General features: G+C 37.6%; 7 protein-coding genes and 1 pseudogene across 9 annotated transcripts; all 8 read right to left on the bottom strand.

The window, feature by feature from the left end:
* Window positions 1-24,316: 24,316 nt before the first annotated feature.
* Window positions 24,317-27,126, bottom strand: LOC113067747 (NAD(P)(+)--arginine ADP-ribosyltransferase 2-like; annotated as a pseudogene).
* A 6,106-nt stretch (window positions 27,127-33,232) lies between these two features.
* On the bottom strand, window positions 33,233-37,193 carry LOC113067746 (cytochrome P450 2K1-like). Its single transcript, XM_026240199.1, has 9 exons — window positions 36,996-37,193; window positions 36,506-36,668; window positions 36,171-36,320; window positions 35,925-36,085; window positions 34,981-35,160; window positions 34,677-34,818; window positions 34,356-34,540; window positions 33,742-33,883; window positions 33,233-33,609 (listed from the first exon to the last, which is right to left on the bottom strand). The coding sequence occupies exons 1-9, from the start codon at window positions 37,191-37,193 to the stop codon at window positions 33,407-33,409; spliced, it is 1,524 nt and encodes a 507-aa protein (XP_026095984.1). The 3' UTR covers window positions 33,233-33,406.
* Window positions 37,194-41,903: 4,710 nt separating this feature from the next.
* On the bottom strand, window positions 41,904-48,701 carry LOC113067745 (cytochrome P450 2K1-like). 2 transcript variants are annotated; one of them, XM_026240197.1, is made up of 9 exons: window positions 48,296-48,701; window positions 47,830-47,992; window positions 47,493-47,642; window positions 47,247-47,407; window positions 46,430-46,609; window positions 46,120-46,261; window positions 45,799-45,983; window positions 45,104-45,245; window positions 41,904-42,383 (listed from the first exon to the last, which is right to left on the bottom strand). In XM_026240197.1, the coding sequence occupies exons 1-9, from the start codon at window positions 48,491-48,493 to the stop codon at window positions 42,166-42,168; spliced, it is 1,539 nt and encodes a 512-aa protein (XP_026095982.1). In that variant the 5' UTR covers window positions 48,494-48,701; the 3' UTR covers window positions 41,904-42,165. The 2 variants fall into 2 exon arrangements, with proteins under 2 accessions (XP_026095982.1, XP_026095983.1); XM_026240198.1 differs by having other exon boundaries at window positions 41,904-42,368; window positions 48,296-48,493.
* A 2,638-nt stretch (window positions 48,702-51,339) lies between these two features.
* LOC113067744 (cytochrome P450 2K1-like) lies at window positions 51,340-57,114 on the bottom strand. Its single transcript, XM_026240196.1, has 9 exons — window positions 56,878-57,114; window positions 56,620-56,782; window positions 55,970-56,119; window positions 55,726-55,886; window positions 55,419-55,598; window positions 53,430-53,571; window positions 53,138-53,322; window positions 52,905-53,046; window positions 51,340-51,885 (listed from the first exon to the last, which is right to left on the bottom strand). The coding sequence occupies exons 1-9, from the start codon at window positions 57,079-57,081 to the stop codon at window positions 51,698-51,700; spliced, it is 1,515 nt and encodes a 504-aa protein (XP_026095981.1). The 5' UTR covers window positions 57,082-57,114; the 3' UTR covers window positions 51,340-51,697.
* Window positions 57,115-59,402: 2,288 nt separating this feature from the next.
* Window positions 59,403-68,203, bottom strand: LOC113067742 (cytochrome P450 2K1-like). Its single transcript, XM_026240192.1, has 9 exons — window positions 67,970-68,203; window positions 67,722-67,884; window positions 67,071-67,220; window positions 66,827-66,987; window positions 64,958-65,137; window positions 64,683-64,824; window positions 64,418-64,602; window positions 61,087-61,228; window positions 59,403-60,162 (listed from the first exon to the last, which is right to left on the bottom strand). Exons 1-9 carry the CDS (start codon window positions 68,171-68,173, stop codon window positions 59,975-59,977), a joined length of 1,515 nt encoding a protein of 504 aa, XP_026095977.1. The 5' UTR covers window positions 68,174-68,203; the 3' UTR covers window positions 59,403-59,974.
* Window positions 68,204-68,843: 640 nt separating this feature from the next.
* Window positions 68,844-74,529, bottom strand: LOC113067743 (cytochrome P450 2K4-like). 2 transcript variants are annotated; one of them, XM_026240193.1, is made up of 8 exons: window positions 73,125-74,529; window positions 71,994-72,156; window positions 71,405-71,565; window positions 70,757-70,936; window positions 70,382-70,523; window positions 70,118-70,302; window positions 69,884-70,025; window positions 68,844-69,583 (listed from the first exon to the last, which is right to left on the bottom strand). In XM_026240193.1, exons 2-8 carry the CDS (start codon window positions 72,007-72,009, stop codon window positions 69,396-69,398), a joined length of 1,014 nt encoding a protein of 337 aa, XP_026095978.1. In that variant the 5' UTR covers window positions 72,010-72,156; window positions 73,125-74,529; the 3' UTR covers window positions 68,844-69,395. The 2 variants fall into 2 exon arrangements, with proteins under 2 accessions (XP_026095978.1, XP_026095980.1); XM_026240195.1 differs by lacking the exon at window positions 71,994-72,156 and having other exon boundaries at window positions 73,125-73,873.
* A 1,832-nt stretch (window positions 74,530-76,361) lies between these two features.
* LOC113067741 (ATP-binding cassette sub-family A member 3-like) lies at window positions 76,362-118,220 on the bottom strand. Its single transcript, XM_026240191.1, has 31 exons — window positions 117,989-118,220; window positions 116,741-116,819; window positions 113,618-113,873; window positions 108,646-108,773; window positions 106,153-106,318; window positions 103,198-103,457; window positions 103,000-103,116; window positions 101,522-101,642; window positions 97,938-98,111; window positions 97,675-97,856; window positions 94,708-94,854; window positions 94,465-94,594; window positions 92,728-92,882; window positions 89,833-89,988; window positions 89,064-89,274; window positions 88,479-88,629; window positions 87,138-87,236; window positions 85,790-85,982; window positions 84,954-85,263; window positions 84,606-84,879; window positions 83,662-83,866; window positions 83,277-83,496; window positions 83,035-83,193; window positions 82,180-82,340; window positions 81,953-82,087; window positions 81,021-81,215; window positions 80,693-80,880; window positions 79,867-80,037; window positions 79,589-79,785; window positions 79,438-79,511; window positions 76,362-78,231 (listed from the first exon to the last, which is right to left on the bottom strand). Exons 2-31 carry the CDS (start codon window positions 116,792-116,794, stop codon window positions 78,100-78,102), a joined length of 5,121 nt encoding a protein of 1,706 aa, XP_026095976.1. The 5' UTR covers window positions 116,795-116,819; window positions 117,989-118,220; the 3' UTR covers window positions 76,362-78,099.
* Window positions 118,221-118,951: 731 nt separating this feature from the next.
* On the bottom strand, window positions 118,952-133,222 carry LOC113067740 (cyclin-F-like). Its single transcript, XM_026240190.1, has 17 exons — window positions 133,005-133,222; window positions 131,808-131,965; window positions 131,611-131,717; window positions 130,635-130,702; window positions 130,323-130,519; window positions 129,663-129,716; window positions 129,442-129,546; window positions 129,277-129,354; window positions 127,997-128,145; window positions 127,328-127,492; window positions 127,120-127,243; window positions 125,927-126,107; window positions 124,757-124,844; window positions 123,440-123,539; window positions 123,226-123,359; window positions 122,124-122,296; window positions 118,952-121,112 (listed from the first exon to the last, which is right to left on the bottom strand). Exons 1-17 carry the CDS (start codon window positions 133,015-133,017, stop codon window positions 120,712-120,714), a joined length of 2,295 nt encoding a protein of 764 aa, XP_026095975.1. The 5' UTR covers window positions 133,018-133,222; the 3' UTR covers window positions 118,952-120,711.
* Window positions 133,223-143,509: the final 10,287 nt, after the last annotated feature.

Below are 143,509 nucleotides of genomic sequence, written 5' to 3'. Positions count from 1 at the left end.
GAAATGTATACAATAGATTAGACGTCCTTTCTCACTTTCCAAATGGTGTTGTTAACCATGATGTTTAAAATAGTTTTATAAAAGTATTATTTTTTAGCTTTCATGCAGGATTCATGTCAGCACTCAAGTGTTTTTAACAAGAGTCCAGAGACAGATGAAAATAGATGTGTGAAGAAAAAAAAATGTAAGAGGTTTTTAAGGATAGACTAAATGGTTTAGATTGTTTAAAACAATTGAGTTTACGCATTTCTCTTGAATGTGTGTACGGTAACTGTTGCATACATGAAGCAGAACAAATACATAACTCATAAACACATTGTGGTTAATAAAAAAGACTTATTTATCTAGCATAATTTATTTTCTTTTCATAACAATAAACATTCTTACGACTTTAACAACTGCAAACAAACGGCTTGGTTGGAAAAAAATAAAAAATAAAAACATATTGTGTTTTCTTAGTTAGAATGCTTATAGTTTGTAGTAAAATCACATATATAAGCCAAAAAAAAAATTTCTTCCAAACCATGCTGCTTTCACACACGCACACACACACACACACACACACACACACACACACACACGCACACGCACACACACACACACACACACACACACACCTCACAAAACTGTCAACAAGGACCTTAAGTTTTTGTTATAACATTTAGCTGTAGCTGAGACCTTGGTGGAATTATTTATGTACAGTTTTGGGAGGTTACTATGAACGTTGTAATAGGTTATAGATCACACATTAACCCATTTAAAATCTGAAAGTTTAAAAAGTAATGTAACTGATAACATTTGATTAGATGTTTTAAGACTTGTAATGTTTTCAACCGTTAATCTTTTGAAACGTGTAAACAGGACAGGTGTTAACATTAGAGTACTCAACAACTAATGACCGTCAGACTTTTCAAATCCTTCATCACTTAAATTAGGATTGTGATCATTTCATTTTAAAGCATAACCACCACGAATCAGATTTGCTTGGAGATTAAATACATATTTAAAAACACAACAAGAAAGTTTAACAGCTATGATACTGTTTTTAAATCAGGTTTTTGCACACCTATGAAGGGAAATGCCATGGCATCTAACAACGGTTGGTAAATCGGTTCAATTTAACAAATAAATACACAGCGGCCAAATAGGAAATAAGCATACGTCTTTAACTCATGAAACATCTGACTCATATTTTAAAGTATTTAAGGTGGTTTATGAAATATATCAATGAAATCTGTAATCTGTAAAAATATTCAGATGTAACATTTTCATAATTAACCGCAATTTAATTATTTTTCTCACTGACTGTAACTGATGAAATTTATTTTTAATCAAATGATATAATTTAGCTATATGTAACTAGTTGACCCCTAACACTGATTATGCGTTCTAACAAGAATAGTTGGTGAAAGAGTTTCATTACCCTCTTTAACTTTAAAAAGTGACCTGTTTTGTTTGTTTGTGTATTTTTGTACTTGTTTGAGTGTATATTAGTATTTATTTAGTTTGCATGTTCATGTTTTCTGTAATGTTTACATTTGTGTGTGTGTGTGTGTGGGTTTATGATTGTATGGTTGTGTTTGTGTACTTGTTTGCATTCTCGGTACATTTATGTTGAGGTTGAAAGATCTAGGGGTTAATAAAAATTATAAATGTAACTAAAATAAACTAAATTAACTCGAATTAAACTACATCTTCCTATATGGTCTGACTTGTTAAAAGATTTCACGTCCTTTTGACCAGTAAATGAACTGTCAGATAACCACACGATCACAGGCCTAAGCCGTGAAGTTTAAATTTTCGCCCCTTTGATCACTGAATAAATAAAAAAAATTTAACTTTAGCTGACCTGCAGCACACCATTTACAACACCAGAACCCCCGGAAAACTAATTAGATAACAGTTGAGTTGCAAACCCCAAAAACCTTTAGATGTTTTACAATCTTCGCTGACATGGTAGTAACAGTAAACACAAAGACATCAGATTCCAGACACCAGACGCGTTTCTACGCACTACTTGAGATGAAATATATAGCCTCTCCTGTAATGTTGTTAAAGTTTCTTTGGCAAGAAAATCAAAGACATTCCAAAACATTTCATTCCAGTTAGATTTGTGTATGCCTAAACGCATGTTTTAATTGATATAGCAACGATATAGCAATGATAGAAGTTAATACTGACAAAATAAAAGACGTATTCAAGGATTTAGACTACTAAAGTATGTGTGAGTGACTTATTAAAATGAAATAAAATAACAATTTTTTTCCAACAAGGAATTTTTGTTGAGATGAAAATAAAATGGTATAGGTTAACCTAATTTTAAAGTAAAAACATCGGTCTAATATTAAAACCAGGTAGAATGTTTTCATCAAATAAGAACTGATGTTTTTTTTATTTAAAAAGTTACTTTGTTTAACTCTTTTAACATACATTTAAACCTTTGTGACCAACATTATTAGGGAGGTGTTAGGGGGATGTGTTAGTGGGTGTTTTTTCTTTTTTATTCGATGCTTTAAACATTAAAAACTTAAAGCCGTACATTACTGGTAGATTTACAAATACGGTCTGAGATTACACTCAATTTTCGTTCACACTCTGTACATCATAAAACAAAATAAAATGTAAAATAAATAAAACAACACTGAAGAAAAAGATAAAGAACTAAAAAGTAGGGGAGTAACAGATTTTCCACATTAAGAAAAACCAAAGTCCTTTAATGAAGAATACAAAAATCTTGCTTTGAGACTTTTCATTTCTTTTAACGTCTCCAAATACATCACAAATTCCTCTTTAAATGACACTAAACGTGAGGATTTTGAAAAACATACATTTATGAATGTAGAATTTCATGCCAGAAGTTAATATTGACAAAATAAAAGACATATTCAATGATTTAGGCTACTAAAGTAAGTGTGAGTGGCTTATTAATATAAAATTAAACATCAAGGACTTTTGTTTAGATGAAAAATAAAGAGCATATAGTTTTAAAGTAACTCATATACATAGATGTATCTAAAGATCCTGAAACAGGACACATATGTTCCAAGTGGGTAGATATAGAATACCTGAAAGAACATCTAATCATCCGTCTGTTTATACTACAGAAATGATTGTCATATTTTTGGCTCTTCAGTGGGTTGAACACATTAATATACCTAAAGTAGTCATATGTTCAGACTCATTTGCAGTACTACCAAGTTTAAAGTGTGGCGAATCTTCAACAAGACAATTTGTCATTCATTTTACAGAGTTTGTTCAGAATACAACCAAAAACAAATATTTGTTTTGTATAGATACCTGCACATATAGGAATAGAAGGTAGTGGATCAGATAAAAACATTAAAATGTCAGACATCAAATTTAATGAAAGGAGAATTTTGGGGATAAAAAGGAAGCTCTCGCCATAGAATTGGACACATTGCACTTAATCAGTCATTATTTATAAGAGGAAAAACATGTGTCTGGACTTTGTGTTAAATGTGATCTTCCTGAATCAGTTGAACCTATTTTAATAAAATGTAAAAGATATGACAATGAAAGAATACAACTTACTTACACTTAATATAGAAATAAACCAGATCTCATTTTAGAAAATGTTAAATAAAGATGTGACTATAGAAATGTTTCAATGATTAAGTATCTCAAAGAGTTGATAAACAGGATTTAAAGAATCACTACTAAGTTTGTTTTAGATAAATAACCAGTAGTTTTCTTTTTTATTTGTTACAACTTTAACAACGTTTTACACTTTTCCAACTACGAAAACAATCATTACATCGTTCCCATTTTGTTTGTGTTATAACCTTTTTTCTTGAAATGCACTATGTACTTAAAACCTTAATAAAAACTTCCCTAATACCATTTTAATGATGTCAACCCTTTCCACAGTTTAAAAAAAAAAAGCACATAGATCCCAACACATTTTCACCCTCCCTCACCGAAATTCCTTCTTAGGGTCGTAAGTTCATATCTAGGTCACCGGGGTGTACAGGGAGGGGTGGGGGGTGTACAAACAGGTGTCCAGAACAGATGGCTTTTTATGACCCTCATCAATCAAATTTTGACACATGGTATCCTATATTCTCTCTTATATAGTGTGGTTGTGTTTCGGGTGATCCTTGAAAGTGTCCCAGCTCTAGGTCCTTTCTGATGCCATCCTCTCCTCTCTCTCCCACTTGTGTGCTTTCTGTATGGTCCTGTACTAAATACTCATAAAATATCAACTTTGATATGTTTTGCTGGAAACTGAATGCAAAACATATCACATACAAAATTTTCGCTTTATAGTTCAATAACAGTGTGGTTAGTCCACAACACTATTCACTGAACACTTATTTAATGTATTCAAATGAATGTTTGCAATATTAACAAATTATTCACAAGTAGTGTTTTCAGAGCCCTCAGTTATACTGTTTTAATCAGAATCCTAACTATACAGTGTATTTGGTAAAACAAGTAAAATCAAATTAAGTACATTTTTATTAAACCAAGTAAAATCCCAACCTATCACAAAAGGTCACTGAATCTCTAACAGAAGTGACAGTGCAATGTAGGCAGATGAACAATTCCTTAGCAATGTGCCAATAATAAGCCGGATCCTTGATGACTCTACAAGGGGAAAGAAGAAATGTTTTACTGAAAAGTTCTTAAAAAGCAGGATTTCATTTTATACCATTTCTTTAAACCAGTGGTTCTCAAACTTTTTATACCAACCACTTCAGAAAATATTTGGCTCTCCAAGCAGCACCATAATGACCAACATTACATTTCAGCAGCGTAGTAGGCCTAACTATTCAGCTATAGCTCTGCACAGTTTTACACGAGGCAGTTTTCTTCCTAATAAGAATATTTATTGTTGTCAGCCACTTCAACATTGTAAATACACAGTTTGAGCATTAACACTGTACTGTGCTTACATACCGGTAAATGAAAAAAAAAAAAAAAGATTAAATTAAAATGTGTTGTACCAAAAGTTAAATAAAAACTGTACTGTACTTAAATGTAAAACAACAACAACAACACCAAAAAACAACTTTACTCAAATAAAGATCAAATTAAAATTTATTAACGTTCATTAATGTTTAATTTAGTGATTCCTCTTCGTAGCACTAGAGGGAGCCTGAGTACCACTACTGCTACTCGCACCACACTTTGAGAACCACTGCTTTAAACAATCTTTAATTCATTTAAATTGTACTGACATTTGCGATTATCCAGAAAACACGAACAGAGTATCACGACTCAGATTTGCTCAAAATAAAAATTTAACAGGCAAATATAAAATAATTTGGCACCGACTGAGCAGTTTTAATGAGCAGCATTACAATTGGCCCATTGGAAAACCGTTCAAACGTACTGGCTGTAGGAATCAGTGGGCGTGGCTCATTATACTATTAGCAAAACGCCGTAAATGACACGCGCTCTGTGCAACCAAAACGGCGTTTTTTACGCCGTCATATGGCAACATGAACGCATAGACAGTAAAAGAAATGGACACAGCGAACCCATTGGAACTCAATTGAGACAAGTGAAGCCCATTTTTAGAGTTTTTTAGCACTTCCGTTTCTGACGCGCAGACTCAAACGAAGCTTGACGACGTCAGCAACCTGTCTGACAGATGTAAATCTTCTAATAGCTGTGCGTGCAAACTGGCATCGTTAATCTTGCAGAGACGGCGAGCTTGTGCGGGGAGTTCTTTGTGGTGAGTGAGCAGGAGTAAGTATTCTGATTAATTATTTTGTATAGTATTTTTAAAATGTAACGCCACTACGCCATATTAAGTTAATTGCCTGCGAGCTTCTCCTCCTGTCTGTACGGTAATGCGAAAGAGAGACGAGTGGTTATGACGCAATCGTTAGCCTATTTTTTACAAAAACTGTTTATACGGGGCCATAATGTAACATAGAAGGTAATGGAGCCCTTTATACATTGTCGTGTATCTTTAGAAATAAATAATGGACAAATGGAGTCTTTAAACGCCTCAGATGTAAAGTTATTCACTGTCAAAGTGACGCCAAAATGAATGGGAGTCAATGGGAATGCTAACGCAAGTGAAGTTCTGCTAAAAGATGGCAGCCCCCACCCGACTTCAACTTCCAGTCGAGTTCCTTGCCCCCTGCATGAACGGCATAAAAAACGGCGTTTTCATACACACTAAAACGCCATCAAATACGGCGTCATTGACGTATTTTCGCACGTTTTTTACGCCGTTTGTTATCACAACGACATATTTTGTGGCACAGATACTGTTTAAAACTCTGTATTTGACAGAATATTTATTTATTTTTTGTTGTTGTTAGTTAAGTAATTTAACTTATTTTGTTGTCGAGGCAGCATCTTTATTTTCAGTTTAAGTTTTTCAACTAATAGATTTGTTTTATTTTTATTAAAAATTTTATTTTATTTCATTTGAGCCTTTAAAAAGTTTTAGCTAACAATATAGCAGCACTGACATGCACATGCAATTGTTTTACGTCACCCACATGCACTTCTCTCTGCTGTTAAAAAAAATGTTTTTTTATATTTTATTTATTTGAGTGACAAACGGTTTGATTTTATAATTATTAGACTATTATTATTATTGTTGTTATTTCATTTTGTTTGAGAAACGGAAAATTTTTTCGTGGGTAAAAACAAATAAGCTTAGACTAATCTTTAATATTTCTTTCACATGGGTGGGCGGCGTTAGGCCCATTTTTAGTCAGATCATTATATATTATTGACTATACATTGCTATCTTTACCTGAATCGAGCCGTGCATCGCATCGAATCTTTGGGCATGGAGTATATTCCAGGCTTTGTAAGGAATAGGCTGCGCTGAGCGTGGGTGTGCGGCAAGGACAATGCAGATAAGAAGCTCAGACGCCGCCGACCCGAGAAGTGCAGTGTTGCTCTTTATATAAGATTTATATTTGCAAGAAATATAGTCGCAACAGCCAAACAATATGAAGAAACTATGTGACTAAATTGCAGAACTGTACATCAGATGAACTCTTATTCTGCTTTAATGGGACAGACAGTAAAGACAGGCTGAGTTGAAAATTGGCGTTTCAGGGCCGCTCACGCACAAATGCATAAGCTCATTTTTTATCCACAAACAAAAAATACGAAAAATATAGCTTAATTTTAGTTTTTCTGTTTTTCAGACAGAACGAAATAATAATAGTGATGAAATAATAATGAAATCAAACTGTCATTTCTCTTTTTTTCTTTTTGTTTGTATTTAGATTTGTCGTTAAATCAAACCTGAGTCACTCAAATAAAGAAATATTTCTAACTAAATTCCTAACCAGTCGGTATTGTTTAAAAAAAAAAAAAAAACTGGTTTGATTTGAGCATGTCATATCCTCTTGGTCTGAATGCAGTTATTGGATAGAATATTGTATTAAGATTGGATATTAATCATAATAAACATGACGTTACAGTAAAAATATTACAATACATTCAAAACAGTGTATTCTTCTAATTTCAGTAGCGTGCAGATGCTCTTTTATATCAGAACCGCGGCGACAGCAGCTCGGATAATCGCTTAGCTTGCTCACATTATGTAATCTATAACGGGAAAATCATATTGTTTTTATGACATGTTGTTGAGAAAGAAATGTGTCGTTTTAAGGACGTAACATCTCGTTATTACGAGAAAATATGTCGTTTTAACTACACAACTCATTATCACGTGAGCGGAAAAAAAATAATATGTGTGGAAGCAATGCCTCACCGTATATTTGTTTGTTAAACAGCAAATAAACTCCCTGTATACCAGAATCACTTTGGAGCGGGGCTCGAACCAGCGGTTGTAGCGGTGTATAGGGGTCAAAAAGACTAAGGACCATTGCCTCCAACTTCTGTAGCTGCACTAGAGCTGAAGATCTTTGCCCGAACCCGACGGGACCCGTCGGGACCCGACGGGTTCAGTCGGGTTCGGGCTTAATTTATATCATCTTACGCAAGCTCGGGCCGGGCTCGGGCTTGCGCTCCGGTTTGCGAGGTAAACGAGCGGTCATGTGATGTGTTTCGATTAGCGTGAGAAAGATGCGAAAATGAATGCTGAGCAGGTGTAACGGAGGCTTGCCTGTGGTGATTACGTTTTGGTTGCACCAGCAACTAAAGCAAACTCTGAGCGAGGTGTGGAAAAGTTTTGACCATGCTTATAATGAGAATAATGAGTGAATAATGACGCACCATCAGTGAGCGCAGGAACGCGCTGAAGACATCTACAGTGGATTCAATCATTTTCCTCCACAAAAACATGTAGACCTAGCCTAATCTCTGTGAGTAAAGGTTTTTCAAATGATAACTAAATATTCATTGAGTCTTAAATGCATAATGTTGACAGAGTATTTACGCTAATGTTGGCATTATTTTTTATAAAATAAAGCAAATTCGGCGGAGCCTTTATCTTAATTTCGTTATTGCCAAATAGCCATTTTGATTTAAAATGTATCTTAATTTTTTTTTTTAAATGACTCGTTTTTATTGGTGCGTTGGTCTATTTATAGGTTAAATGAGACCATATGTCTAGAATGCTGAGATGTTACGATGTTACAGAGGACTTATTTTATTTCTTTATTCCAACTTCCAAGTGGTCTAGTCTACGTTAGTTATGAGTAAATTATGTTAAAACATGAATAAATTACTCATTGTTGACAAAAGGCAAAAGAGCTGTGTGCGTGCGCACATTTGAATAATGTCGGGCTGTAAACGGGTTTGGGCTTTAAAAAAGCTGTCAATCAAAATGTACTTGTCGGGCTCGGGCCGAAACCTGTCGGGCTCGGGTCCTGTCGGGCCTAACTTTTAAGGCCCGATTACAGCTCTAAGCTGCACAGCTTTTACACACTCTCTGACTTCCGTTATCATGTATGATTTCTTTTATTGGAAATTAAATTACTCAAAGCTAATTGAATATTTTGAACCAGCACTTATGTATATACATAAAAGGTATTTAGGTATCCTGTGGCAAGCCAGACTACGTTAAAAGCGGCGCTTTTTACAAACACTAAAACGCCGTTTTTTTACGGTTTACGCGCATTTTTTACGGCGTCTGCTATCAGGACGGCGTATTTGACGGCGCTAATACAGTTTTAAACGCCGTGAATCTGACCCTTTTGGTTTGCCATATAATTCTGACCCTTTTGGCTTGCCATAAATTCGCGTCTTCCGCGCTTAACGCCCCATTCGCGCCGCGAGACCTCCAGACGCGCATAAACGCGCCTTTGCATTGACTTAACATTGAAATCATTCGCGCCAGACGCTCTATTCGCGTTTGGTGTGAACACAGCATTAGTCCAGTGCAACTTGTTTTTTTCCTTGTCATGACTATTTTTGGACTGATACTAAATATACTTAGGTGCGACTTATAGTCCGAAAAATACGGTAGTTGGACAAGTTAAAAAATTACATTTGAGAAATCACCGTAATTATGTCTGGGGCACCACACTATCTTAATACGGCCCTGTTTACCACAATACCAGAGCAGTAAAACAAATCCCTTTTGTATGTGTGCTGTCTGCAGCCTTTGTCTGAGCTGATCTTTTACAAACACGTCATTAAAATGAAGTGTAACTCCGTGAATACTCAACGAAGAGACATGAGAGAGATATCTATAGAACGCTTGACATGTCTACTTTAAAACTAAACACATGCTGCCGAAAATATCCCAGATATTCTGTGATAAAGTAATCCATATGAAAACAACGCAATGTCCGTTTTTCATGTCTCCCTTCGTTATATCTAATGTGACCACGCCCCTCGCTGAACGCGCTATTCAGATTCAAACTGAAGCGCGTGGCTTGAATACACTCACACAGAAGAAAAAGCAGCGAGACTGTTCAAGTTTTTTATTTTACTGTTTGCTTCGCGATGAGAGGAATAAGACATAATTCACCCCAAAATGTTGCTAACGCATTATTTACCGTGAAGTTGTGTGCGGAACAACCAATCAAAACTGACTATGTCAGTTGACTAATCAGAACACAGTATGCTACCGAAAGGTGTGGTTTAAAGAAACTGAATCTTTTGAACAGCTTCGCGCGAACCGTTAGGGGATCTCTGAGAATTGAGGTAATTTTAAAATGATATTTTGACAAAATGACAATGTTTTTTAACCTTGGATGGATTTAAACCTGTTGTACAGGATTTATAAACAGTGATAGGAAGCTTAGAATTTTCATCTTACTGGCTCTTTAAATCAATCAGCGAGATTGAATAGTGGAAGCAAAGTTACAGTTTTATATTTATGTTTTGTTATTTAATTATATATATATATATATATATATATATATATATATATATATATATATATATATATATATATATATATATATATATATATGTATGTATATATATTAAATTATATTATTAAGTCATGACTTAGACATTTTTACATATAATAACAATATTATTATTTATTTTAATAAGTAAATGGCAGTCCACCTGCAATACCACTGCAATACCACTACCACCCACAGGTTAAAAACCCCTGACCTATGTATTGTTTGTTTGATGTGGACTTTATCTTGATCTTGAGCAAAATAAGCAAGCTGACATTCAGTACAATCTATATTTTCATACACACACACACACACACACATATATATATATAGAGAGAGAGAGAGAGAGAGAGATTCTTCTGAGAAGCATTTGGTTTCTCTATTAGGCTCTTTATTCCTGATATCCATGCTTCATATCTAAGCACTATACTTTCTATACTTCTTTTACTAAACATATTAAAACTGTTATATTGTTGAAGTTGCTTTTTTTTTTTAATAATGCTAATGTGTGTGTGTGTGTGTGTGTGTGTGTGTGTGTGTGTTCTGCTAAAGAGTGAGCTTGATGCTTTTAGCTCAACTAAACTGATGAGCTCATCATAATGCAACACTTATTAATGTTTATATGTGGTTTCACACTGGACAAACTGTGAGTTTCTGGCTAGATGCGTAAAAACAAGCTTTGCATGCCTTGCTAGTAGTAGTAATTTGAGCAGTTCAATAAACAGATTCTAAATTAAACAAAAAGTTCAAAAGTTATAAGCAAAAGTTGTAGGCATTAAGATTATGAATCCAGAAGTGTTTGTGGTTTTAAAATCAAAACTTTTGAAACTTGCTGATTTGAGAAAAAATACTTATTTACTTACAAAATACATACTTATTTAGATGAGAAAGACATCATATATTTAGGCTAAGGTGAAGTTAAAGGGATAGTTAATCCAAAATGAGAATTCTTTTCCATAGGCTACCAGCAACTGTTTTAAGGATTCAAAGTGTTTACTGTCATGTGCACAGTGAGGAAAACAATTAAATTACAATAAAATCTTTATTTGCTGTCCACATTGAATGCCACTGAATGAAGTAAAAAAATAAATAAAAATTATATATATATATATATATATATATATATATACACACGCACACATACATACATACATACATACATACAATCAAACATAATTAAGTTTACCAATGTTGCAGAAGTAGAAATAAGGGTGACATAGAGTACAGCCAAGTATGGTGACTCATACTTGGAATTCATGCTCTGCATTTATCCCATTCGAAGTGCAACCACACATAGCAGTGAACACACACAAACGTCTCGGTTACGTACGTAACCCTCGTTCCCTGATGGAGGGAACGGAGACGTTATGTCGACCGACAAATGGGGTCTCACTTGGGAGGCCAATCATCTCTGATTTTAAGAGAAAACGCCAATGAAATTGGCAAGTGGATTAACACACCTGAGCCACTCCCCGTGTCAGCGGGTATAAATAGGGCGACAGGTGCATCCACTCATTAGGTTTTACGCTGAGGAGCCGAGAACGTGTCCCGGCAACAGCGAATGGTTCAAGGTTGTGGCATGGGGACATAACGTCTCCGTTCCCTCCATCAGGGAACGAGGGTTACGTACGTAACCGAGACGTTCCCTATCTGTCGGTCACTACGAGTTATGTCGACCGACAAATGGGGTCCTATGGAAAACGCCATAACCTGAACCTCGTCACAACCCTGAGGCGCTGCAATTGTTGACAAGCCTTGGCGTGCCACAAAAGCTACGCTTAAGGTCGTAACCTTCCCAAAGCCCCAGCGCAAATTCACTGACCTTGGTACCGAAGGGGCCAAAGGGTGAGTACATCGCTGCTGGAGAAGGCCATGCTGCTGTTCCGCCCACATAAAGTAAATGGAAGGGATTTCAACCTTCAGTGAAAGATTGCTTCAAATCTTCCCTATTTGTTCTTTCAGCTGGCAAGACAATGGGGAAGCGAGCCTTTAGGAAAGGTCGCTACGGAGACCACATCCTACCCGTAGGGAGGTGACATGTGGATATACCGATATGGACTGACCCAGGGGGCAGTACTACATATGGAAAGGGTCTCTGAGGCAGGTCCTACCTTGGAGTAGGGATGGAACGGCTGCCAGAAGAGACTGACAGAGCGATCTGTCAAGGGAAGACACAGGTTTGCCAAGAGGGAAACCTTACCGTGGAAGAATACACATATGGGATTACCCGTAGGGAACCCAGCCATATGGACACCTAGCCTAGTACAGGGACTGACCGGCTCCGGGCATGCTAACGCCAGTACTGGGCCTGGCGACAGACTGCTCCGCCAAGTCTGACGCCGAGGGTGCTGGAGGATGCTCGACCAGGGTACGCCAACCGGGGAACTCCACTGGGAGAAGAAGGCGCTCACATCCCCGTGTTAGGGGGAATGGCGCAGCAAGCGAGACACCCAGCCAGCCCTTCCCGCCAATTACCTGTTACCCAACACACGGGAGGAAACTGGCTCTACACGGAGGTTGTAAAACCTCGCAAAGGTGTTAGGTGTCGCCCAGCCCGCAGCTCGACAAATGTCTGCCAGAGAGGCGCCGTGCGCCAACGCATAGGAGGAGGCCACACTCTGTGTGGAGTGAGCCCTCGCCCCCAGGGGGCACGGCTCGCCTTGGGAATGGTAAGCCAAGGCGATGGCGACCACTATCCAGTGGGCCAACCTCTGCTTAGAGACAGCCTTCCCCTTCTGCTGACCTCCAAAGCAGACCAGGAGCTGCTCAGAGCTTCTGAAGCTCTGGGTGCGGTCCACGTATATGCGAAGCGCTCTTACGGGACACAGCAACGACAAGGCTGGATCTGCCTCCTCCAGGGGCAGCGCTTGCAGGTTCACCACCTGGTCTCGGAAGGGAGTGGTGGGAACCTTGGGCACGTATCCAGGCCGGGGTCTCAGGACAACGTGAGAGTAGGCCGGCCCGAACACAAGGCACTCTTCACTTACCGAAAATGCTTGGAGGTCCCCGACCCTCTTGATGGAAGTGAGCGCGATCAGGAGCGCTGTCTTGAGAGACAGGAACTTCAGCTCAACCGAATCCAGCGGCTCAAAGGGACCCCTCTGAAGTCCCGCCAGGGCAATAGAGAGGTCCCAGGAGGGAATCAGGGGTGTCCTAGGAGGATGTAACCTTCTGGCACCCCTCAGGAACCTAACGATCAGGTCATGCCTCCCCAGGGACCGGCCGTCCACTGCATCGTGATGTGCTGCAATGGCAGCCACATACACCTTCAGGGTGGAGGGTGACAGCCCACGCTCCAGCGTACCTTGCAGGAAAGAAAGCACGACTCTGACCGGGCATCTCCGGGGGTCTTCCCGGTGAGAAGAACACCAATTCGTGAACAGACTCCACTTCAGAGCATAGGCCTGCCTCGTAGAAGGGGCTCTAGCCTGAGTGATAGTGTCTACCACCGCTGGGGGCAGATCACTTAGGTCTGCCGCGTCCCGTCTAGAAGCCACACATGGAGGTTCCAGAGATCTGGGCGCGGGTGCCAAATGGTGCCAGGCCCCTGAGAGAGAAGGTCTCTCCTCCGGGGGATGCGCCAGGGAGGGGCTGTCACGAGGAGCATGAGTTCCGAAAACCAGGTCCGGGTGGGCCAGTAAGGCGCAACCAACAGGACCTGTTCCTCGTCCTCCCTGACCTTGCACAGTGTCTGTGCGAGCAGGCTCACTGGGGGAACGCATACTTGCGTAAAGCCAGAGGCCAGCTGTGTGCCAGTGCATCTGTGCCCAGGGGGGCCTGGGACAGGGAATAGTACAGCTGGCAGTGGGAGGACTCGTGGGAAGCAAACAGGTCTACCTGGGCTTCCCCGAATCGACTCCAGATCAGCTGGGCCGTCTGGGGATGGAGTCGCCATTCCCCGGGGAAAGTGAGCTGTCGTGAGAGCACGCTGGCTGCACGATTGAGCTCCCCCGGGATGTGGACAGCACGCAGCGACTTGAGCCACGTCTGACTCCAGAGGAGGAGATGACGGGCAAGTTGAGACATGCGACGTGATCGTAAACCGCCCTGTCGGTTGATGTACGAAACAGCCGCAGTGTTGTCCGTGCGGACCAACACGTGCTTGTCCAGCACTAGCGGACGAAACCGTCGCAAAGCTAGATGCACTGCCAGCAACTCCAGGCAGTTGATGTGCCACAGCAGTCGAGGTCCTGTCCAGGACCCTGAAGCTGCCTGCCCGTTGCATGTCGCGCCCCAGCCTGAGTTGGAGGCATCTGTTGTGACAACAACGTGCCGGGACACTTGTTCTAAGGGCACGCCGGCCCGTAGAAAAGCAAGGTCCGACCAAGGACTGAATAGGCGGCGACACATCAGTGTGATGGTGACACGATGTGTACCGCGGCGCCATGCCCATCTCGGGACTCGGGAGCGTAACTAGTGCTGAAGTGGTCTCATATGAAGCAACCCGAGCGGCGTGACTGCGGCTGCGGATGCCATATGCCCCAGGAGCCTCTGAAAGTGTTTCAGCGGTACCACTATCCTGCCTCTGAAGGAACTCAGGCAGTTCAGCACTGAGTGGGCACGCTCGCTGGTGAGACGTGCCATCATACTCACCGAGTCTAACTCCATACCGAGATAAGAGATTCTCTGCACAGGGGAGAGCTTGCTCTTCTCCCGGTTGACCTGAAGCCCCAACTGACTGAGGTGCCGAAGCACGAAGTCCCTGTGATCGCACAACTCTTCTCGGGACCGGGCCATAATGAGCCAGTCGTCGAGATAGTTGAGGATCCTGATGCCCACTTCCCAAAGTGGGGCAAGGGCGCCCTCCGCGACCTTCGTGAAGACACGGGGGGACAGGGAGAGCCCGAAGGGGAGGACCTTGTACTGCCATGCCTGACCCTCGGAAGCAAAGCGCAGGAACGGTCTGTGACGAGGGAGGATAGAGACATGAAAGTACGCGTCTTTCAGGTCGATCGCTGCAAACCAGTCCTGGGGCTGGACGCATTTGATAACGCGTTTCTGCGTCAACATCCTGAACGGGAGCTTGTGTAGGGCCCGATTCAAGACTCGCAGAACCAGGATAGGTCGAAGGCCACCGCTTTTCTTGGGCACGATGAAGTAAGGGCAGTAAAGCCCCGTCCTCATCTCGGCTGGAGGGACCGGCTCGATTGCATCCTTCGCCAGGAGGACAGCAATCTCCTCGCGCAAGACAGGGGCGTCCTGGACTGCCACCGAAGTCTCGAGCATGCCATTGAACTTGGGGGGGTCGCCGGGTGAACTGAATCGCATAGCCGAGTCGAACCGTCCGGATGAGCCAGCGTGACGGGTTGGGCAGCGCAAGCCACGCTCCCAGATACCGTACAAGTGGCACCAAAGGGACAGTCGACATACCCGCAGTGGTGCAGCGATGGGGAGTCGTGCCGGAAGGCCCAGAAGGCACTGCGTCCTGGGTCATCGCAACCACACTCCCCGTGTTCCCGGAGGAACTGGCCAGAGACGCGTGGAGAGGCGTTGCGTCTCCGAACCGCGACCTCTTGGCCGCTGGCGAAAGGGGGCGTCGTGGGTGAGAATGAGGAAGCTGTGCGTCGCTCATTGTCAGCCCACAAGCCTTGCAACTCGGAGGAAGGAGAAATTGCTCTTCCAATGAAAATGTGGGTGCCACTGGCCGTTCGACCAGCGGCGGAACAGAACCAGAAGATTCTCCACCCGGCCCTCCTCCGGGGGAGGGAGTGGCGGTCTCTCCGCCATCTCCTGAAGAGCAGTTCTCCGCATCTCCGAGTTGCCCGTGTCAGGGCCGCTTAGTCGACTTCCTCGAGGACTTTGCAGCCGGGAGTGACACGGGGGGCGCCGCTCTCCTGCGCGGGGCTCGACGCGCCGGCCTCGAAGAACTCTCAGCACGGGGCGGAGCTGGTGTGGAGGACGCAGGGGGGCGCCCTCGGCGACGAGCAGGCTGAGGCACTGCCTGCGACGGAATGGTGGCAACCAGAGGATCACGTCGTGGCAAGATGTGCTGTATGGCCTCAGTCTGCTGTTGTTCTGTCAGGAACTACTGGGCACAGCCCCTGACAGCGTCGCCACACAGGACAGCCTGGGACATGGGAGCATCGAGAAACTGCACTTTGTCAATGTCTCTCATACAGACCAGGCTGAACCTGAAACGGCACTACTGGACCACCAGAGTGGACATCGCTTACCCGAGGGACTGCGTTGTGACTTCCGTCACCCAGAAGGGGGAGGTCAGTCGCCATTCGCAGCTCCTGCATCAACCTCGGGTTGGTCCTACCCTCGTGCATTTGTTAAAGCCTTGGCTTGTTGGGTTTGCAGGATAGCCATGGCATGCAAAGCAGAGACAGCTTGGCCCGCAGCACTGTAAGCCTTGGTAGCGAGCGCGGCCGACAGCTTACAGGCCTTGGGTGAGGGGCGCGGACTATCCCTCCCAGTGGCGGCGTTTTGCGGACACAAGTGCACCGCAATCGCACTCTCCTGCTGGGGAATGTCAACACACCCCTAGCTGCCTCGCCATCGAGGGTAGTGAGGACGGAGGAACAAAATGAGCTGCTTCCGGCCGTAAAAGGGGCCATCCACGACTACATCACTTCCCCATGCACATCCGGGAAGAAAGGAACCAGAGTAAAACGCGGTTGTGAGTCGCGCTCCACACCGAGAACCAATCAAACAGCCATGAGCACTCAGGGCTGGCGGTGCATTCACCTCCATCCTGATGCTCACAGCTGCCCGGGCAAGCACGGCTGTCGACTCTGCGTCCAATTCGGCAGTGGCGACAACACCCGAGGGGGGCAGCCCCGCCGAACCTTCATCCACAGAGGTCGATAACCCATCCCCCGATGCTGCAATCGACATCTGATCTCCGGCGGCAAACTGAATGACCCGCTGGGACTGCCATAAGACAGCCCAGCAAAATCACCCAGCAGCTGCACAGGACAAACACTGCGGAAGGGGTAAGAGGTCCGTGGGGCGTGGCCCGACGGAGAAGCTCTCACGGTCACCTTCAAATCTCCCAGAGCACTAGCCGGCGGTCCTCTGCTCGAGACAGAGAAACCAGAACGGGTAGTGACAGAGGGGTCTGCTCCCTTCCCTTTAAGAAAGCGGAGACGCGATCACAGCGTTGCCATGGTCACACACGCAGTGCGTGCATGAACCATCCACGAACGCGCCTTCAGCGTGCTGAATGCCCAGACACGGAAGAGAGCGAACGTGGCCGTTGTCAGAGAACAGGAAACGACCGCATCCAGAAGGACGCGGACGAAACGGCGTCTTGAAAAAGACGCGAATCGTCCGCGATTTGCTCTTTTAGGAAATCTGCTCTCTTAGTTGAAGCGCCCAGGGGAATCGCTGAAAGGGACACCGCTGTTTGCGCCGTACCGCCAACCAGAACAGCTTCCCGACACAGCAGATGAATGGCTTTGTGGAGTATAACGGCTTTCATACAACCACTCGGCTCCGAAGCAAAAATCTAATGAGTGGATGCACCTGTCGCCCTATTTATACCCGCTGGCACGGGGAGTGGCTCAGGTGTGTTAATCCACTTGCCAATTTCATTGGCGTTTTCTCTTAAAATCAGAGATGATTGGCCTCCCAAGTGAGACCCCATTTGTCGGTCGACATAACTCGTAGTGACCGACAGATAGGGAACCATGAACACACACCCAGAGCAGTGGGCAGCCATTTATGCTGCGGCGCCCTGGGAGCAGTTGGGGGTTCAGTGCCTTGCTCAAGGGCACCTCAGTCGTGGTATTGAGGGTGGAGAGAGTGCTGTACATGCACTCCCCCCATCGACTATCCCTCCCGGCCCAAGACTCAAAAACGCAACCTTTGGATTGGGAGTCCTACTCTCTAACCATTAGGCCACGACTTCCCATTTATTATTGATTAAAAGTGAAAGTGACAGTCAGCCTAGTATGGTGACCCATACTCAGAATTCGTGCTCTGCATTTAACCCATCCAAAGTGCACACACACAGAGCAGTGAACACACACACAGAGCAGTGGGCAGCTATTTATGCTGCAGCGCCCTGGGAGCAGTTGGGGGTTCGATGCCTTGCTCAAGGGCACCTCAGTTGTGGTATTCTCAGCCCAAGATTCGAACCCACAACCCTAGGGTTAAGAGTCAAACTCTCTAACCACTTGGTCTCGACTTCCCCTTATGTCGATTATGTGTTAAGAAATATAGACTATGTACATCTGTTTGTGCGAGTGTGCAATTTTGACTTGTGCAAAACAATAGTACAGTAGCCTGTAGCAAATTGAGTGCAATTAAATTATAATAATAGCAGCTGTAACATTAACAATGTGCAAATCGATATGACTACCTGATAAGAAATAGCAGCAGTAACATTTACAAATGTGTAAATTGAGCTGTAGCAGTTCAGTACACCTATTCTATGAGATAAGTGAGATTAGTCTGTGTCCACTGGCTACACATTTAAAGGTCTAATGGCTGAGGCGAAGACGGACTTCCTTAGTCTGGAAGTCCTGCATTTTACACTCCTGAGTGTAGGAGTGGGAACAGTCTGTGTCGTGTGTGGGTGGGGGTCCTGAAGGATGGAGGCTGCTCTTCTGTGGACTCTGCAGTGGTAAATGGCCTGGAGAGAGGGCAGTGGAGCCCAGATGATCTTCTCAGCAGTCTTCACCACTCTCTGCAGATGTTTGCAGTCCCTCACTGTAGTGTTTCAATACCACACGATGATGCAGCTGGTCAAGACTCTCTCATCAACGCAGCTGTAGAAGTTGTGAAGGATCTTAGGTGACATGGCAAAATTCCTCAGCCTCCTCAGGAAGTACAGCCACTGTCGTGCTTTCTTAACCAGCTGGGTGGTGTTGAGTGTCCAGGTAAGGTCCTCGCTGATGTGGACCTCCAGGTATTTAAAGCTGGTCACCCTCTCCACCTCAAGCTCTCGGGTAAACAGTGAGTGGTGAGTTCTCCTCTCTTTCCTCATGTCCACTATCTTCTCCTTTGTCTTGTTGTGTTGAGGGTGAGGTTGTTATCCTCACACCATGTCAGAAGACTGGCCATCTCCCTCCTGTAGTCCGCTTTATCCCTGCCAGTGATCCGTCCTATCACTGCCATCAGCAGACTTCACAATGATATTGTCCTTGTGGGATTCGACACAGTCATGTGTGAACAGTAGAAGATGGGACTGAAAACACACCCCTGTGGAGTGCCAATGTTTGTTGTGATGGTGTCTGAAGTCCTATTTCCAATCTTTACAGACTGCAGTCTGCCAGTCAGGAAGTTTAGGAGCCAGTCCCAGAGTGTGGGGTGTAGTCCAAGTGCAAACCATTTGTCAGTAAGTTTATTTGGGATGACTGTGTTGAAGATGGAACTGTAGTCAATAAAGCGCATCCTGATATAGGTGTCCTTATCTTCCAGGTGAGAGAGGGAAATTTGGAGGGCAGCAGCAATGGCATCTGAGGTGGACCTGTTGGTCTGGTATGCATACTTCAGGGGGTCCAAAGTGTCTGCATTACTGCTCTGAATGTGGGTCAGCACCACTCTCTCAAAACACTCCATGATGAGTGGAGTGAGTGCTACTGGCCTTTAGTCATTCAGATTTGAAACAAGCATTTGGTTTCTCTTTTAGGCTGTTTACTCCTGTTGTCCATGCTTTATATCTCAGCACTTCTTACTTTCTACACTTCTTTCACTAAACATATTAAAACAAAATAAATTATTCTGTTGAAGCTGCTCTTTACTTTAATAATGCTAATTGTGTGTGTGTGTGTGTGTGTGTGTGTGTTCTGCTAAAGAGTGAGCTTGATGCTTTTAGCTCAACTAAATTGATGAGCTCATCATAATGCAACACTTATTAATGTTTATGTGTGGTTTCACATTGGACGAACTGTGAGTTTCTGGCTAGATGCGTAAAAACAAGCTTTACATGCCTTGTTAGTAGTAGTAATTTAATCAGTTCAATAAACCGATCTAAATTAGTATTCTTGAATACAAGTTTCCCTGTACAATGAAATTATTTCTTTGCTGTCCACATTGAATGCCAAAACAAGTGCAAACTATGCAAAAAAAACAACAACAACAGATAATACATATACATACTATCTTGGTCCAAAGTGTCCGGCCTACTGCTCTGAGTGTGGGTTAGTATTTCAGCAATAAAACTCCACATCTGGCGAGCAGTGCTTATAAACAGTATGTACATCTCCACTTCGGTTTACCCGCGCTCATAAAATTAGCACAGAATCAGTTCCGAATCAATCACCAAAAGAATCAGTTCGGTTCAGACGCACTGTGTGTCAGTCTGCTTCACGCTGAATCACACATGTCATTTATGACTCACCCTCTTTTCACTCCAAACCCGTGAGACCTCCGTTTATCTTCGGAACACAGTTTAAGATATTTTAGATTTAGCCCTTAGTAATTCATTTACTCAAACAGTACACTGACTGAACTGCTGTGAAGAGAGAACTGAAGATGAACACCGAGCCGAGCCAGATAACGAACAATAGACTGACTCGTTCACGAGTCAAGAACCGGTTGCATCGGTTTTCGGATCAGCAGAACTTCTTCCGGACAGTTCGCTTCAATAAACCGGTTGAAGAAAATGGTTCACCGGTTCTTTTGCGCACGACATAATGGCGTCATTGGCGATGATTGCCCTTGATTCAAGCCTTCGGTTTACCCGTGCTCATAACACTAGCACAGAATCATGTGCAGTATCACCAGCTCCACCGTTCTCGAATCGAACGCGTCTGACAGAAACGGTTCTTGACCTGTGAACGAGTCAATCTTTTGTTCGTTATCTGGCTCGGCTCGGTGTTCATCTTCAGTTCTAACTTCACAGCAGTTCAGTCAGTGTACTGTTTGAGTAAATGAATAACTCCGGGATATTGGTTTGTTTTAACTCAGAGGAAGTGTCAGCCACATTAAAAAAGTTAACAGCTTAAGTCATTTGTGGATTAATGCGTATTAGAGATTCGAACCGTTTAAAACGATTCAATTCGATTTGGTGAACTGGTTCCAAAAGATCCGGTTACATCGAATGATTCGTTCAAGAACCGGATATCACAGACTGCTTTGTTTTGAACTCTCTCTCACAACAGACACAGAAGAGAAGACAATGCTGAATAAAGTCGTAGTTTTTGCTATTTTTGGACCAAAATGTATTTTCGATGCTTATTCTAACAAAATATTCTAACTGACCCTCTGATGTCACATGGACTACTTTGATGATGTTTTTCTTACCTTTCTGGACATGGACAGTATACTGTACACACAGCTTGGAGGGACTGAGAGCTCTCGGACTAAATCTAAAATATCTTAAACTGTGTTCCAAAGATAAACGGAGGTCTCATCTCATTTTGGGTAAAAATAGAAATATAATACTAAAGTTATTTGTTATGAAATAACAACCGAACCGAGACCCAGATGAAGAGGTGGTCTTGGTTCAGTTCCAAACGAACTGTGGTACGGTTTGTTTAAGGTGTGAATATGATCTGACCTCAATTTGACCCAATAACAGAAAGCATTGTGTTTGGGTGGGCAGATGAAGTCTTGTGAAGCTTTTGAGGCTTTTCCTTGATTGTACCAAATAAAAAATTCAAAGCTTCAAAGCCTCAAAGACAAATCCTACCAGTGACATCTAGTGGGCAGCTGCAATTACAGCAGCCACTTTCAAATGATTCACATATCTGGTTGATTCCATTTTCAACACAAAAGCAATACTCAGCAATATCAGATGTGTCTTCATTCTGAGAATCTTTGTCCACACATGAAAGTGTTACTATGTTACTATGAAGCAGGGAGGGAACGCCAAGCATTTCACATCTCCTTACAATGAATGAAGCCGTTCCAAAGATTCAAATCAGTCACTTCGCTTCAGGCGTTTCATTGTGATGTATGAAGCCTAAAACTCCATCAGTCACATGATCACAGGGATTTGATACAAGCCTCAATACAGTCTTTGCACCTGGATGTGCACTTGTGCATATTCTTAAAAAACATGCAGCTTGTTCTGTTTAGGCTTCATGCCTCCATCCTTCATTTCACTTACTGAAAAACCTTGATACTCTCATTTAAACATTATTTTTAATAAGAGAAATTATCTTCTGTTATTAACTTGTGAACAATGCCTTCACAAGCACATATTTATCTTTTGTACCACTATAAGCTGACATGCATCCATCTTTTACTTTACCTCCAAAATTATCTGAGAATATGGTTGTCTTTTTGCGAGGGTCTTCAGGTGCTCGAGAGTAAGGATGAGGAAGATGAAAAAGAATGGTACACAAGAAAAATAAATCTCTGTAAACACTTTTCTTTACAACACTATAAGTGTGTCCCATAAGGTAATGAAAAATTATTGTGGTCTTCATGCTCACTGTGGCGAGTGGTGCGGGGCCGATGGACGTGGGAACAAGGAGTGAGGCCGGCGGAATGATTGGGAAATCAGCGACACCTGCGCCCCACCGCCGGTCTCGAGTCCCACGTAGGAGATGGAAGGATATAAAACTGGAGCGACGACCGTGAAGGATGAGAGAGGACCAGGCCTGGGCCTTATTTTATGTTTTGGTTTTTATTTGAGCGCACCAGTCGTCCGTAAGGGGCTGGTTCGCTGTTTTGTGTTTATTTTGTGATTATTAAAGTTTCATTTTGATTGTGCGCCGGTTCCCGCCTCCTTCTTCCAGATGAATAGGAAGTTAATATTATTACACTCACTTGGGCCAGATACAGGAAATATGTCAAATAAGTAATCAAGTGGGTATTTGGACAGTCAAAAAGTTTAAGAAACAACAAATGCTGTGAAAATTATAACAGCAGGAATGTTTGGTAAAAGGCTAAAACTATCACTGACTTACTGCTGCAAATGTCTGCCTCCACAGCTTTCTGTCTTCTCCATTTCTGAAAGAACACCACTCCTGAGACCTTGTCTCAGAGGAGCACCAGGACAAGACCACAGGAAACAGATGATTCTTCTGCACAATCTGACTTTGCTGCAGCCTGGAATTGAACTACTGGTTTCGTCTGGTCAGAGGAGAACTGGCCCCCCAACTGAGCCTGGTTTCTCCCAAGGTTTTTTTCTCCATTCTGTCACCGATGGAGTTTCGGTTCCTTGCCGCTGTCACCTCTGGCTTGCTTAGTTGGGGTGACTTCATCTACAGCGATATCGTTGACTTGATTGCAAATAAATGCACAGACACTATTTCAACTGAACAGAGATGACATAGCTGAATTCAATGATGAACTGCCTTTAACTATCATTTTGCATTATTGAGACACTGTTTTCCAAATGAATGTTGTTCAGTGCTTTGACGCAATGTATTTTGTTTAAAGCGCTATATAAATAAAAAGGTGATTTAACCTGATCCAAGGTCTATGGCACATCATTTGACAGATTAAACCGTGTTTAATCACCCTAGTTAGTGGTGTGTTCATTTAGTTAAACGCAAAGAAACTCAAAGACACCCTCAGATGACCGATACAAAGCCAGATGCACACTGCACGATTTTCGGCTGTCCCAGACAAAAGATTGGCATCATGAAACAATCGTGGCAATGTCTGTGATCGTGACTCCTAATCGGTGGTCGTACGTCGTACAGTGAGAGAGGTTTAAAGACGGCCGTTGTCACAGTCTTGCCACTGGAGGTGTGCTGTTTTATCTGCTTTTATCTCTTTTATCTAATATATCCCACCCACTAACGGGTGTCACGATGAAAAGATAAACCGTGTTATTCATCTCACCTGTCTGTGATCATAATGTTATACCTGATCAGTGTATCTTACAATATTAATATTTATGAATATTATTATTTTTACTAAATTAATTTTATATATAATTTACTTTAATTTTATTTTTAAAGAACACAATTTGCGTAACTTGTGTAACATACAATCACAAAATGTATTCCACCGAGAATTATAAAAAAATCAGATGTTTTGAGATATTTCTTTGGTTGACAAAAGTTGAACCTGAACTGAAAAAGCTTAACTGTGAACCTAACTTTACAATCAGACAAATGCTGCAGTTCAATAAAACAAAACAAGCAGCATCCAAAAACATCAAGAAACATGTGGTTTCGACAGGTTAACAACATAACAAAATGATGTTTAAATCGATACAATAATAAAGGGATTTTGCAGTGTCACACCAGAGATATTTATAATATTTTTTGGCCCTAAACTGGTGTACATGATTTTATCACATAAATTCAAAGCGCTTTGTTCAGTGCAAACCATAGTACTTTGTTATGGTCTTGGATGGTTTCTTGAATAGAGCACAGTTCAGGTAACTTATTATTCCTGAGCTTTTCAAAATGAACACAGTTTCACACCATGCACCTGTCTGACCTTTTGTCTTGACAGCAGTGACTTTAAACTTCTCATACGGAGGAATCAGCACCTCTTTCTCATGACGAAGCCTAGAGTAATTTTCACATCAGCACCTTGACAAGTGTAGATTTCAAAACAAGATTTAGCCCCAAAGCGTTATGCTGAGTAACGATCAAGAGAAGAGGATGTAAATGAGCCAAAACGAATCTCTTTGTTCAGAACATCCTTATCAAAAATAAGTTTTGTACCACGATAGGTAGAATAGCATCTATTTTGTTGTTTCTTAAGAAGCCTTATCGCTTCTGTTAACAGAAATTGAAGCGAATACCAATCGTATGTCTTGTTTTCATAGTTTTGTTTTCCTTTACGACTATCATTATTGAATATTTCATACATTTTATAATCTGTGTTAGTGTACACATAAATGGCAATTGTGTTTTTACATTTTAGAGTACCACATGATGCATCCAGCGTAGCTTCTAGCCAAGCCTTTTTAAATTTATCTGAGTTACAGAGTTCCTTCCCTAGATATTCTGTCTTCACCAGGTTTGTCATTTTCTCTCTACAACCCTCATAGTAGTCATCAACTGAATTCAGTGCCATATCCAAAGGAACTATCTCTTCTTCAGTAGCAGCTCTGTGATCCTAATGATCAATCAGGGATCATAATGATCAATCATCAGTATTCATGTCTGTAATATTCATACTAGAATACAATCTTACCTTTCCTAGAGCAGCTGAAATGAGAAGAAGAGCTTCAATGATCAGCAGCATCTTGATTCAGTCAGATCCCTCAGATGATCTTAGATCTATAGTGAAGAGCAGATGCTGAAAGACAAGAAACACAACAGCAATTCACAAACACTGAATGATACAACTTAGGGCTATGCTATTAATAAAAAAAAACTATTCGATTTCGATGTTGGCCTCCAAAGATTATGAAAATCTGCGCGCGCTTTTGTTCCTCCATAAAAGACCACTTTCAAATCAGTAAAACTTGTGTAACGTGACATTTGCAAAATGGGACGTGCTTGAATTATCGAACTACATTTATTCGTGTTTTTAAAAGCGTGAAAGAGAACTTGCGCTGGTCCTCAGGAAGAGATATGCGCTCAGAGACTGAACAGAACACGGAATTTGAAGTCATCTTTTAGCTCAAATACATGCAAAAATATGTCAAAATGCTGCGCTTAGTGATTATTCATGTACATTCGTCGGTCATGTAATAAATGAATGTAAATTGTTGAGAATGAAAATACGCGTGTAACAGTAATTTGGATCCGTGCGGCTCTTAAAGTGACAGCGGGCTTTATTTTATTTTACATTTGATTATTAATTTCTGCAGGCTGTACCACGCTATTTGAAACTTTCATATAAACTGCAATAAATACAAAACTAAAGCCAAACTTAAACTGAAATGAGACATTAATAATAAATGGTATAGTGAATAAATGAAATAATCATACTGCTTGAGACTTGCATTAAAAAAAAAAAAAACATTAAAGCAGTTTGTTTAATTTATATATTTTTATTCTATTCTGTTTGTTCCTTTGCTTTTTTATTACTGACAGTTAAATTATATTCAATAATTTTGAGGACTTTTTGTTTGTTTGAAACTCCGCTGGTCTCTACAATGTAGATGTCATAGCAAGTCAAGTCAAGTCTGCTTTATTGTCAATCAATTCTACTACATGTACAGTACATACATGCAGAGAATTAAAGTTGTGTTACTCTCAGACCCTTGGTGCATACAGATAACACTAACAGTAGAACATTAAATACAGATAATAAAATATAATGTACAACTATACAAATAGGTCATGTAAAAAGAAAGATAAGTAAAGCAGTACAAGGTAGATAGAGTGCAAACCATTAAACAGTGCAGATATAATGATTGTAGCAAACCAGGAAATTCATATTTAATATGTATCACTACCTTTAAATAAATCACTCATATAAAGTTTTGGTCATATGGCCCCCTCATGATCGTTTTAAATAATCGTGATTACAGTATTGACCAAAATAATCGTGATTATGATTTTTGCCATAATCGAGCAGCTCTAGTACAACTTCATTATGAATATGTTCATAAATTTGCCCAGTGACCTTGACTTTGTCCCTTACTCCCAAACTTACCTGAAAATGCTGTTGCCTTTGGCAGTTTCCTTTTTTGTTATTTTTTCAGGAGATCACGAATAACGATGAGAAATGAAGAACAATCCTTGTTTTCAGTCAGATTACGACAACGCTTCAAACCAAGAGATTAGAAGGATGAAGTTACTTTTTTATATAGCTACTAATGTGTGTGTGTATGTGTGCGCTCTGAAAAATAACAGTTGAAGTATGATCTTGTTGCATTCAGCATTCAGCTCAGCTAAACTGTCTGGCTCATCTAGTGCAACACTTCTGAAGGTCTACTTCCTGTACTTCTTTCGCTGAACCTTAATGTATTACAATTGTTATTTTGTTGAAGTTGACTTTTTATTTCACTAATAATGTGTGTGTGTGTGTGTGTGTGTGTGTGTGTTCTGAGCTGAAGTGCGATCTGCTGAAGTGTGATCTTGATGCTTTTAGCTCAACTAAACTGGTAAGCTCATCATTACTTGTAAAGGTCTACGGTCTCACACTGGACAAACTGTAAGTTCCTGGCTAGAAGTGTAAAAACAACATTTACATATTTTACATTGTTGTAGTAGTTGTAATTCAAGCAGTTTAGACTCTGTTAAAGTTACAAATGCAATACAGATTCTGAATTAAACAAATCATATATATATGAAATTCTGTTAACTCTTTACATTAAGGTTTCCTTTATAAAGTGTTTATAAAAGTGTTCATAAATGAATAATAACACATTTTCAATTGCATTATAAATAATTGATAAGCAATTATAAATGCATTAATAAAAGGGTGATTTTAATGCAATTCCTGCCAAATAGTGAACCATTTTTAACTTACATGTAAATGCTTAATAAATATATTTATTAATACTTATTTCACTCAAAACTGGATTCCTGATTTATTTCATGATGCAGAAATTTTTTGACTTTTTATAGTGAAGGGTGTTGTATTTATAGTTCTCTAATTTATATCTCATGACTCATGCCACTTTTTGTACAATGTTTCTTACCAGAATCTACTCTGTACCTTATCCATAATATGTGGCAAAAGTTCTATCCTGGTATATTTTGTTTATCAAGATTAAATGATCAAACTTTGTTTTGGGGTGGAAGAAATCATAAAAGCTCAATCATAGCTTGATGTGATATCAATTATAAAAGTTTTAATTCCAAAAGTAGTTACCTGTGAACCTTAATGTAAATAATTTATTAATAAGTTATAAACATTTAATAACCTGTGAAAGTTAACCTTAATGAAGTGTGAACATATGTGAATCATTTATTCATGAGTTATAATAGTTAATAAACTATGAAAATGAACCATAAAGCAAAAACAAAAGGCTAAAAATACAAGCACAGAAAAAACCCAAATTAAACCCTGCGGCTTATGACGATACTTTGTGTAAAGACACAAAACAAATGGTCTATGCAAGAAACTGAACAGTATTTATATCTTTTTTTTACCTCTGAATCATGTAATGTCCGAACTGTTTGAACTCAGCAGCAGGCGCCTGAGACCAGTGTTGCCAAATCCGCCCCCCCCCCCCCTTTCTAGAACCGCCCTCAAAAGCCTCCATTTTCACAAAAAGTCAAAAAAAAAGTAAATACAGGGTAAAGGTAAAGGAAACGCATACACCGTGAACACACACCCGGAGCAGTGAACAAACACACACCCGGAGCAGTGAACACATACACACCGTGAACACACACCCGGAGCAGTGAACACACACACCGTGAACACACATCCAGAGCAGTGAACACACACAGACCGTGAACACACACCCGGAGCAGTGAACACACACACCGTGAACACACATCCAGAGCAGTGAACACACACAGACCGTGAACACACACCCGGAGCAGTGAACACACACACCGTGAACACACACCCGGAGCAGTGAGCACACACACAGACCGTGAACACACACCCGGAGCGGTGAACACACACAGCAGTGAGAAGTGAACACACACCCAGAGCAGTGAACACACACACCGTGAACACACACCCGGAGCAGTGAGCACACACACATCGTGAACACACACCCGGAGCGGTGAACACACACAGCAGTGAGAAGTGAACACACACCCAGAGCAGTGAACACACACACACCGTGAACACACACCCAGAGCAGTGAACACACACCCGGAGCAGTGAACACACACACACACACCATGAACATACACCCAAAGCAGTGAACACATACACACCATGAACACACACACATCGTGAACACACAACCGAAGCAGTGAACACACACACACCGTGAACACACGCCAGAAGCAGTGAACACACACACACACCGTGAACACACACAGCAGTGAGAAGTGAACACACACCCGGAGCAGTAAACACACACACACCGTAAACACACACCCAGAGCAGTGAACACACACAGCAGTGAGAAGTGAACACACACCCGGATCAGTGAACACACACACCGTGAACACACACCAGAAGCAGTGAACACACACACACACCGTGAACACACACAGCAGTGAGAAGTGAACACACACACACACCGTGAACACACACAACAGTGAGAAGTGAACACACACCCGGAGCAGTGAACACACACACACCGTAAACACACACCCAGAGCAGTGAACACACACAGCAGTGAGAAGTGAACACACACCTGAAGCAGTGAACACACACACCGTGAACACACACCAGAAGCAGTGAACACACACACACCGTTAACACACACAGCAGTGAGAAGTGAACACACACACACACCGTGAACACACACAGCAGTGAGAAGTGAACACACACCCGGAGCAGTGAACACACACACACCGTGAACACACACCAGAAGCAGTGAACACACACACACCGTGAACACACACAGCAGTGAGAAGTGAACACACACACACACACCGTGAACACACACAGCAGTGAGAAGTGAACACACACCCGGAGCAGTGAACACACACACACCGTGAACACACACCCAGAGCAATGCACACACACAGCAGTGAGAAGTGAACACACACCCGGATCAGTGAACACACACACACACACCGTGAACACACACACGGAGCAGTGGGCAGCTATAGATCCAGCGCCAGGGAGCAAGTAGGTGTTCAGTGCCTTGCTCAAGGGCACTTCAGTCATGAGTATTGAGAGTGAAAGAGAGCGCTGTTTATTCACTGCCTCCACCTTCAACTCCTGCCAGCACCGAGACTCAAACCTGTGACCTTAAGGTTACCAAATTATATTTTATATATCATTTACTTTCATTTTACTTTTAAAGAACACAATTTGTGTAACATGCAATCACAAAACACAAAGCTCTCTAGCTCTTTACTTTTTTCAATCCAATGACTACTAGTATTTTCAGTGTTGTTACTCAGGTATAAATAAATTGATTGTGTTGTAACATCATTACGTATTTCAGGGTTGGTGCCTGTAAAAATACTATTAAACTCTATATAAAGTGATACAGAGGATATTTAAGGTGAAAATGACATCATCATTAAATGATTTATTAAAACAGTTTTACTAAGATTTAATTGTAAAAATGAATGGATCCTAGGAGCTCCACCACAGTAGCTTTACTCGCTGCTGTGCTGTTGGTTTTGGTTGTTTATCTCTTCTCAATGAGCTCCAGCTCTCCAGAAGATCCTCCAGGACCCAAACCACTGCCTCTCCTGGGGAACCTGCACCTACTGGACCTCAGACAACTTCACATGAGCCTCTTCGAAGTGAGTTTAGCGTTTGCTTTTCACAGGACTTCAATCTTTCAGTCATTCTGTGGAGGGCTTTTTCTTGTCTTCATTGAACACAATAATATGGCATTACCACAGCGCTGAGTTTTCAAAGGAAAACATGATATGTGGGACTGATTAACTGATCTGGTGAAAATTAACTAGGACTAAAAGTAGGTTAAAAGCCAGTTACTACATGTCAAAGTCAACATTTTCTTATTTGAAGTCAACAAATGTTGGGTAATGATACACAAAGCATGATTTTACATAATTTTTTTAACCATCGTCTACTCTATGTTGAACACATTTCACATGCATTTGCAAAGGGCTCAAATGTTCTTACCAATGCACTTGTTTAATGTCTTACATTCCTATGAATTAAGCAGGTATTTCTCTTTTTGACTCATTCAGGTGAAAACCATTGTCGTATTATTAAAACTCAAAGACTTTGTTTTTTATGAAAACAATATTTTAAGAAATATACAAAATGATTCTTCCCTTTCAGTCGGTCACTCTCGACATCACGTCGGTGACTGACGAATTGGGATATTGCTTCGATAGACCAATCTACTCTGAGTGTAAACTAAACAAGCCAATGCACATTGGCATGCAATTATTGCACCAATCTGCTGCCACTGATCACAGCGTGAGTATAAGAAGCAGCAGGTGCAATGCATACCAGCTTTTCGCTCTGGAGCCGAGCGTCAGTATCCTTCTGCTCAAATGTGTCTGCTGTGAACTGCGAGTTCATGCTCTCGGAAGCTTGGTGTGTTGACAAGATAGCGCTTCAGCGGCGGTCGTCCCCTGTCGTGTTGCAAGCGGCCAATTCCCCTGTGCGCCTCAGCACTAAAAGAGCATTTCCTAAAGAGCAAATTTCACTAAAAGAGCTTCACAGATGCGTCGTTGTAAAGACTTCTTTGCTAAAACTGGTCCAGAGTGTCCTTGTTGTAGACCCTGTTGATATCTATCCTCCATCACCCTAGGCAGCTGGACGTGGTGGAAGGTCTGGTGCCAGGCTTTCATGATGAATCTGTGAGAACCGTGGAAGACTGGGTTCCATATTGAGACCTAAGCGGTACTCGTATGTGTATAGTCCACGGTATAGCCTTAGAGTCCATGTTTCCCTGGCAGACTTCTGCCTTCCCGAGAGGGTTTTTATCACCTCAGATTTATCCTAAACAGATGTTATATGTGTATTTGCTTCTGAAAACTCTTTCGGGAAGGATGGGGCTTCCGCAGCGTCCCTGTTCTAAGCGGAACAGTATGTTTTCCCAGTGTTATCAAATCTCACCCAGTGAGGTAGAGCTTTGACAATGGTGAGTGGAACTACTTGTTACGAGCCCTTCATCCCTCCTGAGGTGGTGCCGCTCTTCTGTCTAGAAATATGGCAGAAAGTCTTATAGTTTGTACTTGACTAACTGGGGCCCAGGTCAGGAAGCAGACAGACTGGCTAAACCGACCGTCTGCTAGCTGCCTCACGTCACAGAGGTCAGCTAATTCTCAGCACATAGAGACTGTTTCACCTAGATATCACACTATAGAGACTGTGTCTGTTCCCCGAACTAGAAAATACAAAAAACGTCCAAACCAAGTTAAGATTAACAATTGAATTGATGTCAACAAATAAAAAACAGATGCAATATGGATAAATAAATGATAAAGCTTGGCTTATTGAATATCAGATCCATTTCTACGAAAACACTTTTTGTAAATAATATGATAACTGATCATAATATAGATGTGCTCTGTTTGACAGAAACCTGGCTAAAACCTGATGATTACATTATTTTAAATGAGTCCACCCCCCAAGATTACTGTTATAAACATGAGCCGCGTCTAAAAGGTAAAGGGGGTGGTGTTGCTTCAATTTATAACGACATTTTCAGGATTTCTCAGAGGGCAGGCTTCAAGTATAACTCGTTTGAAGTAATGGTGCTTCATATAACATTATCCAGAGAAACCAATGTTAATGATAAATCCCCTGTTATGTTTGTACTGGCTACTGTATACAGGCCACCAGGGCACCATACAGACTTTATTAAAGAGTTTGGTGATTTTACATCCGAGTTAGTTCTGGCTGCAGATAAAGTTTTAATAGTTGGTGATTTTAATATCCATGTCGATAATGAAAAAGATGCATTGGGATCAGCATTTATAGAAATTCTGAACTCTATTGGTGTTAGACAACATGTTTCAGGACCTACTCATTGTCGAAATCATACTCTAGATTTAATACTGTCACATGGAATTGATGTTGATAGTGTTGAAATTATTCAGCCAAGTGATGATATCTCAGATCATTATTTAGTTTTGTGCAAACTTCATATAGCTAAATCTGTAAATTCTACTTCCTGTTACAAGAATGGATGAACCATCACTCCAGCCACAAAAGACTGCTTTATAAGTTATCTTCCTGATGTATCCAAATTCCCTAGCATATCCAAAACCTCAGAACAACTTGATGATGTAACAGAAACTATGGACTCTCTCTTTTCTAGCATTTTGAATACAGTTGCTCCTTTATGCTTAATGAAGGTTAAAGAAAACAGTCTGACACCGTGGTATAATGAGCATACTTGCACCCTGAAGAGAGCATCCCGAAAAATGGAGCGCAGCTTGAGGAAAATGACAACTAAAAGCCTTCACATTTTTGGAGTATTTGTTTTTTAAAGTTTAGCATGAATTGTAATTTAAAAACAGCACCTAATATGGGGGTGGTCTCCCTCGCTTTGGCAATCGGCCCACTATAATGGCCAGTAGAACATGTTTATGTCAAAACAGAAAACAATGCCTACTAATTTTTTTTGAAAATGCGTCAACATTAAGTATAACTGGAACATTGCATTCATAAAACAAAAATTATAAAATTAAACCGTCAGGGCTTGCCTCATTTCAGAACATCATTGCACATCACTGTTGAAACTTCAGTTTCAGTTATTAAGTTATGCACTGAACATAACATTAAACATCATCACTCTCTCAGAAGACAGATGTGATCATATTAAACTGAACTGAACTTCAGTTAGTGATGCATCAGTTTGATTGACTTTCGGTTCTACTGATAGCACACAGTTTGTGAGGTGAAGGGTTCAAAGTGAAACCCACGACTGGAGTGAGATCCAGATCATCTTCAGACACTCCTGGAGGAGGAGTGAAGCGGAAACGCTGAAGGAGGGAGGTGAAGAACAGGAAGAGCTCCATCCTGGCCAAACTCTCTCCAAGACAAGCCCTGCGGCCTGAAAGATCAATGACTGCTTTTCAATAATTCAGGATCAGGACAAATTAAAAATGATGTCCATAAAATTACTAAAAGACAATCAAGCCATTCACATCAAGTTCAGTCTAATGTCAAAGTCAAAACACAACACCTGCAGAGAAGGGTATGAAGGCGTCTCGTTTCCTCAGCTGACCGTTCTCATCTAGAAAGTGTCCAGGGTTAAAGGAGTCTGGTGTCTCCCACTCAGTCTCATCCCTCAACACAGACGTCAGCAGCGGCAGAACACATGTCCCCTAAAATTCAGAAGCATTTTCAAAAACATTTTTATTTCTTAAATGATTTATATATATATATAAATAAAATAATAAATATTTAGAAATTCTAAAAAGGCTAATCAAAAAGACAATACCTCTAAAAGAACTATATATATTAAATTATTATATTAATATGTTAGTTATATTAAATTGGTTGTATAAAATGATGATATATATGCAAACTCTATATATATTTTCTTAGATGTTGATACTGATTATTTTTTTGTAATCCAAATATACAATCTGTACATCTTTAAAATGTTGTATTGCAATGTAACCTAACTGCAGCTGTGCTTGCTTGGGTTAAAAAGTATTCGGGGCAAAAAAAAAAGAAAAAACACAAACCTGATCTAGAAACTACTTTTCAAAACCCAGAAAAATGAGTTTAAATAAACTATGTGCTGTAACGCAAAAACAAATAGCATAATAATATCACATAAGCAGGACCAGCCTTCTTGATGACGTAGCCATTGAAGGAAACGTCACAGCTGGTCATATGAGGGAGATTCATGGGTACAATATTAGCCAGTCTCTGGACTTCATGAATCACAGCATCTGTGTATGGTAAGTTTTTTCTGTCCTCTGATGCAGGTTCACGGCCAGCAAGTATCTCGTCGATCTCCTTCTGAACTCGATCTATGACCAGTGAGAGAACATATACAGCATATAAAGTGTTCATATCAGTGAGATCTCTCATTATGATGCTTTTAAGACAAATTTGAAAGTGATGATGGAAACAGCATATTGTTCTCCCTAAGTTTGGACGTCTGACCTTGTATGTGAGGGTACTTGGCCATGAGCAGCAGACCCCAGCACAGCGTCGTGCCGGTCGTGTCTGTGCCAGCAGCAAACAGGTTTGACACGGTAGTGATCAGATTCTGCTCGTGGAAGTGTGATTTGGTTTCTCCAGAATCCTGCATCAAACACAAACACACACTTCATCCTCAGTATAAGGCTTAATGATCCAGTACCATGAAACACGTGCATAAAAATGAATAGTTGATTCAATACTGAAAACCAAACACCAGTGGTAAAGGTTTAAGCTGTTTCTGGCATAAATTCATGTAATACTTTACCTGTGTGCTTTGTTTGTGGATGAGGAACGAGTCGATGAATCCTCTGCTCTCAAGCGGGTTCAAAGTCTCCTGTAAGACGTACACCAGCTCCTTAATTTCTCTTCTCAGGCTTTCCCTACTTTTCATCACCAGCCTCCACGTCTTCATCCAGGGACCAAGAGCCGGACACATGTTATAGATCTGCAGTTGGAAACACACAACAGCTTTGAAATAGATCTGTCAGAGTTTCAGACCAGAGCCAAAACTATTTCAAACAGTGCTTGAGCATGAAACTGATCTGTACCTACAGCATTTTTGGTCATCTTCTCATATCTTCATATCTGATTGGACCCGTATTATTGCCTTTTATATTAAACACCATATTATACTTGCAATATATATAGGTTTTTCACTGGCACTGTTTCAATGGAGCACAAAGCCACAGTATTCAATTTATAAATTGCTTACGTGGCACTCTTAAAAATTAAAGTTCTTTATTGGCATTTATGGTTCCATGAAAACAACTGATGTCACATGACAGCCACAGACCAGGGTTATTATTATCCACCAAAAATAGAACTTTTCTCATTTTCATTTCTCATTTCAAGTGAACTTTCTCACTTTTCACTTTCACTAAACTTAAAATAATGAAACAAATAAAGCTGAAAATGCTATAAAATGTATAACAATTATATAAACATAAATTAAAAAAAAAATAAAGATTTTTTATTGGTATAGATGGCTCCATGAAAACATTTAATTGCACAAATGTTTCTTTATAGTGAAAAAAGGATCTTCAAACTAAGAAAATAAAAGGTTCTTTTAAAGAACTGTTCACTAAAAGGTTCTTTAGGGAACCAAAAATGGTTCTTCTAATGCACTGCTGCAAAAAATAAAATGAAGCTCAATGCTACTGAAGCATCACTGCAATGAATGGCACCAAAACACAAATGACTGGTGACTACCTGTATCACAACAGAACCAATCATCTGGATGTTCTTTTTGGCCTTGTTCACCATATTCTGAAACTTTGGGTCCTCATACTCAAACCGTTTCCCATAAACAATAGCTGAGATGATGTTGGAGACGGCGTAATTCACCGGTTGGGTCGTATCAAATGGATTTCCTGCAATACGCATGCAAGCAGAGAAGAAATGTAGAGTAATTTTATATTTAGAAAAGTGTGCCATTAATAAAAGCAAGTGTTCTACCTTGAAACTTCTCAAACACTTCCCGCAGATAACGCGTCTCATCCACTATTTTCTCTTCACTCATTTTCTTGCCCATTCCAAAGTCCCGAAGAGTTGAAAGAGCGAATCTTCTCATAGCCTTCCAGCTGTCTCCATTAGCAAAGAGGATTCCTGCGGAGAAACATGGTTTGTATTTATAAATCACCAGAGAGGATGATGGGTACTGATTATCCTTCTAAATTTTTGATCCATTATATATTAACAAGCATGAAACTGAGAAAAACATTGCAGTCAATGATTAAGCTGCAACAGTGATGTATTAGAGCACAATATGCAATGTCATGCTGATGTTTTACCGAGTCCTTGATTGAAATCCTGGAATATGGGGGTAATGTCTCTTTCCCCAAATTCGTCCGCCTGGTTCACGAGTGCTTGTTTAACTGTCTTGTATCCTGCCAGAACCACAAACTTCTTGGGTCCAAAATGCACTGTGAACACCGACCCATATTTCTTGGACAACTGTGAAACAAATGTACACATTATCTTGCATTGATCTGTCTCTAGTGGCGCTGGAATGAAAACAGGCAAAGAACTTGGAAAGTGGAAAATCGCTGACAGAAAGTTCCTTAGATTTAAAGTAATCGACTCAAATATGTCTTTGTAAATCTTTTACTACTCTTTTACTACTAACTTCAAATGTAATCCTGAATTTTCAGCATCTAGTTTTTGTTTTGTCTCATGTTGGAATCCATAAAAACAAGCCTGTCCTAATCCACTGACAATAGGATTTTTTAATGATATATTCAATATTTGTGAAGAAAAATAAGCCAAGAGACAGAAACTCACTTTGAAGAGGCTCATGTGAAGTTGTCTGAGGTCCAGTAGGTGCAGGTTCCCCAGGAGAGGCAGTGGTTTGGGTCCTGGAGGATCTTCTGGAGAGCTGGAGCTCATTGAGAAGAGATAAACAACCAAAACCAACAGCACAGCAGCGAGTAAAGCTCCTGTGGTGGACACATGTGTGAGAAGAGTTTCCACTAAAGCCATAGTCAGAGAGCTTTCCAAAACAACCGTGAGCCTTCGCACAAAATCTGTTTTTAGGTCATCGTGTTACAACATGCTGAAAACATTGAGGGGAGGAGCTGAACACGGTTCATCACAGCACACAGAGCAGCTCACATTCCTAACGAACCTCGGAGCGCCTCTAAACCAGAACAGCTGAGCTAGTGAGTGTGTTTCTACTTAGAGGAACTGTTTTTAGAAGTAATGTTTAAATTAATACAATAATAAAGAGATTTTGCAGTGTCACACCAAAGATATTTATAATATTTTTTGGCCCTAAACTGGTGTACATGATTTTATCACATAAATTCAAAGCGCTTTGTTCAGCGCAAACCATAGTACTTTGTTATGGTCTTGGATGGTTTCTTGAATAGAGCACAGTTCAGGTAACTTATTATTCCTGAGCTTTTCAAAATGAACACAGTTTCACACCATGCACCTGTCTGACCTTTTGTCTTGACATCAATGACTTTAAACTTCTCATACGGAGGAATCAGCACCTCTTTCTCATGACGAAGCCTAGAGTAATTTGTCACATCAGCACTACAGTTTTAATTCCAAAAGTAGTTACTTGTGAACCTTAATGTAAATAATTTATTAATGAATTATGAACATTTAATAACCTGTGAAAGTGAACCTTAATGAAGTGTGAACATATGTGAATCATTTATTCATGAATTATAATAGTTAATAACCTATGAAAATGAATCATAAAGCAAAAAAAAAAAAAAAAGGCTTAAAATACAAGCACAAAAAAATCCAAATTAAACCCTGCGGCTTGTGACGATACTGAACAGTATTTATATCTTTTTTACCTCTGAATCACGTAATGTCCGGACTATTAGAACTCTTGTGAATGCACTTGACTGCAGCAGGCGCCTGAGACCAGTGTTGCCAAACCCCCCTTCTCTAGAACCACCCTCAAAAACCTCCATTTTTCACAAAAAAATAAAGTAAATACAGGGTAAAGGTAAAGGAAAGTGAACACACACACACCGTGAACACACACCTGGAGCAGTGAACACACACACAACGTGAACACACACCCGGAGCAGTGAACACACACACACACACCGTGAAAACACACCCAGAGCAGTGAACACACACACACCGTGAACACACACCTGGAGCAGTGAACACACACAGCAGTGAGAAGTGAACACACACCCGGATCAGTGAACACACACACACTGTGAACACACACCCAGAGCAGTGAACACACACACACACCGTGAACACACACCTGGAGCAGTGAACACACACAGCAGTGAGAAGTGAACACACACCGGGAGCAGTGAACACACACCCAGAGCATTGAAGACACACACCGTGAACACACACCCGGAGCAGTGAACACACACAGCAGTGAGAAGTGAACACACACCCAGATCAGTGAACACACACCCAGAGCGTTGAACACACACACACACCGTGAACACACACCTGGAGCAGTGAACACACACACCGTGAACACACACCTGGAGAAGTGAACACACACACACCGTGAACACACACAGCAGTGAGAAGTGAACACACACCCGAAGCAGTGAACACACACACACACCGTGAACACACACCCAGAGCAGTGAACACACACCCGAAGCAGTGAACACACACACACCATGAACACACACCCGCAGCAGTGAACACACACACACCATGAACACACACCCGAAGCAGTGAACACACACCAGGAGCAGTGAACACACACCCGAAGCAGTTAACACACACACACACAGTGAACACACACCCGAATCAGTGAACACACACACACCTGAAGCAGTGAACACACACACACACCGTGAACACACACCTGAAGCAGTGAACACACACACACCGTGAACACACACCTGGAGCAGTGGGCAGCTATAGATCCAGCGCTTTCTTTTTTTAAAGAAACACTTTCAAGTAGAAAATTGTTGTCCGCTTCAGTTTCTTAAACACATCATCATTAAATGATTTATTAAAACAGTTTTACTTAGATGTCACTGTAAAAATAAATGGATCCTAGGAGCTCCACCACAGTAGCTTTACTCGCTGCTGTGCTGTTGGTTTTGGTTGTTTATCTCTTCTCCATCAGCTCCAGCTCTCCAGAAGATCCTCCAGGACCCAAACCACTGCCTCTCCTGGGGAACCTGCACCTACTGGACCTCAGACAACTTCACATGAGCCTCTTCAAAGTGAGTTTAGCTTTTGCTTTTCACAGGACTCCAATCTTTCAGTCATTCTGTGGAGGGCTTTTTCTTGTCTTCATTGAACACAATAATATGGCATTACCACAGCGCTGAGTTTTCAAAGGAAAACATGATATGTGGGACTGATTAACTGATCTGGTGAAAATTAACTAGGACTAAAAGTAGGTTAAAAGCCAGTTACTACATGTCAAAGTCAACATTTTCTTATTTGATGTCAACAAGTGTTGGGTAATGATACACTAAAAGCATGATTTTACATAATTTTCTTTAACCATCGTCTACTCTATGTTGAACACGTTTCACATGAATTTGCAAAGGGCTCAAATGTTCTTACCAATGCACTTGTTTAATGTCTTACATTCCTATGAATTAAGCAGGTATTTCTCTTTTTGACTCATTCAGGTGAAAACCATTGTCGTATTATTACAACTTAAAGACTTTGTTTTTTATGAAAACAATATTTTAATAAATATACAAAATGATTGTTCCCTTTCAGTCGCTCACTCTCGACATCACGTCGGTGACTGACGAATTGGGATATTGCTTCAATAGACATTCTACTTCGAGTGTAAACTAAACAAGCGAATGCACGTTGGCATGCAATTCCTCTATGCGCCTCAGCACTAAAAGAGCATTTCCTAAAGAGCAAATTTCACTAAAAGAGCTTCACAGATGCGTCGTTGTAAAGACTTCTTTGCTAAAACTGGTCCAGAGTGTCCTTGTTGTAGACCCTGTTGATATTCTCCATCACCCTAGGCAGCTGGACATGGTGGAAGGTCTGGTGCCAGGCCTTCATGATGAATCTGTGAGAACCGTGGAAGACTGGGTTCCATATTGAGACCTAAGCGGTACTCGTATGTGTATAGTCCACAGTATAGCCTTAGAGTCCATGTTTCCCTGGCAGACTTCTGCCTTCCCGAGAGGGTTTTTATCACCTCAGATTTATCCTAAACGGATGTTATATGTGTATTTGCTTCCGAAAACTCCTTCAAGAAGGATGGGGCTTCCGCAGCGTCCCTGTTCTAAGCGGAACAGTATGTTTTCCCAGTGTTATCAAATCTCACCCAGTGAGGTAGAGCTTTGACAATGGTGAGTGGAACTACTTGTTACGAGCCCTTCATCCCTCCTGGGGTGGTGCCACTCTTCTGCTAATTCAGCTAATTCTCAGCACATAGAGACTGTTTCACCTAGATATCACACTATAGAGACTGTGTCTGTTCCCCGAACTAGAAAATACAAAAAACGTTCAAACCAAGTTAAAATTAACTATTTAATTGATGTCAACAAATAAAAAACAGATGCAATATGGATAAACAAATGATAAAGCTTGGCTTATTGAATATCAGATCCATTTCTACGAAAGCACTTTTTGTAGATAATATGATCACTGATCATAATACAGTATAGATGTATTCTGTTTGACAGAAACCTGGCTAAAACCTGATGATTACATTATTTTAAATAAAATAAAATAAAATAATGTATTTTAATACATTTTAATAATGTATCCCCCAAGACTACTGTTATAATCATGAGCGGCTTCCAAAAGGTAAAGGGGGAGGTGTTGCTTCAATTTATAACAACATTTTCAGGATTTCTCAGAGGGCAGGCTTCAAGTATAACTCTTTTGAAGTAATGGTGCTTCATTTAACATTATCCAGAGAAACCAATGTTAATGATAAATCCCCTGTGATGTTTGTACAGACTTTATTAAAGGGTTTGCTGATTTTACATCCTAGTTAGTGCTGGCTGCAGATAAAGTTTTAATTTGTTGGTGATTTTAGCCAAGTGATGATATCTCAGATCATTATTTAGTTCTGTGCAAACTTCATATAGCTAAATCTGTAAATTCTAATTCTTGTTACAAGTATGGAAGAACCATCACTTCTACCACAAAAGACTGCTTTATAAGTTATCTTCCTGATGTATTCAAATTCTTTAGCATATCCAAAACCTCAGAACAACTTGATGTAACAGAAACTATGGACTGTCTCTTTTCTAGCATTTTAAATACACTTGCTCCTTTACGCTTAAGGAAGGTTAAGGAAAACAGTTTGACACCATGGTATAATGAGCACACTCGCACCCTGAAGAGAGCATCATTTAAATTATATTCGCCGCTTCGCACTTTTGGAGTATTTGTTTTTTAAAGTTTAGCATGAATTGTAATTTAAAAACAGCACCTAATATGGGGGTGGTCTCCCTCTCTTTGGCAATCGGCCCACTATAATGGCCAGGAGAACATGTTTATAGGGGATCGAGCTTTCTCAGTCGTTGGACCTAGACTGTGGAATGCTCTTCCCCCTGATATAAGATCTGCACCGTCAGTTGATGTTTTTAAAACTCGTGTGAAAACGTATTTGTATTCCGTTTCTTTTAATTCTTGACTTTGTCATTCCATATTTAGTTTTTTATGGTTATCTTGCTTTTGGATGTACAGTCCTTTGGTCTACATTGTAGTAGAAAGGGCTATATAAATAAACGAGACTTGAGACTTGACTTATGTAAAAATGCAAAACAATACCTACTAATTTTTTGGGAAAATGTGTCAACAGTAAGTGTAACTGGAACATTGCATTCATAAAACAAAAATTAAAAAATTAAACAGGGCTTGGCTCATTTCAGAACATCATTGCACATCACTGTTGAAACTTCAGTTTCAGTTATTAAGTTATGCACTGAACATAACATTAAACATCATCACTCTCTCAGAAGACAGATGTGATCATATTAAACTGAACTGAACTTCAGTTAGTGATGCATCAGTTTGGTTGACTTTCGGTTCTACTGATTGCACACAGTTTGTGAGGTGAAGGGTTCAAAGTCAAACCCACGACTGGAGTGAGATCCAGATCATCTTCAGACACTCCTGGAGGAGGAGTGAAGCGGAAACGCTGAAGGAGGGAGGTGAAGAACAGGAAGAGCTCCATCCTGGCCAAACTCTCTCCAAGACAAGCCCTGCGGCCTGAAAGATCAATGACTGCTTTTCAATAATTCAGGATCAGGACAAAACAAAAATTATGTCATCAAAATTACTAAAAGACAATCAAGCCATTCACATCAGTGGCCTGGGGCCCGTTCTTCGTACGTCGCTAACTCAGTTAAATTCTAATAAAATAACGCTGAAACGTCCCTTTCATCCCTCTTGTACTGCACTGACAAGAGGCAACAGCAAGATCAGTTCATTTTCACCAGGAGAGAAGCGGCAGACAGCAGAGTTTATTAATCCTGCGGATTCTTTGCTAGTGGTGCTTGCAAGCTATATATATATACCAAACAGAAATTAATTTATTCAATGATATTTGAATTTTACTGTAAGATCTACAATGACATGAAATGTGCAGATTTTATTTAGCCTTCTAATTTTATTCTATGCCTGTTTAAGAAAAACCTCACGTTTTCATTTGCTATACAAACAACAGCAACTGAAGCTTTATCTTGTAGAGTGTAGTCTGCTGCACTTCTCCGATCGGCGGATCCAGATCCACAGCTTCCATCCCGATAACAAGAGGAAAGAGCTTCAGCTCCGTCAGTTTGGGTGGTAAGACACCCTAAATAACATGAAAACTCAACAGGATTTGCTTTCTGCCATCTCGGTCTACATTAACTTCTTTCTGAAACGTCAGAATGAACCAGGCTAATGCATCAGACGAACCATGTCTAGCTGGACATGTCTACTTTTAAAATAAGCCATTTAAATAGAATAATAATAATAATAATAATAATAATTTTATATTTAGGCCTATGTAATTCAAATGAAACCAACCAGAGGTGCAGTGTTTCCCATCTGAACTCATTTTCTGTAATTATGTCACACCATATTCGGTCATCTACAGAATTCGTGAATTCAGTTCATAATTCTAATTAAAACATTTAAAGTAGACTAATTATGGGGAAAACTTAACTTATTTTAATATACATTTTATTATAAATGTGGGGTTGGATTTTTCCCATTTAATTTTTTTATGAATGGCCTAGAATAAAATAAGTAGGCAAAAAAATTTGTAGTAGGCCTATATTTTATTCCATCTCGCTGTAGATAGCTGTAGATTGAAGTAAAATTCAAATGGTGTTTCATGAATAAAGTTGTCAAGTCTGCTTTGTCAATAACATGCAGCAGCCGGAAAAATTTTATTATTAATTTAATTAATTAATTATTATTATTATTATTTTATCTTGCAAGCACCACTAGCAAAGAATTCGCAGGATTAATAAACTCTGAAAATAAACTGAGTTTGTGGTTGCCGCTTGTCACTGCAGTACAAGAGGGATGAAAGGGGCGTTTCAGCGCCGCCCACACACTCAAACAAATATTAAAGCGTAATCTCATTTTTTACCCACAAACAAAAATACGAAAAATCCAGCTAAATTTTCGTTTTCCGTTTCTTAAACAAAACGAAAATCAAACCGTTTCTCATTTATCTTTATTTATTTTTAAATAGAGAATCGAATGACCAAAAGATACACGGACCCTCTTATAATAGCAGTTATCACTCAAAATAATGCACCACTCTATTATCTGTATAGCATGTGTGTAAGACTCTAATACAATTATGAAGTAATAATTTTATGACAAATAAATATCCCAGTGTTGGGAAAGTTCACTTTCTACATGAAATAGTTCAAAGTTCAATTCACAAATTTTAAAATGAACTAGATCAGCTCATAGTTCAAATTACACAATTTTTAACTAAGTTCACACAGTTCCAAAAATGAACTAGTTCATAGTTCTTTTTTTCCATATGTTGCTGCAAGCTATTATTTTTCAAAATTATTGCAACAGTCCAAATAGAATCACAGACAGCAATTATTTTATCAGTTTTAACAATGAAGCTATGCGTCAGATTTCATCTTCATATCCAATTTTGAATCCTTATCCAACCAGGGTTTACATTAGCATTGAGGGGACAGCATTTCCCCATTGTTGCTTTAATGCTTTGTGTCCCATTCTCACCGACCTTGTCATAAACATCGTAAAAATATTTTAAATGATCATACGGCTACTTGCTACATGCTGCTGTCGCCCCCATGCTTTTTTCTTTTTTTTTTTTTTTTTTGATGACGCGTCACGTATGCAGATTGGGTGTTTTCCGCTACATATTAAGACCCGTTTACGGTGTGTTTTAGCCGGTTTTTCGCCTGGAAGGCTCTATAGAAATCTGGCACCCTATTGAATGAAGTTAACCTGAGAGAGCGTGCCGTTCACAGACACCAGAATGAACGAGTTGACAGTAATGTTCATCAGGCAGTAATACAGCACGTTCAGTTCACGTTCGCCCAAAATATACATATCGTTCAATGAACGCGTTCAGGCACAACACTGCTGTGTCTATAGTATGCTATTATTTTTATTTTATTATTTTCATTTTTATATTATTTGTAAAAAAAAATTATTTAAATGATAATTATTTTAAATTATTGTCCTCTTATAATAAAGTAGGGGTGGTAGCAGACATATTTTAAGTATCAGTTCTGGTTGAAAAGAAGCGATCTAATCCTGTTTACATGAAATAAGCTGCTCCCGAGCAGGTTTAAGCTAACGGATCTGTTGCTATGACAGCAGCTCCGGGATGAGCTTCGAAGAACCAAACGATCCAAGATCACGCCAAATCGTCAACATTCAAATCCAGCTAACTGAGTTAGCGACATACGAAGAACAGGCCCCAGGTTCAGTCTAATGTCAAAGTCAAAACACAACACCTGCAGAGAAGGGTATGAAGGCGTCTCGTTTCCTCAGCTGACCGTTCTCATCTAGAAAGTGTCCAGGGTTAAAGGAGTCTGGTGTCTCCCACTCAGTCTCATCCCTCAACACAGACGTCAGCAGCGGCAGAACACATGTCCCCTAGAATTCAGAAGCATTTTCATAAACATTTCATTATTTTACAATAAAATGTTAAAAAACAATATATATATATTAAAAAAAAAATAATTCTTAAATGATTTTTTTTTTTTATATTTAGAAATAAAATAAACAATATTTAGAAATTCTAAAAAGGCTAATAAAAAAGACAATACCTCAAAATGACCTATATATATTAAATTATTATATTAATATATTAGTTATATTAAATTGGTTGTATAAAATGATGATATATATTCAAACTCTATATATATTTTCTTAGATGTTGATACTGATTATTTTTTTGTAATCCAAATATACAATCTGTACATCTTTAAAATGTTGTATTACAATGTAACCAAACTGCAGCTGTGCTTGCTTGGGTTAAAAAGTATTCGGGGCAAAAAACAAAACAAAAAAAAAATAAACCTGAGCAAAAACCTGAGCAGATTGATCTAGAAACTACTTTTCAAAACCCAGAAAAATGAGTTTAAATAAACTATGTGCTGTAACGCAAAAACAAATAGCATAATAATATCACATAAGCAGGACCAGCCTTCTTGATGACGTAGCCATTGAAGGAAACGTCACAGCTGGTCATATGAGGGAGATTCATGGGTACAATATTAGCCAGTCTCTGGACTTCATGAATCACAGCATCTGTGTATGGTAAGTTTTTTCTGTCCTCTGATGCAGGTTCACGGCCAGCAAGTATCTCGTCGATCTCCTTCTGAACTCGATCTATGACCAGTGAGAGAACATATACAGCATATAAAGTGTTCATATCAGTGAGATCTCTCATTATGATGTTCTTAAGACAAATGTGAAAGTGTTGATGGAAACAGGATATTTTTCTCCCTCAGTTTGGACGTCTGACCTTGTATGTGAGGGTACTTGGCCATGAGCAGCAGACCCCAGCGCAGCGTCGTGCCGGTCGTGTCTGTGCCAGCAGCAAACAGGTTTGACACGGTAATGATCAGATTCTGCTCGTGGAAGTGTGACTCGGTTTCTCCAGAATCCTGCATCAAACACAAACACACACTTCATCCTCAGGATAAGGCTAGATGATCCATGTAACACATGCATATAAATGAATAGTTAATTTAATACTGAAAATCAAACACCAGTGGTAAAGGTTTAAGCTGTTGCTTGCCAAACATGAAGCATAAATTCATGCAATACTTTACTTGTGTGCTTAGTTTGTTGATGAGGAACGAATCAATGAATCCTCTGCTCTCAAGCGGGTTCAAAGTCTCCTGTAAGACGTACACCAGCTCCTTTATTTCTCTTCTGAGGCTTTCCCTACTTTTCATTAGCAGCCTCCACGTCTTCATCCAGGGACCAAGAGCCGGACACATGTTATAGATCTGCAGTTGGAGACACACAACAGCTTTGATCTGTACCTACAGCTTTTTAGGTCATCTTCTCATATTTTAAATTCTGATTGGACTCGTATGATTGCCTTTTTTATTAAACAACATATAATACTTGCAATATATATAGGTTTTCCACTGGCACTGTTTCAAAATGCAGCACAGAGCCACAGTATTCAATTTATAAATTGCTTACGTGGCACTCTTAAAAATTAAAGTTCTTTATTGGCTTTTATGGTTCCATGAAAACAACTGATGTCACATGACAGGCCAAAAATAGAACTTTCTCTATTTAATTTACTTGAAGTTGAAATAATGAAACAAACAAAGCTGAAACTGCAATAAAATTAGTAAAAAATTATATAAACATAACTTAAAAAAAAAATAAGATTCTTTATTGGTATTGATGGCTCCATGAAAACATTTCATTGCACAAAAGTTTTTTTATAGTGAAAAAAAGGACAAAGAAAATAAAAGGTTCTTTTAAAGAACTGTTTACTAAAAGGTTCTTTAGGGAACCAAAAATGGTTCTTCTAATGCACTGCTGCAAAAAAGAAAAAGAAAAACTGTTCAATGCTACTGAAGCATCACTGCAATGAATGGCACCAAAACACAAATGAGTGGTGACTACCTGTATCACAACAGAACCAATCATCTGAATGTTCTTGTTGGCCTTGTTCACCATGTTCTGAAACTTTGGGTCCTCATACTCAAACCGTTTCCCATAAACAATAGCTGAGATGATGTTGGAGACGGCGTAATTCACCGGTTGGGTCGTATCAAATGGATTTCCTGCAATACACATGCAAGCAGAGAAGAAATGTAGAGTAATTTTATATTTAGAAAAGTGTGCCATTAATAAAAGCAAGTGTTCTACCTTGAAACTTCTCAAACACTTCCCGCAGATAACGCGTCTCATCCACTATTTTCTCTTCACTCATTTTCTTGCCCATTCCAAAGTCCCGAAGAGTTGAAAGAGCGAATCTTCTCATAGCCTTCCAGCTGTCTCCATTAGCAAAGACGATTCCTGCGGAGAAACATTTGTATTTATAAATCACCAGAGAGGATGATGGGTACTGATTATCCTTCTAAATTTTTTATCCATTATATATCAACAAGCATGAAACAGAACTGAGAAAAACATTGCAGTCAATGATTAAGCTTCAACAGTGATGTATTCGAGCACAATATGCAATGTCATGCTGATGTTTTACCGAATCCTTGATTGAAATCCTGGAATATGGGGGTAATGTCTCTTTCCCCAAATTCTTCCGCCTGGTTCACGAGTGCTTGTTTAACTGTCTTGTATCCTGCCAGAACCACAAACTTCTTGGGTCCAAAATGCACTGTGAACACCGACCCATATTTCTTGGACAACTGTGAAACAAATGTACACATTATCTTGCATTGATCTGTCTCTAGTGGCGCTGGAATGAAAACAGGCAAAGAACTTGGAAAGTGGAAAATCGCTGACAGAAAGTTCCTTAGATTTAAAGTAATCGACTCAAATATGTCTTTGTAAATCTTTTACTACTCTTTTACTACTAACTTCAAATGTAATCCTGAATTTTCAGCATCTAGTTTTTGTTTTGTCTCATGCCATAATCCACTGGCAATAGGATTTTTTAATGATATATTCAATATTTGTGAAGAAAAATAAGCCAAGAGACAGAAACTCACGTTGAAGAGGCTCATGTGAAGTTGTCTGAGGTCCAGTAGGTGCAGGTTCCCCAGGAGAGGCAGTGGTTTGGGTCCTGGAGGATCTTCTGGAGAGCTGGAGCTGATGGAGAAGAGATAAACAACCAAAACCAACAGCACAGCAGCGAGTAAAGCTCCTGTGGTGGACACATGTGTGAGAAGAGTTTCCACTAAAGCCATAGTCAGAGAGCTTTCCAAAACAACCGTGAGCCTTCGCACGAAATCTGTTTAAGTAATTTTTAGCTCATCGTGTTTCAACATGCTGAAAACATTGAGGGGAGGAGCTGAACACGGTTCACGGCACACAGAGCTGCTCACATTCCTAACGAACCTCGGAGCGCCTCTAAACCAGAACAGCTGAGCTAGTGAGTGTGTGTCTACTTAGAGGAACTGTTTTTTGTACTTTTACTTTGTTTCGAAAGCATTGGTACACTGACTTCTTCTAAAAAGTACAATGCCTATTTCTCCCCACCCTCAAAACAGTTCGCTCAAATCAGCACAGATCTAGAAGTTAAGGGGCGGTCACACTAGACTTTAAACGTGCGAAATTATTTCGGACGCCGATGCGAATGGGCGGGAGCCAGATAAAACGGTCTCTCTCCACAGTTATCACAACATGGATTAATCTGTGCTTGTACTGTGTCTTTTGCGACGGCGTCGAAAGCGTCTTATTATATTGCACTCTCTGTATCTCTCTCTATATAAATATATACGCCGTAAGCAATAAAAAAAATATATAACACGTCCTCATTCAAATGTACCATCTGTTCCTGTTTCCACTGACACTACGAACTATGCAGCTTCTTTTTTATTTTATTTTTATAATCTTTTAAATATGTATTATATAAAATAGGACGCCAGCTACAGCTAAAGTGATATATTGCTTCCTTCATTTTTGAATTTCTGTACAGAGAGGTCACGCAGTGACGTATCGATCTTCTACTGGTCCCACATCTTCACGTGATGCGAATTCGCAGGTCAGAGTTCACCAAACTTGAAATTTGGAACGCAGCGAAATCACTTCGCAAATTTTTCGCATGAGCTTGCGTTTCCGGTCTGACGCATTCGCATGTGTATGAATGGAAGTCAATGGAGAGAAAAGTGCAGTGTGACCGCCCCATTACTCAATCAAAATGTATTTTTGGACATTTCATGGGGTTATGACATCACTGGCAGGCTACACAATGACACTAGAAACATGTTCTGCTTCACAAGATAAAATTGCTTATTTCTCTGGATTTAAACATTCTTCGAAACATTTGCGATAATGTAAGTACACAAGTCAGTATAATATATAACACTGTTCTGTTTTGGGTGTTAAATGAAAAAATCTTACATATTATTGTGTCTTGTACTTGAAGTATTTAACCCAGTGTATTATATTCTGTATATTTTCTGGTTTTAAATTCAGGTTTCTTGGAAAGAAGACGTGTCTTTGGAAGACTTCAGTTCATTAGCCGCAGCACAGCGATTCACATCTGATGTAAACTGTGGTAAACAGTACAACAACTGCGCTTCAAATGAGTGTGTTTATTAGTATGTTAATAAATTTAAAATGATTTTAAATACAAATACCAGTTTACAACATCCAGCAGCACAATAAACTGTTTTGCACAGCTAAATAAGGCTAAATGGAGATTGCAGACATTGCCTCGAACACTTAAGTTCATGCCAGCTCTTTCATTAACAATAAGATGGAAAGATAACAAACGAATAGTTTCCATGGATCTAGTACTCAAACACCACACACGTATGATGCCTGCTGGTCTTAGTGTGTCAATCTGCTAACAACAACTGAACCCCATCTGCGAACAACTCTTTAAATTTCACTTTTTTCTACTCGGTCCACCAGAACAAGATAAGATGAACAAACATTCAAAGCATGATTAACAAACACAGAAACAGAAAATGTCATGACCCCTGTCTCATAACCAAAAAACAAATGTTGAGAGGTAGCCAAGGTAGCAAGGCATCAAGGCACTTCCGAATCCAAAGTTAGCATTACTTCCTGCCTAATAGGATTCCTTCATTGGGTTAATTTTTGAAGGCAGCATATTTTAGATTTACCCTTCACCACTTTTGATATCCCACAATCCAGTGTGTTCCTTTCCAGGATGGTCAGGCACAAAAATAAAAGTATCATCTGAAAGTTGCATTTGGTGGTCTTGTAAATTTATGTTTATGACCAACTTTTTGCACTTTTGATGTTATCTCTAGCGAGAAATGAGTATTAAATTAAAGATTCACTTGGTTATCACCAAAGCTTTTTTGATTTTGTCATAGATCATATCAGAACCACAAGCATGTCAGAAATCTTTTTTGTGATGTGACTTTGTGCGCAAATGTTGCTTGAGAAGTCATTGCCTGATAAGGCAGCGAGGCAACAAGTCAGCTGCCTCTGTTTTCAGATGCAGCGACAGCTTTCTAAAACCACAGCCGCACTTGTGCGAGACTCAAGCACAGCTGTCAAGTCCTCTATCTAGCACATGATTTCATAGAGAAACAATGGAAAAGTAGAACAACTGAATGCAAAAACTAGAGTTCTTTCAAGAGTTCTGCTATAAACGTGTTAGACTTTGACTAAGAGATCTTTTTGTGTGTGTGTAATGAACTGAAATGAAAACTCTTCTATGCTTTAATACTGATATGTCAAAACACTAGTTATCTTTTATATACTATAATCTTTACAATAACTCAATCAGAAAAACACAAATACTATTGGCACAAAGTTCATGATTGCATCTCGCACCTATTTGTGAAGGTTTTTTTTTTTTTTTTTAATGGTATAATGTGAGGATAAAGCAGTAAACTACAATTAACACCACATTAACTGTGAATAAATTAATGGACAGATGTCAAAGAATGCAAAAATGTTGTAATTATTAACAAAGAAGTCCAGTAAACTAAATATTTAAATAATGTAAATAAAATAGTTTTTCTTTTGTAAACCCGTTTTCTGTTTATTCTAAAAAGCTGCATGCTGACTGTATAAAAGTCATCATTATGGCATAAAAAGACAAAAGTAGTCATAACAAAATTACCACTGTCTGCGCATGCTCTGTGAAAGTGCATGATTTTGCATAGCAAGTGGTCACTATTGATTTAATTTTGCATCCAAATTATAACAACCTTTTATTTCCCCAAACAATCAGTAAAAACATTCAGTAAATTATAATGTTTTGTTCCTAGGCCTGTAACAACCTTTTATTTATCTGAGGAGTTTGCAGAAATTGTTGCTTTCACACTTATCTTAGTATACATATACACATTTACTCAAAAGAATGAGTAGAAAAAAAAAAGTGCAGGTATCATCCAACGCATATTGAAACAAGATGAGATGTTTGGTTTCCATAACCTTTTATGGACTGCTGATATTTACTTGAATCATGAGCGTCTGATCGCACACAGCTTGTGTGGGGATGGATTCAAAGTTATTCCTACTACTCCTTTGAGATCCAGCTCATCTCCAGATACTCCAGGTGGAGTTGTGAAGCGGTAGCTCTGAAGAAGGGAGGTGAAGAACAGGAAGAGCTCCATCCTGGCCAAACTCTCTCCAAGACAAACCCTGCGTCCTGAATATGAGAGAGAGACAGACAGTTGAATGGTCTGTTGGATTAAAATGCTGTCTAGGTTTTGGAACAGAGCTAATGGGAGCTGGCGCTTTCCAGTGTGACATGCTGAGATGCAAGAACTGTAGAAAGATAGTAAGATCCAGTGATGCAAACTACCCTAATAATGCTTGACGTCTTGCAGACGTACGTATGCTATCTGGGAACTTGGGACTTTTTTTGGCCAAGTATATCATTTTAATTGGAATTTTTTATTTTACTTTAATCTTTTAATTAAATATAATGTTTCGAATGATTTGTGTAATTTATAAGTGTATGTGGCAAGCAATATTAACAGAGTTGTTTTGGACGTATTTAGCATAGGCTGCATAGGATTAAAGGTGCGGTTACATTAGAAATATTTTATAGGCAAAAAAAGGTCCTATTGGTGCGTCCCTTTCTGTGTACTTATTCTATTGCGTTTTGTAGTATAAATAGTGCAATTATTGTGTTCACATTGAAAATACACTTTAAATACCTGGATGGTGTACGTACATAAATGAAAAATGTTGGACACTTCATACACTCAACTGTCACAGCTTTAATAATGAAACGGTGGGAAAGGGGCTATTAGATTCCAATTATGAATGGCAAAATAACTGAATATATTTGAAACACTACTGCGTAATAACAGTAAATTATACAAGTACATAGTGTACAGTGCATCATTTGGGACACAACCATTTTCACTAATATAGCGATGTGTAAAGAATTGTTTAAACAGAAATAACTTTAAAACCGAGCAGCTTTCTGTTGGTCAGCGTGGCTAAAGTTCACAAATTTGTGTGAAATTAATGGATTTGACGTGCAAAATTTTCCAGAGCTGAAATACACTTTTGGACAGATTTGCAGTCTGTAGAAGTCAACCCTAGTTAATGAAAGTTAGTTAGTTATGTATTTGGACAGCTCATTGGTAATGTATGATGGGAACAGATACTTCTTTACTTTAGCATTTTTTATCTTATACTAAAGTTTCACTTTACCTGCAGAAAAGGGCATGAAAGCATCTCTTTTGACAAACTGGCCCTTCTCATCAAGGAAGTGTTCTGGGTAAAAACTGTTTGGTTTTTCCCATTCGCTTGGATCCTTCAGAACTGACATCAGCAGAGGAATTACAGTGGTGCCCTAAAAAATGGAGAAAAGACCAAAACCTTAATGTTCAGGATGCACATGATATCTTCAATAGGTCTTATACATATTAATTCTTCTGACGGACCTTCTTGATGAAGTATCCATTGAAGGTAACATCACAGCTGGTGACATGTGGTAGACTCAAGGGTACTATGTTTGCCAGTCTTTGAGTTTCATGGATCACAGCATCTGTGTATGGTAATTTCTTTCTGTCTTCCACCACTGGCTGACGTCCACCGATCACTCTGTCAATCTCCTCCTGAACTCGATCTGCACACAAATACAAAACATATTTGTTCCTTTGGACTAAAATAAATAAATTGTGGAAAAATAAATTCAGCACTGAGGGAAAACTCTTGACATTACTGTGTTTTTACCCTGAATATGAGGATATTTGGCCATGAGCATCAGACCCCAGCGCAGAGTTGTTCCTGTGGTGTCAGTACCAGCAACAAAGAGATTTATCACAGACATCATAAGGTTCTCATCATGAAAATATGTGTCCTTTTTCCTGGATTTCTGTCAAATGAAATACACACAATTTATTCCCTTTAGTAACTAAATTTAAAATATCTTGAATAAACTCAAAAAAATCTATTCAGATATTGTGCAAACTGCTAATTTTCATCAGCCCCCTGAAAATTTTGACTATTAGAGTAAAGGGGATCATTGAATATGATCAAGGCTGCATCTCATTTCTAGTTTTACTTGATCTTAGTGCAGCGTTCGACACCATAGATCATGACATACTCATAGATCGATTACAAAACTATACAGGTATTCAAGGGCAGGCTCTAAGATGGTTTAGATCCTACCTGTCCGATCGCTACCATTTTGTTTATTTAAATGGGGTGTCATATCATTTATCATCAGTAAAATATGGAGTGCCACAAGGATCCGTCCTAGGTCCCCTTCTATTTTCAATATATATGTTGCCCCTTGGTAATATTATTAGAAAATACGGAATTAGCTTCCACTGTTATGCTGATGATACTCAGCTATATATCTCAACGAGACCAGATGAAACTTCCCAATTATCTAAGCTAACAGAGTGTGTTAAAAATGTAAAAGATTGGATGACCAATAATTTTCTACAATTAAATTCGGATAAGACAGAGATATTAATTATTGGACCAAAAAACACTACACAGAATCTTGTAGATTACAATCTGCAACTAGACGGATGTACTGTTACTTCCTCTACAGTCAGGAATCTGGGTGTTATATTAGACAGCAACTTGTCTTTTGAAAATTATATTTCCCATGTTACAAAAACTGCATTCTTCCATCTTAGAAACATTGCCAAGCTACGAAACATGTTGTCTGTTTCTGATGCAGAAAAGCTTGTTCATGCATTCATGACCTCTAGACTGGACTATTGTAATGCACTTATAGGTGGTTGTCCTGCTACGTCAATAAACAAGCTACAGGTAGTCCAAAATGCAGCAGCTAGAGTCCTTACGAGGTCAAGAAAATATGATCATATTACCCCAATTTTACAGTCGCTGCACTGGCTAGCTATTAAGTTCCGGATCAGTTACAAATTATCATTACTTACGTATAAGGCCCTAAATGGTTTAGCTCCTGCGCACCTAACTAGCCTTCTACCACGCTACAATCCATCACGCACCCTAAGGTCACAAAACGCTGGACTTTTGGTAGTTCCTAGGATAGCAAAGTCCACTAAAGGAGGTAGAGCTTTATCACATTTGGCTCCCAAACTCTGGAATAGCCTTCCTGATAATGTTTGGGGTTCAGACACACTCTCTCTGTTTAAATCAAGATTAAAAATGCATCTCTTTCGCCTAGCATTTGAATAATTTATTTTAAATTGTGAGTATAGTTGTATCTGATCAAATTTGCATTCTTATTCTTTAGCTTGGGTTAAACTAATTAATTTTACTTTGTTGGAACAGCAGCTAAAATTAATGATGTCTCTATTTGTTTCTCTGTTTCTGCTTGGATCTTCATCCCGTGGTAACTAGGATTTACACAAGCTCCAGTCTGGATCCAGAACACCTGAGAAGAGATGATGCTGAACCCTCAGAGGACCCCAGATGATGTTAACCTTGAATCAACAACAGAACTAACAAAAATTGCTACAAGTGTGACTGAATCATATAATAATTATATAATATTAATAATGTTCATCATCTGACTGACTACGACTTGTATAAATTTTTCTACAAATCCTGTCATACGTGCACAAACTGTCAGTCACCACTTATAAGCTATTACTAAATATTGTAGAAACATAATTTTCTGTAAAGTTGCTTTGTAACGATTTGTATTGTAAAAAGCGCTATACAAATAAACTTGAATTGAATTGAATTGAAAAACTTTAATTGAATTGAAATATTACATACCTCTTCTTTCTCTTTCTGGATGAGAAAGGAGTCGACGAATCCTCTGCGTTCCTGTGGATTCAGAGTCTCCTGAAGCGCACTGATCAACCTTGTCATCTGTTGTCTACTTTTGATAATATTGTTTACAACAATCCTTTTGTTTTTCAGGAACGGACCCAACCATGGAAATATGTTGTAAAGCTAGAAATGGACACAAGACAGACTGATGTCGTCCAGAAATGCACTTTCAAAATGGGTGTTTTGAACATAAAAAATAGGTTTTGTAGTATCTGTGAACAAAATTGGTTAACATAATTATTATACTCACCATCATAGAAACTGATCCACCAACCCGAACGTTTTCGTTTGCTCTGTCGACCATTTCAGTGAACTGAGGGTCTGTGTATTCAAATCTGCTGCCGTACACGATAGATGAGATGATGTTTGACACGGCGTAGTTCACAGGCTGTGTCGTGTCGAAGGGTTTCCCTGTGAAGAGGAAACAACAAACCGTCTCTCAATGGATCTCAGAAACTAAGAGCATGATTGCATGTGTGTTTCTCAGCTTGTACCTTCAAACTTATCAAACTCTCCTTTCAGATACTGAATTTCCTCTATGATTTTCTCTTCACTTCCTCTTTTGCCCATCCCAAAGTCCCTCAGGTTGCTGAGAGCGAAGCGTCGCATCTCTTTCCAGTTCTCTCCATTGGAAAACACGATCCCTGATCAACACAAAAACATCTGACAATGAGTCTGCAGCAAATCTAGCAGAGAATGATTATGCAATGAGTAGATTTGGACCTTTGGGACATTCACATTGTAATGATTTTTTACAAGCATTATATGGCAGGTTAATAACTGAATAATCTACTCGCAAATCAATTGACATGCTACTTTAAATGTGTAAAAAATAATTACACCAGTTATTGCTGGGAACCAATAACTCACTGATTAAAGACATCATGCATATTTAAGCAAAAAGTCCACTAATCAAATATCCTTATAATTCTTATAATGAGCTCAAATAATAACGTCCTTATAATTAAATGAGAGACAAATGAAAATCTATTTTTTTTTTCAGTAGTTATACACATTAGAGTATATTTCATTGGCCTGAAAAGGCCATGAATACTGGAAGCTTGTGCAACATATTTGTTTTGTGAAATGTCTTGCATTTACAGTTTGCACATTCATTTCAGGCAGAAAAAAAGAAGAATCCTACCATGCTCATCATTCATTATCCTGAAACTATGTCCAATATCTCTCTCGCCGAACTCTTCAGCCTGGTTCACTAGAGCTTCTTTGACGGTTTTGTATCCAACTAAGACCACAGTTTTTTTGGGACCCAGAGACACTTGAAAGATGTTCCCGTAGGTTTTAGACAGCTGGAGAACACAAAGAAAGACATTTACAAACAAATCTCAAAATGTTAGTCTACTATAATACTATAATTTGAATGTTTTTTAAGTCAAGTTCTCACCTCAAAAAATGTGTCAAAGGGTCTCTTGAGGTCAAGGGTCAGCAGGTTCCCCAGCAGCGGCAGTGGTTTGGGTCCTGGTGGCTCTTTCCCTTCTTTCTGAGATTTAGATCCAGTAGAAAGCAAGTACAAAACCAGAAGCAACAGCAAAGCTCCCAGTAATGTACCAGTGCTGGAAAACTGCAGCAGCGACTCGAAAAAAGCCATTTTCTCTCTTAGCTTCTCAGCTGATGCACTCACACATTTATAGCTGCTGTGTAAGGGAGGGACTTTATGTGGTCCTAAACAAATAAAAAAGTTGATCAGAGGTAAGGGTTGGCATGATTACATCAGCATGTATGTGACTCCCTTTGGTGAATCATTAATCTTCTTCAGCCTATTAATTTGAGACAGGAACATTAAGCAATAAAGCAACAAATTTAACACAATTTTAAGAGCAATATTATTACAGTTAATCAGTCTAATTATTTTTTTGCACATGAGAGAAGAGTAAGATGCCCCATAAAAGTATCACAGTGATCCATATACAGTAGGCTACTGTGTGCATGCGATTCTCCAGACCCATTAAAAGCCAAAGAGTAGGAAAATAAGTCACAAATAAAATTACATAATATGACACTGTATGTTTAATGAAACATATATTTGTATATTTACATTAAAATCGTATGTTTAACTTAGTATAACGTAACGTCAGTAAACAATGTATAATGAGTCCATTCATTATATGTGAAATATCTATTCACCTTGCCCATGAGACACAAAGTTCATGAGTACATCTCTCACCTCTGTCACACTTCAACCTAGAGTGACTTCAGACCTGCTTTCATAGACCTGATTAGGCAATATTTTGTCAGAGATTTTAGGTTGTAAAACCATCTGACATATAAATTAACTGGCCAGCTCTCAGTGGGTCACAGATCTGTTATCAGTGTCTCTGATGGTGTTAAAAGCAAAAATAACGTTCACAAAATCCACAATTAGGATAACTAAATGTCTAAGAAGGAAACACTCCCAAAATCTTTTGAAGCTGGTGTAAGGCTTGTGGGTGCAATCAAACTTTACAGTATTTTGTATAAATGTATGTCACTTAATAAGAGTCAAAATAGACATGTTACAATAAGGTTCCATTCCTCACCACCACCAAAAAGACAGTGTATTTACTTGATCTTAGTCCTGCGTTTGACACTATAGATCATGACAGACTCATAGATCGATTAGAAAACTATACAGGTATTCAAGGGCAGGCTTTAAGATAGTTTAGATCTTACCTGTCCGATCTATACCACTTTGTTTACTCAAACAGGGAGTCATCACAATTATCACCAGTAAAGTATGGAGTGCCACAAGGATCTGTCCTAGGTCCTCTGCTATTATCAATATACATGTTACCCCTTTATAAAATTTTATAAGAAAATACGGAATTAGTTAGTTTACTCCCCGGAGCAGTGGGCATCATTTATGCTGCAGAACCCGAGGAGCAGTTGGGGGTTTGTGCCTTGCTCAAGGGCACCTAAGTCATGGTATTACCAGCCTGAGACTCTCAACTTTAGGGTTCAAGTCAAAGGATAGGGTTCAAGTCAAAGGATAAACGGAGGATGACGAGAGAGGACCAGGCCTGGATTTATGTTGTTGTTATATTATGTTTTATGTTGCAGTTGTCTTTGAGGGGCTGCTGCTTTTACTTTCATTTCGTGTTCATTCATTTATTTATTAAAGATTTGTGTTTAAATGTTCACCAGTTCCCACCTCTTTCTTCCCTAAACTTTGTTGCAGTACCTAACTAGCCTTCTACCACAATACATCACGCTCAAGTTTGCAAAACTCTAGACTATGGCAGTACATAGGATAGCAAAGTCCACCAAAGGAGGTAGAGCTTTTTCACATTTGGCTCCCAAACTCTGGAATAGCCTTCCTGATAGCCTTCAGGGGTTCAGACACACTCTCTCTGTTTAAATATAGATTAAAGGAAAAGCATTCAATTAATGCATCTCATCTTATCATGTACTGCAGTTATATATGATCAAATGTACATTATTATTCCTTAGCTTGGGTTGAACATAATAATTTGGTTGGAACAGCAGCTACGCTAATTATGTCTCTATTTGTTTCTCTTTTTCTGCCACAGCATTGCCATCCTGTGGTTACTAGGAATTACACAAGCTTTAGTCTGGATCCAGCCCTTACAAACACCTGAGATGACTGAAGACCTGAGACGAGATGATGCAAATCACAAAGATAACCTCAGATAATGCCAGATAATTTTGCTACAAGTTTGATTGCAACAATTACATCATTAACTGAATTTTACTGTATGTTTTGCCATATGTACATCAGTTTGACAGTCACCACTGATAAACTACTACTAAATATATTTTAGAAACTTAATCTTCTGTAAAGCTGCTTTGCAAACGATTTGTATCATGCTTACTGCATACAGTCTTTTCTAAAGCTATAATTTAAGAAAGAAAAAAGAAACATTTTCGTCAAAAAACTGCCACTTTGTTTACTGGTCTTTTCTCATAAATCATGTTTGAATGGCTAAAGGAAGATTTAAACATTTATCTTGACACATTTGGGGTATTGATGTTAAATGTAAGGAATCATATTTGCACAAAATAATAAATAAAAAAACCTTTAAAAAAAAATTATGATGCCGTCTGCTTTCTGTGCATGCTCCGTGAAAGAGCGCTCACTTTTCTATTTGAATCTGAACAATCAGTAAAAACATTCTTCATTGATTAATTTAGACTCAGAATGTTTAATTCCATTAAAGCTATTTTCTATAATTTTTTACAATTGTGGTTTTACACAAATTGTTCATTATTATTTACATATTCACAAGAATAGCCCTTACTACAACTAACTACAAATTATAAATGGTTTTGCTGCATTAACCATAGTTTAACCATGGTATTTGTAGTAAAACTGTGGTTATACACATGGTAATCAATACACACACACAAAAAACAATGCTACTACACTTTTACTATAATAAAACCATGGTTAATTTTTGTAAGCGAGGTACTGTAAAACAAGTGTCAAAATCATATTACAACAAGGAGAGTTTTGTTTCTGCGATTTCTGTTCATATTTTCTTCATTCAGGAGCGTCTGATCGCACACAGCTTGTGTGGGGATGGATTTAATGTGACTCCTACAACTCCTTTGAGATCCAGCTCATCTCCAGATACTCCAGGTGGAGTTGTGAAGCGGTAGCTCTGAAGAAGGGAGGTGAAGAACAGGAAGAGCTCCATCCTTGCCAAACTCTCTCCAAGACAAACCCTGCGTCCTGAGAGAAAGAGAGAAAGAGACAGGTTCTAACAACGCCCGTCAATGTCAAAATGATTGTGGTAGCCAATCCATATAAAAATGGCGGGCTTTACTAAGGACTAGCGCAAACTCTATTGCACCGCTTTAGGTACGATTGAAGAGAAACATAAGTACCAATAAAAATGTAACTGTTTTCACAATATGTTAGCCGACCGACAGTATATGTCAGGCAAACTACTATTTTTGTTCTATACAGCGCTGATTCGTGTAATTCATAATTGTATGTGATCAAACAACAAACATTAAGGGAGCCATTCTGGATATTTTTAGCTACAATTAAGCCTTTGATCAGGCATATGCTATGCTGCACGACTTTTGTGCAGGTTTTTGCCCCAATTTGAAGTCTGAAAGTAAGTCCTGTCACTGATCAAATTCAAATCGCCGAAAGTAGGTTAACTTTATTCTCAATACAATTTTTGGTGTATTAATGTCAAAAGAAGAACTATGATAAAGCTGTTACTTAAAAAACAATCATGTCTGTTAATCTTAGTTATGACATGAAGATCAAAACTATGATGTGCAAAATTTAAAATTAAGAGATCAACATTTAAAAATACTGACACAAAAGTATAGTTATTAAAAAGTCACAACATGTTTTCCAAGTTACTGTATATTCGAAAAGTTATATTCTGGCCTTAGGAGTGAATGTGTGCATATGTTAAAATAAAAATACTACTTACAAATAGTGCAAATGCATTATTCTTAATAATTTCTAGTTCTTTTACAGTTTTTCTTTCTTTGTCTTTATTATTACTCTTAATTCCCTTTAAATTCTTTAACCTTTAAATCTCTGAAACTGAAAAGACCATTTTTATCTAAAATTGCTTTGGTCCCCTGAATATTAAAGACATATTTACAACCTTGAGCTGAAGATGTACTTTACCTGCAGAAAAGGGCATGAAAGCATCTCTTTTGACGAACTGGCCCTTCTCATCAAGGAAGTGTTCTGGGTAAAAGTTGTTTGGTTTCTTCCATTCGCTTGGATCCTTCAAAACTGATGTCAGCAGAGGAATTACAGTGGTGCCCTAAAAATTGGAGAAAAGACCAAAACCTTAATCTTCAGGATGCACATGGTATCATCACTAGGCATTATACATATAAATTCTTCTGATGGACTGTTACATCTTTCTGTTTTTCCCTGTTGACTCTGCTAATTAGTGCAGACGTTAGTTGGGCCACATGTTCAATCAATCAGTAATTAAACCACTGAAAGTGTTAGTATAAAACACCTTGGTGTTAGAGGACTTATTGAGCTAGGCTCTAGGAAATGTTATGTCAATATTGAATAATCATTTAAGTCTAGGATATTTTCTGGCACTTTATTTTTTAAGAGAAGGTTATTAGGATTTATTGGGGTCAATTTATTAACTAACCTTCACTTCATCTTTTATTCTAGTTCAAAATGACTTTGACTGAGGAATTCAGTGTTGAACTTTAGGTGCACCAAAGAACAACTTTTAGAACTTGCAGAAAGTCATGCTATTGTTTTGTCAAGTAATCATAAGAAGTGAAAGGAAGACTTGTTAAGAGCTGTGAAAAGCCAGTTAATAGTCAAAGGAATTCTTGTTATGAGAGATGAGACTAGTTTTGGTAAAGTACTGTATTGTCCCCAGGTGTACAGAGAGATTTAACTCAAACACAGTTTGAAACCGAGAGATGATCTTTTGAGGGAAACCTTAAAAGATAAGGACTGGGAAAAACAGGATTTAGCTCAATTTGAAAGAGTTGCTTCTCTGAAATGGCCAGAAGACGACTAGACTTTACTTCTACAGTGAGTTCTAACAGGGACGGCTCAGGAAGTGCTTGCTTCTCTTTCCAAAAATAATTGAAAATTTTAAAAAGGTAAAAATCGCCATTTTGAGAGCGCATGAGTTAGTGCCCGAGGTATATCGTCATCGATTTTGGGGTAACAAAAAACTTGAAAAATAAACTTGCGTTGAATTCACTCGGGAAAAAGAGATAGTATTAGAAGGTAGAAAAATTGAATCAGTTGAGGGAGTTGATTCTTGTAGAAGAATTTAAAAACTGTGTTCCAAGGGTCTGTATCTATTTCCTTGAATGAGCAGAAGGTCCTGACCTTAGCTAATGTAGCTGTGTTGGCAGATGAATTTGTTCTGACTCACAGAGTTTCTTTTCCTGATAGAGGATTATATAGAGTATGCTCCATTTATCACTATTGGCATTGTGTCTCTCCCAGGACAAATCTGTGCAAATCCTGAGAGACACGGGAGCCGCACAATCCTTCTTGTTAGAGGGAGTTCTTCCACTCAGGTCAGACTGCAACAGGGAAGGATGTATTGATTAGGGGGATAAAAAAGAATTTCTTAAAAGTTCCTTTAAATAAGGTACATCTTTGCTCTGATCTTGTAACCGGTGATGTCATTGTTGGAGTACGATCTTCACGCCGAGTGTGCGAAGGTGAAGTTTCTTTAGACCCTGACAGTGAGGTAATCATGGAGGAAACTTTACCTGTTCATTTTGAAAATTATGTAGGCAAGAGTGGTCTTTCAGAGGAAGCTGGTGGTGGGACAGTTGAAGGTGAACCATTTGGTATGACCTTAACAGACAACATTACTTCGGACTCATCTGGTTATTTTTCTGGGGAGTTTGTCTCTCAGCCGAAAGGTGTATCGGATGATCATTTGCTCTCTATTTTTAATGTCTCCAGGGAGAATTTTCAACGCAGGAGGGTATTGGATATAGTCCAAATGAATTGGTATTTGGACATGAAGTTTGTGGTCCCACTGCAGTTCTTGCTGATAACTGAATCCCCACTGAACCGTCCAAAAATTTTCTGGATTATGTTAGTGGTGTTCAGTATCAATTGTATGAGCCTCGAGCAATTGCCCAGAGAAAACTGGGGAAGTCACAGAGTAAGATGGAGAGGTTGTTTGATAAAAAAGCAGTATCTCTGGAATTTGGGGTTAGAGAACAAGTATTAGCTTTGTTGCCCCTTGTAAATAACCCTTTTTCAAGCCCAGCTTGCAGGTCCTTATTCATTCCTTAAATGCCTCCCTGGATTATCTGTTGAAAACCCCAGAACAATGCAAGGGAGTACAGGTTTGTCATATAAATCTGTTAAAGTCGTATTTTCCTCTTACATCTTCTGTTGGGTTGGTAACCACAGTGTCAGATGATTCTTCACATTGGAGTGAGAAGGGGACTTCCTCTTCAAAGAGGTTCTCCTTGGATTACTTCGGGGATAACGGCATTAATCAGTCTTCTCATGGTGTTATTAACGATTGAATAATTCTGAGATGTATGAAAAATTGGACCGTCATTTACCCCATCTCACTCTGTCTGAGAAAAGTGACATTCTTAAGTTAGTGCATTCTTTTCCTAACTTGTTCTCCAATGTGCCTAGTTGCACTAGAGTAATTGAACATGATATTGATGTGGGTACTGCTTCACCAATTAAGCAGCATGATTATAGGGTAAATCCTAGGATGCGTGAACTGTTGAAAAGGGAGGTTGTTTATTTGTTGGCTAAAAACTTGGCTGAGCCCAGTTTTAGTGCTTGGAGTTTACCTTGTCTTCTTGTAAATAAGCGAGATGGATCCTACAGATTCTGTACAGACTATCGTAAGCTAAATTCCATCACTAAGCACGACTGTTTTCCATTACCCAACATAGAAGATTGTGTGGACCAGGTGGGGTCTGCTAAGTTTGTGAGCAAATTTGACCTTTTCCTCCAATGCAGTGTCATGCCATTTGGAGTTTGAAATGCTCCAGTAACCTTCCAGCGCCTTATTAACAAGGTATTGTCTGGTTTGTTTGGTTGTGAGGCTTATTGGATGATGTGGTCTTGTTTAGATCATATTGGGCAGATCACCTAGTCCTATAAAGAGTTATTTTGTCATTTGACAGAGGCCTCTTTAACTTTAAATCTGGCAAAGTGCGAAATTGGGAAAGCTACGGTCACCTACTTGGTTAAGTATAAAATGTTGGTGCGCCTTAAAGTAAAAGGCTCTCACTTTTTTTCTCTCTCTCTTATACATCTTTTTGTCTGTAAGTTTTTTTTCCTTTTTATTGATTGGTAGTAATATTTGCATCTTTAGTTACCACACGCATTTTCCCCCCACCCCCCTAGACATCAGTTTCTTTAGATTGTTTGATTGTTTTCTTGTTTTGTAACAATAAATTGGCTTATTGTTTAACAAATAGGTTGTTTGCCTCGTTTATGTTGCGGTATATGAGCCAGCTGTAACACGGACCTTCTTGATGAAGTATCCATTGAAGGTAACATCACAGGTGGTGACATGTGGTAGACTCAAGGGTACTATGTTTGCCAGTCTTTGAGTTTCATGGATCACAGCATCTGTGTATGGTAATTTCTTTCTGTCTTCCACCACTGGCTGACGTCCACCGATCACTCTGTCAATCTCCTCCTGAACTCGATCTGCACACAAATACAAAACATCCTTTGGACATCATTTAATAAAAAAAATTTGAAAACTCTTGACATTACTGTGTTTTTACCCTGTATATGAGGATATTTGGCCATGAGCATTAAACCCCAGCGCAGAGTCGTTCCTGTGGTGTCAGTACCAGCAACAAAGAGATTTGTCACACTCATCATAAGATTGTCCTGGTGAAAGTACGAGTCTTTCTTGCCAGATTTCTGTCAAATGCAATCCATTTAAATATATTAGATTATTTATTCACTGAGCAAAAAAACTTATTCAAATGAATATACTTCTAAACCCGAAATGAAAGTAGACTTATTTAAAAAATAAGAATAAAAAAGGGAGTACCTCTTCGCTCTGTTTACGGATGAGAAAAGAGTCGACAAATCCTCTGCGATCTTGTGGATTCAGAGTATCCAGAAGCCCATTGATCAAATTCATCATCTGTTGTCTGTTTTGCAGAATATTGTGTATAATAATCTTTTTGTTTTTCAGGAATGGACCCAACCATGGAAATATGTTGTACAGCTAGAAATGGACAATGAGAGACAAGAAATAGATTAGAAAGAGTGACTTTCATCTAAGATGCACTTTCACAAGTATCTGTGGTAGGTTTTTTGCCATTCTACAAAACAGCAGTGGCAGATAGTATTTAAATTTTGCTAATGTATTTGTGTAAAATTTTGAATTATCTATACTTTATCAAAAGATATCAACATCCGCTCCTAGATGGGAAATGTCTGATTCATGAACGATGATTTCATGATTGATTTCAGTTAACTTAACAATTCACACTGAATGATTTATTGGACAATTGGATTGTTTTGATTGCAGCTGTTCTCAAGTTTTGATTCAGTATTCCAGTCAGAGTGATCCAGTTAAAGCTCCAATATGGAGGAATTTTGTAAAAAAAATTCCAAAAATAACTTGCACAGTGTGATATATTTCCTCCAGTTGTGTACTTACAATATCTCAAAAGTCTCCAAAGATTTTTTATTTCAGAGAAATTCACGATTACTCTTTGGCGAGTATTGAAGTGCCAGTAAAACGTTTTGTTATTGTACAAGTAAGATATGAATTACACCACATGCCTGTACATTCTGTCACTGTAGCATTTTTTTTTTATCAATAACGTTACCTGTGAGAAAATAACATAATTTGGCAAATGGACTGTTTCAGTTTCAATAATAGCACTTATAAACAAAGTTATATTGCTCTTTGTACTAAGGTAAGGATTTTTAGCACGTGTGGTGACCGAGATTATGGCAGTACAATTAAATACAATCGGATATGTGTTGTTAAAAATATATTTAGTCATTACTTGCAAATGTTCATTCAAATTTACTTTTAGAATGATTGGTTTGAGCACGTTAAACAACACGGCATTAACCATAAACACGTAACACTGCACAACATTAACCCAACAAATCATTTAACAAATAGCTGTAAGTTGTAACGGGATAATATATGTAACGGAGGCCAGCGAGTAGTGTGTGCAGGTAAACCTCACTCCCAGACGCTAGTGGCTGTAGCCATTTAGCCTCCTTGTTAGTGCGTCCGCCTCCCATGACGATGACCCGGGTTCGAGCCCCACTCGGAGCGAGTGCGAGGAGCGTCAGAGAAGACCCGGGAGAGAGGGGTTACATATAGTATAACATTTCACGTTCCTTGCAGTTCATTAATTATGATGACATAAAATAATACGATCAGACATACAGGTAATACAAAAACGAATAAATTACCTCATCCGTGATCATGATTCGTTTATCCAATTTAGATACATTGCTATGGTGAAAACGCATTAAAAACGACATCTCCCATCTTCACCTGCTTCATAGCGTCATCAAGCTTCGCCTTTGTTATTCTTGGAAATGCGCCCTCTTGTGGTCAATTACAAAAATCGCATACTGGAGCTTTAACAATTGACTGAACTGTTCATGAGCCAATGAGCCAAGAACCAGGATATCATAGGACCTTGTGTGCGTGCACGCGAAAAGTTGCTAATGCTAAATTTTAGATTTGATGATTGTAAATTAATAGCATATTTAGATTTTAACTTTAAAAAAATTGTGAAATAAATCTGCTGTAAATGTGTGATCTGTTTAAGTTTAATTTGAGTGCTTTATACAGAACTGCAAAACAGGTCCCATGTGTGTTAATAATAAATTTTATAATTGTCATTTTATTAACTCTAGTTAACATATAAATCATAATTACCATCATAGAAACTGATCCACCAACCCGAACGTTTTCGTTTGCTCTGTCAACCATTTCAGTGAACTGAGGGTCTGTGTATTCAAATCTGCTGCCGTACACGATAGATGAGATGATGTTTGACACGGCGTAGTTCACAGGCTGTGTCGTGTCGAAGGGTTTCCCTGTGAAGAGGAAACAACAAACCGTCTCTCAATGGATCTTAGAAACTAAGAGCATGATTGCATGTGTGTTTCTCAGCTTGTACCTTCAAACTTATCAAACTCTCCTTTCAGATACTGAATTTCCTCTATGATTTTCTCTTCACTTCCTCTTTTGCCCATCCCAAAGTCCCTCAGGTTGCTGAGAGCGAAGCGTCGCATCTCTTTCCAGTTTTCTCCATTGGAAAACAGGATCCCTGATCAACACAAAAGTATCAGCCCATTAGTCTGCAGCAACACCAGCAGAAAGTTAAGAAGTGAGTTAAACATGCATTAACCGTATACCTTTGGGACGTGTTTCAGCAGGCATTTTATGGCAAGTTAATAAGTGATAAGTCATGAATATATGTTACACATTCTGTCACCAAATATTGCAGGTAACTTACTCACTTAAGACAGAGCACGCACAATTTCAAGCCAACAGTCCCATAATTAAATGCACTTCAGGGTTTTCATCATTAAAGTGGCTGCTTCCCACCAAATGTTGTATACATCCTTAGCTCATATTTTGGCAACTTTAATTAAAATCCTTTTTTTTTTAATGGTGATACACATAAGAGTATATTTCATTGGCCCTGAGAGCCCATGAAGATCTGAATGCTTGTGCAGCACCTTTTCTGATGTTTTGTCAAATGTCTTGCATTTACAGTTTAAACATTCATTTGTTGCAGACAAAAAAAAAACAAGAAGAATCTTACCATGCTCATCATTCATTATCCTGAAACCAGGTCCAATATCTCTATCACCAAACTCTTCTGCATGGTTCACAAGAGCTTCTTTGACAGTCTTGTATCCAACTAAGACCACAGTTTTTTTGGAACCCAGAGACACTTGGAATATGTTCCCGTAGGTTTTAGACAGCTGGAGAATACACAGACATTTACAAACAACTCTCAAAATGTTAGGCTACTATTAGAATTTGAATGTTTTTAAGTCAAGTTCTCACCTCAAAAAATGTGTCAAAGGCTCTCGTGAGGTCAAGGGTCAGCAGGTTCCCCAGCAGCGGCAGTGGTTTGGGTCCTGGTGGCTCTTTCCCTTCTTTCTGAGATTTAGATCCAGTAGAAAGCAAATACAAAACCAGAAGCAACAGCAAAGCTCCCAGTAATGTACCGGTGCTGGAAAACTGCAGCAGCGACTCGAAAAAAGCCATTTTCTCTCTTAGCTTCTCAGCTGATGCACTCACACATTTATAGCTGCTGTGTAAAGGGAGGGACCTAATTCTAAACATTTTTTTTTTAATCCATGAGAAGAACAGGTTTGTGTGGTCATGTGACAGGCTGTGATGAATTATTAATCTTTATTCAGCATGTTAAAACAGGACAGGAACATTATTCAAGCAATAAAGCCATAAAAGCAAAGGAGCAGGTTTAACAATCTTTGTTAAATATTATTGCATGCTTTTTGGTTTACATACAGTATGAGATATTGTCTACAATTGACAATAGTCAGCAAATAATGAGCACATATGAACTATGTCACACAGAGGTCTGTGACCTTTATTTAACTTTAAAACCTGCATAACCTCTCACCCACCACCACCTTGTTTTGTGTTCAGATGAGTAACGTCTATCTTTAATCAAAAAGGTTTGAAGCTTTTTTATTAATTGTTTTTATATATATGTTTTAAATGTTATAAGAATTAAATCAGACACAGACAAGTAATCAGTTTACTTGAGAATTAAAACCAAAGTTTGAACTTCACCTAAATTTGTCAAACTGTCAGTGACAGCTTTAAAAAGCACTGGTTTGCATTCAGGCAGTTGGTGTAACTATGAATGTGTAATTGAAAAACATTTTACTTCAACTTTATTAAAACCTCACATTTAAGCACAGAAGCATTGTGGAACAGGATCGGTGGACAGTAAAACTAGGCTGAAACTGTATCCATTTTGATTTCTTCCCAGCACGTGTGAAAGGACCTCAATTAAATTGCAATATGCTGAAAATAAAGAAGAGCTCTTACATCACTTTATACAATAATATGCTAAATACAATGCTTGCTTCAAAAGATTTTATTTGTGAGATAAAACACGTGATGCTTCCATGCAAATGCTCTTTGCACAAGCTCTGTATAAGAGCCCTCGTGCTTCTTTCCACTAGGCACAGGAAGGTTGCAATTGTGCTCTATTTAAACACAAATTAAAATAATTTTTATTTCTCTGTACAATAAGTTACATCAATTATTGATTTATAATCTAGCAGCACAGAAAGTTTATTTTCCATTACTACAATTGTCTAAGAAGTTCTATAATCCCCAATTTTTTTTTACATGTATATGCATTTACTCAGAAGAACAAGCACTGTAAAATGAGTGTAAAAAAAAAATGCTACAATGAGGTTGTTTCTGTGTTTTCTGATTTTATTTTCTTGAATCATGAGCGTCTGATCGCACACAGCTTGTGTGGGGATGGATTCAAAGTTATTCCTACTACTCCTTTGAGATCCAGCTCATCTCCAGATACTCCAGGTGGAGTTGTGAAGCGGTAGCTCTGAAGAAGTGAGGTGAAGAACAGGAAGAGCTCCATCCTGGCCAAACTCTCTCCGAGACAAACCCTGCGTCCTGAATATGAGAGAGAGAGAGAGAGAGAGAGAGAGACAGTTGAATTGTCTGTTTAAAATGTCGTCTAGGTAGGCAGCACAACAGGTTTTGGATCAGAGCTATTGGGAGCTGGAGGGCCGCTGATCAATTGGCTGGTCTGCCTCAAATAGTTCAAAAGCATTGCTTTATAATAAATGTTAGTGATTGTACTGGTTTCCATTCTTTTTCTATAATTCCTTCAAATAAAAAAGACCATTATTATCTAAAATTGCTTCAGTCCCCTGAACATGTTTACAGCCTTGAGCTGAAGATGTACTTTACCTGCAGAAAAGGGCATGAAAGCATCTCTTTTGACAAACTGGCCCTTCTCATCAAGGAAGTGTTCTGGGTAAAAACTGTTTGGTTTTTCCCATTCGCTTGGATCCTTCAGAACTGACATCAGCAGAGGAATTACAGTGGTGCCCTAAAAAAATGGAGAAAAGACCAAAACCTTAATGTTCAGGATGCACATGATATCTTCAATAGGTCTTATACATATTAATTCTTCTGACGGACCTTCTTGATGAAGTATCCATTGAAGGTAACATCACAGGTGGTGACATGTGGTAGACTCAAGGGTACTATGTTTGCCAGTCTTTGAGTTTCATGGATCACAGCATCTGTGTATGGTAATTTCTTTCTGTCTTCCACCACTGGCTGACGTCCACCGATCACTCTGTCAATCTCCTCCTGAACTCGATCTGCACACAAATACAAAACATCCTTTGGACACCACTGAATTAAAGAATTAGTAAAAACTGTACATGACTGTGTTTTTACCCTGTATATGAGGATATTTGGCCATGAGCATCAAACCCCAGCGCAGAGTCGTTCCTGTGGTGTCAGTACCAGCAACAAAGAGATTTGTCACACTCATTATAAGATTGTCCTGGTGAAAGTACGAGTCTTTCTTGCCAGATTTCTGTCAAATGCAATCCACAAAATGCATATTAATTCAGTTTTTATTTTCTATGTTTATTCACTAAGCTAAAAACTCATTAGAATGAATACACTAATAAACCCAAAATGACAGTAGACTTATTCAGATCTTGTGAAAACTGATGATTTTCATCTTCAGTGTTAATTTACAGTAAAGAGAATCATAAGTGAAGATGCAATAAGCAAAAAAATAAAAGAAAAAAAAAATGCGAGTACCTCTTCGCTCTGTTTACGGATGAGAAAAGAGTCAACAAATCCTCTGCGATCGTGTGGATTCAGAGTATCCAGAAGCCCATTGATCAAATTCATCATCTGTTGTCTGTTTTGCAGAATATTGTGTATAATAATCTTTTTGTTTTTCAGGAATGGACCCAACCATGGAAATATGTTGTACAGCTAGAAATGGGCAATGAGAGACAAGAGATACTTAGTGACATGTTCATCAAAGATGCAAAGATGGGAAACGTCTTGATTCATGAACGAGCTGATTGATTTCAGTTAACTTCGCAAATTCACACTCAAAGATTCATTGGAAAATTGGATTGTTTTGATTGCAGCTGTTCTCAAGTTTTGATTCAGTATTCAAGTCAGAGTGATCCAGACTGAACTGTTCTTGAGCCAATGAGCCAAGAACCAGGATATCGTAGGACTAACGCTAAATTTTAGTTTTGATTATTGTAAATGAAAATCATATTTAGATTATGACTTTCAAATATGAATGAAATAAATCTGCTGTAAATGTGTGATCTGTTTAAGTTTAATTTGAGTGCTTTATACAGAACTGCAAAACAGGTCCCGTGTGTAAATAATACATTTTACAATTTTCATTTAATTAACTCTAGTTAACATATAAATCATAATTACCATCATTGAAGTCGATCCACCAACCCGAACGTTTTCGTTTGCTCTGTCAACCATTTCAGTGAACTGAGGGTCTGTGTATTCAAATCTGCTGCCGTACACGATAGATGAGATGATGTTTGACACGGCGTAGTTCACAGGCTGTGTCGTGTCGAAGGGTTTCCCTGTGAAGAGGAAACAACAAACCGTCTCTCAATGGATCTTAGAAACTAAGAGCATGATTGCATGTGTGTTTCTCAGCTTGTACCTTCAAACTTATCAAACTCTCCTTTCAGATACTGATTTTCTCTTCACTTCCTCTTTTTCCCATCCCAAAGTCCCGCAGGTTGCTGAGAGCGAAGTGTTTTTTTTTATTAAACTGGCTGGTTCCCACCAAATGTTATATACATCCTTATAATCAGCTCATATTTTGGCAAATTTAAAGAAAACCTTTTTTTTTTCAGTAGTCATACACATTAGAGTATATTTCATTGGCCCTGAGAGCCCATGAAGATCTGAATGCTTGTGCAACACCTTTTCTAATGTTTTGTCAAATGTCTTGCATTTCTTGCAACATTCATTTGTTGCAGAAAAAAAATAAGAAGAATCCTACCATGCTCATCATTCATTATCCTGAAACTAGCTCCAATATCTCTCTCACCGAACTCTTCAGCCTGGTTCACTAGAGCTTCTTTGACGGTTTTGTATCCAACTAAGACCACCGTTTTTTTGGAACCAAGAAACACTTGGAATATGTTCCCGTAGGTTTTAGACAGCTGGAGAATACGAAGACATTTACAAACAACTCTCAAAATGTTAGGCTACTATTAGAATTTTAATGTTTTTAAGTCTAAGTCTAATTCTAAACATTTTTTTTAAATCCATGAGAAGAACAGGTTTGTGCAGTCAGCATGTACAGTATGTGAAAGGCTGTGATGAATTACAAATCTTCATCAGCATGTTAATACAGGACAGGAATATAAAACATACGTATGATGTTATATAATATAAAGGGCCATGAAAGACAAAGTTTAGATTTAATACATTCTTTGCACTAATACCGTTGCATGCTTTTTGGTTTATATATGCACTAAATATTGCGATATTGTCTACAATTGAATAGTACAACAGTCAGCAAATAATGAGCACATCTGAACTATGACACACAGAGGTCTGTGACCTTTATTCAACTTAAAACCTGCGTAACCTCTCACCTACCGCCACCTTGTATTGTGTTCAGATGAGTAACGTTTAAATTGAAAAATAGTTTTGAGCTCTTTTATTTATTTTATATATATTATAAACTTTATAAAAAAAATGTATTTAGGATTAACACATTTCTCTAAATAAGCTTTAAGATGTGCTGCGATATTCAGGCAGTTTGTGTAAATGTGTGAATGTGTAATTGAAAAAATACATTTGCACATAATTCAACTTAAACACGTTAACATCTTGTTAAAACCTTCTAGCAACATGCTAATCTTGCTTATTTCATGACAACAACATGTTAATCACGTTAGCATGTTGCTAGCATCATGCTAAACATGTTGCCATCTTGTTAAAACATGCTAATTTCATGTTAACAACATGCTAATTGTGTAAGCATGTTTGTAGCATAATGCTAACAAAAATGTGTATGTTATTAACATAATGCTAACACAATTAAGGTTAGAATTAGTTCCTAGTGCAGAGTTTTGTCACACACAAATCCTGTTAGCACAAAGTTCATGAGTGCATCTCTCACCTCTGCAACACTTCAATTTGGAGTCACTTCAGACGTTTTCATAGACCTGATGCAACATTTCGTCTTGTCAGTCAAATAATTACCGGATCATGTTGATAGCTGATACAAAAAGACATGGTGTTTTCATGCAGCAATGTTCACATATTTCTAAGTGATTTAAATACCTTTGTTGCTGTTATAGTGAAAAATGAGTTGGCATTCGTCCTCCTTTCTCAGGGCTGAACCTTCACCTGTCTGAAGATGATTAGCTTTTATTGCTAACTGTGTCAGGGGCTGAAAGGAAAATGGAGGCCGTAACATTCTTATGCACGAGTGCTAACAGGTTCAAGAACACAAGCTCAAGGTAAATGAATGGCATACAATAGTGGAATTAGTATATCTGTCTTTTCAACCCATGCTCTCTCAGAGAAAAGTTACAAAACTGTCAATGGAAGCGGCATCCTTTCAAAAGGTGCTAATATGTACACTTAAAATACAAATATGTACCATTTACATTTAGTCATTTAGCAGACACTTATCCAGCAGACTTCAATCAAATCAACTAAAGAACAATAAAATGCAAGTGTTATAAAAAGTCTCAGTTAGCCTAATGCAATACACAAAGCAAGGGTGTTGTTGTTTTTTTAGGGGCAGAATCTTTAGGGGTATCTTTTAGCTACTTTTGTACTGATCCCACCCCAGTTACAGCTTTGTACCTTTTTGCTGAAGTGATATTCTCCATGTGGTTTTACTAGAATGCCACCATGTGATTCTAATGGAATCCTGTAAATCAAAGAAACCAATAGATAATACAGAGCTGGTATGGTTATGTCAGACACTTCGAAAATCTTACTTTAACCTGGAAATGGAAAGAAAATTCACTGATCACTAACATTTGTGGATGCACTTTGAAGACACATAATTTTACAGTTAACCGTGGTGTTGGTTTTGCAATCGGTTTATATGAACATGCATTATTGCACATAACTAGATCATATTTAGCATATTTTAGGCTCCTTTGGGTCAAATTGGGTTTGACTGGCTGCCACCAGAATTCTTAAGCATGCTCAGTTTATACCAATTAACATTTAATGCCGAAACATAAGCAATTAGCAAAAAACACAGTAATGTCATGGATCTTTTATATAAATACACACACATATATTATTATCTTTACAATAACAATCAGCCACACTGCCCACACACACACACATCCTGTTAGCACAAAGTTCATGAGTGCATCTCTCACCTCTGTCACACTTCAATTTGGATTGACTCCAAACCTGTTTTCACTGATTAGGAAATGCATCATTCCCTCAGATGTGTCATGTCAATCAAAACAGCTCCCAAAAATGGGTCACACATGCTTGTTCTTAAAAACCCAGACTACAATAAATACACATTCACCAGAATAAAGACCCATTCACACCAAGGATGAAAACTTGATATCATTTTAAAATTTTTTACATTTTAAATAATAACAGAATCCACACCAACTACAGTGATAAAGATACAGGGGAACCATGCTGTTGGAATCCGTTTCAGAACATTCTTTTTTTTTTTTTGCAGCTGATGAACTGACTATGAAAACAGACAGCAAATCAGAATTCATCCTGATTTAAAGAGATTGAGGATTTAAACTGACAGACATAACTAAAGTGCACTAAAGTGCATGTCACTTATAAACAGAAATAAATCAGAATTACAAGATAAAAAATACAAATTCATTTTTTTCTCAAAATTTTATATTTGCAATTAAGAGACTTTTCTCCAAGCATAATTTTTTTACTTGCAAAAGTCAGAATTGTGAATGAAAAATCTATACTATGAAATACATAAGAATAAAAAAAAAACGTGTTGGAAACAAGATTCCAAAGTTTTGTGCAGAGAATTGTAAAAGACATTTATGAACCAAACACTCAAACTATAAGAAAAATGTAACACTCTTCCTGTTCTGCTTGTTGTTGTGTTAATCATTTTTCGATGTTCTGATGTTCAGATACTGGCAGTAAAACAAACAGTAACCAACTGTATATGGCTTCAATAAATGGCAATAAAAGCTAGTATAGAGTATTAATTCTCAGCAGGTTGAGGGAAAGTTACCTCCGGTCAGTTTCACGGTTTGTTTGGCCTGATATATTGACAGCCAAATGTGTGAGGAGTAATGCTTCATCACTAAATTACACAGCTGTTTCAATGTAGATCAGATCAGACTCAAGGTAATTAAACATTGCGCAACATCCACCAAAAAATATCTACTACGTAAAATGAAAAAAAGCTATAAATTATAATCAATTAAATTAAAAACAGCCGATTCAAAGATATTTTTAGGATGAAGAGTTCGTGAAGAGAAAAGATTGTGAAGCACAAGTAGTTCACACATTTATAAGTGACTTAAATACCTTTTGTTGCCGCTGTAGTGAAAGCAGCATTGACTTCTGTCCTCCTTTCTCATGGCTGAACCTTCACCTGTCTGAGGATGATTAGCTTTTACTGCTAACTGTGTCAGGGGTTGACAGGAACACAGAGGCTGTAACATGTCATGTTTACATTCGTACACACCAGCGCTAACAGCTCTGAGAACACAAAAGCTCAAGATAAATAATGGCATTAAATAGTGCAACTATTGTAGTGTTTTTAACTCATACACTCACAGAAAAGAAAAAAAAACACACACACACACACTAACTGGGGTGAAACTCTTTGGAAATATGCTACTATACCTTTAAGACCCTCGTTTGCAGCATTTAGGGGTAATTAAGATACAAAGATTTATCTTTTAGGTTCTGTACCTTAGGGTACTGACCCAGTATACCTTTTTATTTCAAGTTATGTAAGCTACTCATTGAACTCTATTGAATTAACTCTAGCCTCTTTTTTTCTTCTTCTCCAGAGCAATGCTAACACCACTCTTACGCCTTCTGATACGGTTAATAAAGTCACTGAATACACTGATGCCGAAAGCAAAAGGTATGGAGAAATTGTTTTTAACCACTAAAATATATGGGTGTAATATGGAATATGTCATGAAAATAATTACGGAAATGTATATACACTAAAAGAAAAATATTAGTATATATAATAAAAGTAGTTTCCACACCTGAACTGTCGACAGCTGGTTTATCTGGATTACATAATGGGCTCGGAGCTGGAAAGGTTTGCTAGATTTAGCTGTAAATTACTGCAGAAATGAGTCATCAGTGTGTGATTGGGAACACAATCTATATGAAGAGAAAAAAGACTCCATAACACGATTCCTTCGCATAAGGCAGATTTAATAAAAAAGGAAATGGTGATACTTATATTTCTCACAAGGTTCATTTAGTGATACAGTACACAAGATTACAAGGTAAATTCCCTTTTTTGCAATATGGCATACATTTGACCATGTGAAATCAACATTGGCATCATTAATAACATTCCCAAGTTTGTCTTCGCGATTCTCAAAATGCAATATTTCGAACAAGCAGTTCAGACACGACAGCCAGAGAGCACTGTGCAAAACACACCGATCAACCACAAAACCATAGAAAAGAAACGATGTCAAGCCCTGTTTATCTACAGTACGTCAGTGTGTTCGATTGTTTACTTCCTTCACTACGAAATACATTCAGTTCACATGAACGTGGACGGAAACATGGTCAGAGTGATGATGGCACGGTCTGGAAGGGAAGCCCAGCTGCTCTCGTTTTAAATCATGGTAATGATGTCCAATCATGTTCAACGAAGTCTAAATGACTAAGAGGAAATCTAGCATAAACAATGCAGGAATGAGATTAGCAGCCTGACCTGAGGGTCACTGAGCCTCGTCAACATGAATCTGGAAAACAAAAATGATTTTACAGACAGCTAATCTTACGTTAAACCCCTCCAGACTTGTAATTCTTCATGTGAGCTCTTTCATGGATTCGGTGAAGTTGCATGAATTGGTCCACATCAGTAGTGCAAGATAACATAATAATAAAAAATAAAAAAAGCTTGTGGTTTCTGCTCGGTGACAGAATCACACAAGTGGACATTTAGTGTATCTAACGACAAATTCAGTTTGATCTAGATGTAAAAAAAGGAAAAAAAGTGCACTGTCCGTCCTCTAGTGGTCACCTGTGAAATTACACAAAGCGCAAAAATCCTCCATTGTCACAATCTGGAGAAGAAATGTCACACCGGCAAGAATGATAACTGGAAATGTGATGGGACGAACATTAAAACATCTGTGGTCTCATTGAAAAATCTAGCAGCCAAAAAAAATTAAAAGTGCCTTTATTCTGACATACACTAATAGCTATATTACTTGGAACGATTTCTTTTTTTTTTTTTTTGAAAGATAAATTTGATTTCTATCAAATAGCTGAGTATAGATGCCTAGATAAATGCTAATAAATCTATTGTATAAATTCCTTAAAGGTATTCTATCAAATTTATACATTCATGTTCAGCAACTTTTCTTGTAAATGTTCTATTCTACAACATTGCAAATCCCAAAGAAGCAGCTTTTATATCATGTTTTTGGACATCGTATTTTCCTATATTTCTGGCCTTATTTTGCATATGCTATCAGGAGAGGGGCGAAGCGCATGTACCTTCAGTATTGAGACCGCAGTAGAAAACGGGTGAGGAGAAACAAAACAAAAAAAGACTTTTATAAATAACACAGCATTCGTACACAAGTGCACACATGAGAGATCCCATCAGATGATAAACAAACGTCTTTTCTTTTTGGTGCGCAGACCCACCAATTAAAAATCAAAGACTGTTTCTGATGGTATGATGAACGTCCCGTTGAAACACACACACAGACTTGAAATAAACACTCTACTGGCGGAGAGCTCGGGTTAGTGGTCCTGTCTGGAAGTGTGTGTTACGTACGTATGATCCTGTCAGAGATGTGTGTGTGAAGAGAGACACCTGAGTAATGTCCAGTGGTCCCAGGCTGTACCTCTGACTCGTCGGGTAAAGGTCAGATCGAGGAGCTCCGCCCCTTTAGTGCTTGAGCGTGTCATTTCCTGCAGGCCTCGGCGCAGTGCTGGAACTGGGCGAAGCTGAGGAACACCTGCTCCAGAGAGATCTGACTGACGCAGTAGTCCTCGATGCTGTACTTCTCTTTGGCTGTTTCTAGAACACCAAAAACCTGGGAAATAAAGACACAGAAATGCGTTCGTGCATTTAAGACATTTGCCGAACTGTGCATTTTTCTACAATTCAACTTGAAATTCCATTTCACATGTGACAGCAGAACCAGAAACAACCTCAGAGGCATTCAAAATCCATTCAAATGCATTTAAAATGCTTCTTTAGCTTGTTCAACAGTGAAAGTGAAACCAAAACTGTGAACTGTTCGCATTTTATGAGATAATGAATAAATAATGTGAATTACCGTATTATTCGGATTATAAGTCGCACCTGAGTATAAGTCGCATCAGTCCAAAAATACGTCATGATGAGGAAAAAAACAAATATAAGTTGCACCGGACTATAAGTCGCCTTTATTTAGAACCAAGAACCAAGAGAAAACATTACCGTCTACAGCCACGAGAGGGCGCTCTATGTCTTCAGTGTAGACTACAGGAGAACTGAGCAGCATAGAGCGCCCTCTCGCGGCTGGAGACGGTAATGTTTTCTCTTGGTTCATTTCTCTTGGTTAATTTCTCTTGGTTCATGTCAAATTAATTTTTATAAATAAGTCGCACCTGACTATAAGTCGCAGGACCAGCCAAACTATGAAAAAAAAAGTGTGACTTATAGTCCGGAAAATACGCTAATTGATAATAAACTGATTTTTTTGTTGTTTGATTTTTAGATTTTTTTAAAATCTCAAGAAAAAGAGTATGTGTAAATATTGGTTAAGTTGTGCACTGTGGTTATGTTGCAAAAAATAAATAAATGGAAATTGATTATTTAAAAAATTTAAATAATATTAAACAATTTAATATTAAACAATAACTAGATTATGTAATTAATCCAATATAGTCAGGAAACTATACATTACAGCTGAATGGTGTCCTTTTAACTATTATTTTAATCATTTATGGTGCATTTATTATTTAATTGTGTGCAAAAAATATCCAAAACATAACTAAAACTGAATAAAACAATACTATTAAATGGAATAAAAATCATTTTAAATGCATCTAAGATCATTTCTTGTTTATTTGTCACGCTGGAAAAGTAATATCAAGTCCCGTGCCTTGCATTATGGGAAGGTCACAATTTGGTCAGTCTGGGGATATTATATACATAGAGCATTTGCGTACTGTTTGCAGTGTTCATACTGCAGAAATAGTTGTATGCTATTTGAAACATCACAATGTTTGCACTGCGTGTGTCTGAGACGTACCTGTGCCCAGGTGAGAGCTTTGTCAGTCAGGTGATAGTGGACCATTCCATGGTGTTCATCCTTCAGTAAACTTCCTGCGAGAGCCATCAGATGAAAGTTATAAAAGCCGTCACACTGTCCAGCGGAAATACAAAGTTTGTCATGTAGATACCTGGGAAGGTGCTTTCAATGAAGTCTTTGAAGAGCTGAAGGTCCATCTCCTCTAACTCCGTCTCCACGCGGACCTTCGCCAGCAGCGTGTACCCGCTCCCAAACTTGCTCTTCAGGTGCTGTGGGCTGCCCAGACATTTGAACTGACCGTTCACCATGACAGCCAGCCGGGTGCACAGCGCCTCACACTCCTCCATACTGCGGAGACAGGATGAGAAACGGTTGGTTTCGTCTCACTTCCAGTCCGTATCTGCACTAGTCCGGTGACGTGTGGCTCACCTGTGGGAGGTTATGATGATGGCTTTACCAGACTCTCTGGTGCGTGTAATTGCGTCCCACAGCAGCCGTCTGGCCACAGGGTCCATGCCAGTGGACGGCTCGTCCAGGAAGATCACGGGCGGCCCACCGATCAGAGCCATGCCTGCACTCAACTTCCTCTTATTACCGCCACTGTGTAGGAGTCAATAAACAACTTATAATACACACAAAAACAGCATATAACAAACCAATGACCTAACTTCTGACATTCAGAGCATTTCCCTACGCTTCAATAAACTAATCCATCATATACACTCATGCATTTATCCAAAAAATCAACCCATCGCATCTAATATTTCATGCATGCAAATCTAATCATCATATTCATATTTAACACAATCTATATATCAAATCTAACCAGCAATCTAACGATCCATGTATCATAACTAGCTATCCATTCATCATATTTATCTATACATCATCCATCCATCATATCTTACTAGCCGCATATCATATCTAACCATCCATTAATCATATCTAACATCCACAAATCATATCTATAATCCACTTATCATATCTAACCATCCATGAATCATATCTAACCATTCACTAATCATATCTAATCACCCATGAATCATATCTAACCATTCGGTAATCATATCTATAATCCACAAATCATATCTAACCATCTACTAAATTAATCATATCTAACCATCCATGAATCATATCTAACATCATTGGATCAAATATATCAATCCACAAATCATATTTAAAATCCACAAATCTCATCTCATCTTCACATCCATCCATCCATCGATCCACTTTCTCTCAGGAGTCATGTTGATACCTGTAGCTGCGGACGAGTTTGTCAGCGTGAGGTTCGAGCAGCAGGGAACGCAGGACGTTTTCTACACAGGCTGTGACGTATTTCTCTGGGATGCCCCTCAGTCTGGCATACATGCTCAGGGTCTCCCGCCCCGTCATGTGATCTAGCACCGCGTCAAACTGGGGACAGTAGCCAATTCTCTGCTGCACCTGAAGCCAAGTCATATTTAATACTGTGTTAAACCATTTACTTGTACCTACTAGGACATTTGAACATCTCCTCTCTAAAAATGTACAGTTAAGGAAATGTTTTACATGAAATGGCAACATGAGAAAACAAAATACCGAACCTTTTTCACATCCCGGAGGATGCTGTAGCCGTCAATAAAGGCATCTCCTGAAGTTATGCTTTCATCTCCTGTCAGCATTTTGAATGTCGTAGTCTTCCCTGCTCCATTAAACCCCAGCAAACCAAAGCACTCGCCCTTCCCAACGGCCAAAGACAAACGGTCCACCGCTAGCAGCGACTGCCCGCCTGAATATACCTAGTGAAACACAAGCACAGACTTCAAGAGAAAGGGAAAAAATAGAAGTCAACTTAAACTATTTTGTGAGGGAAAAGATTTGTTTGGTTACAGAACTTCAGACTTTTATATGAAGGGGATACTCTGACCTAGTTTTCATGGCATTTCAGTGCATTGTGGCAATTATAATAGTTTTGTACTGATATGTAAAACCTTTGTAAATCCATCCAGATCATATGGATGGCTGGACAGACTACAACACATCCTGATAACATTATTGCCAGCAATCGGTTTATTTCTGGAGAAGATAGCTGTAAACCAAAAATCCCATTTAGTGGCTTTTGTGAGGATTCCTTTGATTATGACTTAATCTTGAATAAGACTGGACAAATGTTGTTGCAGAACGATCTAAAAAATTTGCAGAAACCCATAAAATGGGCCATAAAAAATTATGAATCCTAGTTAATCAAGAAGCATGACTCTGGGACAAATTATTCAGATGAGATTTAGCGATTTTAACAGATTTTCTGCATGTTTTAAGCACTTTGGCCAACAGGTGGCGCCACCCGACTGGTTTTGTACGTACACTCGGGTCATTGTGGCAATGATACAGTGGAACTGGCATGACACTACAGTAAAGCACTGCATTCTCACAGCATGTTCTGAAGGTGATCTGATAATCTTTAGGAGAACTATAGGTAGAAATTGAAACCTTGAGGTATAACACATGAACACACGTTGGTTTGTGAACGGCGTACCTTGCAGAGCTCCTGTAGGATAAGCGGGCTGTCCACCATTGACTCAACCACCGGCTGGCAATCCATCACTCTCTTCCTCTCCTCCGCGACATCTCTGTCCTCAGGCTGGAGAGCTTCTTCTGCCAACAGCAAAACCTGACCAAAACACACACACACACAGCTGTGATCGTTAGCATTCAAACCAATCAAATAAGAGCACTATATCCCGTGTTTACATTGGTCCCCACCTTCTTGCGTCTCCTGCAGAGGTTGAGTAGAGTGTGGACGCAGCGGAGCTCGACGAGGAAAACCAGGGCGATGAAGACAACACCTTGTAGGGACATGGCCACCAGGAAGCGGCCCACTCCGGGCTCATCCATGGAAAAGTAATTTACCTGGTACGTGATATCTGCAGATGACCAGCCAAAATGACTATGAGAATGATTACCCAGTCCACATTAAGTGTGTCACATGCACTGCCAGCTGCTTTTAAGTGATGTCAGTCATAATAACATCAGTGCTGTTGATCGAGATTTCATTTATGGCAATATTTAGCAGATGCTTTTATTCAAAGCGACTAACAAATGAGGACAATGGAAGCATTGATATGCAAGTGCTATAACAAGTCTCAGTTAGCTTAAACACAGAACACGTAGCTAGGACTTTTATTCATTGTATAATAAGAAAACAGATAAAAAGAGTAGAGCATGCTCGTGTTAGAGGCCTTTTTGCTTTTGTTAATTTTATAATATATAAAAAGAAAACCAACAGATAGTATACAAGAAGATCACAGAAGCTTTTCTTTTTTAAAGATTTTTTTATAATATTTAAATCAACCACTGATTTAACCATTTAAATGCTTTGGATCAATCGCAATGACTGGCTTATTAACAGGGACTTTTATTTTTTTCATTTTCATTATTTCATTTGTTATTTTTCAGTAAAATGAAGTTGTCTATATTTGGTAGAGTGTGTTTAGCACAAGAAAACGTGAGGTCAACACAGAAATTGCTCCAAACTCCACTGATTTAAACCTGCGCTGATATGAGCTCATGATTTTCAGCTCAGGTGGTTTTTCAGGCTGATTTTTTTCAGACACTCACTGTAGGACTTGCAAATGAACTCGGCCAGCTTGCTGGAGGTGCAGAAGGTGATGATCTCGTAGTTCTGGTAGAACTGGCTGAAGGACATGCCCAAGCAGTAATTCGGGAAGACCAGGAAGATCTTATCCAGAAGGTGAGACATGTCTTCTAGCTTTAGCTCTGAGGGAAGAGAACGCAAGGTGTGTGAACACACATTCTAGCAACAACTGAAATGCAAGTGCGGGCGTGCGTGCGCGTCTCACCAGGTATGGTCATGATGGTGACCGCGAGGAAGGTAGCCGTGCCGCTGAGGATGTTGAAGATGGTGAGGCGCGTGTAGGCCGTGGCAGCCGTGGAAAACAGGAAGCTGAGCAGGTACATGAAGGGAATCACCGCCCAGCCATACAGAAGCAACAAAAGCAGAACGTCCACCAGGTGGTTCTCAGCTACAAATGCTTCCACTGAAAACACTCGGAAGACCACCTAGAAATAACAAAGCACCCTCATATATACAATGCATTTAAATCACTATATGTTTTTAGCTTATTTTATAGAATTCTTTGTATTATTTTTGCCACCCTTGTAACTCTGATGGGCGTCCAGATTAAGAACCACTGACAGAACCCAGGACCGTAAGTTCATACTGACCAGCATGAGCAGGCAGGGCAGCAGGAAGTTGATGAGGTCCCACAGCAGGGCGGAGAACCAGAAGTTGGAGAGGTAGACCCCGCTGACCTGCTGCACATGTTTGGACTTCACCGATCGCTCCGAGACGAGTAGCAGGGCAAAGGTGCTGGCTAATGATGCCATGCCGTACATGAGGTTAATAGCGATGGCGAAACCTGTCTGGCCTCTGTAGAGACAAAAACGAAGATGTAATACCGACTCAATGACTAGGTGTCCCAAGTTAACTTCACTTAGGCTTGGTTCTGGGTTTGTTCTGACTCCTCTGGCTGATTTTTCATGATGCATAAACACTGACAGATGATATGGACCAGTGTATATGAATATTAAACAGCAAAAGACTTGTTTAAACATGAAATTCGTTCGGTTTAACTTGAAGAAATTATGACAAATATATTACTACTGTACAGTAGAATGTATTATCCTTCATAATAATAAAAACGCTATATTAAAACATTATTTTACTGTACAGCGCTCTTATTCCTAAAAATAAAACAGTTTGTAAAATGGGAATTTGATGACATTTTAAAATAATAATTAAACAGATTTTTTAGTTGCGTAAAAAAAAAAAATGTATTGCATTAATTTTATTACCGCCATTTTTGATGATTTGATCGCAAATAAACAGAATCTAATTATAACAATTTCTAAAATAAATAAATAAAGGTTTAATTAAAAATATATTGTTTAGATTCATTGACACGTTAAAGGGAATTTGAGATCTGTAATTATCACTCAATAAATCTGAAAATACTGTCAACTGGCAGATTTTTTTTTTTATAAAATAAAAATATATTTTTACCATGATTTTTTTATGCATTAAAATGGAAAGTTAGAATATGTGAAAAAATTAAACCGATATTATTACTTGGCAAACAGCACTAAATGCTCTCGGAGAGGTAACATACTCAGAAAGCTGGCTCTGGGCCGTCTCGGACATGTTGCGTGGCATGGGGTAATTTCCCGTCTGGATTGAGGCATCGGGTCCAGCTAGTAGTTTGTAGAGAGCGTTGTCAACCAGCATGAGCGCTGTAGCGGGGGTGTGATAGCCCTGGTTGTTGAAGTAGCCGATGACCTCAGTGTTCTTCCTGGATCGGCTCCTGAAAGCCGCGCCCACCACGCAGTGCTCATTGAAAGCTCCGCCCTCCATCTCAGCATTATATAGCACGTACTCTGACAAATCTGATCAGACAAACCACAGGTTAGGATGTGTTTGAGGCAGCTACTGTTTATTTCTTCATCTGTTTTTTTATTACCTGTTATATTAGTGGCAGCAATGGCATTCTGGGAAGGCAGCTGTGCAGCATAGATCTCAGCCAGAGCTGTAGCCAGCGGCCCAGCATCGACATCTACAGCCACGGGTACATGAGTAGGGCCATAGTGTTTCAGCGTCAGACGGAGCAGGGGCGTGATTTGGCTTCCAGGGAGGGTGCGGGCCACTACAAGAGCCAGGACTGTGAAAACCAGCGGCACCAGAAACTGAGCCACCATCACCTTCCAGTTACGCCAGCTGTAGAGCGCCCTCTTCAGGAACATAGCGTAGAACTGCTGCATATAGAGCCTGGCCTGAGCACAAACACAGGAAGACAGTAATGAACGATACCGATAAATAACATCTCTAAATAAATATAAAAGATTTTAAAGATTTCTATTTCACATAAATGCTGTTCTTATTAACTTTCTATTCAAAGAATCCTGAAAAAATGAATGTATTACAGTTTCCACAAAATATGAAGCATCATGACTGTTTTCAACATGGATAAAAATACGAAATGTTTCTTTGAGCAGCAAATCTGATGAAAAAACTGATGCTGAAAATTCAGCTGTGCATCACAGGAATAACTTATTTTTATAATATATTCAAAGAGTAAACAGTTATTATAAATTGTAATAATATTTCACAAATAATACTGTTTTTTACTGTATTTCTGATCAAATAAATGCTACCTTGGTGAGACTCTCAATCATATATATATTATGATTTGTTAATTAACTTATCTTACCAAATATTATTTCTAAATCAATATTGTAAGATGATTTTCGCCCAAATAAGTAGCCGTTTGTTAGCCATACTGGTTTTCTGTTGACTGACCCCAGTGTTGAATTTGATGTTGGAGCCGTCCTCTGAGATCATGGTGCCGCTGTCAGTGAAATCCGTCGTGTCCGTCATGATGCTGCTGGAGTCGTCCATGGTCCAGTCATGTGACCGCCGCTCATGCTGATACTGAAGAGCCGGGAGCTGGATGGCCTGAATATCCAGACTGGAGTCCACCAGCTTCCCAACCCTGAGAGCGGGAGCACAAAGACACCAACACTTACATAAAGGAGGATCTGCATGAAAAGAGAGTGGCCCTTACTGGGACAAGGCTGGGCGGCCATTGTATGTGCCAACACAAAAGTGGTTATGTAAAATGTAGAAGGGTTCACAAAAATGAAGATGAAGGAGAAATAGCATTGCATCTGTCAGTCTGTAACACGACCTACAGCTAATGGCTGTTTAAAGTGGGACAGAAGATTTAGGACTACACTTGAGCTCTGCAAAAGTGTTAGGAAAAATGTTGAGGGGATGGAAAAAGGAGCAGTGGTTAAGAGCGCTCTTGTGAATGACACAGGTCTGCAGCGTATGTTTTCAGAGCACAGGGCTGTAATTGAGTCCTGCAAAATCACACTTCTCAGTTCTCTGTAGGGTTGAGAAGTCATGCAAATCAGCCCTTTTGAACGAATCCGTTCGTATTTCTAATTCAGCATTTCTTTTTGAAGTCGCAGAAGACTGAAAGAGCATTTCAAGTCCGGGGCATGATTTTGGACTGGATGCATGCGGTCAGTGTTCAAATCTTTCTCAGGGAGCATACGGTTTACACAATACTGTAGCTGTTGAAATAGTTTAACTTCTTCCAGCTATACACTTTTCACTTCAATTTCAAGCTTTTTTTACATTTCATCAAACACGCTCATGTAGTAAACGAGAAAAGCCATCATCTGTGCTAGGTGACTGAATTATGCTAATAATAATGCATTTATGCATTTTCTTTTGTTTGTGACATTATTAAACGAATACACAGCTTTGGAGTGATTTTGAGATTTTAAAAGAGAGTAAGACAAAAACACTGAATAACACTGAAATAAAATAAAGACCTGATGAAAAACTTTTAAAAAAATAGAATTAGAGATGCCTTGGCAGCTAACTTAAGTTTGAGATGAATAAAAAATTGTAAGCTATATAGAAATATAGCTTTAAAAATGATAAACGTAACCAGCACAAGACAATGACTTAATATTTAATAATACACAATTTCCACAAAATTTTTTGTGAAAATTAAAAATTACAAAATTAAATAAAAATAGTAAATACTATAATAGTATAGTATAAGAGTATGCCAAATGACAAGTCTGTGGGAAGAGGTATGTTTAGAGATTGGTTATTATTCGTGGTGAAGTACCTGAGAAAAACCTCCTCCATCGTGGTGACGGACGCCCCATAGCTGGCGATGCCCAACTCATCTCGATTCATCTCCAGCTCAGCAAACAGCAGCTCAAACCTCAACACACATGAATATCAATCACTTCTGCCAAATTCATCCACATACATGTTCATCTTAATACTATTTTTTATTAGTTAAAAGAATGCAAACCTATTATGCTAATGTCACTGAAAACTTGCATGAAGCATCTCAAAAGTAGTCAATATATTATTAATAAACTAGATCAGAAGTCTACAAATACCCTTTGATTGCGCTGTAAAATAGTTTGCAAAATATGAACAATTATGGACTACTTTTATAATATATTTATGGTACTTTTGCCCATTTTTGGAGCTTGATCAACTTTATAAAATGCTTTTTTAGTTCAATGCAATGTTACTTTAGTGTCACAGAGATACATTTATATTTGTGTTAATATTTTGAAAGAAATCATTTTATATTTTCTGTTTTCATGTTAATGTTTTAGCAATTGTATGTGTTAATACAAATAAAGTTTCAGTTTTAGTAATTTTTGTACTTGGTTGTAAATGTGATAAAGTAATGAGAAATGTTGCACTGGTAAGTTTAGGTTTATTTTTTTATTTTATATATATACACTTTTAAATATTAAATACATGTATATTCAGCATTTTATTTCAGTCTCTGTTTATTTTATTTCAAGTAATTTTTTAAGATTTTAGTTTTAGTGAACAACATGACCCTGGTTCCATTAAAACATTTTGGATAATTTAAGGAACACAAGGACAAATAAAAATGATATAAAATCCCTTTTCAAATGCACTTTTGCTTTGAAGAAGTGCTTTTAGGCCGTTAGTCTCTCACTGACGGTGGTTTAGTGAGTCAGGGACGAGAAACACATGTTTGATGAACAGAGCTGATGGTTGTTTCGAGACCTTCACTAAAAAACAGATCAGTGGGTACATTGAGTCTCTCTGTCGCTACAGCAGCTCACAAGAACCAGACAAAATTCTCATTAGCCTCATCTTTCTGAATACATCAAACCCTTTTTCATTAGTCATTGTCTCTTGTAAGAGTTTGTGCAATTAAAGTTATTGATTTAAGGCCATGAGGATGAGACCTTGATGTTTGCATTCCTGTTTACTGAGTCTAACATGTAATCTCTTCAAATCAGAGGTTGTTGTAGCACATGCACTTATAAAAAACTGGACAAACTCTACTTTTTTTCTGTATTAAACATGCAACACAATTAGGTAAAGTGGACAATGTTTCTTCCCACTGTTTGAAATGCATTGCACAAGGCGTATGGTTTCAGTGCATGTGCAGTCAGTGCAGTCTTACCGGCTGGTGCTCTCTTTGGGCAGTATGTAGGAGAGTTCAGCGCCTGCGTTGCTCTCGAGAGTGGCATCAGGCACATACATGTGCACTACACGGCTGATCTCGGACACGTTACAAAACGCATCCTTCACTATAACCATGTGGTAACCAGCACCTGTAAAAATACAAGATTAAATCAGATACTTGTTTTTTTTTTTGGAGACTACTATCTGGAAGCAAAGCTCTTATAGTAGCAAAACACTGCTTTTAAATGGGTCATGAACTGCCTTTTTTTATTATTATTATTTTATAATGTTCCCTCAGGTCCACTTATAGTGTAAACAAGATTTGTACATCAGAATGTAGCAGTAATAGGTTATTTCGTGTCCTGTTTTTGACCCTTTCTGCAGAACAGTCTGTTTTTACAGGAGAGGTGCATTCAAGTAAATGGAAGTAAATGCCAACTGCTATGATTGGTTCTGCATAAAATAATAGATATTATACAGACAAAAAGTTTGAATCTCATCTCCCACCCCTTATATAATCATCTGCACAAACGTCCTGTGTGAACCTCTTTCTGTTCCCGTCATGATCTTGCGGCGGTCTCACCGTATTTGTTCTTGAGGAAGAGCGGCGAGCCGCAGCACTGGAGCTCTCCGCTGGCCATGATGGCGATGCGATCTCCCAGCAGGTCGGCCTCATCCATGAAGTGTGTGGTCAGCAGGATGGTGCGGCCGCGCTTCTCGCCCTGCAGCAGGTCCCAGGTGGCCCGGCGGGCTGAGGGGTCCATTCCTGAGGTGGGCTCGTCCAGCATCACCACCTACAGGAGAATAAACCAAATAAGAGTAAGCACATGGACTGTGTTAGCATTATAGTGGCTAATGGGAAACTTACGTACCGTATTTTCCGGACTATAAGTCGCACTTTTTTAATAGTTTGGCTGGTCCTGCGACTTATAGTCAGGTGCGACTTATTTATCAAAATTAACTTGACATGAAGCAAGAAAAAAATTAATTAAGAGAAAACATTACCGTCTACAGCCACGAGAGGGCGCTCTATGCTCCTCAGTGCTCCTGTAGACTACCACTGAGCAGCATAGAGCGCCCTCTCGTGGCTGGAGACGATAATGTTTTCTCTTGGTTCTTGGTTCTAAATAAATGTGACTTATAGTCCAGTGCGACTTATATATGTTTTTTTCCTCATCATGACGTATTTTTGGACTGATGCAACTTATACTCAGGTGCGACTTATAGTCCGAAAAATACGGTAATGATGTAAAATCCAAACTAATCCAACATGGAGATGGATAAACAAAACACAAATGGAAAAACATCTGCTAAACGTAAAATGTAGCGTGAAATGCAAAGTGTTGCGTGACCTTTGAGTCTCCGATTAAAGCAATGCCGATGGAAAGCTTCCTCTTCATCCCGCCAGAGAGGGTTTTGGATCGCGCATTACGCTTGTCCTCCAAATTCAGGATCCGAAGGATGCGGTCCACCTCGTCAGGGATCTTTTTGCGAGGATAACCCTTCAGCTGAAGAGAAGAGACAAGATCTGTGAAGACCCATCTGAATGCTGAATACCGTGCAAGAGCTGGGTTCAGAAGTAAACATGCCATTCGTTTTCTCCACAGGCTACTGATTTTTAACAATAACTTGCAAAGCTTTAGAAACAGACATACCGTGATGATCTATGACATTGTTTATGGATTGTATATGCTTTAGTTGTCCAACATTATTTCAACGTTATCAAATTCCTTGTGAATAACTACATTACAACATTTTCTGCAGAGGAATCTCCACCAATCAGAGAATCGCAGCAAACGCTCTCTAACTACTTATATATTTGTATATATATATATATATTAGGGGTGTAACGATACGCGTATTCGTATTGAACCGTTCGGTACGAGGCTTTCAGTTCGGTACGCGGTACGCATTATGTATACCGAACGGTTTGTTGGACTAATTAATTATATAAAAAAAAAAAAAAAAAGTGAAATATAATGATATGCGTTCAACAAGGTAGCCCAATAACCCAAATGACGTAACAGGCAACGCCCCTGACACCCCTGAAGAAGAAAAAAACACCAACTTATATGTTTATGGCTACTCAGTCAGGCGCTCGTTCACTCAGTACGCGCTGAGTGAGCGAGCAGTTCATGCACGGTACGCGGTGGCCAATGGCCAATAACCAACAGGTCTGGTGTTTGGGTGCACTTTTGATTCCCTTTAGGCTATAATGGTGATGGCAAGAGAGTGGTGGATAAAAAAACAACGGTATGTCGCATCTACATGACATAGGGTACACCAGCGGGAATACAAAAAAAAAAAAAACACCAGCGGGAATACTTGAAACATGTCAACTCATTTACACCGACATCACCTTAGTGTGTCAGTATCTGGGAAAAGACGAATAAAAGGAGAAACATACACGCAACAAACTATACCCGTAGCATTAGGCAGACATTTCCAACGGATTCAAACAGGGCAAAAGACATCACCGCGGAGATTGGTAGGCTTCATTAACGTTATAGACACGGATATGAGACTTTACCATTCATTCTATCATCACCATTATAGCTTTCAGGGAATCCAAAGTGCACCCAAACACCAGACCTGTTGGTTATTGGAGGATCTTCCTTTTCTTGTCTGTTAAACGCATTAGCCATTTTGCAACGAGCCTTCAGCGCGTACTGAGTGAGGGAGCGCCTGTAGTGGAAAACGCAGGTTTTAAGAACTAAGAATTAAGAATTAAGAGCTTAATGTAATTGAGCCCCGTTACAATATTCCTTCACGAGCCCATTTCAGCCAGACCGCTATTCCTGCTTTGTTCCAAAAAACATAAGCCCTATAGAGAACCAATTGAGTAAAAACACATATAAAGAGTTATAGAGTTCCATATGAAAAGTTACATCTTTGTATTTGTTCATAACTACTACAGCAATATAACATTTTCATTTTTTTTTAATAAGGATCTGTTTTTGTTTTATACAGTATGCTGCTAAGAAAACACCATAGAAGATGGGTAAATAATAGCTCCATCATTGTTCAATGTAAAAAAAAAAAAAAAAAAACATACTTTGTTAGTTTTAATAAATAAAACATTTTTTAAAAATCAAGGAAATTTATCTGCCAAATTTTTCATTTTGCTGTATCTAAAACGTACCGAACCGAACCGAACCGTGACACCAGTGTATCGTACCGAACCGAACCATGAATTTTGTGAACCGTTACACCCCTAATATATATATATATATATATATATATATATATATATATATATATATATATATATATCATGCATATTGTGCAACAAAATAAACAAAAAATGTTTTTATACTAGTAACTCTAAATGAATCATTTCATATTTCTACATTGTTTTGTTTTTTAGTAGAATTACATCCACAGTGCTTCATGGGTTTATAGCTCTTTCCTTCATTAAAGCTGTAAAGTTTTGTCTTGTTGTCCAATTTTCACATAGCTTTCTGCTTTAAATCAAAGTTTGATTCACCTCATAGCTGGCAAGGATAGAATAATTAGGCTAAAACTAGAACAACTAAAAAAAGGCTTTCACAACTATATATAAATTTTTTTGGAAAAATTTCTTATTTAGATTGGCTTGATTCATTAAAATTACTAAAACCCGAAAAAAAAAAAATGATTAAAACCATCTAGACCTAATAGAATAACAAAACCCACCAAGCAAATTTACTAAAAAGTTTATTAAACTCGAACTAAAACCATAAAAACATCTGTTACTTAAACTTTAACTGAAATGATATAAAATAAAACATAATATAAAATATAAAACACTGTATTAAATAACTAAACAAAAACTGAAATTTTTTTTATAAAACACATAGCCATATAGACAAAAAAACTACACTAAAATAACCAAAAGCTAAATTTTATAGAATGTTACTTTAAAATTAAAACGAAAAAATCCAATCTAAAATAAAAACTAATTAAAAAACTACTGTATTATAGTCTCTCAGTGTTACCAAAATAACACTTGTAGCTGGTTGGTTTGGTTTGAAGGCTTTTAACTCTTTAATGAAGTCTTTTCTTTTAATTCATATGTGAAAAAGGAACAGAATTTATTTTCTTTTTTCGTAACTTATAATGATGTCACTGATAATGTGGATGGAAACTGTTGCACTTTATACAAGTCAAGTTTTCAAGAAAAACAGCACATAGAGCATGTTGTGAATGAAAGATGGATAATGAAGATGAGCTGTGTATCTACACAGACATCGTCGGTCTGCATCTACCTGTGTGAAGAAGAGCAGGTGTTCTCGGACGGTCAGGTTGTCGAAGAGCACGTCGTGCTGCGGACACAGACCCAGGCTTCGGCGGATCAGAGCCATGTCCTGACATATGTCGTAACCGCTGATGTACGCACGGCCACTGCTGGGAGGGAAAAGGCCTGAGAATGAAGAGAAAGGGAGAGTCTGAATGATGTAAAGAAGCGATCAACTCTGACTGACCTCCGTTATGACTGTTTATGACTTTATATATGTAAGAGATAACATTAAGCTTGGCAAGAGTGAATGTGTGTGATCAGAGGCCTGTATTTAGTTAATAAATATGCATATCTAAAGACTTTTGTAAGTAGTTCTGGATAAGAACATTTGCTAAATGACTTCGATATGAATGAAACTGTCGGGCTACAAGCTAATTTCACAGTAAATGAAAGCTACAGTATGCTTGTTTGTGGCCGTACTACAAGCTGCTAACACAAAAAGTAGCTAAACTGTGAAGGCATTTAAGAAGAAAATATATTTTTAAAATATAACTTATAATCAGTTTATATACAGTACTTTTCCTAAACCATTAAGTTAACTGAAACTACATAACATTGTAGCTATATAACATGCTGCTAACAAAGAATAGCTAAACTGTTATAATTTTTAAAGGCAAAATATATTTTTTAAAATATACTTATAATCGGTTTAATTAGGGACGCACAATCATGACTAAAATTATAATTGTCGATTATTCCCTTGAAATTACAGTATACGTTGCATGATGTTTATACCATTGTTTGATGCAACTGTGTGCTGTATTTTTATATGAAAATAAACAAGCTGAAAACACTCTAACTAAAAAAAAAAAAACACATTTAGTGCTTTTATATTGTATTAAGCCTTAAATGTCAACTATACATCTGACTGGTTTCTGCTTGAAATGATAAAAGAGTTAAAATATGAATGGTATTATAATATTATACTAAAACTAAAGCAATAGAAAAACCATTATGATAATGTGGAAAGAAAAAAAAACATCTTAAGCTTGCAGTATAACATAAGTTATACTGGACTTTAAACGATTAATTGTCGCTTTGAATGATTACGTAATTTAAATCGCGATTAGAAATTTGATTATTCGTGCAGCCCTAAGTTACGAAGCTACATTCAAACTAGCTAAAAGCTAATCATAATTTCAGGTAAATTAAAAGCTAGACTAGATTGTAGCTATACACAAGCTGCTAACAAACTATGAAAATATTTAAGGGGTCAATCAATTCTTTAAATAATATATATAAAAAAACAACAACTTATAATAAGTTTATCCACAAGTTGAGGCTACTTTCAAAATAGCTACAACTTACTCATAATTTAATGACATTTAACACAAACACACACACACACACACACACACACACACATATATATAGCTACATTACACAATAAGCTACAAACATAAAGTGTTGACATTCATCTTATTGTAAGATCACATGATTCACTTCTGATTTTAACAAGATTTACACTATGAAAACATAATTTAACTGAATCAAACTTTCAACCACAAAACTGATGATATACACTGTCATGTAGGATATTACAAGAACGAAAAACAGATATGAATCAAATGAATCATTTATGGAATCCGTTCATTAACACCATTCAAACGAACTGACTCGCTAAAATGAATCACATTTCCTAAAGCAGTATCAGAGGGACAGTCACACTATTTTACACATAAAACGACACCGTTGTGTTCATTACCTGTCAGCATTGAAAGCGTGGTGCTCTTGCCCGCTCCGTTGTGACCCAGCAGGACAGTGATCTGGCCTTCGAACATGTTGAGCGTTAAATCCCTCACCGCCTCCTTGGTCTTATTTCCCACTTTGAAAACCTGCAACAGAAGGATCCACATGTTCACGTTCTCCAACCGTTTCTACAGGTGACCCACACTGACCTAGAGTCTCCCATCTGTCCACTATGACTCTAATATACATCTGATGATACCTTTGCCAAATGTTTGATCTTGACCCCTGAGACCAGTCCAGCTGGCTCCTCTTCAATGAATTCGCCCTTCGACACCTTCTCGGCCTCCTCCTCTTCCTCCTTCTCCTTCTGTAGGGTCACACGGGGGCTGCTGCACCAGTATGAGGGCTGAGAACAGATGAGGAGGAGAAATATTAGATAAACACATCATAACATTACACCATAATGGCTAAACGTTCCCCATTTGTATCATAAACATTCACGTAATGTTCTCTCTCATAAAATGTAAATGAGTGCAAAGGCCTGTTCACGTTAACAATGACAATTATAAGATACTAATAACTATATTATTGCTCACACCAAGGTTGGATTCTGGTTGGCAGTCAATGTTTTTATCGTTCATCAGCTGAAAAGAAAAAATTATTCCGAAAGTGATTCCATTGATATTATTCCTCTGCATCATTAATCATGAGAGTTGTGCTGCGGATTACGATATTCTCTTAAATTTAGATCGATATTTAAATCTTTATGGTGCATGTTGTCCATAGTTCACATGATCAGTTGAACTTGTTGCGAAATGACTGATTGCGTGGATTCCTATTGGAAAAATCGACTGGATTTCGCAGTTGAATATCGACTCAACAATGTTACATGTAGTCGCAGTTTAAACATTCGAAGTCTAAGGGTAAAATCAATCAATTTACCAATGTGATTCAATCGATCTGCTATTTCAGAGCTTTCTGTAAATATTTAGTTTATACGGAAAGTTACGTTTCAACTAGGTTTAGTGCTGAAATGCAAACCATTAAACTGCTGAAAAACAAAGTCGTTTCTGCTGCGAAATAGAGAGACCAACTTGGACGAATTGTGCAGATTCACATTGAAATAACAGGATTTTTCATGTAAAAATCAAGTAAATATGACTGGAACATGTCTGTCAAGTAAAAGATTACTTTGAATATGTAATATAGGATTTTATTTTCGATAATTGTAAATATGCATTGCTGAAAAAAACATGCTTAAACCAGCCTAAACTGGTTTTACTCACAATGTATACCTTATTAAAAAAAATGGTAGCACTTGGCATAGCTAAAAATATATATATAAAAATCGTATGACTTTTCCAGGTATAAGAATCAAACCTTTAAAATACCCAGGTTTTTATAGACAATTTGAACCCTGGTATGAGAAATAATACAATTTAAATTATTAAAACAAGAAATACCAAGAATCATATAAGCCTTATCTTATTTTAACGCTTGTTTTGCTTTATTTGAAATCATTTTAAGCCATACTGAATCCCCCTTGGAAACAGTCCAGGAAGAAGACCAGCTAAGACCAGACAACCAGCATAGATTGGTTTAAGATTAATTAATAAACCAGCATAGATTGGTTCGTTTCAGCAGAGTGCTCAGGTAACATTTAATGTGACATCCATCACGTCCACAGAATAAACTATGTCATTGCTACAGCCGTTCAAATCCCTAAACGTGAACACTAATAATAAGTGATGCTTGCCTTGAAAAAACACCACTAAAAACGAATAAAAAGTAACTAATGAAGTGTAAGAAATTCCTGCAAACCCATAAATCTGTGGACACATTTACAGATAAGTTCAAGAACCAGGTCATTCATTACGTTACACTCAGTGTACAAAGGCATTTGTGTATTAACATGCTAGACATCCATGAGTCAAAGGTGTGTCCCAGAAGGCCATTGTTTCATATCACTTTCACTCTGAAGGGGTCTTTATTGCCGCTCCGCTGATAAGGCTGTCTGCAAACACAAGCATTGACGCAGCGGGTGTCCTACATATACAATAGCTCTGCGCAAATCATGTCCACTGTTCGTCATCCCATCCCTCTTCACGCCCTACACTGAATCCTGTATGTCTGGAGAGAAGGCTGCGCATGCAATTCCTGGCCGCCTTGATGACCTAAGCACGGTTTTCCTGCCGAGACCAAATGCTTCCTGTCTTTCAAGAGCCCGGAGGTCAGGAAAGTCACTCGAGTTGTGCTCGTGCTGGTTCTCACTACCTCGCACTTTGAGGACTTCCCATGGGCGAACCGCTGATCTCTGTTCACGAGGCCAAAATAAACCTACTTTGAGCACAGTTTCGCAAGAAAACTAATCCATGTGATGCGCACGAGGAAGTCTGAGGAAATAATCGCTCAAAATAAACACGCCCATGGTCAAAAGGTCTGAAGGTCGGATAAACAAAACATTGTTAAGAAGAAAATTATCTTCCTAAAAATAAAGTTACAAATATTTTGCAGTGCCAAAAACATTTTATTATAATCATGTTAAAAACTAAACTTAATAACAACAATGAGCTCGTGAAAACAATGTTCTTAAAAATCATAGAAATTATTAACTTATTAAAGTCTGAATAACCTTCAACTTGTCTTAAATTCTCAAAGGGAGGTTGTTTAACAAATTCGTTAGCATTGCAACATACTGTAACACTAGTGACATACATTACAATAACTAGGGATGTGCGTGAGTTCATATGATTATATAAACAACGATCTGTCGTGATCATACATGATCTGACTTTTTGCTTATTTGAAATTCAATAAAATAAAATAAAATCGTTCCAATTTATGCTAATTTATTAAACTTCCACAAAAAAATGTAAATAAAATAAATTCACGAACGTCTTAAGAATTTTTCCAAGAATTACACTTTAGTCTAATCAACAAATGGAAATTTTGTAAGCATTTGCTCCTATTATTTTGAAGGATGTTAGTAACCAAACAGTTTCCGTTTCCATTGACTATAATTGGGTTTTTTTCGTCCATACAGTGCAATGGAAACCAAAACCATTCAGTTGCCAACATTCTTCAAAGTATCTTCTTTTGACAAAGTGCTACAGGATAAAACATTTGACTAACCCTTTAGGAAACAGCTTAACTTCTTAATAAACTCAAGCCCTTGTCTAGCAGCTGATACTGCCCACCAGTTGATGTGCGAGTACACAAAACTCACCAGAATGAAGAAATACCATGGACGAGGGACTCCATATTCTCCCGGGAACACGGCTTCCATGTACCAGGCCACCAGAGCGTACAGCACCGAGTCCAGCAGCAGCAGACCCAGCACGTGAGCCAGAGAGAAGTCATCGTCCACCGTCACCGGCTCAAACAGGTTACACCACTGGATGCCCGTCCCTGAGGACCACACAGGACACGAGCGTCAGCTTAAGATTAGATTAGAGCAGCAGCGGCGTGGGGTTCAGTCGGAGCCCTGACCTTTGCCCTCGAACATGCCGATCAGCTGGGCTCCCATGGCCATGGCCACGTTGGAGATGAGGCAGGCGGAGACTTTCTGGGCGTGCGACAGCAGGTCATAGCGAGGCCACAGGAAGACGTACGGCAGGTAGCTCAGGAAGTAGATGAAGCCGCCCGCTGCTGCGGCCACATTCGCTGCGGGAGACCAACACATGTCATTAAAACTAGGTTTCACTCAGGATTATATCAAAACAACCTCACTGCGAAATGAAAAGGAAGAAATGATATCTTACTATAAGATGCTATTTAAAGACCTTTAAGATGCTTGATATTGTTTCATTGGTTTTAACATCGTACTGCAATGTTTTTACATGAATAATTACTTACAATGGAGTTTCTTTGTATAAAACTACTGTGACATAACAATTCCCGCTGATTTACATAAAGGTAACAAAACAAATCATAATATTATTTAAAAGTACTTATTTAAATATTTATATTCAAGTTTTCATTATATTTTTAACAAAAAAAATCATATTTTAATTAAAATTATTTTCAGATTATATTAATAATAATTCGGGGAGAAATGTATTATTCTCAGGGGAAGATTTTTTCAAAAAAATGTAAAAGTTACAATTAAATCAGGCTTAAATATGTGTGTGTGTGTGTGTGTGTGTTTTCTCATATTTTGTATATCCTGTAATGTAATATGTTATGATATATGATAACACTTTATACTTAATTGAAGACAGCAATACAAATACTACTATTTGTAGACACTTTAATATTGAAATATTATTTGTTTTTATATTTTATTTTAAGTTTTTATACAAAAAAATTATAATTCTTTATTTTTTCATATTGTATTAATGTGAATTTGGGAAGAAATGTATAAAAGTCTGCTTTAGGAAAAAATAGGTAATTTTTAGGTAAATAGGTAAATAAAAAAATTAATACACTAATTCTTGATGATAAAAAAAAAAAAGAAAATCTAAAAGTAAATACAAACAAAATTTATAAATACTTTACTAATGTTTAAATTATTCATTTTTATGTTTTATATAGTGTTTTATTATTTATTTATTTTTTTCCACATAATATTAATGAGATTTTGGAGACAAATGTATGGATGTCTGATTTTTAATACTACCATTATTTATGAAAAAAAATATATTTAAATATTATTTATTTGTGTGTTTTATTTTTTTTAAACAATAAAAAAAAACATTCATTATTTTTTTTCACAGATATTTTTACAAATATATGGGGGGAAATGTATTAAAGTCTAATTCTGACAGTGAGGAAAAAAAGGAAACTGTAAAAGAAAAGAAACATACAAACACCAAAAAGTAAAAGTCAAATCTATCTATCTATCTATTTTATATATATATATATATATATATATATATATATATATATATATATATATATATATATATATATATATATTATTTCTAAATACAGTGTGATTTTTTTTAAGTAGTTTCTCTGGGGTGAATGTGACCTGTTTTTGTGCCATTCACTCTCCCCAGCATGAGATTCAGAGTGTGAGATGTAATGAGTCTCCATTATGATGCTCCAGAATCAAACCCCTTCACTCACACTCACACTCACACACACACACACACACACACACACACACACACACAAAAGAGCCAATGCGAGAAAGCGCAGTGAAAAGAGTGGCACCGCTCCTCAACAAATGGAAGAAAATGACACACTGGTCTATTTTTACATTCACATCTCGAAGGGAAGCAGAGATGCGCAGAACCTCTTCACACTCAACAATATGTGATTTGGGCTTTGAATGGGCCAAATGTGGCAGAGCAGGACATGTTGATTAAGGCCCACGTTCAGCTTTCTGAACCCCAGAACACAGTCTCTTGGGGCTTTTTAAGACAGAGGGTCATTGTACGCACCGATTCGATTTCAGACACATGGCCTCGATTTGCTGTAAGAAAAAACAGCTGTTTATAAAACCAGAATAATAAATAATAAAAGTTATGAGGAAACAAGATCTCGTCAAGAAAACATTCAGGTCATATTTCACCTTTAAAACAAGTCATTCTATATTGCTAAAGGAAGATATAACCATGAACAACAACCAAAGCGTTTGCCTTGAATTCAAACAAGCAATCATTTCCCTTAAACATTTCCCCAGGACAACATCTGATATTATATTTCCTGCCTGAGGCTGCATTTTACAGCACTGCCTCATTTCCTCCTACACATAACGCTATGTGTCACGATTTAATGCCAGAGCGTCTGAAATGTTGTTAAATCTGCCCATTAAACGAATCCTTTGAGGACTTTATTAATGCATCGGCATATCTGAGCACCTTTTTAAATGCAATCTACTCATCTAACCCTTTCACATAAAAACAAATCATTAAATGTGTCGTGCCAGGTTTTAAAACACACAAATATGAAATATGACAGTAAGAGCAAAGGGCATGTTATTTCAGAAAACAGAAGCTAGTTTTATCTGGTTCTTCATATGAAAAAAAGACAAAAATTTGGTCTTTTTGAAGCCTTTAATGGGAAAAAATGTTTTCTTTTTCTTTTTTTTTTTTTATTTGAGATGCAAACTGACCTCAAATACTAAGTCGCATTTTCTGAGGAAGTTTGTACTTAAAACAAGAGGTTAGAAATATAAAGTAAATTCAAGAGGAAAAGACAAAATATTTTCTTTCTCAAATGACAAATATTTGCTAATGGTAATTTATTTATTTATTTATTTTTTTCAGAAAACCTAATTCATTTTGTTTATCTTTTTTTCTTTTGTCCTGGAAAACAAGGCAAAAATATTCAATAAGAAATAGTTTTGTGGTCACCGTCCACTTAAATTACATGGAAATGATCAGCTTACAAGAATCATGATTTCTGCAGATTTTTTGCAAATGTGGTTGAGTAAATGATGACTGAGTTTTACATTATTTCTGCTGAACTACAGCTTTGACTGGAAACCACAGGCGCTGAAATGGCCAGTTCGGTCAGTTTCACAGCCAACACAAGAATGAAACGAAACGAAATGCACAAAACACCAATGCACATCTGATTTCCTATTCATTCCTCCCACCAGGACGAAGAGTTAAAGTGTAAGAAACCTGCTCTTAAAGCACATCTACACATCTTATTATTAGCCGCCAATCAAACACAATACAGTCCAGCCAAGACTCTCTCAAAGCATTTCTGGCATCAGAAAGGGTCAATAACTGCAACCTGAGCATTTTCCTCAGCTGGTCACCTGCTATTACACTTACACACAGTTTGCAGTAATCGAAGGTTTTTGTTTGCCAGAGAAAAGAAAGAAGTAGCGCATGATTCTGGACAAAGGAGAGCTGATTTCTGAAAGCTTTGTAAGAGTCGGGTTTAAACGCAGCTCAGATTGTTTCTGCATGTACTGAGCCAAAAACAGCAAATACCTCCCATTTTGTGTCTTTAGTCATCTCTACTTTCTCTTTGTTCATGCTCTACTATCTCCAGCCTCTGATTATGAGGCTTTGTTTCTCACCATAATGATGCGGCTTGATTAAACGGCCGTCTATACAGTACTATATACTGTCAGAGAATACAGTGTTATGACAATCAGAAGAGAACGTCACCTCTGGAGAAGAAGGTGCTGATCATGAAGCTGAAGTTAATGGTGGACACGGCAAACACCAGCAGGAAGACGAACACCAGCGTGGGGTCGCTGTAGGTCAACACCGCTCCGTTAGGACTCACCTGACAGAGAAACAACAAGCTGACGTTACATTACAGACATAAGCTACTGGAAATACAGCTGTTTGGACAAACTAGAAAACAGACGGGAACCGTAAGGAATCGAACATTTATGTTTCTCATTGAACTTAATGATTCGGATTCCTTAGTTCATTTATTAACCATTCATTGCATGCCTTTCAATTGCAATGTGGTTTAGAGAAATTTGTAAATTAAAATATATCAATATATTTTTCATCACTTTTTTGGCTTTAGAGAATTTATTATTAGTGGCAAATTTTATAAATCGCAAATTTCTAATGAAATGAGACGACTTTGAGTATTATTTCTGATTTTATTCAAGTATTTGTTTTAATTATACATGTGCATCCTTATTTTTGTACTGCTTTAACAATTAATACAATTTTCATTCAAAATAATTTTAGTCATTATCATTATTCTGTATGTACATATATTTTTACTTTCGGTTTAGTTTATTTTTTGTCATTAGCAGTTTTAAAAAGAACAACTCTATCTTTCTCTATTATATACACTATACAATTCTATATAGTGGTTGACCGATATGTGTTTTTGGACAGCCAATGCTGATGCCCATATCTTGGGAAGCAGGGGGGCGATTGCCGATATAAAGCTGATATGATACAATTATTTATATATTTATATATATATATATATATATATATATATAGTGTATGTTTTAGAATACAGTGGGGGTTTTTTGGCTTTGGAAAAATTTATTATTATTGCCGAATTTCATAATAAAACATGCAAAAAATAAAACTAGCAAACATGCAAATTACTAATGGAATCCATAGTCTTTATTATTCTCGAGTTTTACAGAAATATTTGTTTGAAATACACATACATATATACTTGGATATTTAAGGTTTTATAATTGAATTATCATTCCTAATTTTTCCCTAATTTATTTTCATTTATAAGCATGTTATGCATACCAGATTATATAATATTTAATGTTTATAATAATGGAAATTGCATATGCTAATGTTTGCTTGAAAAATAGAGACTTCGTCAGTGATTTTTGAGGACATCAATTGGCCTTGACTGAATACTAATATAACATTTATTATTAAAAGCAAAAATCTAAATGAATATCATTTTATTAAAATGTATCTATATCATATGTGTATCTGTGGAAAAATACAAAAATAAAAACACGAGTGCTTTTGTGCAACACGTGGAGCTTGTTCTGAAATAAAAACTGGTTCTCAGGACTCAAGTGAGCTAAAACAAGAAAACTTTTCAAAGAACGCAAACCGTAAAGTGGTATTTCTAGTAGCACAAGGCCCTCACAAAGAGCAGATCACATGACCAAAGTGGAAATATAACTTGTGTTTACCTTGACGCATATAAGTACGGTCACAAAGAAGATGGAGATGGAGAGGAAGAGGAGAAACATGAGGAACCAGGCGCTCCAGTGCAACCAGTTACTGAGACCCATCATGCGCATGTACTCCTGCGAAACACACACACACACACACACGGCTCAGTTGAGCTTTCTCACGTCCAGAGCAACAGATGGCCCTTCTGTGTGTACCTTCAGCTTCCTCTCCTTCTCCTGCACCACAGCGCGGATGATATTCAGAGAGGTGTAGGTGAAGCTGAGCACCAGCAGCAGTGGCAGCTGGCTCTGGATGGCCAGGATGAAGATGTCGTAGATGAACACTGGGTAAGGGAAGCGGGCCAGCAGCACTTGGGCTCTCTTGAGGAGGGCCTCGGCCGCCGTGCTGTTGTAGGCCTTCATGATGGCCCGGTCCACCGCGTGCTGCACCTGCAGGAAGCCCTCGCGGTAATATCCTGTCCAGAGAGATACAACAAATATTGCCTTTTCTTTAAAAGAGCAAAAATCTGGGTTAACGTGAGGTTAATGCCATGCAAGTAAATGAGGCCAATGCGCACATGTTAAAATTAGTAAAGCCTGAAAAGACCGTGTGTGTGTTTTTGTGATTTTACTAGTGTGACAAAATGTGTTCATCTTTGTGTGCCTGAAGTTACATTCAGTTCTATGTGATCTAAATGATTTTATAAAATAATACATTTTATATTGGATTGTAAATGCTTCACCTTAACATGGTTGTCATTTAAGTTAAAAAATAATAATCATTTTAAAATATTTCAATTCATTAGAATGGCACAAAACTTGGTGACTCATTACATTTGCTATATGAACACAAACATAAAAAAGTTGAATTTGATAAAAAAAAAAAAAATTGAAATGTAACGGGAGCTATGAGAGATGCAGAGCAATTTTTTAAGAGGAGAGTCTACACAAAAACAGAAAGAAAATGTAATTTACAGTGAGGCACTTACAGTAAAGATGAATGTGACTAATCCATAAACATTAAAATATGCACCATTTCTACAATATGTTTCTACAAAATTATTTAAATGCAAAAAAATAAATTACAAACCTTTTTTATAGTTATATGCAATTTTACAATGATGCAAAGACAATGCACAAAACATTACTGTAAAATTATTACTTAAAGCAAAAAAAGCAACAAAAATAATTAATTAATAATAAATAAAACAAAATCATAATTAAAACAAATATCTAATCCAATCTAAATGCAAAAAAAAAATCTTATAATAACCTTTTTATGTGTAAAATCATATCAAATTTTATAGCGTTGCAATGACGATGCAATGTTATGAAAAAAAAAAAATATATATATATATATATATATATATATATATATATATATACACACACACACACACACACACACACGTTTTACATTTTTGCTTTAACATCCTAAAAAAATAAATTAAAAAAAAACATTGTAAATACCTCACTGTAACCTCAATCTTTGGTCATTTTAGACCATACATTTTTAAGATTGTGATTTAATTTTTTTATGTTTTAATGCATCCGAATGGAGAATTTTGCTATATGAACACACACGAAATTGTACATGATTCAAAAAGGCATAATGATCTTTTAAAATAGTCACGCTTCCGTTTTTAGTGGTCAAATTTGACTATAATAGCAAATGAATGGGCAAAATGAATACTTTGGGGTAAAATCTACAAATCACACAGCAATGAGGGGGTTAAACTCTAAAACAGCTATAATACCTCTGCTGAGCTTCTGAAGGTTACAAAGCTTAAACATTTATTGAACATTCCTCACTGCTTCTTATGGCTTTTCAAACCATAATGACCCTCGAAGATCAAAACACTCGCAGTGGGGTTTTTCACACTATAAAGCAGCTCAATGCAATTACATGCAGATGAAAGGACGACGGTGAAGCGTGGAGAGTCGTGCAGGCGGAGATCAACATGTCATTTGTAGCACCGTTCCAAAAAAAAGAGGTCGACAGTCGTCAAAGTTCAGAGCCGAAGCTAACGCAGCGCTCGTGATTAATAACAGACACGCTGGCAGCACTGGAGGCATCAGACGAAGAGAGCGCTAACTAATGCTAATCACTTCCTAATCAATAGCTAGCACCGTCACGGGAAACAAGCCGGTTTGTCTCATCTGTTGACAGTAACTGGCAGCTGGTGTATCAAGTCTGTTGAAGGAAGAAATCGATCGGTCCAATATGCACTCTGATTGGTTGATTTGAGTTGAGTTTTTTAATGAACTGATACTATTGTATTAGACTATAATTGTAGTTTTGCAGCTGTTAGCTTTAACATCATCTATATTTTAATGCATAAAAAATTCAACATTAAGCACAAGCGAATTTACAGACTTACTCTTGGAGAAATGTAGCATTACAACAGTTGTTCCCCAGTGAATGCACTGCAGTGAATGGGTGCCGTCAGAATGAGAGTCCAAACAGCTGATAAAAACATCACAATAATCCACAAGTGACCCACACCACTCCAGTCAATTAATTAATGTCTTGGGATTGGGAAAAACTGTGTGTGTGTGTTTGTAAGAAACAAATCGATCATTAAGATGTTTTTAACTTTAAACTGCCGTTAATGGCTGAAATACGAGTCATCTGGTCTGATTCAGGAGAGAAATATGCAGAAATCAAAAACAATTTACAGGCAAAAACAGTCCATAACATTTCTAAACAAATATGTAGGTGGGTTTAGACGTGAGAGACAACAGAAGATAAACATTTTCACTGGACACAGCATTATAATGGATTATGGACAGACAAAACGGTAAAAAAAAAAAACGTGTTCAAATCATGGATTTTGTACAAACATGCAGCTTCTCGCTTCACCAGACATTAACTGACGGACTGGATTGGTGTGGATTACTTGTGGATTATTGTGATGTTTTTATCAGATGTTTGGACTCTCATTCTGACGGCACCCATTCACTGCAGAGGATCCACTGCTGAGCAACTGATGTAATGCTACATTCCTCAAATCTGTTCTGGTGAAGAAACAAACTCCTCTACATCTCGGACGGCCTGAAGGTGAGCACCTTTTCCACCGAGTTTTTAAATTCACGGCCTGTAATTTTCTTATGTTGGGTTTATTGGTACTTTACAGCAACATTTCCCACAATGCATCAGTGTGGACTGACCTGGCGTGCCCCCGTGCTTCTCAAGTTGTTCTCTGGGCCCGGGCAGCTGGATCAGCGGGAACAGACGGAGCGTGTGCCAGTCCAGATCATTGTTGGGGTTGAGCTCAGACTTCTCGCGCGTCGGAGCGTTCCTGGGGCTGTACGTGAAGCGCAGATTATAGCTGACCTGCCACACACCAGATCAACAGTTACTCCACAACTCAACGTTTCACCTAATGCAGGGTCAAACCCCAAAGTGACATGAGTGTCTTAAAAAAAGCCACAATAAAGACTGAATAGCTCTTGTGGGGTTTGAACCTACAACCTTACACTTACCATACCATAATACTGAATATTGTGCAATATACACCTGTGATATTTTATTTCACATTACGGAAAATAAATAAATAAAAACTTTTTTTAAACCCTGTGGTTGCTTGTAGGGCTGCATAATATGGTCCAAAACTGTGACTTTATTTCAATATATCACTATTTCATAATAACAGCAATAACAATAGTAACTATCGTTACTAAATAAAAAATATTACACAAGCATTTTCAATTGTAAAATCAAGTGTTTAACAATAATAATAATAATAATAATAGCAAAATATGAAATTATGTTGCAATATTTCACAGTAAAATACAAAAATTTATATTCAATAATAATTATAATTATCATCATCATCATTAAATACTACTATTATGAATAAATTAAAAATACTATGCAAAAAAACACTATTATAAAACAAAGAAATTAAGTGTTTAATATTAATAATTAAAACAAGACAAAAAAAATATTTCTGTTGTAATATTTGACTGTAAAATAAAGAAAATATGAATAATAATAATAATATAAAACAAAGAAATTAAGTGTTTAATATTAATAATTAAAACCGAACAAGACAATAAAATAAGTATTTCTGTTGTAATATTTGACTGTAAAATAAAGAAAATATTAATAATAATAATAATTATAATAATAACAATTAATGATAAGAAAAATAGTTATTATTTTGTTACTTATTAAAATTAATATATTGTTAATAAATAATAACAAATGATGATTATGATTATAATTAAATTGCGCACGTAACAAAACTGTTTTTTTGTCCACTGTAAAATATATCTCTCCAATGTTTCATCATGTGAACAAACGGTCATTTTGGGCCTCTTTCATGACATGAGGAAAACTAATTTCTGTGTAAATCATTCATAAAACCTTTCTGAAGTAAACGGTTTAAAAACATACATTAGATGAATAATTTACACAGAAATGTGCTCTCTTCCTGGACGCTGATCCAGCACCTGCTCCGGAGCTGTGCTAAACTGATTACAGCGTCAGTGAAGGAGATGATGATCCACTCGTGTGCTCAGAGCGCACCGCAGCTCTCCATTAGGCACATGAGAAAACCTCAGCCAATGCATCTCAAAACGGCTGAAACTCTCCGGCCTGAAGATTCGGTGGTGCAGGCGGCAGGCGCTGGAGGCATGAAAGCAATGTGGTCTTGAGGGTATTTGTTGCTAGAGCACTAATGGCCTGATTCCTCCAGCTAGAGGCGACTGCACTCCTGACTTCTGTGGAAAACAGCTTATTTTGTCTTCAAATGCTCAGAAAAGAACATTTCCTTCAGGGACACTGGCTTTAAGTAATGGCTATCATCATGAGCCACACATAAATGGGCGACTCGCACTAAAACTGACAAGAATGCTCTATATTTTACACCAGAATCAAAAGAAAATGGATTTCACATTAGTAAATCTAATGGCATTTAATTGTTATTTTTCCCCAGTTCTCATTTTTCATTTCAGTTGTTTATACACACACACACACGCACATACATTTATACTATACATATATAACAATGTAAAAAATTAACAAGCAAATCTAATGTAATTTATGGCATTTTTAATAAACAAATAATAATAATAAGGTGGCTTTTATTACATTATTACTATTATTAGTAAACAACATGGGATTTATTGCATTAATAATAATTTGAGGGGTTTAATATCGTGCAAATTGATACAAATATTGTTTTGTTAGAATGCAATAAGCTTCCTTTTCTTTATGCAAAATATAATTTAACTTAATAATAATAATAAAGCCATATATTTAAATTATAATGAATTATTATAAATGGAATACATTTAATTATTGTATTTTAATAATAATTTTTAAATATTACAATAAAAATAACATTGTTTTTAATATAATAATAATAATAATAATAATAACAAAACAATTCATATATTTAAATTATAAGTAAAATAACTATTTAAATAATAATAATAATAATAACAATAATAATAATAATAATAATTCTATATTTTTATATAATACTGTATTTTTTCACTTGATACTGGAGTAAAAACATTTCTTCACAGAACACATCTACATAATGATTTGAAGTGTCCAGCATGCAGTTGATCGGGCTGGTCTCAAACAGGAAGAGGGTGTCTGGGAATGCTAATGCATTAACACACAGGTCCGTCCGGTCTGTAACATCTCACCTGAAGAGGAAGCGGCTCGTCGTCGTGTGTGAACTGGTGCTCAAACACAATGGCTGCCAAGATCTTGCCTGACTCTGGGTCCGTTTTCACAAACTCCTCAAACTGCTCCTCAGTTTCAAAGCCACGCACTGCAAAACAAGATCAAGACACATCTCTAATAGCTGTAGAATTTTCCCTCCTGATATGAAGAATACTTCAATAACACTTGAGCATTATAACAGCAAAACAATCATCCCTCTACTAACTTTAAATGTTAATATTTTTGTGTGAGCAATTCATTGAAAATTCACATTAATTTTCTTTATGCAAATAATTTCCATTTTAAAATAGAATAAAAATAGTAATTATTATTATTATCATCATTTATCATTTTTGCATCATGACCACAAAAACTAATTAATCAGACAAATGCTAATTGTTAATATTTTTGTGTAACTATAAAAAAAAATTCATTGCGCATTATTATTATTTTATACATTTTTAATTATCATGTAAACAAAGTCCAAAAAGTAAATTTCCCTTATGGAAAAAATATTTTAAATTGTAGTACCATAATTTTATGACCCAGACTGCCTTAGCAACAACTTTTCAGCATCATGGTAACAAAGAACACATTTCTCCAACAAACACAAATTGTTCATATTGTTAATTGAGCTCAATTAAATGTGCAGAAGCTTTGAGGGTTAAACTGATAACAACAGATGTGTTTCTAGGTTCTATTCCCAGGGAACACACATACACACAAATGTATAACCTGAATGCACGAAGTTGCTTTATCAAAGCGACTGCTAAATGTAAATGCATAAAAATGTATAAATAGATGTAATATGTAACCATTTTACCAATCATATGAAACCATGTGACCTTTAAAGCAGATGTGTGGACACCGTCTCACTGTTTGACCTTTAAAATAATTGATTTTAGGATTTGTCAGCCTACTGGAAACATATGTTAATGATCACCATCGCTGGTGGGTTGTGTTTTTTTTTTTTCAAAAGAATATAATGTTAAAAGGAAAAGCTAATGAGGCACTAGGCAAAACTGGGAATTCAGCCAGGTTATGACTGGGATTTACCAACTAAATCCAATTAAACACACACACACACACACACACACACACAAAAGCATCCTTTTGACCCCAACAAGTGAGCATCTTTAAAGCAATGCTTGACCAAAACAAGAAAAGAGAATTAATAACAATAAATAAGTATTTAAGGCACTTGTGAAATCCTGCTTAAATTGATTATTTTGTCTTCGGTAAAAATAGGGAGCCGGGTCTAGTTCTGAACCATTATAGTTTTTAAATATTACAACAAATTACCAAAAGCTACCAAAAAAAAAGAAAAAAAAGAAAAAAAAAGAAAAGATAATGGAAATGTTGTTACTGTTGACCACCGAAAAACAACCAAAATATATCAATCTGTTCTGTTAGTGATAGTGTTGTTATTGTTAACTACCAAAATACAATCCCAATTCCAAAAAAGTTGGGACACTGTACAAATTGAGAGTATAAAAGGAATGTCATGATTTACAAATCTCCAAAATTTTATTCACAATAGAATATAGATAACATACCAAATGTTGAAAGTGAGACATTTTGTAATGTTTTGCCAAATATTGGCTCATTTTGGATTTCATGAGAGCTACACATTACAAAAAAGTTGGGACAGGTAGCGATAAGAGGCCGGAAAAGTAAAATGTGTCTCTCAGAAGTCAAGATGGGCAGAGGATCACCAATTCCCCCAATGCTGCGGCGAAAAATAGTGGACAATATCAGAAAGGAGTTTCTCACAGAAAAATTGCAAAAAGTTTGAAGTTATCATCATCTACAGTTCATGATATCATCCAAAGATTCAGAGAGTCTGGAACAATCTCTGTGCGTAAGGGTCAAAGGCGGAAAACCAAACTGGATGCCAGTGATCTTCGTGACCTTAGACGGCACTGCATCACATACAGGAATGATACTGTAATGGAAATCACAACATGGGCTCAGGAATACTTCCAGAAAACATTGTCAGTGAACACAATCCACTGTGCCATTCACCGCTGCTGGCTAAAACTCTATAGGTCAAAAAAGAAGTCATATCTAAACATGATCCAGAAGCGCAGGCGTTTTCTCTGGGTCAAGGTTCATTTAAAATGGACTGAGGCAAAGTGGAAAACTGTTCTGTGGTCAGACTGAATCAAAATGTGAAGTTCTTTTTGGAAAACTGGGACGCCATGTCATCCGGACTGAAGAGGACAAGGACAACCCAAGTTGTTATCAGCGCTCAGTTCAGAAGCCTGCATCTCTGATGGTGAGGGGTTACATGAGTGTGTGTGGTACTCATGCAACGCTGAAAGGTATATCCAAGTTCAAGAACAACATATGCACCCTCCAGACGTCGTCTCTTTCAGGGAAGACCTTGCATTTTCCAACATGACAATGCCAGACCACATACAGCATCAATTACAACATCATGGCTGCGTAGAAGGATCCGGGTACTGAAGTGGCCAGCCTGCAGTCCAGATCTTTCACCCATAGAAAACATTTGGCGCATCATAAAGAGGAAGATGCGACAAAGAAGACCCAAGACAGTTGAGCAACTAGAAGCCTGTATTAGACAAGAATGGGACAACATTCCTATTCCTAAACTTGAGCAGCTCGTCTCCTCAGTCCCCAGACGTTTGCAGACTGTTATAAAAAGAAGAGGGGATGCCACACAGTGGTAAACATGGCCTTGTCCCAACTTTTTTGAGATGTGTTGATGCCGTGGAATTTAAAATCAACTTATTTTTACCTTAAAATTATACATTTTCTCAGTTTAAACATTTGATATGTCATCTATGTTGTATTCTGAATAAAATACTGAAATTTGAAACGTCCACATCATTGCATTCAGTGAGTGTTGTTATTTTTAACTATCAAAAATATCAATCTGTTCTGTTAGTGACAGTGTTGCTATTGTTAGGTAAAACTAAAACTATTAAAAATCATTTTAATTAAAATAAAGCTAAAATAAAATGTAAATATTAGATGAAATAATAAAAATAAGGAAAATAAGGAATAACATCACTAAAATCCTCTAAAATCATCAATATCACATAACTATCACCTAATAATAATATAAAAAAAACAAATAAAAATGACAACAATCACTAAAACAAAAATATTTTAAATTAAATATGTAAACAGAAAATATATAAATAAAAACCCATTTAAAACATTACTAAAACATGAAATTAAACGAAAACTTTAAATCTAAAAGCAAAAAAAAGTTCTGCTTTCTTTCAGTGTTGACATACTAGACATATATTGCAGTCTGAGCTGCAAAACATTATAAATACAATAAATAGACAAAACGTCTTTCTATTATGTTGTTGTTGAACAATCACACATGATTAATGTTGCTCATGAACAAATGATCTGGTTATTTTGAATGAAACGGTCCATAAGGATCACTCGACTCGGTCAAATGAGACTTTACCGAATCACAACCTGCATTAAACTCGTTTATCCTCAAGCCATGGCTTTCATCACATCCAGCTAGACATGAACTGCTTCTTAAAGCTCAGTCATTTCAGATAAATAATGCGTTTGCCTGAAACCTCCTCATCTCAGCTATCCCACAAATCTGGGTTTAAAGTGTCGAAATGGCTGACATTCATTGCATCAGCCCTGCTGCAGACTCTTTTAAAGCAGGACTTTCAGGCAGGGAGTCATTTGTGAATATCACACAGCACTTTAACAACATTACACTGTTCATTTAACAGTCAAAGCTGAGGCTTCAGATTATAGATGTCTTTGCTCAAAGCGACTGGAAGATGCAAACCGGCTCTGGCATGAGTCCCATGATCAGGACACAGCCCCGAGATTGGTTCATTACGTGACTCACTTCCTGCATATTCCCTGCAGGCCTTTACGACAGCTCATAAACAGAAGCACCAGGACAATTCAAGGGTCAAGCAAGCAGACGCTATTTATGTCAAGAAAAGCGGCCATGAAAGTTTCTGGCGAGGTCAAGATGTTATTTATTCACAAACCCTCAATATATGCTTTCATTCAACTGCAAACTCACACATACTGTAGAGACAACACAGCAGTTACGCTAATGCCAGGGTTCACACACTTTTGGACCAATCAACTTTCATGACTTATCTGCTGATGCATCATTTCCAACAAGACAGGCAATAAAAAGGTTTAAGAGATATTTCACTCATGAGGTGAAATTTCTAGAAATTTTCTTTCTTGCTAATTATTATTATTTTTATTCTTTCAAAGTTTAATTAGATTTAAAGTTTTCCAGACATTTATGATTTCTGGACAAATATTATATTTAAAAGCAATAGAAGCAATATCTTAACATTTAAATATTTGTAGAATATTGTGTGTGTGCGCGTATAATATAGATATATATATAATTTTTTGGACAATATCAATAAAATGCAAATAAAATATTTATTTTATTTATTTATTTATTTTTATTTTATGCATGTTATTCACACTTCATTTGTTTTGCCATTTTAGGACAGTATAAATAGAAGAAAAGAATATTTCCAACTTTTATAATAGTAGATAATATAATATATATATAATAGATATTATAGATTAGATAATATAGATAATATAATTATAATAATAATAATAATAATAAATACCATTAAATAAAGTGAAAAAATAAATATTTTATGTACACTACAATTTTTTTGCCATTTTTGACTATAAAAAAAAGAAGTAAATTCTCTATTTCTGCTAATAGCAGATTTTCCATGTTTTCAATTTAATGCACACATTATATCTGCTGTATGCATTTTTCTATTTGTCAATCTAAACAATATTATTAAACCAAAAAATTAAATAATATAAAATAAAATAAAATAAAATACAATAATTATTTGCTATTCCCTATTTCCATGTGATAACGAGATCAGCCAGTGATTTAAGGCACAGCTCTGTCGTGTTTGGAGATGGTTAAAAAACCTCAGCTCTCACCGGTGCTGATGCAGCCGCGCAGGCTCTGCTGCACGTCCTCCGTGATCTGCCGCACCACGCTGGCGTTTGCAGGCACGTAGGCCAGCTGCAGCTCCTGGAAGCACAGGGGGAACGGCAGGCCGCTCAGACCGAAGCTGTCGTAGTGTGTGGCATTGGGGTGGTTGATGAACGACACCTTCTGTCGCAGGACAATCAGGATGGCTGAGAAGAGCAGCGGGAGAGCGATCTCCACCAGAGTGACCAGGATCTGACGCTTCTGCAGAGCGAGAGAAAGAGGACAACCGTCAAACAGACTGATGCATGGATGGATGGCTAGTTAGACAAATAGAGATGCATGTACAGTAGATGTTAAGACTGGACAATGGTTACTTACATCGGGCGATGGATTGTTAAATGGTTAAAGTAATAAAAGACAAATCAAATCAAATTAAATAAACCAAGAGAAAGCAGGAACTGATAAAAATGTAACTAAGTGCTTTGAATGCAGTGTAAGCTGCTTTGGATAAAAGCATCTGCAAAATAAAATAAAATAAAATATAAGAATTTTAGATTTTTCAATGACTTGTTTGCTGCATTTTTATGAATTAATAATTAAATAAATAAATAAAATAATAAAAAGTAAAATTTAATTACCATTGAAATAAATTGTTTGTGGTTCAATTGATGATTTTAGAGTCATGATACAAGGACACAGCTCTGTAATGTTAGCTGTATTTCTATGAATATACTTCAATAATTATAACGTAAAATATAAGCAAATAAAATAAAGTATAATTAGCAAATTAATAAGAATATTATTGTGTTGTGCAAATGATATATGTATAGCCTATATACATATATATATATATATATATATATATATATATAAAATGGGAGTGGTATACCAGCTTCCTTTTGTGTTAATCAATTTAAACATTTATTGCAGATATTTGCTGTATATTTTTCCTTTTTTTAATTTTTGGAAGAATTAAAACAAAAATGACAAGACAAAAAAAAAAAAAAAAAATCCAAAGTCAAATATAATTAACATAGAAAAAAAATTACAATTAAGAAAAATAAAAAAATTTACTTTCAGAGTTAGCGTCATGACAGTAAAATGCTCTCGGTTTTTAAGCTTGTGTTAGCAGGTGAATCAGTCAGATTCATGCTGCAGATCTAGTGTCAGTCAATGAGCCGAGCAGGATCCCACACAGCACCTGGGGCTTGATCTGGATCGATGGAGAACTTTCCACCTCTGATCTGGGTCAGAAAGGAAGCGCTGTGTGCCATAATGAGGCATGAACCCTTTCCTAGCAGCAGCTGGAGCCCAGTAGTGTGCAAACAGCCCTTTATCAGGAGAGAGCCGGGACACTCCACACAGCACTCTGATCCAGCGCCACTGACTGTTTATTAAGTTGACTTGAGATAGACTTCAGCTGCACACTATCACACGCTACAAAGATCTGACATAACCAGAGCCAAAAACACTGTGTTAAACAGAGCTTCTGTTGTCTTGCGTCTATGAAAGAGAGTCTCAAATCTAATCTAAATACGGGAAGGAACACAGAAGTCATTCAGTGCAGCCCAGGTCAATGATTATAGCAAGTAAGGGGAATGAGGTAATGATTAAATTCAACTCCGCGCCCTTGTTTAACTTGTGCACTTTTATCTGCCACAAACTAGTTAAAACATTTCTTTAAGAGGGTTAAAGAGATTTGATTCTGTCTATTAATAACATTTGAACTAAAACGTCAGGCTTCTTTAACTAAACCATTTCATCTTTATAGATTTTACTCTGACTTTTTTCACACCAAATGCACGCTAATAGGCTTTTCACACATTAAAAAGTCATTTTTGATCATAATTTTGGATTTTCTTGTTCCATTTTTCACATCGTTCATTCTTTGCCCTGAATGATTCATCTGAGCTAGTTGAGATTTCACATTACACATTCTTCTCTGCACACTTAAAAGGTTCATTAACATTGATTTGATGAACTAAACATGCTGTGTTTGTCTTGTAGCAGATCTTGTAACATATTGTGGTAGTTTCTGACAGCACAATACATGAATGTTTAATGAGGCTAGTTTGAAGGAAGTGTATAATGTGGTTGGCAGAATCTAAATGACATATTTAAACTTTCTGAACTGCATTTTTATTCTTCCACACGCTCCTCCTTTGGCGGCATTATTTGTGGGCTTCATAACCCAGGGTTAACGCTATATTTTTGCAGGTTTTATGAAGATATATTTAAGACCTTTTTGAGACCAAGTAAAGAAAATGTAAGGGATAAATCCAAAAGAGCACATTAAGCTTAAATGAACACAATAAGTCAAATGTTCTCCACTGCAAGATTTTAAAACAAGATACGTTTGTTTGAGACGCACAACGGCGTGAGATAAGATGCCTTGTTTTCTGAAAAATAATAATAATAATCCAAATAAAGACTTTCATTAAATAAAAAAAAAAAAAAAAAATTAAATGTTTCTTGATTTAAGGATTTAGATATTAGTATATGGGAAACAAGACAAATATGACAGGGAAGATATTGTTTTTTTTATATTAAATAAATAAAATACCACTGATCATAAGTTTGGAGTGTTTAAGATGTTTGTGTGTGTGTGTGTGTGTGTGTGTGATTCTGAAAGAAGGCTGCATTTAGTTGATTTATATTAAATTGTACATTTTAAAACAGCTGTTTTATATTTTATAATATACTCTAAAATGACATTTATTATTGTGATCAAAACTGTATTTTCAGCATCATTACTCCAGTCCTCAGTGTCACATGATCAGAAATCATTGATGATTATTTGCTGCTCAAGAAACATTTCTTCTCAATGTTAAAAACAGTTGTGCTGCTTAATTTTTTTTTTGTGAAAACTGGTAAAAAATTTTTGAAGAATATAAAGTTTAAAAGAACAGCATATTTTTAAATAGTTTTTTTTTAAGTCACCCAAAAAAACTGACCCTAAAGTGTTGACCGCTAATGATCATCAGTGCCCTAAAACCTTTGGTGTTTGTGTAGAATCACAACAAAACTGAGATGTACACCATCAACAACCATCTATCCCTAAATCAAACATAAAGCAAGACAAATACCAGCACATGCATTGCAAATATAAGATACTATAAAATACTCACTTGCTGGATATAGTTCTTCCACAGAAGCAGTCTGAACTGCTGCCACACGGCCATTTTCAGATTCACAGAGCTTCACGACCTGGATGAAGAAAAACGAGAGAAACTTATCAGAGCTACTCCAGGAATTTCACATCGACTCGGAGTTTGTAAACAACAGCTTTTCGCAACTCTGTCCCGAGACGACCGAGAGCAGCTAGACGACTCATGCTTCCCATGAGAAACAAGAAGTGCAAACATTTATTTCACTTCTGACTGCACAATGTGATCAGACTACTGAAAGTAACCCAGTTAAAGGGACAGTTTAAACATCAGCCATTGTTTACTAACCCTCAAGCTGCTATAAAACTGTATGAGTTTTTTTCTTCTGTTGAACACAAAAGAAGGTATTTTGAGGAAATTGACGGTAGCCATTGACTTCCAAAGTATGAAAAAAAAATACTATGGAAGTCAATGGCTACCGTCAACTTTTTGGTTACCAACATTCTTCAAACTACCTTCTTTTGTGTTCAACAGGAGCAAGGCACAAGTGGAGGGTGAGAAATGATGACAGGTTTTCCTTTTTTTGGGTGACAAATCCCTTTAAGCTATTTATCTAAATGAGTATGACTATAATGTCATTTCTGCAAAACGATTAGTCACGATTAATCGATTCGAAATAAAAGTTTATGTTTACATACTATATGTGTGGGTGCTGGGTATATTTATTATGTGTATATAAAAACACACATGCATGCATATATTAAGGAAAAATATGTTACATTTATACTGTATGTAAAATATTTATATTTATAATATAAATTATATAGAAGTGTTTACATTCAAATATATTTTGTTAAATATTTGCATATAGTATGTAAACAAACTTTTATTTGGAATCGATTAATCGTGACTAAAGGCCAATTTAACCACCAGCAATGTTGAATGTGTCATCTCTTATCACAATATTTAGCTTAAAATAGTAGTAGTGTGTTAATATAAGTAACTATTATGAATTATGAGCTTTACTCATATAATGATCACAAAATAACACATCTAAAGTGTCTAAATTCACCTGTTTCGACCCTAAATAAACGGCTTCTTTGTATTTAAATGAGTCAGCGGTCTGTGATTATTAATATGTTGTAATATGTAATATCTCAGTAATGTATGCTTTCCGCTTGAACGTAGCAATGGTCTTGCGATTGAATCAAGAACTTGTTTATTAACCCAAATCCGAGAGACAAACACACCAGACGACGCGCAGCTCACCTTTCTCTCGTCTTTCTGTCCCGCACAGGGCTCCACCAGCGGCTCTTTCAGCCGGAAAACATTGAATAAACGTTCGCGATCAGCTCGGCCCCGCCGCGGATGAGTTCCGTTGGGAAAATATCGCTCATAAAGGCGATGATAATTAGGAAGAAGTAGAAAACGATGATGATGACATCGCAGCGCAGTGGCCGTGCGGTTCGAGGACAACAAACGGGGTCACGTGATCTCCTCCAGCTGGGCGGCTGCTCGTGGTCACGTGACCGGCGTGATAGACGTCAGTACGTCACCCGCGCGTCAGCTTATAAATGAAAATTAATGAAAGTTAATGAAAAATACTTTCCTGTCTTTAATGACTTCCCATTCTCAAAATTATTTCTAGTTTGAACGTGTTTAATACCTTCCTTTTCATTTGATGTATTATTTTTAGTTTATCATCTTTTATTACCTGTTACGTTTTATTTTGAGCATTAAAAATAAATAACAGAAAAAATACTAACATCATGTTTTCATTTGTGGATTAACTATATATATATATATATATATATATATATATTGCATGTTCCAATATTATATTTTTTTACTTTAAAACATAACTCAATCACATAAGTTTTATTTTTTTATATTGTGTCTTTACTAGTTCACATTTTTGAATCATGCAAATTTGGTATCACACTATTTATGCAAATATTCAGGTGCAACAGACCTCAGAAATGCCTTATTTTTTGTTTGTTTGTTTAATGTGACCTACAACTCAGTTATGGTTGACTAACATCATTAATCTTTTAATGAAACCTCAGTTTAGCAACTGTTTGACCAGCAGCATGTTCACGAGGTCACCAAACCACAGTAACAGCGTGATCTGTAGAGATACTAAATCAAAGTGGGTGTAGAACATGCAGTGATAGACATGAAATGGTTGCAAACCACAAGTTCCCATCAGTATGCAAGAGAAACACTGCAGGCTAGCAAACATAACTACTGCATTGTTTTATTGTGGTTTTCAGAATATAACAAACACGTCTGTTTTCAAGTTCACATGGCCTTTCACAGCTTCATACATTTATATATTTACACTTATACACAAGAATGAATTATTTACAGTTGCAATCCTTAGTGATGTTTAGCATACAGTACCAACAAGACCTGCACAAAAATAATAACTTAATGCTTTTAGTGTCATAACCTCAAACAGATGAACACAGTCGAACACTCACAAATATATATATGTACGGTTGATTGTTCAAGCATATATAAAGGTAAAACATTGGAGACTTGTTACAAAGCATCATTTCGGTTTTCAGCATTAGGTCATAAAAAGTGCTCAGGAATCTCTCGAGGTCATTATGAAAAAGCATGTCAAGCGATCACATTCATCGGCTGTTGCATTGGATCTGTCGTAAAAGTATGTGAATAAATTCATACAGCTTTACTGTACGATTACAGTTTTCTATGCAAGCTTATTTCCACCACAGGATAAATTGTTTTGCACTTTTTTACACCACTTTTTGGACTATTCTTTTTTTCTCCGAATTGCGAGATTTAAGTTTGCAGTTGCAAGTTATAAAGTCAGAACTTTAATTGCGAATTTATATATTTTTCGTTCCATTTTTTTTCCCACACAAATGTACGCTTATTTTTGAAAAATGTATTTAGCAAATTCAAATTTATAGCTCACAATTCAGACTTTTCTTGCACTTTTCTGACTTCTCAAAATTGAGTGATATAAAATTTATTTCGCAAATTTACAATTGCGAATCTATCTCTCACAATTCTGCCTTTTTCTCACAATAGCAAGTTTACATCGTGCGGTTCTGATTTAGAACGTATTAGAAAACGTAAAATCATTCTTCAAATAAACTCACAATCGTGAGTTATAAAGTACAATTCTGAGAAAAATAATTTACCTCAATTTTGACTTTCTAAAAGGTTTAAAATTCTTTAATTCTGCGAAAAAGTCAGAACTGCGAGATGTAAACTCACAAAAGTGAGGGGAAAAAAGTCAGAACTGCGAGAAAGAAATAAAGCATCAGTTTTTTACTCCGTGTCGGAAACAAGCTTCCATAGGTTTCACAGGTCAAACCTTCAGTGGTATCAAGCAGAAAAACAATATGAAAATAGTTAATGCAAGAACTTTGGCAGAAGATTAGTGACGAACGCAAACGAATACGCAAATATAAAAACACTGGAGTCGTTCAGTCCAGTTCAGGATAAATAATCAAAATACGCGATGAGAAACATCGATGTAAACGAACCAGTTTTGTTCACAGAGTGCATCTGTCAACATGAACCTTCATGGACTGAGTGGGTTTTCTCCGTAGCTGCATGTAACTTCGTAAAAGACATATTTGATAAACTTTCAGTCCTATTATGTAAACAGTATGCTTTATAAATTCGGAGACGTAACAACGTACACAAGACTTCAGAAACAGTGACAGTTCCAGTGATTTTAACACGTTTGAGGCATTAATCCCGTTGCTTGTCAGCAGCAACAGTCGGGTGAAGGCGCTCCCGCCATCGGGAGTCGAAGTGAACTGCATTATGGGAAGGAAAAAACTTGACCTTTGTTTTTCTGATCATATTTAAAGCTCAGAAATTGACATTTCAGGCCCTTTATCTCACTCTTGCTGCTCTGAGATAAAGACGTCAGCACCAGTGAACCAATGTGCTCCTGGTGGGCGGTCAGGAAGTGATGCGTCAAGTGATGACAGCTTCCTGTCAATCAATCAGAGGCTAAGAAAGGCCACGTTGGCTGCATCCTCGTCGCGCTCCGCCTCTCCTTCGCTATGTGCTGCTGTGTTTTTCCTCTTCACCTGTCGGCGAGTCCTTTGCGCAGGCGGCAGCAGGAGACAGAAACCGGCGGGATTTTTGGGAGAGACCACAGAGGAAGAGACGTGCGGACTGGGAACACTTTGGATGGACGAGTATCCCGAGCTGAGGCGCTCTGTGCAGTAGGTGCTCGAGGAGGAGGATAGGTGGCGTGTCCAGGGTCTGCTGCTCCCACCCATCGCCTCCTCCTCGGTGGGCTCTTCACAAAGGCTGTCGTCATCGCTGGAGAGAGCACAACAATGCATCTGTCTGTCAGCGCACTCGACCGCCGGCTCCATCTGCACCTCCATAGCTGATACTGAGGCAGAAAGACATTTGGTTACTCATCAAACTCCTTTTCGATGAGTGGGACTGAAAAGGTGCTTGGACAATTCAAATGTCATGAAACTTAAAGGAAACAGCCACGAAGATTTAAATTTTTTTTTTTTGCTCACATTTTTGTATTTTCTGTTCGCACATCATGCACAAAATAAAGCAAAAAATATATGTAATATTATAATTAAGAAAAGAGAAGTCTGAGCTTTAACAAGATTCTGTAATATTTTACAAAACAGCATAAGTTACCCATGCAAGCTTTGTGCTTTATTTCAAGTCTTCTGAAGTTAAGCTTTGAGCGAGGAACAGACACAGATTTAACAGTCATTTGATAATAATAATACAATTATAATAATTAATAATTTTTTGAAGGTGAGAATTTTAATAATACAATAAAATTTTTTTCAAATAAAAAATGAAATGATAATATAAATTAGTAATACATTGTGTAAACAATTTAAATAAAAATAAATCCCATTTTAATGATTTAGATTTTATCTGTAATTTAAATGGGAAATAATCAATTTTAATAAATTGTAAAAATATTTTTCAGTGAATTAAATTTTAACAATGTTATTATTAAATTAATTAAATTATGAGTTTCCATTCAAATTATTTTTATTAAAGTCATTTGTTTTGCAGTTAGTTTAACAATGATTGAAAGCTTTCCTTTTTTTTCAGTGAATACAACTGTTTTAATAAAAAGTATTAAGTTAACTTTGAATTACCATTGTGTATGAAACATGCTTTATAAATAAACTCGCCTTGCATTTAAAATTATATAATGCTTCTATATTATTAAATATATTCTATAAAAATAGAACTAAAACTGAAGTGGTTGCTCAGAATCCATGCAATATGAATCTCAAGTTGATGAACTCAAGATGTCGTGACACTAATGTGACTCATGCATCAATAACAATTGCTTATTGTTTTTATGTAAGATGATTCAGAAGATGATTTAGATGATATATGAGCCATTTCCCCCACTCACTTTCTCCGTCTTTCTCGCCCTCGCTCTCCCGGTCACCCTCGTAGCCGGAGCAGGAAGTGTCCAGGCTCCAGTCCAGGATGTCTCCCAGCAGCATCTCCTCCTGAGTGGACAGTTCGGCTGTGGGCGTGGCCAGGAAGCTGCCCCGGTGCTCCTGCATGCTGTCCTCACGCCTCCTGATCAACAAAAACAATAAAAACAAAATCAATGCATTCCAATCATCACCATCTTTTCTCTCAAAACATCATTTTAAGGATGCAGAAAAAAAAACATCAGTATTAGAGATGCATGATGTATGATGTATATATGATGGCTGATCTTCTACATTTATGGTTTCATTTATTAACAGTATTCACACTTAAACTTTCATTTCAAATGCTTTAAATTACAACAGGCCTATTTTTTTTATTAAAAAACAAATAACTTAAACATTAACTTCAAAAATACAAAACAAAAATATTGATGCAGGTTAATTAATTAATAAATCTTATATATTATATACACTTGTATACTATAATAAAAATATATTTTTAATGTTTTACAATTAATGCCATTATTTAATAATACAAAAATGATTAAGTATTGTTAACAAATAATATAACTAAGTAAATATTATAATTTATAATATATACCAAATATAAAACAAAAATAAATAAAAAATTGAACGAATTACTATAACAAATTAATGAACATTATATATATATATATATATATATATATTTAAAAAAATCAAATTAACAGGATTTGTCTGTTCATATATGACATACAATATTTTCCCCTAATATTGTTAAAATGATAAAAAAAGAAAGAAAGCTTATTTGCAAAACATAGAATAAATTGTGTATACAAATGTTGCAAACTTCAACTATTAGAGCTACAGAATTTAATGGATTTTCTTAAATTACAGTGCCCCCCACAATCTGAAATGAATGATATTTGATGTTTCCTCAGACTGTCTTGGTGTTCATGTAGAAATACTGCACTCACAAGATACTCACTATAGGCTACACATAAAAAGAAATGTAAAAAGTCAGGGTTGAAAGATTAACATGATCCTGCATCTCTAGACAGGATTCAGGCCAATGCACGTAACATGAGTTCACACCTCTTGCTGTTGCTGGTGGGAGAGGACAGGAAGGTGTGCATCTCTGCTAGCTGACAGCTAGCGCTGGGCGCCTCCACCTGCGGCTCCACCTCTGGGACCTCCAGCACCTGACAGAGCTCCTTAAAGCCCATCACCTGCCACAGACACACACTTCACGTCACACACTTCACCAGATGAACTACAGAGGACTCTGAGAGGAGCCGAGCACACTCACCGCGTCTCTGCTGATCTGATGATACGAGTCGTCCTCAAACCTCTGCTTGACTCCGGTCAGAGACTCGTGTCTGTAGTCTCTGGGCACATCCTGACCGAAACTGTGCGTGGAGAGAAAGAGTCGCGTCAGTGACAAATCATAAAAAACGTATCCTATTATATTATTATTATTATGAAAAATTGACTTTCACATTCACAGGTCTATAAATGTTAAATTATGGAGATTTCATGCACTTTATGTAACTTCCAGGCATTTTTTTTTTTTTTTATATAAAACAGAAGAGTAAAAGTTTGGTGCCAGGAGGTGAGTCACAGCTGAACCTGAAACAGAAGTGTTATATTAAGACTAAGATTAAGCAGAGGGCAGATCAGAAAACTCGCTCGACTGCTCTGCATTTATCTCCAGCAGATAACTCAATCTCAACCGAACCACATGAACCCGCTCCGCACGCCTCGGGACCCCACTGAGCTCGAAATCAGTGGGACATCGGCTTATTATCTCAGAGATCAGTCAGAGAGAGAGAGCGCTGTAACTCTCCTCAGCCTGAGAGATCTGAAGACATCATATGAAGACATCTGAAGAGCTACATATAAGAGCCAGAACGCTCCACAAACAAATGAAATAGTAATTCAGAATCACTTTACTAACATATTGTGTAACTAATATAAAAAACATAAAATAATAAAGAAATTAGAATTAGTGTTATTTTAAAGTAATTGATATATTACTTTCATACTTTGAATATTTTCTGTTAATACTGTTGAGACAGACCAACAACAATTTTATTAGAAATAAAAATATAATAATGATAAGTATTATAACTAATAATTTATACAAAAACATAATATTATGATTTTTTCAAACGATTGGTTAAATTTGTTATTAGTTACAATTTATCATCATAATCTTGTTGTTTATTAATGTTGTTATATCAGTTGTATTATTAATGTAGGTCTGAAATTTCATATATCAATACATTTTCATATATTAATATTTTAGCTTTAACTTTAATTTTATTTAAATGTTTAGCAATGCTTGTCTTTTTCATTAGTTTGTGCTTTTTAAAGTGTGTTTATATAGCATTTATTAGCATTAGTTACTTTAGTATTTCAACTTAACCTAAACGAATTAAATAGGTTGACTTCGATTGACTGCACATCACTGCCTCCATAGAAACACTGCGGAGGAAACAGACCAGCCGCGATAAAACAACTACAGAGCGACGCTGTGAAAAGACTGCTTCTCTCAGGCTCAGTTTAACAATAAACGCTTCTGTGTGAATGAATCCGATGGATTAGGATTGACGCAGACACTCACCACTTGACGTAGAGCAGTAACGCGCAGGAGACCAGGTCGTGTTTGGAGAGTCCAGTGTTTTCCTCCAGCTGGACGGGCCACACGGGAACTGTTGGGACACACACACGTTTCTCAATGAGGCTTGTGGACTGCTTCATAGGGATGTAACGAGGAACCACGATTTAAATACGTGACGATTCAAACCGGCTGAGATACCAAACTAATTGCGATTCAGTTGGAGTGAGAGGTTATTTTAATATCTCTGAGGGCAACCGACCGTCTTTAGAGAAGTCTACGTGATATTTTCTTTTCATCTTGGCTCTGAACAATGCATATTAAAGTAGTGTTTACAAGCACAGCTCTGTTTTGTTTACAGCGGTAACCCAGGACACACTACATCATCATTAGTGTCTGTAAGCGCCACCTGCTGGCAGAGAGTGGAGTTGCATCTCATTCAGCACTCATTTTATGTTATGCTCTTAAACAATCTCTAATTTTTAAGAAAAATTCTGGTTGCATAATGTGTGTGTGTGTGTGTATGTATGTATGTATGTATGTATGTATATATATATATATATATATATATATATATATATATATATATATATATACACACACACACACAAATTAATTTACATAATTTATATTCTAAATAAATATATAAACATTTTTCAGAAATGTATACATGCATGTATTTATATACACATAATAAGTATACACACATATATTATGTAAACAAAAACTTTTTTTGGATGCGATTAATCACTATTAGTGGTTTGACAGCACTAGTTTTATGCATAGTTATCAAAACTAAAGTCACACCATTCTGTTATTGCTTCAAATTTTAAAATGATACAGTCAAATTTAGATTAAAAACTGCTCATGCTGCATGTTGCTGTATCTCTGTTTGGGTGATGATTAAAATGCAGTGGTTGCATCTAATTTTAAATGGAAAGAGCACAGGCGAAGCCTTAGGCTATGTTCACACTTGGCGTCTTTTCTGAGGAGGTCAGAGTCTGTTGTACATTATAATCCTATGGAGTAAACAATGTTTTAAAAAAAAAGTCCTGAGAGCTTTTTAAAACGGGTCTTTTTCTGCTAGACACAGAGCGTCTTTTCAGGTTTTGTAAATCGTGAATCGACTCGTTCCATCCCTAATGCTTCATGTGTTCGGTGGCACGGCGGCGGTACCGTAGTTGTGCAGCGCTCGGGTGAGCAGCAGGACGGCGCTGGCGAGTCGGGCCGGTCCCGGGACGGTGAGGGGCGAGCAGAGCAGAGAGAGTTCACAGATGTAGCTGAAGAGGTGAGAGCTGCGCCGCTCCACAGGAAGCAGAGACTGAAGCACCTCCCCATAATCCAGCACTGTGGGGGTCTGAAACACCACATTAACATGTTACTAAGTAGCACCATTAAATGGTTCATATGAATTAAACTGACTCTTTTAAGGCTCAGAAAGCCTGGCTTTGAACATCTGTGAGATAATCTTTTATTAGAGACAGACTGATAACCTGTCTTCCATGTAATAAGTTCTTAAATATCAGTTTTACAGATAAAATGGCACCATCTGGTACAACGCTGTCATTGCACTGCTGTGCTTTCAACAGGAAGTCAACACGGTTTTCAGACTTTTTATTACATGCGATATAAGTCGTAAAACATTGGATCTACATATCAGTTATTGGAAACGTAAATATAAGTATCAGATGTAAAGAAAAAATAATAATCTTTTATATGCGTTTATAGTGTTAAGTTGTTTTTTATATGTTAAAATGCTATTAAATAAAAGTCTAAAAATAGAGTAAAATAATTATTTTTAATTAGAAAAAATATGAATATATACTGTATATTTACATAAAATATCTTAAAATTATATACCTATTTTAATTGTGTTATATATTTATTTCTATTATTATATTTTTAAAAAATACATACATAATACCTATAATAAAGCTTCCATAATATTCGTACATTCCTGTAAATTATTTAAAAATACAAAATATTTTACAGAAATAAACATACAATTTACTACAGAAATTTCTAAGCAATATTACGTACTTCTATTTTAGAACAGGCAAAACAATAAACATAAACAGACAAAACAATAATCACTATAAATACTAGCTATTTGATTTAGACTGCTTGTCAGTATTGAACGAAATGCATTTATATATTCAACATCCCTCTTGACATTTTTATTTTTCTCAAACGCATTGCAATCCCTTCACTGATAAACGTTGCATTGGCCAGTGAGCTCTTCCACAGCTCTCTCAGTTCTGGCACTGATGAACTCTGAACTTCAGATGCAAGGCTTTGTTAATCTGAGCCGGCAGCCTAGAATGAGATCTTTGAGCTGGTGTGAAAGTGTTTCCGTCTGTATAACTGACCCGTATCTTCCCGTCCAGCACGGAGATGACCTCCCCCATCATGCGCACCAGGTCCTCGTACTGATAGGTGTTGTCTGTGAGCCACACGGCCTCGCGGATGGTCAGGATCTCTTTGCTGATGTATCTGAGGGGTCAGACGAGTCAGAGGGAGTTCAGCGGGGCACAGAAACAGCAGGAACAGAGCGTCAGTGTGGCGCTAGCGGCTCACCGTGTGCTGATCACCATGCAGGCGATGCCCAGCAGCTGCAGCTGGGCCTTGGGCACCGAGCGCCGGCTCAGATAGCGGTCCACACAGCTGATGGTCACGTGCAGCACCTGACTGGAGAAGTCCTTCATGGTGGTCACCTCCACCAGCCAGTCCACCAGAATATACCTGCCAAAAAACAGGGGGGACAATTACACATACACAAGTGATGCTCCGATCAGGATTTTTGCAGCTGATACAAGTACTGAGTTCTTGTCATGGCGATCTGATCTGTGATCTGATGCTTCAAGCTTTATATAACATATGTCATAATGACATTCTGATTGGCTAGTAATGTTAGTTTGGTTGATGTGGATGTGCGTCAGCTCTAACGTCAGTGAATCTGTTGTAAAAAATGATGTTTTTGCTCATCTGTGGATCACTACAATGGATACAGATTCCATGATCTTCACATTGATAGCCTTAGCTTTCTTGCTGTCTGTGTGAAGTTTGGGGGTTTTATTCACAACGTCTGTAATAGACGACTGGGTCAAAGTCACATTATTAGTTACCATTGCCAATTACAATTAAATTAAAATTATACGTCTCGCGGTGGCTCGTTTTAGTTGCAGGTTTCCATGTCTATTAGCTGCAGGCTGAATCAGGAGCTGATCTGAAGCGTTGATGTTGTACCTCTTGGTGGTGATGTCCTGTCCCTGCAGGTGTTTGGGGTATCTCAGGGGAGACGGTCCGGAGTGGAAGAACTGGGCCATGATTTCAGCGCAGGCCCGCGGCTCCAGACCCAGAGGACTTGCGGATCCACATGACTTCGCAAATGCCAGCTGGGAAACCAGAACAGAGAAGTTAGACAAACACGAAACCCAGAATGTGTGTGTTCAGTATGGCGTCACAAATGTACAGACCATAGCAATAAAAAGAGCCACTCTTCATTTGAAGCCCCCATACATGTTTATTTACACGCGTCAGAGCGGCATTCAATCTGGCACAGCTGCTGATTATTACAAATAAATGTCAACAGTGGCAGAGAAAAGCTCCAGAGGAGATGACAGGAATGATGACGCAGCTTTCCAGGCCGTGCTCTTCCATTATGAGCGCGCTCGGAGCACAGGCATCGTGAGAATGGAAGCATAATGGAGACGGATGATCGGTAATGACTTCACACAAACACAGACGTCACGTTCAGACAGCAAAGGTCAAAACATGAAAATAAACTGAAGCCAGAGCCATCAAAAACAAGATGTTTGTTTATAGTTCAACATCATGCTACCATGGCTCTATTCATGCTAATACAAATTATATATATATATATATATATATATATATATATATATATATATATAAATAAATAAATAAATTTATGTGTGTGTGTGTGTGTGTGTGTGGGTAAACATTTATTTTTCTAAATGTATTTATTTATTTTTATATTAAATATTTTACACATTTCAAATAAAATCAAGTAACTGTTTTCATTCTCAGTGATAATGAAATGCTGAACAAAGTCTAAAACTATATCTGGGCCTCACAATATCAGTAAGTTTGCATAACAATGTAATTATTAATTATATAAAAATATATTATATATATTATAATTTTTACATTTAATTTTTTATACATTAAGTATAAGTAAAGTAATTGCCTTCATTCTTAATGGAATGTTTTAAAATAAAAATAATTCTGGTCTCCAAAAGGGAAAATAATATATACACATTACTATGTAATTTACTATATTATTTATGTATATATATAATATATAGGTTTATATATATATATATATATATATATATATATATATATATATATAGATATATGGACATATATAGACATATATAGATACACACTGTGGTGCCTATAAAATATTTCAGCAAAAATAAATAAATTCATCATGCATATTACGATTAAAAATGTGTATAAAAAAACACCTAATTTTCCATGCACATTTATAGTGTAGTCACCTGAGCTTCCCAGCATCCTTTAGCAGCGTAGTCCCGGAGCGTGCGCATGCACTGCAGATACCTGCCGGGATCGGTCGACTGCAGACAGAACACACACCAGCCATCAGCAGCCATCAGCAGAGAAACAGACTCACAATGATCAGCGAGTCCTGAGGAAACTCTTACCGACGTCCCGCGGTTCATCTCCCACAGCAGATACGAGCTCTGCACGCTCCCGCAGCGCGCCGACTCCTTCAGCATCACCGCAGCCTCGCCACGCTTCTCCTCATCCTGACAAACACAGAGACACCAACATGAGCATCTCACGGATCACGACTTTGAGATCACTCAATTCAGCGATGCTACAAATCAAATTCCTTCTTTTCTCAGTTTTAATGGACACTCACATCAAACAGCTGAAGGACTCGAGCCAGACAGTACAGTAACGGCCCTCTCCGGCCCTGGACACACAAGAACATATTGCTATATTTAGAATGAGATGCTAACAAATCCTGCAAATATAACAAATATAATTATGCACTTTTTATTCTAGTGTTGTAGAAAACAGTTACCCAACATTGGCAAAATATTTAATAAATATATATATTAATATACACCTAAATTTTTTAATAAAAAGATATGAATTTAAGTGTAAACCAAATGAATAAATCATTCAGTATTGAAAAATATTTACTAATTATTGCGTATTTTATTTATATAGATATACACATTAACATTTAAATGTTTGTCTGTATTTTATTTTTATTTTTTGAAAAACATTCACCGATTAGGCATTTTCTTTATTCACAAACCACAGTAAAAACAGTAATATTGTGAAATACTGCTATTTGAAATAACTGATATTTGAATGTATTTTAAAGCTGAATTTATTCCTTTGATGCAAAGGTTAATTTTTTAGCATTTCTATTATTGGTGTTCAACTATTAATAAGCATTCTTATTACTGTCAATGCATAAAATAATTATTTAATGATTATTTAATTCGATGGAGTTATATCCTAGTAAAAGCCACCAGAAACGTTGGTCGTGGCTATGAATGCTGCTCACCAGGTTGGTCTCACACTCGGCCTGGAGTCGGTCGTACACCACGGCCTTACAGCAGCCTCCAGACGTGGACCACGGCGGCCGGATGAAGAGCCAGATGAAGGGGTCTGAGAGCGGGGACCTGAGGCTCTCGGCCAGACTGAAGAAGCGCGCCGCCATGCGGCCGCACAGATCGGCACGGCCCTCCTCGCTGAGCGAAGCTGCAGCACATTCACACATCATTACAGCTTGATCAGACCAATCAAACCACACCCTCAACCAATCAAATCAACCAATCAAATCAGAGGAACACTGGGAAGGAGAGCAGGAACTTACGGCCTTCATTGTACAAATACGCAATTCCTAGTTTCACAGCAGCTTCAAAGTTCCCCTTCTCCGCAGCTCTAGATATCATAGAGGACAATTAATGAGAAAAATGAAATAAAATGACATTAAAAAAAAAAAGCAACAACAAAAAAAGCTTCTACTAATCTGTCTTGAAAGTAAAAAATGCAAGCAAAACTAAGGAAATAATAATTATTATTTTTTACATTATTATCAAATAATTATAAAAAAATTATATAATTATAAACATCTCATGTATATAAAATAAAAACATCTATATCTATCTATCTATATATATATATATAAATATAAAAATTATCTTTGTGTTTTTACATATATTTTAAAACAATTTAAAGTCATTTTATTCTCTACTTTTATTTCTTGTGCATCTATCGTAATTATTTTATGATTATTTTAATTCCTTTTAAATGTTAAGCACTTAAGATGACCTTTATGTGTAAAATGTGAAATATAAATAATCTTGCCTTTTCTAATCATTTAACTTTACGGTCCAACTATAAAATAACAATACTAATCTATATCTACCTATCTATACACGTTAAACCACCAAACTTTTATTTTGAGAGAAATTAACTCATTTTTGAAACACGCAGCACATATTTCTTTAATTAGATCAGTCTTGTGATTCAATCACTCTACGCTATAATGTGATTTTAGGTTTTATTTTGATTAATCATGCCGCCCTAGTTTCCACAGTAATGGAAAACCTGGAAATACCATTTAATTTGAAAAAATAAATAAAATAATGTTTTCCATGCCTGAAAATGATTCACATAAGACTTGTTCTACAGTGAATCGATCTACACGAGGCCCTTTTGATGCACTCGTTTTGATTCAATTACACAAACCGGTCCACAAATGAATGTGAATCATTACTTTCACGGTCCTCGTCCGCAGTCACAAACAACTGAAAACCGGTGGAAAAACTGGTGAAAATATATCATACCTCTCAAACAACCAAACGGTGTCAGGAGCCGGCCAGCGGTCTTTGAAGCTCACTCGTGCCCAGACGCTTGAGTTCCCATCAACAACGTCTCTGAGATGAGAATGAACCTGCGGGAACACAAGACATGCACTGTTAGAAACCCCTGTCAGGTCATGGCAGCTTGATGAGGTCAGATGCTTGTGTTCGGCTGGACTGACAGCTCTGACGGCGAGGAGATCCTCAGCGGAGAGGCACTGGAGGACACACAGGAGCAGCTCTTCAGGAAGAGACAGCAGCGGGACGACGGCAGGCGCACGCTTTCGCACCCGCCTCCGGACAGGCACAGGGAAACATCTGGCACATCTACAGTGGAGCCCTGGAGAAGACATCCACAGTTAACACAAGCACACTGCATCCAGAATGCAATAAAGAAATGTAATTACAAATCAGCGTGTGACCAAAGATCTTCATAAGCTGCAATTTTGCAAATGTGTTTTTCGCCACCGTTTTATTGGCCTAACCGATTAACTGGCCATTTTGAGATAACTGTGTCTCGTCAACAGAATTAATCATATTCATCAGCATCCTATATGGCATTTGTTCTATATATCGGTCACTCTGCCCACTATTGACCATTAAATATTAATAAATGCAAAAGTTTATATGTTGAGCAATGCACAAAGTAACATTACATATGGCAATACATATTATCACTATATTTTTCACTATACCACTGTAATTAGATACACACTGTGGTGCCTATATATTACTATAACCATAAGCAATGATATTTATGTAATACCAATGTAACGTTAACGTTACTTGAAATAATATCATGATATTACCATGGTACTACGATGGAGGTACACTGGGACGTTGCTTGCGAAATACAGGTCACCAAGAGAGATTATTTACATGTTTTTTGAGTCTGGATTGTTTAAAATGCTTTAAAGGTTATTGATATAAGTAGAAAACACATATTTTATGTAATAACGATTAGTTGTGTTGCTTTTCAATGGCAGTTTAGACCAGCTCGAGACCGGTAAACAGTTTTCCCTCCTGATTGATAAACCAGTCATGAGACAGAGGATAACGGACCTCAGTTTAGGAGATAATTTAGTGTATTAATATTTACTAAAACAACTTCATCGACATTTTTTTATGCTTAATATAATATTTATATATCGTTAAATAAAGTTTATTCTAATCACATACTGGTTAACGGGTAAGTAACAGGTATACGTTTACGTCAAGTCAAATTTTTTGTAGCTATTTCATAAACTTTAGTCTTGATTATGATGAAATAGAAACAGGAATGTTTATAACTTTCGACGAAATATGTTATTATAATTTTTTTAGGGTTAGATAACTGAAAATCTATCATTTAGTGAGATTAAAGTAAGTTAGTTACTTACCGCCCGCTTTCATTTCAAGGAGGGATCTGAGAAGTCAGCTTACAGCAATTAAGCTTCACAGTAATCTGAAATTAAAACTTAATACTAGACTCTAAATGAATAGAATCAGATTAAGTGATTAACCTACTAGATGACTGTTAACTAATAGTGTTGTAGTTTAAAAGACAACTCTGACTCAACCATGCAACTTCCACTAAGCCCCTCCCCCCGATCGCGTAGCCACGCCTGCGCGGACAGTTTAAACATCAACTCTGAGCGCTCACTGGCCAGAAAACGGATACGCCCACCACGGCCGCTCCTGCGATCTGATTGGCCGTCGGGAAAAGCTCGAAGCCCCATTGGTCCGTTTTCCTGAGCGGATAAAAGACGTCGATGTATTGGCTGGAAAGATGCTATTTCGAATTACGCGCTTACGGCGCTGCGGGACACAGACTGGTCCGGTTTGGAGGGGTTTCGCTCAGTGCATTCTGGGAGACGTAGTATGTAGTGTAACATCAGCAAAATTAATCAGAGGAAATGTATAATTTTTTACATTAAATTAAGTTAATTGTTAATCAAAGAATCAAAGTGTGTGTGTGTATATACACTGCATATAGCCTATATGTAAATATATATTTTTTTTACTTTTAAAACAGTGTTTATTACTTTACTTTTTTTTGGATACATTTTAACAATTTTATTTTTTTTAATTTAACTTGTAAGGAATATTTTCTGATGACAAACTTTTATCACCAGAGAAAGTCAAATAGTCAAGCTATTATTAATTCATTTGGTTGCTGTCCTTTCATTAAAAAAAAAAAATTGTTGATTCTAGTTTAAATTATTTCATTATGTGAGAAGAAAGAGACTGCGGAGTAACACAAAGCATAAAACTAACACAGCTTTGTGAGAGATCGAGTGCTTAGGTCAATGTTTGATGCTGTTCAACAATCATTTTACACAAATATTGACAGTGAAATGCTGTAGAAGTATACTCAGGATCAAGTATTGCAGTGCGGAAGGAGTGTAATATATTAAAGTGTAAGTCTTTAACATCTCTTGAAGGTTTAAGATGTCATAATCAAGACCTTTGCAACTTCCTTCTTTCATTGATAAAGGCTATGTCCTTCTCTGTTCATCATACGTCCAGTGTTTGGGCGACACTGTGTCCCTAAATGTCAGACTTCTCAGCCTGTTATCTGCTGTGAACACAGGACTCAACCACAGGTCACGTCACAATGAGACTTTGTCATAAATGAGGGTTTTGTATTCATGGTAACCATCACAAAGTGCTGACGATTGGCTTTCATCAAGCCTGTCACATCTGACAGAGTGATTATTAATGGCTTTCACCACAGACAAAGAGGAGAGGAAAAAACGCCACACATATAATGGAACGATTATTCAGTGGAGTCAGAATTCATGTCAGTTTTGTTAGATTATATATGATGAGTTTCTCAGTATTAAAAGAATCGTTCATCCAAAAATTTACATTTCCTGAAAACATTCTCATCCTCAGGCCGTCCAAGATGTATGAGTTTGAGATTGATTTGGAGAAATGTAGCATTACATCATTTGCTCAGCAAAGGATCCTCTGCAGTGAATGGGTGCCGTCAGAATGAGAGTCCAAACAGCTGATAAAAGCATCACAAGTAATCCACACCACTCCAGTCCATCAGTTAATAATGTCTCTGGAAGCAAAAACTGTATGCTTGTAAAAAACAAATCCATCATCAAGATGTTTTAAACCGTCACTTCTGGACAAAATATGAGTCCAAAATCCATAATACCACTTCCTCCAATGAAACAGTCCATCCCTGTTGAAAAACGTCTGTCATTCTGACGGCACCCATTCACTGCAGAGTATCTGAGCAAGTTATACAATGCTAAATTTCTCCAAATCTGTAATCTGAATAAGAAACAAACTCACCTTGGTTGACGTTTTATATTTAATATCACAAAGGGTGAATGAACTGCATATAACATATTCAGTAATATACAACTCTTTCCATCATATTAAAGAAAGCGAATTGGATGCATTTGTCCCAGCTCGTGTAATCTAACAAGGTGAAGAGTCAGAGGTGCTTTAGGTGACCACTGTAAAATATATAACATCACATATATAAATAACACTAAATAACTGAGTTATTACAGGTGCAGAGAAAGCTTGAGTACCTTTATGTGATAAAAATTTTTTTCTGTTCATTGTTTTTCTCTCTTTGTAAGGTTCCTGTTCTTCAGTGTTTGACTTCACTCAAGCCTGAATGAATGTCTGAAGGTTTTTAAACCAGTGCAGAGTTAACAGACTCAGCTGAAGGTGTAAATTAGGCTCACACAAAGCACCAAGATAACTGAGAGAAACGCTTGCCATTTAAAGGAACAGAAATATGCCTCTGACCAGCATTAAACAGGAGAATACGCGCCTGTTGAAGAATGAAAGGGTCCAAATGAGGTGTGCGTTTTCATGGCAACCTGAAACAATTTTACAGCTGGAAATTGAGCTGTAGCGAATAGCTGCATGGTTCCAGTCGATCGCCAGTGTTTATTGGCACTTGTTTCTGAATTCAGTGGAGGGAAGCCAACTGAACATGAAACAATACAGCAGCACACTTAAAATTCTTTATATGGGTCATTCACACAAGACTACTGAACTCTGTGATCTTTAGAGAAATGAATATACTTGTGTTGTAATTGAAGTAGTTAAACAGGCTTTCCGTAATATGCTCTGGGCAAGACCAGACACTTGAACTTTAACAAATACAATTTTGATTATTTACACAATGATGAGGAAATGGAAATAAATGACTGATAGCTAGCTTACACAAGGACGTCAACTTAAAATTAATTTTGATAATCAGGTATAAGACTTATATCAAACAGCAACTAAATGATATATACAAACCAACTAAACACCACAAAATTCATCGTCTCCACTGCAACTGACATAAAATAATAAAAAAATGCCAACGATGCCAGAAATTACGAGAAAATTTGAAACAATATTCCCCAAAACATTGTGTTTTGTTTCAAATATTTTTTATTTAAAATGGCAATCAAAATAATCATAAATACTGACATTATTTAAAACTAGTTTAAAACTCCCCGTAAAATAATTCTGTATTCATAATTATAAAGTGCATGTAACGCACAGAACATGACATTTTGAAGCAAAAAGACTTTTCCTTTTAAACTATAAGCAATCTTATTTTTGTTTTATTTTCAACTTTGAAAAATCATTTTACATCGTAGAAATGTGATTTAAAGGGGTCATATGATGCAATTAAATTTTTTCCTTTCTCTTTGGAGAGTTATAAGTCCTTGGTGCATGAAGAAAATCTTTAAAGTTGCAAAGAATAAAGTCTCAAATCCAAAGAGATATTCTTTATCAAAATAAAGACTTTGCCAAGCCCCCCTAAAATGTCTCATTCAAACACGCCCCAACATGTCTATGTCACTATGTGGAAATATTTGCTTAATGCTGCCCAAATGTTCACACAAAGAAAGAAGGCATGGTTTCAGTAGCACAGTTAGTGTTGAAGCAGTCATGTCAGGGAGATGCTGTGTGTATCTAGGCGAAAGCAAAAGCACTTTATTATATTTGTCCTTCAGAAAGTAGATGCATTTAGGCATCTTTAAGATTACTTGCATAAGAACAGCAACACATTTTATGGTTGAACGTTTCGTGAACCTACTGTAGGAGAGGAGGTCATTCTGACTTTGCTACGACAATCTGACACTTCTGAATCAGCTACTGTAAGTATGTTCTGTTATTAGTTTAAGTATTTGCTATTGAATGTTCAAATGCAGAGTTTTGCATGTGTGTGTGTGTGTGAGAGAGAGAGAGAGAGAGAGAGAGATGGTCACACAGTGGAGTCAGCTGTCTTAACCGTCCGTAGCTTGTGTGCTGCAAACACATACGAGCTTCATCACTGTGTCTGTCACGTGACTCTGTTACTGTTTCACACTTGAACCGATGGTAAAACTAAGAACATTATTAACCATCTTTACATTTATTTTTAAAGATGAAGCTTGCGATTATAGAAAGGGGCATCACATTTCCAACGAGTGCTTGCGATGATCGGCCAATCACAATGCACTGGGTCAGTTGGCCAATCAGAGCAGACTGCGCTTGTCGGAAGGAGGGACTTTGTAAAAAATTACCCATTTGAGAGAGGCAGGGCATAGAGGACCTACAATAATGTACAGTATTTAAAAAATAATGTGTTTTTTTTAACATTAACATTATTTAAAAAGTATCATATGTGCCCTTTTTATAACTTGCACAGTAGATTCTTCAAACAGCTGCTCCTAAGAAACTGCAGAAGAGTTTACCTTCATGCAAGCTACAGCGCCTCTTGTGGTAATGTTGAGAATGTGCTTGCAATCACTTGCAATGCACAGATCAATCTATACCTGCATAGAGTATGTTTCTGAGCTATCCTTTTAAATAAAAATATAAATGTCGTCAGTTAAAGTTGAAAAACCTTGCAACATCTTTTCATCAACAAGCATGTTCATTCATTTCAATCAGCTTGTTTATAAGAGATATGATGCTTATTTGCTTATTTATAATGCAATATTCTCTTTCCAATCAGAGCACAGCTTTCAGTAATCATGCATTGATCCTGGTGGTTATTTCAGGCGCACTGACCCACATTAGTCCAAATATTTGCATTGTTGAAACAGGAAACGGATCATCGTTATTTGTTTTGACATTCCTGCCGCGCAGTTCCCGCGGTGTGTGAGCTGAATCTGAGGATAATTGAAGAACCCCAAGCAGGCGGTTTTCCAGGAAACTCTCGCTGCTTAATTGGTGGATAAATGCTGGGGAACATCTGGTAGAGTTCACCCTGCCATCTGATGCTACAGTCAATTTAGCGCCTCCATTTACCCTTGCTCAAGTTCTCCTCACAGGGATAATTCACCCATTTCTTCCCCCCCTCAGAAAAAGGCTGTTTGATAGAACAAAATGGGACGTCTAAAAGCCATGCAGGGATTTCTAAGACACTGTAATTTAATTTACTGAGAAAGATTATATCAAAACGCAGTTTGCCTCCCTGAGTTGTCACTGTGCATTCAGGGACAGAGATGTTAAGTGTTCAGGTGATAAAAACAGAGGCACAGCTGTCAAAACATTCTGCCTTTTTTAGCTTAATCTTTAATGAAATTATCACATGCACTTCACCTATTCAGCTTCGGGAAGAGAATCATAGACTGTTTTTTTTTAATAATATATATATATATATATATATAGCCAAACAGCATAGCCTAACCACACAGCAACACCCTAAATACTGCATACTGGCCCAAGTAATAGGGTTGCAGCAGTACTATGGCAATATTGCAATACTAAAATTTCAAAATACTGACCCTGGCACTGTTTTTTAAACAGTAGTATCCTTATATGTGAGTATCGTATACAACAGTTACCCTATTTCCACTAAAAGGTTAGAAAACAATCATGCAATAAACAGCAGATGGAAATGCAAATTCATTCTCGGAAACTCTGGCTTTTTTAACACAATTCTGACTTTTTTTTCGCAATTGCGTAAATCTAACTTCTTTTATGAGATTATAAACTCATAATCGCGAGTCCAATACTGAGGGGGAAAAAATAAAAAAATACATTTCTCAGAATTGCGAGTTTATATCTCACTATTTTCAGTCATGAGTTCAATTCACAAGAATTGTGAGAAAAATTCAGATTTGCGAGATATAAACTCGCATTTTTCTAATCTCATAATTCTGACCTGATACCTCACAATTGTTTGTTTTAATGTCAATATTGTGAGATAAACCCGCAATTTCTAGAAAAAAATTAAAGAAAAAGGTCAAAATTGTGAGTTTAACTTGTATATTTATGTCATCATTCTGACCTGACAAGTCGCATCTGCTTTTTCATAAAGTCAGAATTGTGAGATATAAACTCACAAATGCGAGAAAAAAGCCAGAATTATGGGTTTAGCCTATATCTTGAAGTTTTGAGGAAAAAAGTCTGAATTGTGAGACAGAAAGTTACAATTGCGAGAAAAAATTTTAACTTGCGGGCTTTATCTCACAATTCTGAGAAAAGAAAAGAAGTCACAATTGCGAGTTTAGCCTACGTATATCTTGCAATTGAGGAAAAAAGTCAGAATTTTGAGACATAAAGTGACAAATTTGAGGAAAAAAAATCAGAATTATGGGTTTAGCATATATATTATAATTCTGAGGGAAAAGTCAGAATTGCGAGATATATACTCACAAATGCGAGATAAATAGTCTTGAGTCTAGCCTATGTCTTGTAATTGAGTAAAAATGTCAGAAATGAGAGAAAAAAGACGAAACGGGCTTCAATACGAGACAATTTTACAGTAACTCGGGAGCAAAAAAACAAAAACAAACAAAAAGAAAATCTTGAGGGAATACTCTCAGAACTTTTTTTCTTTCTTAGAAAAAGGAACGGAAAGCAAAAAGCTTTGCCTTTTATCCCTACTCAATTAACAACTTGGAGTTCACCGAAGCGTGACCCGTTTGTTGGCTCCGCGCTGGGAGAGGAAGCAGGCGTGCTGAAGCGGGTGAGGAGCCAGGAAAGGGAGCTGCTGTAATCGACTGGAGAGATCAGCGGCAGCGGGACAGGTCAGCGCGGGCCGCCTCTAAACTCAAGACTGGGTGGAGCGGGGAGGAAAAGCTTCACTGCCAGGATTCCTGTAATCTAGCCTGACCATCACACGCCCAGAGTCGCCTCCTGTGGCCTTTCCTCTTTTCCCTAAATCAACCTGTTTCCTGCTCAAACATTCACACGCTAACCAAAGTTTAGGGCTGAGGGCAGGCCGTTTCACACGACACGCTCGCTTTGTGAGCAATCACCTGTGGGTTGGTAAGTGCAACTGGAGAGAGAAAGAGAGAAAGAGAGAGAGAGAGGACATGGACAGAAAGAGAGAGAGAGGTCCTAAATTGACTTCTTACACTGAAGTGGTGAAGAATAAGAGCAGCACTCTCCATCCTAAAGAAAAGATGTTTGTGTGATCAAAGAGTAGATGTATAACACAGTCCGCGATTCTGGGATTCTCCCTGAACAAACACAGGCTAAGATTGGTGGAGATCAGCAAATTAAGCATAATGACTAGCAATTTCATTAGTTGAAACAAATTAATGGATCAGGCAATCAATAAGTATTAGGCTATATGCTAATGATAATATATGATAATTATATGATGATTATATGATAACTTATTTTTACTGTAAGAAAGGTGGAAAAAATTATATATAATTTATAAACAGTTTATATATTTACTATAGTTTTTTTCAAAACACAGATATAACCTCTATGTGTGTATATAGGCTATACATTCACACACATAGCCTACACAAATTAAGTTGCATTAAATTTAAATTAAGATGCAATTGGTTGGAAAAAAAGCTAATAATTGGTCATATTAAAACAATTTATAATAAACATTTGTATATGCAACCTTATAAATGTCTTTCATGTATTTTTTGATCAATATTCAATCTAATTTTAAATGCATATTTATAAAAAATGACTAACTTGTTTTTAAATAATATTGTTTTTTTATATAAATTTGAAAAATATGTATCAGTTTCCATTAAAAAAATCATAGACTGATTTATAAAGGATCTTGTGACATTGAAGACTGGAGTAATGATGCTCTATTTCTTATCACAGAAATTACATTTTAAAATATGTTCAATTTTTTTTTATAATATTTCGAAATATAACTATTTTGATTAAATAAATGCAGCCTTGGTGTAAGAAAGTTTCTTCTTTCAAAAAATGACACTTTACTAACCAGTAAAAATGTCTTTTGCTCTCTCATTTGGGGTATGTATATATGTGTGTGTGTGTATATATGTATATACACACCAAATGGGAGAGCAGAAGAGATTTTTACTGGTTAGTGAAGTGTAATGATGCACGCAGTAGATGGTGTGTCTGGAGCGTATCAGATGACTGGAGGGATTAATCAGTACATGCTTTTGGATTTACAGATTGAGATTGTTTTTCCATTGGCCATGGCTGTGACGTCCAAATCAGTTATCTCAGATTTATCACGTCTTGCCTGAGATACCTACAGTAACCCAGGGCTTTCTGGCTATTGATTAGTGTTATACTCCACAGCTGCTTGACTGGGTTGGTAAAACATCTTTCATCTTCAGTAATTTAAACTTATAAATGCATCAAAAGCATCAGTATTATTTCCTTGCGGTGAAGCGAACACCAACAGCCAATCAAAACAGTGTTCAAAGCTCAAATTTAATTACGATTTTTCTAAAATATCTCCCGTTCATGAGCACACATACAGAGAAAGCCAGCCTTTAAAGAGAAAAGCCCTGTGACTCACTCACTCTCTCTCTTTCTGTCTCTCGCTCTCTCTCTCTGAAGATATTTATAGATCTGTCCGCAGGGGCCAGAGTTCCTTAGAACTACAAGAACCAAGAGCTGGAGGGAGAAGCTATAACAGTTTTCCACACAAACCCTCCTGATTTGAACATATAGGCTAGGCATTATTCTTTTAGATTTCTCAGAATCGAATTGTTCTTCTTGTCGACTCTAAAACTTGCTTGTTACCCAGTTAACAATATTTCTAGGAATGCTTTGCTAATGTATGCATTAAGTATGAAATCACGGTTTCTGAATGTTCTTAGAATGTTCAAATCATCTTGTCTTTTAAATTTTTTAAAAAAGGTTTCTTTTGTTGTTATGTTAAGGGAACGTTCCATTTTAGAATTTTGTTCCTAACATAATGGGAATGTTAATTGTGAATGTTCTGAAACAGAAAAATTGTGTTTGGCATTTTGAATTGGATTTTTTACACCTGTTAACCTGAAACGATGGATAGATTAGTGTAAAACTTGATTTGTGCATGTATGATAACTCTAAACTGAACAATTTACACGAAACAAAACTAATATTGCATAACTTTGCAATTGGCATAATCAGAATACCAATGAATCGTTTGAAGCATTCAAGCAAACTTATTCACTTAAAAGATTTGGACCTTGGGCAAGTGAAACATTACAATCTTGCCAAGCTTTCACGTTAGTCGAAAATGTAGTTACAGTAAGTTAGTAGCGTCTGCTCCTTCCTTAATTTTCCTAGGAAAAGCTACTGTTACTTGCTTCGCAACACAGGTTACCATGAAGAAAAATGAGACAGTGATGAACTATTTCACGTAACAGTTCTTTAATACAACTTTTCAAAAGTATTTTTAATGTGAATATAAATGTAAAAATATAAATAACTACTATTTACATCACATAGTTGGACACAGAATACAGATTTTGGCATTTGTTGCCTCCAGCGTAAAGAGAAATAGCATTCTGGAGAATGTAAGGATGGCGAAAACAGGAACTAGAGAGGTAGATTGACTCTTTCTCATTCCAGAAAATGAAACAGCAGAACAGTGGTACATTCACGACTCGCTCAGTCATAACACCTTTGCCACGTTTGACATTAAACAAGAACAAAACCGCATGGACAATTGGGAATTCAGATGTGGATTTATGTACAGCAGTATACCGCGAGGTGATAAACGAGACCGAACACACGTATGAGTACAGTATGTCTGCGACTGTACAGCCGTGACACTCTACTCACGTATTTTCAATGAAATTGCACAACTCAGTAAATTTTCGTTCACCCTCTATAAATCTCCCTCCTTCAGCTCACGTAAAAAGGGCTGAAGAGAATCTGAAATCTGGAGGAAATCAAGCGAACGACTACTTCCAGATCTGCGTGGAAGGCCAAAAACGGGATTATCAAATAATATAAAAGAAACATTACATGCTTATGTGTTTATTTACCCTTGACAATCTTTTCAGACATCAAAACCTAAACTGCACTGCACTTGTTTAAGTATTTTTGCTAAAATATCTAAAAATCCTTTACTTTCAATGATAAAGATTTGTATATGTGTGTATAAACTCCCAGATTTAAAGATGTCTTTTCATAATACACACACACAAATATATATGAAGGTATATATTTGTTTGTATATGTGTGTGTACATCTATATGTATAGATAGATAGACAGATCTTATCTTTAACATCGTTATGCTAAAAACAAGATATATTCTTTGCAAAGACATCTTTAAAATTCTACTATTTAAGGATGATTCGATCATTTTCCTGAAAATAATGAGGCAAAAAGCATTGCATTTCTTGTTTTGTGGGGAGCAGCAGCATGTTTTCCTGATGACTCAGATCTGAACGTCTGATCTTGATGTGCTCATGTAAACAGCTATCTTGGATTACTGGCTTTCCATGATACAATCAGACGCCCCATTAGGGTCGGTCACTGATATCCCAAATTAACTCATCTGGTCCCTTTTCCCACTCAAGTATCTACTTCATCCCTGATTCCGGTCTACGTTGTTTGTTAAGAGCATTGTGAATAGTGTTTAAAATGCAGTCTGAAAAATGCTTAAGGAGGCACAGGCAGTTTTACAGCATGTACATCAGTCGACAAAAAGGCACTGTTTTATCCATAGCCATGTGGTCAGGCGTCAGCGTTAGAAATCAA

The sequence above is a fragment of the Carassius auratus genome, linkage group LG28B (genome assembly GCF_003368295.1).
Source record: "Carassius auratus strain Wakin linkage group LG28B, ASM336829v1, whole genome shotgun sequence".
NCBI lineage: Eukaryota > Metazoa > Chordata > Actinopteri > Cypriniformes > Cyprinidae > Carassius > Carassius auratus.
Note: the sequence above shows the minus strand (reverse complement) of the source record. Positions and strands in the feature narration are given on the sequence as shown.

Bases quoted from the DNA above. Each gene is read 5' to 3' on its own strand.
- LOC113067743 (XM_026240193.1), bottom strand. The intron at 70,524-70,756 runs GTACTCGCATTT...TGCATTTGACAG, and splicing joins TCCGTAAACAGAGCGAAGAG to AAATCTGGCAAGAAAGACTC. The intron at 70,303-70,381 runs GTAAAAACACAG...ATTTGTGTGCAG, and splicing joins CAAATATCCTCATATACAGG to ATCGAGTTCAGGAGGAGATT.
- LOC113067742 (XM_026240192.1), bottom strand. From the start codon at position 68,173: ATGGCTTTTTTCGAGTCGCTGCTGCAGTTTTCCAGCACCGGTACATTA. The intron at 64,825-64,957 runs GTACTCCCTTTT...TGCATTTGACAG, and splicing joins TCCGTAAACAGAGCGAAGAG to AAATCTGGCAAGAAAGACTC. The intron at 60,163-61,086 runs GTAAAGTACATC...TCTTTCTCTCAG, and splicing joins TTTCATGCCCTTTTCTGCAG to GACGCAGGGTTTGTCTTGGA.
- LOC113067740 (XM_026240190.1), bottom strand. The intron at 129,717-130,322 runs GTGAGCAGCATT...TTGTGTGTCCAG, and splicing joins CCGAGTGTGAGACCAACCTG to GGCCGGAGAGGGCCGTTACT. The intron at 128,146-129,276 runs GTGACTACACTA...CTGGTTTCCCAG, and splicing joins AAGGATGCTGGGAAGCTCAG to CTGGCATTTGCGAAGTCATG.
- LOC113067744 (XM_026240196.1), bottom strand. From the start codon at position 57,081: ATGGCTTTTTTCGAGTCGCTGCTGCAGTTTTCCAGCACTGGTACATTA. The intron at 55,599-55,725 runs GTGAGTATAATA...GTCCATTTCTAG, and splicing joins GTGGATCAGTTTCTATGATG to CTTTACAACATATTTCCATG. The intron at 51,886-52,904 runs GTAAAGTGAAAC...TCTCATATTCAG, and splicing joins TTTCATGCCCTTTTCTGCAG to GACGCAGGGTTTGTCTTGGA.
- LOC113067741 (XM_026240191.1), bottom strand. From the start codon at position 116,794: ATGGCCGTGTGGCAGCAGTTCAGACTGCTTCTGTGGAAGAACTATATC. The intron at 103,117-103,197 runs GTACACACAGAA...TGTGTTTCGCAG, and splicing joins AGAAGGAGAGGAAGCTGAAG to GAGTACATGCGCATGATGGG. The intron at 83,194-83,276 runs GTGAGACGCGCA...CTCTTCCCTCAG, and splicing joins CACCATCATGACCATACCTG to AGCTAAAGCTAGAAGACATG.
- LOC113067745 (XM_026240197.1), bottom strand. From the start codon at position 48,493: ATGGCTTTAGTGGAAACTCTTCTCACACATGTGTCCACCACAGGAGCT. The intron at 47,993-48,295 runs GTGAGTTTCTGT...TTTGTTTCACAG, and splicing joins TTCACATGAGCCTCTTCAAC to TTGTCCAAGAAATATGGGTC. The intron at 45,246-45,798 runs GCTGGTCCTGCT...TCTGAATTCTAG, and splicing joins ATGGCTACGTCATCAAGAAG to GGGACATGTGTTCTGCCGCT.
- LOC113067746 (XM_026240199.1), bottom strand. From the start codon at position 37,193: ATGGCTTTAGTGGAAACTCTTCTCACACATGTGTCCACCACAGGAGCT. The intron at 36,669-36,995 runs GTGAGTTTCTGT...TTTGTTTCACAG, and splicing joins TTCACATGAGCCTCTTCAAA to TTGTCCAAGAAATATGGGTC. The intron at 34,541-34,676 runs GTCAGACGTCCA...CACTGGTCATAG, and splicing joins CAAGTACCCTCACATACAAG to ATCGAGTTCAGAAGGAGATC.